General features: G+C 41.8%; 2 protein-coding genes, 1 long non-coding RNA gene and 1 pseudogene across 6 annotated transcripts in view; 1 reads left to right on the forward strand and 3 right to left on the reverse strand.

Annotated features, from left to right (window-relative positions):
* Positions 1-8,484: 8,484 nt before the first annotated feature.
* Positions 8,485-13,078, reverse strand: LOC310675021 (mitochondrial-processing peptidase subunit alpha-like; annotated as a pseudogene). The gene has a single exon. The product of its transcript is annotated as a mitochondrial-processing peptidase subunit alpha-like (transcript).
* A 9,942-nt stretch (positions 13,079-23,020) lies between these two features.
* On the reverse strand, positions 23,021-102,440 carry AIG1 (androgen induced 1). Its single transcript, XM_083435113.1, has 6 exons — positions 101,990-102,440; positions 84,409-84,564; positions 78,109-78,210; positions 33,582-33,697; positions 29,420-29,583; positions 23,021-25,393 (listed from the first exon to the last, which is right to left on the reverse strand). Exons 1-6 carry the CDS (start codon positions 102,377-102,379, stop codon positions 25,356-25,358), a joined length of 966 nt encoding a protein of 321 aa, XP_083291239.1. The 5' UTR covers positions 102,380-102,440; the 3' UTR covers positions 23,021-25,355.
* A 7,440-nt stretch (positions 102,441-109,880) lies between these two features.
* Positions 109,881-119,461, reverse strand: LOC310675052. The gene is made up of 3 exons (XR_014509897.1): positions 119,188-119,461; positions 112,266-112,396; positions 109,881-112,006 (listed from the first exon to the last, which is right to left on the reverse strand). It is a non-coding gene; the product is annotated as an uncharacterized lncRNA (long non-coding RNA).
* Positions 118,442-144,179, forward strand: part of HIVEP2 (HIVEP zinc finger 2) — a 137,457-nt gene continuing 111,719 nt past the window's right edge. The window contains exon 1 of one of the 3 annotated variants that reach the window (XM_083434723.1): positions 118,442-119,162. The gene's annotated coding sequence lies outside the window, so the exon portion shown is untranslated. Of the gene's footprint in view, positions 119,163-119,803; positions 120,135-144,179 lie in introns of those variants that run through there. The other 2 variants (XM_083434722.1, XM_083434724.1) reach the window with 2 other exon arrangements.

Below are 144,179 nucleotides of genomic sequence, written 5' to 3' on the forward strand. Positions count from 1 at the left end.
TGCAGCAGCAGGGTGACATCTAATGATGTCTGAGTGAGTGTCCCCTTCTTCATCTCCTGTGGCCTCACCAATCCTGTCCCAGAGGGTCCCCCACCCTCCACAGCAGACTTTGGGGGTACGTGGTTGGCTATAGAAGGAAGAAATAAAAGTGAAGGCCTGTTGCAGCAGCTGAAATACATTCCATTCAAAGATGGCCATCACTGGACATCCCTCATTCCTATTGACTGCAGTATGTCTACTCTGAATAGGAGTAGAAGCCCTTCACACTGTCAGGCAGACAAAAGGCATTTCTTCCATAAAAAGAGCTGCGAAAACACAGGTGAGCAGGGGCAAGACAAAGACTCAATACTATATGAAATTCAGTCAGTCTCGTTATTAAGATACCACTGTCAGTTTCTGCTGCTTTATAATTGTTATCATATTTATCATGGATGTCTAGAAGCTGATGGTTTGCCTGGGTTGAAACAAGTGCCCTTACCCTTTCACATGTCCAAAACTTTCCATTTGGGGGGGGGAGTGAGGAGGAACTGCTTTGTGAAAATAGGGTGAAACCTGTCCCCCCTCCCCCTCCACATTTTTATGAGCTTTCATATCTCTATGCAGGCACAACAAGAAGCATAAATATGAACAACAACTTAAACAAATGAAAGGCTTATTGAACCAATATTGAAAGCTTGTATTGTAGCCTCATCAGTTCTCCCCCCCCCTTTTTTAAAATGATGTTTATTGGTTTTACACATTTTACAAATTTCACAATTTTTTACAAATAAAGACACTCGCGGGACTGAAATAGACCTCATAATGTTTATTAAAAATCATTCGTTTTGGATTTAAGAACATTGAACAAATATATTACAACAATATATTTGTTGAAGGATGTATATTTAATGAAATTTTGAATAGTATTATTCCATAGTAGTAAGGACACATAAAATGTAAAGATGACAAATGCATAAATATAAAGAAAATATAGAGAAACCAGACGGAGGGAGGGAAGTACAAACTTGTTTAGAGTTAAAGTATTAAGATTAAAAGGAATAAGGTATGTATTATGTATTGTGATGGTGAAATTTGTAAAATTAGTTCTTCCCTTTGCATACAATAAAGTGACACTCTTACAAGGCAGCTGTTTAAAAAAGCAAGTTGCTCCTTACAATTTAAACATTTGAAAGTCTGCAGGGCTCTCCATTCATATCCTGTATATGCAACGTGGCCTTTAATTACCTTGGCAGGTTTTGAGCACTGATAAAAGATTGTATTTTTAAAAAACCTCCCCCCAAAATGTCCAATGGTTGGCAGGCAATCCATTCCAGGGTTGTATTTGGAGCAAGACTAGCAGGAGAGCTTTCAGCTAAGGGCTCAGTTTAAACAGCAACTGTTAGGTTTTTAAAGAAAATGGCTTTGACACAAACGGGGAAAGAGCTCCGAGGACAATTAGAGTCCCAGAAGCAGCTGTTTTATTAATTTGCTTTGCCTTGTGTGTAGCCTTGGCTGCTGATTCTATCTACTTTTATCAATAAAGTACATCTAGAAATAGGACACTTCCCACTGAAATATATTCACTAACATGACTTTTGTTTTTAGGCTGATTTCAGAAGGATACACACACACACATTTTTGTAGTGTGTGTAAAAAAGAGAGAAATGCCAAGAAATTTCAGCTAAGATCCAAAGAACCACAGAAATGTAAGAAATCAAGCAACAGATCTCTATCCCGTAGGCCAAACTGCTTTGGAAACTGACGTAAGCTGCGGAAGCGGTTTTTGACAAGGCAGGCACCTTGGGTTTCCTGCACAAAGGAGAAGTCAATTAATCCATCTTGGTTTTTGCAAATAAAAGGATTGATTGACTTCTCCTTTGTGAAGAAGAGCAATCATCACCAAAAAAGGCATTGTACAAATTATAGACTTTAAATCAAAACCCTTTACATCCTTCTCAGCAGGATAGCTCTATACCAGATGTTCACCTTGACAAGACATAGCACTAGGCGTAACATGCTTGTTTCTAGTTTTCTCAAGTGCCACCTTATATGGAGCTGTTTTATCGGTTACATACTGACCAACACCAGTCAAAAAACTAATAATCCTGTTGAGATCTGTCCTCCCAGAATAATACCTAAGCACTCTGTATATGCAAAGTCTCAGATAGTGAACTATGGTTCCATGTGCTTATCACAGGTTGCTGTCACTATGTACACACAGCTCTGTTGGAAAAACAGCCAATCTGCCAGTTTTACTGGAAGGAGAGCAAGGGAAACCAAATCCAGCCCCATTTTCTCCTCCCAGACAGCTGACATGTAGTGTCACTGATTTTCTAACTAAGTTTTCAGTTCGTAGTCTTTGACAGCTGAATTGTGCACTGCCCAGCACTCATTGGCTCATAAAGTTCCTTGCTAGAGAGATTCAAGTAGAAATCTTCTTTTGCATACATATGAACTCTAGCTGGATTGGAGCAAGTATTTAGCCTCAAACCAAGGCTTTTCTTATCAAGGTTTCTTTGGCAGCAAACCTTGTCAAATGTGGACATATTTGAATGCTGCATTTGATAACGGTAGCCACAGGTGTAGCAGCTGGAGTAGGAAAGAGCTGGGTTCAAAATCTAAGCCAAAGTTGGTTAATATGCGAGAAGAAGGGAGGCAAAAGGATTGTAAGGTGCTTTGTACTGATGTAGTAGAAATTGCCCTTAAGGATCCGAGAGCCTCTTAAAAAAAATCAAGATGTAAAATTCCCATTTGAGAGAAAATATGTATCCTGTGTTTCCATAGAGATTTGGGATGTTTTTCTGCACTGTGCTACTCTTCCCATCCCCAACACACACACACACACACACACACACACACCACTCTTCAGAATGTGTGATTAAAAATATATGTGAGCAAATACTGGTTTGTATCTCTGCAAACCTGACTGCTTGAAGTCTTAAGATTTAACCTTCCCTTCTCACACCAAGGAGACACCATGTGTTTAGTTTGGGAGAACAAAGTTCCTCCACTGCCTTCTGGCATAACAGCAGCTTGGTGAAGGAAGCCAAGAGACATCAGATCAACTCTTTTCTTTTAGATCTCTTTCCCAGAAAAATAGCTACTCCACTTTTACCCTGGCATACACCAGGCATGGCTGTTAAACCCAGATGCATAAGGGGAAAATGGCAAATTAACTTTACTGCCAGCTCCAAATCCCCAATTGACATAGCATTCACCACCTTCCCATACACACTGCAATTTTCATCACTGGTGATACCTAGGAAAAACCGAAACTAGGAGCATTTTAACCTCTGGTCATGAAATTGTGTCTTTGTTAATTGACGCCCATATATTTCCATCTTACTCTTCTTAAACACAAGCTTAGATAAACATAGCAGGGCTTTTTGATTAGGAGAGGGTATTCCATAATAGTCCAGGACAGAAGAAAATAGTTAAACTTACCAATGGCACATTTATATAAGAGGACTCTGAATGCAGTTTACTAATAATGCATTTAACAAGACTTTAAACAAAGTTCCACAGCTGATGTTTGGAGTAAAAGGATAGTGTAATTGTTACCATAGAATAGCTTGCTGTTTCATGGTCAGCATAGGAATTTCTTAGTCCAAATTCAGCAGAGAAAGGTAAACTGGCACATCTGTCCTATGGGAAAGGCATAGTTCCTGTTCAGAGTGCAGATGCCTTTCAGAGGAAAATCTAGCTGCCATGTCAGATAATCAACCCACCTTTTATGTAAATATATCTAGAGCCCTTCACTTGCAGCCATTTAGCAAGGATAAATACCATAATTTTAAAGGTTGGGAAGAAGTTGGCCCATTCCAGATAAGGAACTTTTAACTGGGTGTAAGACCCACATAAGGAGACCTATCTGAAGAACAATTAGCTGAATGAAGTTACACTTGCTTTCAAATCCATCAAGGTAGACAATTTACAACCATCCTGGAAATTGCTCCTCAAGTGACCAGATCTCTCACGCTAATGGAAAGTTTAATTGCTCAAGCCACAAACCTTAGGAAAGTCTTGTTATTGGATAGACATGAAATATTGGAGGTGGAAATGCTAGGGTCATATGAGAGTCTGCAGAAAACATGGGAACAAGACCTATGAAGAAATGTTGAGAGCAATTGAAAAAGTCTCTGGAGAAAACTACCTTTTAAATCAGTATCAGCAAGGATTACAGAAAAATCTGTTAAAGTGGTATTCAAATGATACCTCATTCTACATACACTTAATAACAGAATCCTCTTCCCCAGAGGGTCGAAGAGGTGTAGAGAATGAAGAACAATGTTCCATATGTGGTGGCCATGTGAAAAGGTCACACTTTGGGGGAGATAAAATAACAAACCAGACAAGTACACCAGATTCAAAGCTAGTTTTAATGATGGTTTTTGATGATAACTTGAAGACTGTAAGGCATGAAGAGTTTATTGACTGCTGCCAGATTGGTAATAGTGAGATATTGGAAAGAATCATGTCCTAGTATGTTGGAGACATGGTATCAGGAATTGTGGAAGATTCAAAAGTTAACACAAAAGTTTAGAGCCATGCATAAGGGGGAAACTACAGATGATCCCCATACTATTTGGAGTAGCTGTGCAGCAAAGACTGAACACAACTGCAATCCACCCATCATGCATAGGAATCTATGGAAACTCACATCTGCAAGTATTGAATGCTAATTCAAATATGTACCAATGAGTGACTAAAAAAAAATAACGCAATTATATAATTAACTGGATGAAATAATGCTAAGTTCGTGGCCTACAACATTGGTTTCCAGCTAAATTTTGTTTGAGACCATTGCTGAAGTTTTTAATGTAAAGTTGCTGCCAAGCTGCAGGTTGCCACATCTTCTGTTGCACTTAGCATTTTAACTGTTCTTACTGAAGCAAACCTAGACCAATGTTACTTTTAGAGTCCTGAATGGTTGCTATATAATCATACATGAGGGAGATATTGCCAATTTTCTGAATAGGGTTGCAATCCCAACTGCAACATTCGTGGGTATGGCAACATGGATTCTGAGCCATTGTATGTGTGGGGAGAACATCTTCAAGAAAAATTGTGCCCCAATATTGTATCAGAAATCTCCCATGGAAAACTTGGTTCCTCCCCTACTAACAAACTGTTTGAACTAAACTCCATCTACGAGCTTTTGCAGCATACAGGAGCTCCAAAAGGTGCAAAAAGCACTAATACTGAGCCACAGTGAACTCTGCCATGCATAACAGGATTGCCACCTAGTGGACTGCTGCTGTGACAAGGAATCTCAAGATCTCAGCAATTCTGAACCATATAAGCTGTTTTTAGGCAAACTGATGTCTCACGTGTCTATTTTCTCTGACTGCTTGTAGCTAAACAACAGTAATCAGTGCAGGTCTAAAATAAAGAAAAAGGTTGCTGACATTTCCACTTGTAAAAAATGACTGCAGTGTTTTCAAGTTGTAAGAAATATATATCTTCCACACTTTAATTCCACACGGGTTTTAATATTTAACATATGCATAATGGAACTTGCCAACTGACCAGATAAGTACAGTATTAGCTTGGCCTGGCCATCTGCTTTACCAGTAGTCTTTAGTGTTAACTTTTGGTTATTTTTAATCCTGAAGCTGTACGTATTTATGCTGCTGGTAGTGGTAAATATTTATAATGAGGGTTTTTTAAATAACTATTTTAAAAATGTGAGTTGTTCTGATAGCATGGAGTTCAACTATTTGTAATTTATAATATTCACGGCATTAGCCTTATTATGGAGACCAACCAGTAAGTGACTCCCACAATACATATACCCCACTGTATGGAAAACATAATAGTCCCTAATATATATAAGTTGTTCATCACTGGTTTAGATTATATGTCCAATCATATGTAGATATTGCATTGATTTGAATGTGCCTAGTTTTTTCAAAAGGGTTAATCTTTGGATTGTAGAGGTTCTGCTTCTAAAACGCCCTGAGCACTTTTGCCAATCTGTTGAGAATATACAGATGAATATATAAGCCTGCCTATCCTCCCGTCCAGACTCATGCACCCAGCTGCAGTAAAGAGATAACAGTTCTTCCATGAAATCACAACATTGCTATTATTAAGTTTTGATCCCCGCCTATGCCAGAGAAGGAATAAGGCCTCAGTCCTATGCCCATATACTTGGAAGAAAATCCTGTTGAATTCAGTAGAGCTCTCTTCAAGCACAACAAAAGAGTCACATGGCAAGTTAAAGATGAACACATTTATTACAGCATAAGCATTTATGGCTTAAGAGTCCTGATGTGTTATCTATCCTGAGCTGGCCCCAAAATTATATACAATGGACATATGGGTGTAATGAAGAAAAATGTAAACTGAAAAGCCAAATGGCAATGAAATGCAAAAAGTACGGGCTGTTATCACGACTTACTGCTGTTGGAAACGACCACTGTACTCATTCTGAATACATTTCAGTTTTTCACAGTCTGTATTTTTAAATTTTCCATTCCCATCTTTTTCTCTCTCTACACTTATGTTTATTCCTGCCAACTGAGGCTAACACTTCAGGCAGCTGAAGTGGTCTCTACTCCACAAAAGCTTATGCTAGAATAAATCTGTTATTATTTAAGGTGCTTCAAGATTCTTCAGTGTTTTTGCTGCAACGCACTGTCTGGAACAACGATAGGAAACCTGTGACACTCTGGATGTTGTTGAACTACAACCCCCATAATTCTTGACTCTTGGCCATGCTGGCCAGGGTTGATGGGAGTTGAAGTCCAACAACATCCGGAGGGCTACAGATTCCCCTTCTCCCCTTTGGACATTTCTCAAAGTAAACATGGTAGAGCTGGTCTGTAGGCAGAGCAGGCTAAACATTAAGAACCAGCTTTTGATGGAGAGGGAAAGCACCAGATAAAAGTCTAGAAAGAACCAGTATGTCAATCAGGCCTGTTGAGAGGAATTAAAGGAGTGTAGTGGGACTTACTTCCATGTAAGCAGATATAGCAGGGGTGGGGAACCCTGATCTAGCTAGTGAGCTGGTGGGTGGTTACTTCAAGCCTGCTTTCTTCAGGGATTAGTTGCAGGATCAAGTTCCCCATGGGGAACTTGGTCATGCAGCTGATCTTGCTGCATCTCTAACTTGGTTTTTGGACTACAACTCCCATCATCCCTAGCTAGCAGGACCAGTGGTCAGGGATGATGGGAACTGTAGTCCAAAAACAACTGGAGACCCAAGTTTGGAAAGTCCTTCTCTAGCTGCTCCACACCTAATGACACCTGACACCAGGCATGGAACAAGTGGGCATGGCTTGGGGTAAGTGGCCATTTGGCCTTCTCCAAATTGGGAACTGTGGCAGGCCAAATTTGGTCAGTGAACTGGAGGTTCCCCCCCCCCCGGTATATAGGATTACAGCCAAAGTGTCTTGTCCTACTTCGTCAACCACTTCTCTGAAGCAGCACAGACCTATATTTTCCACATTTCTGTCTTCAGCCGTGACAGAAGCCTCTTTTGCCATTGAGTAGTATGTAAACAAATAAATCTTTATTATGGGTATTGGAGCAACCCTCTTTTTTCTTTACAAGCAGTTCTGCTTTCTGTGCTGGAGCTTCTAGTAGAATTCTGGTGACCAGCACTCTCATCGTCCACAAAGCACTACTCCTGGAGGCAATGAAGTAGATGAGCACAGAAAGGTTTATTTCAAAACAATCCACTTTTGAGTTTAGTGAGTGAGTGAGTGAAGGAAGGGAAGGACCTTGCCTGTAATGGAACAACCCGCCCACCCTTTTCTCCTTTCTTAAAAGTGTCTTAGCAGATGGGCGGCAGTGGTGGTGGTGGGGGGGGCTGGCTAAAGAGTTCATAAAATCCTATCAGAAAGTCATCTTCACCTAGAACTCAGAAATTTTATAGCTTCTTTTTATGTCTTCCTCCGCTATGGGAACTAATTTCCTGAGGAATTGCAGGCATTTCCAATTTGTTTGAAAGATCTAGAATCTGTGTGTACATGTCTGAATCAAGAGAGACAACACAGATGACTGAAGTTAACTCATGCAACAGGTGACCTGTGGGAAGGATGAAATTATATTATGGGTTTTGCTGTTGTTCATCTTAAACCGGGGTGTCAAAACAGAGCCGTTTCTTTGCTATAACAAGTGAATAATGCTTTCTTTTGTAGGCACAAGTCTCACCATATTGCTTATATGTAGAGAAAAGCAACAAAAATAAAAGATCATGTGCATAACTGCTTTCTCTGTGGAAACTTTAATATTTTGAATGACCCACAGTAAAGAAGCACATCCAGCAGTGCAGTCTGATCTGCTAAATCTCATTATCAGCTGGTTGCACAATACCCCTCTTTGATGAAGATTGTTATACCTTCTCTGTTGGAAAAACTTGTTTTTCTGGTCTCTCTTCCTTCTGAACTAGCTGTTGTCTGTGTTTACTTGATCCTGCCCCATCTTCAAAAAAAGAAGTTGTCTAATTTTGATATTTGTGGTTGACAAGCCATACCTTGTGGCATTAAAAGACAGACCTCTTGTGGGCATCTGGTTGTCTACTGTGAGAACACATTACTAGATGGACAGATGCAGCAAGGTTCTTCTCGTGTTATATATTTGCATGACCTTAACCTTTAGGCCAAACACACAAGAGCTACTTTGGTTGCAAAACCACAAATCTCAACACGTGGATCTGAGAGAGCTTGTTAATGGAAGCTAATACATCTTTGGGAGCCGCCCATCCTTCCTAGAAAAGGCTCCTTGGATGTGTTTGTAAGTGGGCAGCTTCGCCAGGTCCCTCAGGGAGGCTACAGCGGCTTGTTCCTCATTATTTTCATCACCACTCTCTTGATGTTACTGGTATTCACTTGGCCAATCGAGACGCAGAGCTCAGGGGTAGCTTCCTCATGCCAGTTGCCAACACCTGCTTTCTGACATCCTCAAAAATAACTGGCTGAGACTCCAGGTTCGTCATCAGCATGGACTGCAACTCACTCAAGTTCATGGAACTTTTCTCACTCAAGTTCAACCTCTCCAATGGCTCCTGCCATTAAAATGAATTCCCAGGTGATTATTTCCACAGTTCTCAAACCTGCCTGGGGTCTGTGCTGGCATGGATGCATGGGAGGCCTGCATCTTCATAGCTGTGATGGTTTAAAAAAAAGGTAAAGGACCCCTGACAGTTAACTCAGGGGTTGCGGAGCTCATCTTGCTTTACAAGCCAAGGGAGCCGGCGTTTGTCCGCAGTTTTTCCAGGTCATGACTAAGCTGCTTCTGGCACAACAGAACACCGAAACCAGAGCAGCGCATGGAAATGCCATCTACCTTCCCGCCGGAGCGGTGCCTATTTCTCTACTTGCATTTTTTGGCATGCTTTTGAACTGCTAGATTGGCAGAAGCTGGGACTGAGCAACGGGAGCTCACCCCGTCGGGTCAATCGGCAGGCCCAAGTGTCTCAGTGGTTTAGACCACAGCGCCACCCGCGTCCTGCTAGTTGTGGTGGGTGGTGGCAGTGTACAGCCAGTGATGCTGGTTGAGCACATTGAGATACAACTGGGTAAACATGCCTTTGCCTGGCCCCCCAACGGAAAAGGACCCGCCTCCTCCCAGCAACATGTTGAGGATGGCAAAGGGGATAAAGTCTTCCTCCAGCCCAAGTTTCCAGCCCAATCATGATGTGGGTCAACTCTAAGATGGGGGTGGGCCCCAAACTCACACCTCCAGCTCAAAGCGGACTGCCATGTGCACCATCTCAATCTCCTCATCCGATAATCTGGGCTGTAGCCCAGACGGACAACAGTGTCCAGGCCTCTGGCATCGGCTGAAATGGCATACATGGTGGTGTCCCTTGACACCTGACAATCATAGATGTCACCATGCTGCTCCAAAGTGAGGAGGATCATGTCCTTACTGCCAAACTGAGCTGTAGAAGAAAAGGCAAGCTTTTCGAGAAAGCGTGAAATGTCACTGGTATGTTTTGCTTCATATCTTGAGCCTTAATTTATAAGAATCCCAACTGTGCAGAACTGTCCAAATATGTTCTGAGAAGCCACCTGCATCCTGTTCACCAGGGTGATCACTTTGGTTTCAAAGTTCTCTTGGCCATCAATGGTGGCAAAGACTGGCTTTGGCACTCCAGGGAGAGGAGCTGCCAGGGGAATGCTGGGATAGCTTCCACCACTGTGTATTTCCTGTATGCAACTATTCCAAACCTCCGTGCAGAGCTCCAGATGCCCTGACCAACCACCTTGGCCGCCATATTGGCTTCTCCTCCCGGCAAGGGTGGAGAGGTGTGAGTCACGCAAGGCAAATGTGGATTGGCCAGTTGAGGACAACAGTGTGGATTGGCCAGTGGCTGGCTTAAGGGGCAGAGCTGAAGTCAGCTGATTCAAGAGAGGAGGGAGGAGGTGAGAGTAAAAAGGAAGGGAGAATAAAGTCCCCACTTGACACTTCCCGATCTCTTTCTACAACTTTTCTAATTTCCAGTAGCAGATCTTTCCCAAATCACATGCAAGTTAATGGGATGCTAAAAGGACTAGATTGGCTGCCAAGAAATCCCTTCTAGAATACTTCACTCCTAAGGGAAGCATACTTTGAGCCTTCTTTAAAGCTCCATCAGTGTGGAATAGCTGTAGTTAGAAAAATTGAATAGATTCTTCTCCCTCTCACTGGAAGCAAGGCTCCATTCCATTCTCTATTACATTTGTACAATTACCATACGACTGTTGTTGGTTCAGGGTTAGCAGCATGGTACAGGAAGGTGTGGGGAGTTGCTCTCATTGCATCAGAGTTATAATAGTGCACTTGCACCCCAGCATAATTTCTGCTGGGAAGGTCTGGTGGCACAATTTTACTCATGCTCAAGTTCAGATGAACTAACAGCCTTGGGGTCAGAAAGCAATTTTCTCCAGGTCACACTGGGTGGCGGAGGGATGGCTCCTTCTGTAGCCTTTGGCTTGATTAATTGGGGGTTATCTGCACTCTGGAGGAAGCTTGCTTTGCAAAAGCTGGCAGTGAAAAGAAGCAGAACCAAATATTTTTTAGTCAAAGCCTTGTTGTCGGCAGGGGTGGGTGGGATCTCTAGGTTTTCTTTTTCAGCACATGTGCTAAAAATGTGTTTTAGGAGATGAGACTGACATGCAGAGAGCCCATGAAAATTCAAGCCCGAGACCAATCCCCTTTCTCAAAGCAGTCATCCTCCAGTGCAGCTAGGAGAAAGAGGGAGAGAAGTTGGCTGGCTTTTAAAAATAACTTGCTTTCAATGGGGAATTTCTAGAATACAACAGTTGGAAAGGAGGACCTGCCTCATTCTCCATAAGCGCCAAATTTGGCTAGCATCTGTGTCAAACAGCAGAAAGAACATGCTGTATTGGAGGAGAATAAACAGTGTTTATGCTAATTTCCTATCCGAATTGTTTTGTATCTGACAGAACCCATTAGTCTGAAGAATGAGATAAAGACAGATAATAACAAACTGAGCCAATCACTAGTTGCCTAATCCAATAAAAGTCACCTCCGTCTCCCTTTCAGAATTTTCACTACCAAGCAAAACAAATGCAGTCACTGCACTCTCCGGCAGACTGCACAGATTAATGCCCTGTACTGGGAGTGATGGAGAAGTGATTCCTTCATTGGCCATAAGAATGGACCATAAGCAATAAACATATTATAAAAACTGGACCCACCCAGCACGAAGAACAGCCTGCTTCATTTCCTCCAAACCAATAAATTTCCAATAAACTTACATTTTCCCCTGCGTGAAATGGAAGAGCCACAGGACTGAGTTTTAGTGGATCTAACCATGTTGCATCCTGTTTGTCTTTTCTGGCATTTTCCCTCCTTAGCTACACCTCTTGCTAAGCACATCTGCAATCTGTGGTCCTATTCATGTGACATAGTCATCACTTCATGACTGGAATGACTTGCATTTGTGAAAGAGCCATCACAAATTAACCAACACTGATTGAGGTTTCATATCACAGCAGAAAAATAGTATTTCCTACACTGAGATAGTTCACATGTTGAGATACAAATTGAGTGTTGAGTAATTAGTTGGTGTGCATGATGTGTGAACTGATAAACCAGTGGCTTCTATTTGAAGAGCATACTGAACTGTTTTCAGTCTCATTTTTCAGGACAGAACAAACCAGACAACATATTCTCTCACACAGGGAGAGTACCTGCATAGGGCTAGTACCTGTGTTGTAGTATTTATGTGTACATCATATTTTAATTTCTGTTTTATCTTATTAATTCTGATCCTATGGCATGTAGCTTGGTTCTCTTGTTTGAGTCAGAGATATCTGCTTAGCAGGAAACATTCTGGGTTATGTTTACTTTCTGCTTGTGTGGTATACCATGGTCTGGATAGTGTTGGGCATTAGTGGTTTTCTCTTAAGTTGGCACTTGGACTTGTGAACTCCATTTCAAATGGACGGACAGAACTTGCTTCAAAATGGTCTCATGTCCTCCAGAGATATTCACATCCCCCAAAAGTGTGTTTATATGATGGAGTCAACTTGGCTTAACAGTAAATCTTCTATGTCAGGGAACCCTAGTTTTGAGAGGAGGGTTAGGAAAGAATTTTCATGGTCCTCATCAAGCATTCCCCGGAATTATTTTTATAGAATGCAATGCTATTAAGCCAGTACAAAACCAATAAATGTCTGTAGGGCAGACTGGTATGCAGGCTTGGAGTGTGGGGGTGGGGTGGGGTATTTTAGATTAGCCACAATCAATAGAGCAGACATGGTTCTGATATCCAAGGTTGTTCAATAACGATCATAAGCAAAATCCCTACACCATTCTAACTTCTGGGGGTGAGATGGGGAGAGAATATCAGTTACAGAAATGTGCATGTGTGAAATTGAGGAAATCAGATGAAATTGTAGAAGGCAGAACAAGGTAGGTGTGCCAACGCTAATGTTTTATGGAAAGAGACAGCAAGTCTTTAAGAGCTATAGGTTCCTCGAAGATCTTTCCATCCTGACAATGCAACCATGGGAAAAGACACATCCTCTTTCCAGAACAATTGTAGCAGTGCTGGCTGGGCATCAAGGATTTCCAAGTGCTCACAGAAAACTCCTAGGCAAGTAAGCGTCATTCCACTAAATGCTGAACTTCCTTTCAATTTTAGGTATTAGAATAGACTACTTTGCTTGATTGAGAAGTTATAGAATCCGGTTTGGTTCCAGTTATGAAGGCAAGTGAAAATAATAAAATAAAATAAAATTTAAATTTCAAATACTTGTTTCCCAAAGATGGTCCAGAAAGACAGCTTTCCCTTTTCAAGGCAAAACAGGTCCAATATTGCAGTATAATTCATTCCTCTTGTATGTAATAATGACAGAGGAACATACAAGGCATTCCCGGGCCTCTAGATAACACAAAATAGGGACAACTATTTTTCAAGCGCAGGTACCAGAGAATAGGGACTGTCCCGATATATTTATATCCGTGTCCTCATTTGCCCCTGTCCAAATATGGAGCACAGGGAGCCCATCTGGAGCTGGTTTGAGATCTCCCTGTGCTGGTTCTGCCTTTGGTTGTGTCTTAGACAGCTTGTGTTCAAGAGTAAGTCATAAACACCATCTTCTAATGGTCCCGTGGGCAGTGTTTTGACAAACATCTCCCTCCTACTCAGGGACAACACAGCTCATGCAGCTGCTCCTCTTGCCTCTGGTCTTCTGCTTTTGTCTTTGCCTTTTAATAAAATACTTATTTGGATTGTTCCCCTTTGCATTTCCCTTGCTATTTGTATAATGAGGGCAGACACTCGGGAAATATCTCCTTGCCTAAGGAGAGCTCTGTATTCCCCAGAAAATGAGACAGTCTATTGAGGCTTAATGTCCCAGGAGGCATATTCTTTTTGTAAATGCCTTCAACAGTCGCCATCAACATTGCTCTGCCATGCGGTTCTCCACTTTATTTAATATGCAGAGCTTACCACAGCTGGTTGTGTGCTTTAATTAACACCAGCTGATTTTGATCCTAATATACTAATGAAACAATGCCTTTAAAAAAAAAACGTTTTTGAAGTTCGCATTTTACCATATCCATCTAAGTTTGGAACCAGCTATTGTAGTTCCGTTTAGCAAAGTACACTGAGTTAGTTCAAAAATCTCTGAACTACACCTGAAAGTAGTTTCCATAATTTCCAGGTGAACTATATATGAATTAAGTTCATTCTGGGGTAGAACGTTGATTGATTTTTAGTTCATCTTCAAATTCATTCACTTACTGTACATGTGTTGTTTACTCTTTAGACTCTTTTGGCCTTTAAAAATTATAATTGTTGGGGGAACTTAAGTAAACAGTTCACATTCCACTGTGTGTATGTTTTGATGTTTCCTCGGGCTTTTAAAGAATATTTTAAACTTCAATACAGCAGCTTGTAACATTCTGAATGCTGGGGGGGGGGGGGGGAATGCAAATGATTTTTTTGATGAACTGTGAACCAAACATGTTAATTTTGTAAAGGGGTGAATATGAACTAGAATTAGTTCCTTCTTTGATACCTTGAACTAGAATTATGTAGTTATTTTAAAAAATGAACTTTCCAGTCTCTGGGCATAACTGACTGAACTGTTCAGAAAGGTAAAAAAGTTAATGTACTTTCCATGAGCTTAAAACTGGAAATTTAGTATCTACATAGGCCCATTACTAGAAAATTTTGAAAAGGTAACATTCATACAAATAAATGGAAGAAAGAATGCCCTCAAATGGTTTTGATATTTTCGCATTACCTAGACAGCTAAAGCTTTGTACACATTTACCTCATAATAGTTGATGTGTTTGTTCTTCAGTGAGATCAGCAAAGGTATTTTCATATTAGCTCGACAGCTGAAAACACTTAATGGTTTATCTCATGGGCTTACCTCATAATAAAAGTCAACACTCTAGTATAAAGCCATCCAAGTTGACTTCAGATAACAGCCAGAAATGAGTATCCATAGTTAGAATTACACAGAAACGTGGCTTCAAGCCAGATATGCGCACACACACACACAGTGATAGGCTCTGCACAGTGTCCATGGTTGAACACTGCGAGGCAAAGTAGGTCCATGGCTCACAGGTTAAGAACACCTGCTCTAAGGCAAGCACAGGGTACAACTTCCAGCATTCATGCTAGCCAGGGCCACCCCCCACCCCCCACAGGAGGCTTATTTTGATCAAAATCGAGTACACACTTCTGGTAAATGAGCCACCATACAAGCAAAAGGGCTGTGAAAATTTGGGTCCAGGGCCTTTCAGATTCATCTACCCATGCACTATCTGAAATGGGGTGCATTCATTGCCATATGTGTCCCCCCCCCCAGCTCTCCTACCTCACTGTTCATTCTCCTTGCTGTTCCCAGAGTGAATGAAATCATTTTGCAGTCAACTGTATGCCTATGCAGAGGTGGCTGCAGCTGATGGTTCTCTGATCTTGCAATATTTTGTAATCTTTCTAGAAGGCTCCCTCCCCCATTCCAGTCCTTTAAGGGTTTTTTCTTTCTTTTTCTATTTAGTTTTAGGTCCTGTGATTTAAAGCAGCCTTCTCAAGGGTTGGGCCAATATGTAGTAACCATGGAAATCTAGACAATATGAAAGTGGCAAAGAGCCACCGTCTCTTTATCCTCCCTATAAGTCCTGTGTCAAATGGAACTCAGCCAGCCCAGAGCTAATCAAGGAGTCAGAGAGTTTCCCAAAACCAAAGAGTTTCAATAGTGAGGTATGCAGAGGGTGAACTGAGGACACATTTTGCAGCTGAACTTCTGAGTTTCGTAGGTTTCTTTCGTTTATTTAATTTTTGGGTCAGTTTAAGCCAGATTCTGGATGTTAATGTCGTTGTTTTGTGTGTGAAGTATGTGCTCTGTGTGCCAGACCACATGCCCTGGAACCAGTAACTCATAAAAATGTCTTCCATTTTAAAGGTAATGGCAGTTATTCTGTAGATGGGGCGATGCTTAAAAGAGCTTCAGGCTGCTGCTATTACCTCAGAGAAGGTAAAGATGATGAGGACTGATCCTGGATAACCACATATCATAGGGTGAAACAACTTGTCAGACAGTTTCTCAGTTATTTCTCTGGCCACCTGCAATCCTTTCACCACTGCTCCTTGAAATCCACATCCCCAAGGCTTAGGAATTTCTTTTCCTAATTCAGAAGCTGAACAGACCTTGCCTTAACTTCCTTCACAATGTAGGGCTCCCCCCCCCCCCCTTTGCAGTTCAACTGTTAGCTTTAACTACCCTCAAGTTCTTCCCTTAAAACAATTTCTCCCTGGTTTCCACGACAACTGCTCAGGCTTTTTGGTTATTCATATTATTCTGTCAGGCTAGCATTTGAATATTTTAAGCTATCAGTCAGAAGCATCGTGGGAAATGAAACATTTAAACCTTTATATCCCTATTAAGAGCTTCCCAGATGATAATGCTTCCCCATTCCTGTAGCACAAAATATCTATTAGCCCATGTCCAGCACCAGGGGGGTGACAACTCCTGTGGGGTGGGGATTCCTAAGTCTTGCTGAAGGCGGAGAGCTGCTCTTATGTCAACCATCTTTGGGGAGGGAGGGATGAGAAACACCCCAAAACATTCAAAGGTTTGTGCTCCAGCACTAGAGAGAGTGTCAGAACAAAAATGAAAGATTTAGGAAATGGAGGGGCATTGTTGTAAAGAGAGATGGAAGCCTTCCTTGTGTTCAGCACTTTCTGATTTTTAAAAGGCAACATGAACACTGCTAATGCTGGATGATAAAAGATCCCCCCCCCCCACAGCGTAATAAACCCACAGTACTGTTTGGTGACTTTTAGGAGGGGCTGGGAGGCGAGGTCCAAGCTTCCATCCAAATGGCCCGCCACTTCTCTTTTTATTTGTTTTATTTGCTTTTCGCCCAAATTTCTATAGTGGTTTAAAACATTTAAGGCAACAACAAAAAGCTCTAAAAATGATAGCATAAACCAAAAACAACAGTGCAGCAATCTAATAAAAACAGGGTCAGCACAACGGTTCATTCCCCAAAGGCTGACTGAAGCAAGTTTCTACTTGTCTGTAAAAATTGGGTACACAAATACATAGATTGAGACAAATGGACACAAAATGCATATTAATTTCCATGCATACAGGGTTGTTGGTTGTTGTTTAAAAAAACAACCACCCCACAATGTATGTGGAAATGGGGAGAACCCAACTTAAGACTGAATAAATGAGAAACTGATAGAAACCAAAAGCAACAGATTCACCTCCCCCTCCCCAGGGGGCTATCTGGAATGCAGAAACTGAGGGTGGGGGTTAAGCATCTATTTTTGTGCCACTTCTCTGCTTTAAATTCCCCTCTTGCAAAGCTGTTTTTCTTCTTAAGACTGGCCTAGGGCCCAAGTTCCATGGGGCTTATTCCCAGGTGTTTGCGGAAAGGACGCCAGCTGTAGCCATGACCAAATTTAGTTAGATTATATCATGTATATATTTTACAGAGCATGTCCTGCTTTTTCATTTAATTAAATATTCAGCAAAAAGGAGCAATTACCATAGCAACATTTTCCTTCCAAAACCCATAATGGGAGACCATGCAGCTGAAAATGCATACCACACACTTAAAACTTGCAGATTTGCACACTGCAAACATCAGAATTTCCACATGCAAGAGGAAGTCATTTAAGCAATTTGCACATTCTCATACTTTTGTAATACTCTATTATCTCATAAATAAAGAGACCTTCCTTTGTTCAGCTGGGTTCATCTCCATCCCACTGAAGTGTTGGCAGTGGTTCATGCCACCTCCAGATCTCTAGCTATAAATTCCTGACAGTAATCCCACGCTATGCAAATGTATAAACTGAAAATCCACTTTATATTATTTTTAAGCACAGTCCTTGGAACGGAACAGTACAAGTAAAATTGCTAAAGGGGGAGACACACATTCTCCACTGCTTGAATAGCAATCATTCAGTTTCATGAAGTTTCGTGTATGTTAACATTCAAGCTAAGGTTAAATATGCGTACATTTTGGAAAGCTGGCAGGTTTCTAAGGACTGAAAACGAAACAGAATGACAGTAGTACTTTGAGGACATCACAGTTGCAAATGGATTGGTTGATTTAGTGCCCACACAGTGTCTCTGTCACTAGATGAATCCCTGTATGAATGACACTTGAAGGACACCACCTTTCCCCATCTAAGTGGAGCAGCTAGGTATGGGCCAATGTTATTTGAAAGTCCTGGAGGCAGGTAGACCTTTGAGTGGCAAGAAGCAGGTAGGGGATGTGAAAGAAATTGGATTTATGTGTAGTGATGGGGCATTTGGGCAGGCAAAATGAGGGAACTGTGTAGGATGCAGATTTTGGAATTTCTCAAGATGTCTGATAATCATTAGCTAGTGCACTGCATTGTGTGACATGGATAAATTTATCAAAATAACAAAAAGCACATTAAATCTCATCTCCCAAATCTTTAGTTTTGCTGTCCTTTTCTAAGCCTTTTCTAGCTCCGCGATATTCTTTTCTCTTTATTTTAAGTGAGACAACCAGGACTGTGCAATGGATTCCAAATGCAACTGCACCATAGATTGGTATGGTAGCATTATGATCTTGGTAGTTTTATTTTCAATTCTGTCCCTAATGTGGAATTTGGTGTGGGGCGACATCCACAACAACATGAAGAACTGGAGAAAATTGCCTCCCCTTCTTTCATGTTAGAGAACACCTCTGCTGTATTAAAAGCTATTCAGCGAGCAGAATGGCAGCAATGCATGCCACTCATGGGCAGTTAAGCTTTTTCTGATAGATGTGAATAGAACCAATATATATGAAGGAGGGTATGTCAGGGTTTTCGTTCTTAAAAGATGTGCAGCCGGGGGGCGGATACAGTCTGTGGATCATGGATAATTCAACATTGCCCTAAAAGATCTGATATGGGCAGTGCTATTTTTCTAGAAAAAGAGGTGCCGGAACTCACTATGAACACCTCCCTTGATCTCTTATAATGGCAATGGTGACCACCTGAGAGGCACCAGAACTTTTTTTCCCCAGCTGAAAAAAAGCCCTGGATATGGCAGCAGTGAACTTAAGTGTGGGGTCTAATGCAGTGTCTCATGCTGTACCTCCACCTGTGTTCAACCTGTGTATTTATAAAGATAAACACTCGGATTGTGAAATGCCAGTGAGCCTCAGCGATCTGGCTCCAATGGAAACCGTTTCCCAAACAATCCTAATGAAAGGAAGAGACTAAGAAGGGCTCTGTGTGACTGGCCAAAGTGAAGGTGGGTGATGTTGACCAGAGACATAGAAGCTTTGGGTTATACTGCTAAAAATGTCTCAGGACTGCTGAAACAGCATGCATTTGAGCCAGACGTGGCCAGCCAATTCAGCTGCAACGGCCTCCCCACTAAATATGAACAAGGCCTTTTCATTCTTTCCCTAACATGTGAATCAATAACAAGCAATGGCAGGGGACCAATATTCACAGAAAAGTTACAGGTGAATTAAAAACCGTGTAGGATGCAAAAAAGAAATACTTTATCCAGCCCTGTGAAGGCACTCAAGTTGCACATTCAGGACTTTAACCTAGCATGCTTTGACTATCAAAGCTGTTGTTCACACCGTCAGATCAATATTGTGCAGGAATGATTGAATGAATTCTAAGTGTGATTAAAGTCCCCTCCTTCTTCTGCAGGGACCGGCTGCAGACTGACATTCAAATCAACTTGGCACAGCAAGTCTGCAGGGATACGTTTGTGTGGTGTTAAATTGGCCTTTGGTGTTGTGCACTTTCTGCTGTTCCAGACCCTTCCGACTGGTGTAATAGCTCTGTGGAATAAATACAGTCCTCATGAAAGAGGGAGACAAAGATTGCAATATTAAAAAGAGAGCTTGCAGCCTGTTCCTTAGCCGCAGCTGAAATGGGAGATGTACAAACCAACTAATCAAACACTGGCATAGCTGTCGGCTTCTCTGCCCCACCCCCACCCCCACCGCCCTGCAATGCACCAGGCAAACCACCTGCCTTTTAAAATAGTTTACAAGCACAACGCGAACCTTCAAGTGTTCATCTGTTCATTCACCACCTTTAATCTTGCCGATTGCCGATGTTGTTTTTACTTGCTTTAGCGGTGAGCTTTTTATAATGAACGGCAGGTTATGAATGCTTAACTAAGCAATTCAAAGTGTGGGTGGGGGAACTGTATTTTCCTATGTCCTGCTGGATTTGTAGTCCTACAGCAAAAAAAGCTGGCAGGAGGCCTGGGGAGTTCACTCTGTTCTCAGAGATTTTTTAAAGTTTTGTTCCCATTGGATCTGTCCCCCATCACCCTCCAGAAAGCCTCCTTTTCGACCTGACACTGGAACTTCCCCTTCAGAGGATCACTGGTTGAAGATCCTTCCAGACCCTCATGATGAGGGTTTGTAAGGCTGGATCACTCCCTCTGCAGGCAAAGCTTTCTCTACTGCCTTTCAGGGAATTTAGGATTGCAACTTTAAATAAATAACTATTCATGCAGGGGGCAACATGTACTTTTTTTTTTTTAATCAGTTCTACCTCCTCCAACCCACTTTGGATTGCTCTGTTAAACATTTATACCCTACCTTTTCCTCACAACTAGATACCAGCTTACTTGAAGGATTGCCTCGTTCCCTCTGTGCTTGACAGCTTCTTTCTGTGGAACTTGTATTTCTATAGGTGTCATATAGTGTTTGTTCCACATCTGTGAGGAGTTGATTTGTTAGTGTGGCAGCATTTACGCTTTGCGACTCCCTGTTGGAAGTGCAACAGTCCATGTGGAACTTAAGTGTTAACTGTTAAAATCAGCTAGCCAAGAGGGGAGCAGATGTAGGTGCTGCTAGCAACCAGGGTGTGTGTGCCCTGATTGGCTGTGTAGCGCTGAGAGGTTTTTCCCTCTGTACATTTGGCTGAATGTCTCCCTGCTAGGGAGGGCATTCCCTGAAAGAGGACAAGACCTCTCCTTTTCTTTCTCCTCAAATTGTACATGTTTTTGTTCAGTTTCCTCAGTAAAGTGTTATCAGGACCCTTTTCCTCTCTGTGTTATTTAAGAGAGTTTGCTAACATATTCTATCCACTCTGTCACTTCTCATTTCAAGGAAGGAAAATGAACCTCAAAACCATATTTCTCCAATGGAAACAAGCTGTTTCAACTGAAGATGTCAGTGAATTCAACTGAAAACAGAAGCAGGGATGGAAATTGCTGATGTTCGCTTATTTGTCCCATGTCCAGAACAGATATCAACCCAGCAAATACTATTGGTGTTTTTTGTTGCTGTAGCTTTCAGTCCACAAATGATATGTAACTGATTGCTTTTCTCCCCATCCTCTATTTGCATTGCATTTCCTTTGCAATGAAATGAATGGGGCAGAATAATGTAATGACAACATAACTTACACAATTTATGTAATCAATTACATAAATTATGGAAGTTATATAATTTTGCCACAGAGGACAGAGACACAAAAAGCAGTTTTGGGCAGAATATGTAGTGGAACAGAAACAGGGCTGCATGAGATGAATACAGAACAAAACGTGATGTCTTCTTACACCTCTAGTTTTAACTTTGTGCCACAGTCAAGACACCCTTGAAATGTTAAGCTAGTTTTGAAGGAGGTGCTTTCCCATGGGTTCCTCTGATGCCTCTAGTTCAAAGACCCACAAACACATGGGAAGGGTACTGCATGTGTGGCAGCAAGATCTTTAAGTCATTAAAGGACGGTTGTGGGAAGCACAGACAGAAAGCACCCCTCAGGGCACGACTGTCATATTTAAAACACACCACAACTGAGAAGGTTTCCAATCTTCCTGCCATCTCAGATGCTCTGAACTGAAGACAAATGCTTGCTTTAAGAACAGTTTAGCGACAGTTAAACACTAAATAAATTTGAGTGGAAACTCACCAAGGCGACTGCATTGCTGATCTTCAGCAGTCATGATCTCTGCTGCTAAGAGTATTCCACAAAGCTCTGGCATCTGCTTGAAACAATGTCATCACTGCAACTCTTATCTAGGATGGTGGTTTCTCACTAGGATGACACATCAACATGACACAGCCCAAGAAATCAGTGTTGCACTAAGAAAGATGAGCAATGAATTATTGTGAAGGGAAGATAAATGGGCAGCATGTTACTGAAGAACCACTTGACAACAAGGTAGCTGATGATATTGAGATATATAGTGCAAAAGGCTTTCTGGGTAGCCATAAATTGATAAAACTGGAATTACAGGAGAAATTGACACTTGCAAAGCACATTTAGGGCTAGCTGATTCACTTCTCTTATGTGGATTTTAAGACGTTATGCATGCGGTGAATATGTTTTCTTCTACCAAGCCTTAGAGATGCTTGTCTGCATATGCTTTCTGCCTGTAACAAGATTTATATATAACCTGGAGGATGCTGTGAGCTGATCTAGATTTAGATGCAAATCTTTAGATATATCAGCTTTGATTTCGGTGCTGGGAGTTTGTGTAGGTGGCCTTAAAGGAACTTCCAGCTCTGTGGTTTCATTCTACCAATAGGAAAATGCATACTATTCATCCTACATATTAGCATAGCATATTACAGAGAGGTGCCTTAACCATAAATATTTCTCACTAGCTTTTGGAAAAAGGTAAATTTATTATGTTGGGTGTTGTGTTGGTACGAGGTTGAGACTTTACTGTGTGGGTTTTACCAGCCGATTGCCATTGTAAACACACTGCAAGTTTGGAACACATCATCACTATGATGTCAGTCTGGTGCTTTGAGTTCAGGTTCAGCATGTGACCATCTAACAAGTTTTCATATTACAAAGGTAGCATCAAAAACCCCAGAAGACAAGGGAGAAATTCATGTGGTTTGACCCATGTCAGCATCACCCTCTTGAAAACTGGGGTGACACTGGTGTAGGAAACAGCTGCAACTGGGACCACCTCCCATATGGCCTCTGGCCTCTGACATTAACTTTGTGGCAGAGGAAGGAGCCACACTGCAGCAACTCCCTGGCCACAAAAGGTAACCGGCGAATGAGACTCAAGGAAGCATGCCTAATGTGAAAAGTAGAAGACTACGCTAGCCACCGCAGGCAGAAAGAATGTAAACTGCTCTGCAATGCTTCAGTATTATAAGTTCTTTTATTATTATTTGCCATTTGTGCAGCGAGTAAAGTACAAAGGCCAGCATCCAGTGTTTAACGAATAAAAGGTCAATGAGAAACACAGACTTAGACTGCAGACATGCAAGTCCCAACAGCAAAGAATGAGTTATGCGAGCCTTGCCACGCGAAAGCACTCAAATACTATTAACAAAACGGCACAGACCTTTCTTTTTTTTACCAACCCGAACTTCACATTGTTGACAATGAAGCCTCAATTTACATTGCACCACTCGTGTTGAAAAATCTTGTACTAAACTTTCAAGCATTGTCTATAAATATTTCCTCAAAGAGATATGTGGCCAAAGTGAGGCCTTTCAGCCTTTTGGGTGCATTTGCTTCTGGCAACTACATTTTAAAAAAGCTTTCCAGAGGTAGAGAGGATCTTTATTTAATTCTGCTCAGGAGAGCCTCTCTTACCAACTACATTTGAAGCTGCAATTCTATACCCATTTACCCGAGAGGAAACACTGTCTGAACTCCCAAAGTGTTGACTTCTGTCTGCACATGTATAGGAGTATGCTCTAAATTCCTCTTCTGTCGGGAGACGGATATAGAATCATAGAATTGTAGAGCTGGAAGGGGAACCCCAAGTCCAATCGCCTGCAATGAAGGAATCTTAACTAAAGCACATATGAGATGGCCACCCAACCTCTGTATAAAAACCTCCAAGGAAGGAGAGTCCACCACCTCCTGAGGGAGTTCATTCCACTGCCAAACACCTCTTACTGTCAGAAAACTCTGCCTGATGTTTAGCTGGAGTCTTTCTTCCTAGTATGTTCTGTGAAAAGCGTTGACCAGTGGAAGGTTTTAGGGGCAGATGCAGCTCATGGAACAGTTTTGATAGTGAGCTCTCGCTGCACCTGAAGGCTCTGCCAAGCTGTAATGAAAGCGTGGTAAAGATTTTCCATACAGTTGTAAGGAAAATAAATTTGTTTTCAAAAATGATGTGAGATATGCACTTCACACTGTTCCTCTCCAGGGTTTGCATGAATGCCCTGTGTCCACGACCCAGAGTTGTAAAAAGTCCTTACTGTTACTTTAGAATAACTTTATTGCAGAACCTGACCACTTGAGGAATCCACTTCTGCCCCCCAGACCCCTATTTAGAACAGAGGTGGCCAGTTTGGTGGTTTGCAAAGTGCAGGAGGCCAGATTAGCAATTTTCTGCTCCCCAATGGTGTTACTAAAAATGGATATTCCACAATTTATTGTGACACCTACTATTTGGCTATATGAAAAACTAAGCCCGACAACATTCTCTCCAAGCTGTGAAGCCTTTCCTGCTCAATAGATGTAGACCACTCCCAGACCCTAGACCACTGACTAGAGGCTGGTGATCCCTGAGACTATGGTGGTTGGACATCCTACCTCTGTGATGCAAGGGGCCTTGGGCATGCTTCGCAGATTGCATGCTACTTCACTGGCTCCGGTTTGCTCCCCCACGTGATCCTGAGATGTTTGTGCAGTTGGACTGGCTCTGACTCAGCCACTCCTCTTACCTGATGCTCTCCTATTCCAATCCTACCATTCACCAATCCCGGTCTTCCTCATTTACTGTAAAATTTAAGTCCAGTGCCAAATAAATATTAAATAAAAGGAGTCCATTGTGTCATTGCTCCTGGAAGGAGTATGATGAAGTTCTGCCATTTCCTCTTGATGTGAAGAAAACCAGGTGGTGCTATTAAGATGTACCTGCAAACACCTGAGCAGCAAGAACTTTTTTGAACGGAGGGAGACTATTTTTGTTTTTTATTGATGTGGTTTTGTACTTTAGCAGCACTGAGTTAAATCAGTTTGTTTTAACAATTTTATAGCCCTAGTTGAAACCCATTGTCCAAAACACTTCTTGTCCGTAATGTGATGATTAAAATTCCACAGAACTCTCTGATTCAAAATATTTGTGTATGTGTGTTAAGTTTTCCACTCTTTTGAAGACGTGGCTTTATGATACAGCTAGATATGCAAACAATTTCCCCACTGATTTACTTTTGGCCTGCCTAATCTGATTTCCAAATCAGAGACAGAGCAGACTTCAATAATGCTGCCACAGGAAAGACACTTAACATAGTAACATACATAATTACGTGTGTAGAAGAGTCGTGGAGAAATGTATCATATATAGCGTTATGGGCAGAGGCAGGTATCAAGAAGGAGTGGGACAATAAATCAACATCCCTTTTCTTTTTAAAGAGAAAATAAAAGTATCCTGGATGCACTGTTCATGTAAATGGCCAATCTCTTGACACTGAGATGTCTTCCGTGTAGTAGCAAATCTTGTTTTCCTCCTTCATGTTCAGTCCAATTTAGGCTTTTCTTTTCCTTCTTCCATACCTGAGCACAAACAGAAAACAATTTTTGAAACGCCTGAGGAAATCGGAAAGCACTGCATCCTTATGCATCTTCTGCAGAAATTTTGGGAGGAATTTAACATTGTACATCCTAAGGTGATCATTCTGTCAGGGTATAAGCATTTGGGTTTGCCAAGCAGAATGATTCCCCCTCCTTCCATGCCCTGTTCCAAGGCTTCTCCTCACGCGCTCCCAGGCCAATTTTGGACTGTGTGCGAGGGAGTGGGGAGGGAAAGAGCCCCATTGTGCAGATCTGCTGCTGCTGAGACTCATCTGCCAAACCCTGCCCTTTGTTTCTCCTTTGGTGCCTTCCCAATGCATGATAATAGGCACCAGGAGGCTGACAAAATGGGACCAGACTAACCAAATAATCTGCAACCATACTGGCTTTTTGCTGTTAAATAATAGCTTGTCTGATATATTTCTTCCACATTTGAAGCTCCTCCGCCTTGTTCCTTGTTGAATAATGGTGAAGTTCATTCTTCATGATGTCTATTTACTTATGAGCATGTACTGTATTCATGGTTACAAAACAATGTCTATGCTGGGATAAGCAACAAAATATTTGAGGTTCTCCAAGTCATATTATTAACTGCTGATGGGTAGGTTTGGGGTCATCCTTTTAAAGCCATTAAGTGGAATATGCATTTATGCCCACACAAAAATGTCCAGATTCTTATACCAGCTGCCTGTGACACCAGTCCACAGTCATCCTTGATTTCAAAGACCTCAAACACACCAATAACTTGGATCTGTAATTGTAACAATATATCTGTATTAGCTCATTATAATGAGACCCATGAATTAAAATGCTGCAAGCAGCTTGGAAGGTTCAGCTGTTGCCTGAGTAGTATTCCATTGGTCGATTTCTTGCAGTTAATCCTAGCAATGGTTACTCAGAAGTAAATCCCAACGATTTCAAGGGGCTTATTCCCAGTAAGGCCCCATCCCGCTATGCGGCCATAGTATAGAGACTTAACTCCACTAAGACTTCCATCCTTTAGATTCAATGGGACTTATTTCAGAGCAGACCTGCAGTTGGTATGTACTAACTTGACTGTGGCGGTCTTAGCTTTTAGATTGCCAACATTTTGCAAGGTTTATTGATTTCAATAAAACATCCCAAAGTGATAAAGGATCATTGTCCCAGTCTCTCCTTCCTTACCAAAATTATACAAATAATTTTGCTTCTAGAGGTGCAGTTCTGAGGTGCCCATCTCCTGCCCATTCTCTACTACTAGAGACACAGCCCTCCTTCCCCTTTCAAATCTGATGGCACAATCTTCTCTAAGTTCAGCAATACCCACGCAAATCCCTCGACTCTGTGAGGGGGAAGGGGTGCTTCTGATCTTGCTCCACTTCTGCCCAATCTCAGAGACATCAGAAGTTAACTTTCCTACACAACAATTTTTTAAATGACCTCCCCCCCAAATGTTATTAGTATGGTAAGTGCACAGGTGTCTCTGGGTGCATTTGGCCTTTAATATTAATTTTATTTTAAAGTAATGTGGCCAAAGAAAACCCACAATCCATAGAGGAACATTGAAGCACAGCAAGGACAAAACATAGCCTGGAAATAGTCACCAGGTTGTTGTTTTTTCAGAGAGCTGAAGACACTTTGAAAGAAGGATCACTGCTTCTGGAGTGTACTACTCATTTTTGCTGGAGATAAAAACAACAGTTCTTACTGTTCCAAAACCTGCAAAACCTATTTAACCGTCAGGCAAAATAAAGAGTGTGAAAATCATGGGAAGCAAAACCTCACTCAAAACCACTTTCTTTAAAATGGTTCTTTAAAAAGGATTCTTTATAACTATTGCCTGGTTCCAGCCTTCAAAAACCAAAATCAATTCCCAGAAACAACCAGAACAGAACAAAACCCCACCACAGATTCAACATATTGTAAACTGTAGGTGCGATAGAGGGAAATGTGGCAAGCAGTAAACATGTCGCTAGCTGCTCAAATGCTGAAGTCACCACAGGAACCAGAGACAGCAGATGATAACGGGTTAAAAAAAATTGCAAAATTTCCCCGTCTTATTTTCCTTAAGCAAAATCTACAGGCAGCAACACTTACCTCATCTATGAAAAAGATCCAGGTATTGTCAACAGCATCCTTTACTGTGTTTCTCGTTCTTTTTGAGCAATCCAGGCAGTGAAAGCCCAGCATAAGTAACTTGCAAGGCACAGAGAAGGGGGCTTGGATGGGGCTGTGAGAGGTGCTGCCTGCTTGTGTGTCCATGCGCTTGTTCAGGTGTGTGTGTGGGGGGGTGCAGGTTCTGTTGAACCCCCTTGGGATTTGCCATGTGCAGGAATTGAACTCACAGTGTAACTCATTCATGGCCATTGATTGTGTTTTTCTGGCAATGGAAACATTCATCTCTTTCAAATGCTTGTTCCTGGGCAAAGTTCTATTCTTAGCTTCTGGCAAAAGTTTTGTTCTTTTGTCTGTTTAGCTAATTTGGACCAAACCACCCTGCCAAACACCTCCGATCTATTCTGAAAGTGTTTCTTTTGGAAGTTTCCAGTGCTGCTGCATATCCCAAAACAGAAATTTCTTATCTTTCTTTTCAATAGGACAGGGGTCTAAAGGGTGGGCAGAGATGAGAAGGAACCTCTCAAAAGGAAACCTGACCATAAATCACAGTACTTTTCAAATGGAAAATCTGCTTGGCTCAGATTTCTTACCATGGGCTTCTTTGAAAAACACACCCATATCTGTCCAAATTACAGCAGAGGGGCAAAAGCGTCTGGTAGTGGCGATTTTGTTGAAAGACAGAATAATGAAACAATTTGGTTTGGACATCGCCAATAGTCTACATACAATGGGCTGGGTGTTGCTGACAAACCAAAAATAATTGGATAGTCAGTCAAAGGTTTAAGAAAACAAAACAATGGCTCAGCTCCAGAAACGCATATTGGCTTTGGATCCTGTGCTGATGCCAATTCTGGTCTCCTGTGTCCTCTCTGCTGCTGGAGGAAACTTTTCCAGTGGTTTCAAGCTGTAGTGTTTCATTTTTCTTCATAAAAGAGCCTCTATCCTTTCTTGAGAAGCATTTTACTGCTGATGGATCAAATACCCTGGCAGAAATTATGTTATCTTCAGACCTGTGGGCTGACTCTGGCCCATAGAATGGGAAGATTTTTCTTTGCCTACCATGTTTGTGGTTTAGTTTGGAAAAAGTAACTGCAAATTATTTTGTCAGTAGTCGTGTGTGTGGTTTTTTAAAAAAATGTAACTCTTAAAGGAAGAGAGGGGGAAACCTTTCAGACTTGTAAATGCCTTTTTCTTTCCACCCCAACCTTTATTATAGGATGGCATAAGCTCATTGTATAATTTTGTGATATTTGGTGTACTTGTCAAACCTTTTTAAGAACATCCAATTTAGATATTATCTGGATCACAACCGGCACATCCTTAATCACCTTTGCAGAACTTATTGAGACTAGGAGTACCACCCAATGGTGTTGTTTCATTCATGGAATGATCTTTGATCCAGCAGAGACTTCCATGAATAGAAGTGGTTGCGGAAGGTGATTTTTGCTAATTCCCCCTTTAACTCACTAGTAATTTCTGGATTTATGTACTTATTTGTTGTCATTTGATGCTCTCAGCTAAATGTCCAAAACCAGGCAATGATAATCACACCCACACCCACCCACACCCAGCCTCAAATTAAGCCCAAATGTACATCAATGCATGAGTGTGCAAGCAACTTCATGTACTGATTTCAATGCAATCAGTTTGCGTGGAAAGGTGTTTGCATGAAACTGCAGCAATGGGAAATAACTGAATGCTACCAGATTAGATTGAAATGGTAGAAAATTTATGGGGGGTTTTTTTTTCTGACCAAGTAACATTGTATGGAATAACCGCCAAGTGACAGAATTTAAACACATGAAAAAGACATGGTGGAGTAACCCTCAGAGAACTTTACAATGTCCATGGCAATATGTGAATCAGCCCTTGTTTCATAGTTACATCAGTGCTTCTCAAAATAATACTCACATTTTTGTGTATCCCAGATGCAGTTGTTTAGGATCTCACCCAGCAAGTAGAGGATGTTAATTATTGCAGTTACAGTAGCAAAGAAGATAATTTTAGCACCTGAGCCAAGGTACTCCAAGAGAGGGTACACCCAAACACCTGTTACATGATAAATCCAACAGACCCTAATATAAATACAGAGAGAAATCAGAAGTTTTCTTTAAATAAATAAAATTATACAATAACAAGAACTTTTTTTCTATGAGCAAAATCCTATGTCTATTCAGAAGTAAACTCTATTGATTATGTTTAGGTGTCTCGTGAGATTTTGGTATACATCTACGAAACACCCAACCACCATTTTTGAATGGTTTTGAAGAAAAGATATAAATGTGGCTTACCATTATGCAAATGGCAACTGGGCTGTAGTGTTAATAACACTAAAAATGGGTTGGAGCCAAAGGCTCCTTTCTTCTGACCAATGGATTCTTGCTGCAATGGATGGATTCCCCTCGCCCCCCCCCCCCCAAAAAAGAAGAAGGAAACCTTTGGCCTCAACCCAGCATTTGCAACTATTGTAACACTTTTTGATTCCTAATTGTTATTTATGATTAATCGTTAGATACAGATAGCCATAAGCCTAGGTGTATTCAGCGTTGCAACGTATCTTTCTATTTATAAGCTGTGCTTGTCTTCTGTGGATTTGCTGTTGGTCATACAGGCAAGTTTTCCACAATGCTCAAATCACAATTCTCTCTCACTTTTTAGTCAGGATTTTCCCATTCTGCAGATAAGAATGACATCGGCATTCCCTGCCAGTGTGGAAGCTCCTTGGTGCATTTGTCTGATGTTCCGATGGGCTGCTCTGTTGTCACAACCCCTAATTCTGTTTGCTGCTTACCTGGACATAATCTAGTCGTTTTGTTTCCAGCAGCCCAAATGATGTAAATGTGCCTATTTCTGCTGACTGCTATATGCTTAGGACATGCCCCAAAGATATCTGAAGACTGCAATTGCAGCACATATGTCAAGGAAGTCTTGCACAAAACCTTTATATGGTTTTTCTTAAAGATATACTGCAAGCCCCTGAAAAAACCAAATCTAAGCTGGAGGCCTCTGTTCATGCCTTGGAGTAAAAATAAAAACATGGCACCATCAGATCATCTCTCCCATATCGCATGCAGGTCTATCCTAATTATAATAAAAGCCAATATTAAAAAGTAGGGGAAAAAGAGTACTGCTCTCTGATTTGAGGGCATAGTGTGAGAAATTGTAGTGGACTAATAAATTCCCCTAGTCATTTCAGTCCTGAAAGGCTTATAAAGTGGGGGGGGGGGGAGTTTATGACAGTAAACCAGGTAAGGTTCCTTGGGAAGAGGATGCAATGAAGGTGCCACTACAGAGAAAGCTCTGTCCTTGTAGCAACAAGCTTAACTTAAGGAGGCAGAGGCATGGGAAGCAGGATCTCACCTGATTACATGAACAGATGAGGAAACTTATGGGGAAGAAGTTACTCCCTAAAATGTACGGTAACTATCTATTATGGGTGCATATCCTAGAAACCTTTATAGAAGCAAGCTGGAACCAGACAAAACATGCACATATGTAGATTCTTTTCAATCTCTCTTTCAGTTTATTGATGATTAGTAGGAGATTCCATTGCCAGTTTATTGATGATTAGTAGGAGATTCCATTGCCAGTGTGGGAAAGTAAAAAAGAAGAAGGAATAAACAAGCTTGGGAAACCATGACACTTTGGGGGCGGAAAGAGAGGAGGGAGCAGGAAGCATGAATCAGGATTTGATTCACAGGCTTTACATGTATCAGTACAGGAGCAAAGACAGGGGCTGGATCTACACTCACCTTTTAAATGTTATTAGAACAATATTTAAAAATACCATCAAGGCTGAAAGTCCCATGCCACAAGGTCTACCTGTATTTGGAAGGGGGTTGCTCTGCAGCGCCCTCTGGTGTCACACTTTAATAACGCATTATTAATGTTAAAAAAGAACGCCATGTGGCTATATGGTTATCAGAACCACTCCATAACACTTTTTTATCATTAAAAACCATGAGTGTAGATACACCCAGGATTAAGAACAAGAGCTTGTCCCACAAGACCATGACTAGCCCAAGGACCTTAAGTGACTAATCCCTACACTACACCACTGGGATTCCCGCAGCATGGTAATTGCAAAGCAAGTTTTCCATTTAGGTTTTGCATGCTTGACCCCAGAGCGACTGAACAAGCAAATGGAAAGTAATTATTACCAAAGTTAAATAGGAAAGAGCAAGTCAATTTATGTGCCACTTCAAGAACAGGCTTCAGAACCACCTATGACTACCCAGGCTGACATCATTTAAACAAAGAACCCGCCCCTGCATATTACACTAGAATCCTTCCATCCTGCCCTTCTCTGGACTGGCAGCATTATGAGTAGTCCTGCATTGTCTATACTACAAATGTGAGAAGGAAAAGTAGCAGTGCAACCATGGAAACATTACCCAATGGCCTTTGTTAAGGAGTTCATTGTCCTTGAAAACATGCTAACTCAATACTGCACAATAATGGGCTGATCAACCTTAGGCATAAAGCTTCTGCACAAGATTAGTTGTTATTAATTCTAATGAATGTCTTTAACATTGCAATTCCTGTCCAATCTCATTATTAGATAAGCACAAGGGAACATGCATTAAGGCACACTTTAGAGTGCAAGGCCAGAGCCATTTTGTTGAATCTCTACCATTTGCAAGGTTTAGAAAAAAGCAGACCATTTAGTGCTAAGTATTCCTTACGAGGAAAGAAGAACAAAAACTGGAACTTCAGGGAAAGTATACTAAACGTAAATCTCATCAAATGAGTTGAAAGGATATTTCAATTTAAATACACATGGCTGTAATATTTCACATTATCATAAGGATATGTAGAAAACGTAAATGGTTTTTTGTTTTGCGGATTATGCTCATGTTTCTACCTTTACAGGCAAAGGCCAAGTGCACATAGCTGTCCTTAAGCATTCAATAAATCTAACTCCTCAGTAGACTGTGGCCCCCAGTAGATTGTAGTCAGGAGAGTGCTTTTGGTCAATCTTCAAAACTACAGTAGGATATAAGGGAAAGGAAATCCTTTAGGTCAATGGTTCCCAATTAGCTAAGTACTCTAGAATCCCTGTTTTTCAAAAGCCAAGCCATGGACCCCCTACTTTTGAAAGGTTGATATCCGCAGACCACCAATTGGGAACAACTGCTTTAGGTAACTAGAGCTTTACTTCAGGCATCTTGAATTATTATGGCAAGTTTCAAATTCTGGAAATACAGACTTTAATCATGAAACATCTTACTGCATGATCGATGAGTAAGCATTGGTAGAAGGAACAGAATACATAAATAAATTTCTCCAGATCTATCAACAGCTTTTCCTATCATGCTTACTTACAGATTAAGGGTACTTCTAAATATACATGCTTCAAACTCATGTGATGGTTTTACATTTCCAATCTGAGATATGGCCTAGCTGATCTGAAAGCCAGGAAGAAGTTAAGATAAATGAATGGATACATTAAAAGTGCAAGGGGAAAAGCTCACGCTTGGTGGAAACAGATGCTTGACTAAGGGTATGTGTATGAAAGATCTATATAGTATCAGAAAGCCCTCAGCATAGACACAAGACAAAGCAAGCAGTACACGCAGGTCCCATTATCCACCCACTTGTTATGTGAAAATTCACTTATCCAAACACAAAAATTTTGCCAAGCTTTGCTATATACTCCATGAGTTCAGATATCCGAACAGTCAAAGTTTGCCCGCTTCTTTACTTGTTTGTGCTTGGCAGGTAGGCAGCAGCCATTTTCAGGCAGATACTATGGGGGCGGGTAATGTAGGGGAGATCGGACCAATCAGAGAGCAGGATAGAGTGGACAAAACAGTTTTTCCTTTGTTTCTTTTGATGGTTGGCTGTAGCCATTTTAAGAAGAAACCATAATGGGAAGGGAGAGAGAGATCATGGCTTAGAAATGGCCTCATAGGGAAGAATGGAAATCATCAGCTTGTTATGTGAACACTCACCTAACAAACAATTTCCTGGGAATACTGTGTTTGGAAAGTGGGACCTGCGTGTATATCTGTGGTCATGTCCGCAATGAAATAGATAATCAGATTTCACAACGTGAAAAGGTATCTCTTACCACAATATGTAGCCAACCGAAAAGGTGCACACAGCAACCAAGCCACAGGTCCTGCTGGGATATTCATGATGTGTTGTTCTCATCTCAATTAATATAAAAGGCAAAACGGTTGTATGCTAGGATGAAAACAAAATGGTAGAAAACAGTTCATGCATGAACTTTCCAAATGTCCATAATAAAAATATTATCGAATATTTCTAGGATAATCTATAATGAGTAATGAGCACTTTACAACTAAACTTAACTATTTCCATTCTTTAATTCCAGCTGAACAGTAAGGGTTAACTCTTCCACTGAAATTAATGGGATACAGCACAATTCTGTTGCATTTCATCCGAAGTAAGTTTCACTGTGGTCAATAGGGTTTACTCCTTAGCATTTAGGATTCCAGCCCTAGAAGTGCTTAACTTTAACTGGATAATGTCCAACATATTTTTAGGATATGGCAGAAGATTTTCAAAGACATCTTTCTTTTTTAAGCTTACCTAGAAAAAGGCTGCTTCGATCAACATTTTCAATAAAACAGGAACAGTCAGTCTGTCCTCTGGCAGAGGAGAAACTTGATTCCTGCTGAGCTGTATTTTGTGGTTTCAGGTTCACAGCTAATAGGGCAGAATCAGCATAAATCTAAGCATTTAGATGCTGCAAGCTGTGATCAGGAGGTTAACTGAATAGTAAACCAATAATAGTGGACATTGGGAAAAGAGCATTATATGCAAAGGGTGGAGCTAGCTATTAGAAGAAACGTGGAACTGCTTAGCAGTTACTGCTACCAATCAATTCTTTCTTCTTCCCACCAATGGCCCCGTTTGCACATAACTCTAAACCATAAAACTATGGTTTAATAAGCTACAGTGTTCACGAACTGCATGCTAGTGCAAGCAGACTGAATGGTCCTACTTTGCTCCTCCCTTCGTGTGAGTAGATAAACAAACCATGAAGTGGACAGCTTAGCACAACAGCCTAAACTGGGATTGTGATTTGTTTTATCCCAGCACATCCACAATCCCTAACCACCTTAAATCATGATTGTTCTTGATTTAACAACAATGTGCTTATTAGGGTGAAACGAAGCGTGATCCTACGACCAGACACCATGCCAAGCTCTCCACCTAGTAGTTTGCTGACATGATCATGAAAATGGAAGAGCAAGGCAGGAGTTACCAGGCTACATGCACCAGCACAGAACCCCTATTCATATGGGTTATCAAGGCCAAAGTTATGTGTGAACATAGCCATTTGCAAAGGACAACCCCTGATAGTATGCCATTAGACTGTGCATTTCTCTGCTCTCATCTCTCATGCCGCGGGGAAGGCAAAATGCAGAGCACGTGGGCATCACGTCACATGCTGTCTTATACCTTATGCTGATGATTTTTCAACAGAAGAGCTTTAAAAGACACACGAAACACCTATGCTATTATAACACACTTGGCTGGGAAGAAGACAAAAAGAAACATGGCATAGCAATAGTGAAGGTTTTCTTGCAACAGTCTGTTCCACCCAAAATATAATATTTTTTGCAAGTTTTAGGAAACAGGTGCAGTGAGAATCAGCAATATGTTACACATAACAGTGTCAATCAAGCCATCTCTGGGTTTTTAAAAAAGTGATACTACTGCAGAGGTACCGTTGGTAAAACTTTCACCATATGAAACTGCTATTGAGAAGAACGTGTTTCATGAGACGGATGATACCTTATTATATCTATAATGGAAAAGCAGGATATTCAAAGTGGGTGTCTAGTTAATGGGAATCTATGAGTAAGTCTGAACCCCGCTGAGGATAAGAGTCCTGGTAGTAGCACTCATCTTTTTATGGAGGATTATTACCGTTAACTGAGACACAGGATGCACTCTCTGCAGTAGCCGCAAGCACTTCATTAATTATTATTGCATAGTTCATGGGTGTTAGCAGTATATTATCTAAGTAAAGGCCAGTGTTGTGACGATGACTTCGAAAACACAGGAATCAGAGATAACAAATTAAATCGATGTAGGAGGTTAATGCTTTGTGGGTATTTAGCAACACTTCCTTTTTTAATGCAACCTCCTCTCTTCCGCAGCGTTATAGCTATGGAGGATACACTAAATCTGAAATAAACAGAGTGGCATAGTAGATCACTCTTTGCTCTTCACTGTTGCTTTGGCAAAACAATATATGAAGTGCAACCGCATACAGTGCAACTGCAGCTGTGGCAATGGGCACAAGTCAGCACTGCACTGCAACTGCTGGCAATTTCAAAGGGACTTGCACAAATCTCACTGAAACGGGAGGGGGTTGCCCAAAAGCAATGTATGCTAGAATACATCTACTATCTTTGCTAAGGGGCCAAAACTGAAATCTGAAAATAAGAGATTGAGTTGGTGGTGGGGAAACCTTTCCTAAATACTGTCGCTACAGTTTCTGTATAGAATAGAATAACTGATATAGAATAGGTAATTTTTTCTTATTTCTTGTAGTAAAGACAACCCAGATAATTAGATCACAAACCTACTTAATCCAGAGACTCTTGACTTGCGGCTGAATGTGTAAAGTGTCTCCACTGAAAAAGACATTAAGCATGAGGTGACGAGGCAATACGAAAAGTTCAAATTGCAACCATCAAATGTTGATGGTATACATAAGTGAACCTTAGCCCCAGTTCATGCATGACATCAATGGGTGTCGCTTCTCCAAATATCTACAATGTACGCTGTTCCACTAATGAATGAAACCATGTAGGATGGTTGGCTCATACAGAAGATCCCACATCAGTGCTGTACTCCACTAACATATTAATCAGGCCATGCACTTTACTGGCACCCATGCGCTTCTTCCCTACAGGCTGCACACCAGGCAGTAGGCCATGGAGCACATATGATAAGTGCTTATCTTCAAGCCAGAGAATGGCCCTTTAAGAGGCCCTTTAGTTACACAAAATAAGGTGAAGTTAGGAGAGGTGGGCAGCTCTAAAGGTCTCAGTACACTTCTAACCTTTGTCAGAGCAAGTTGCTCACTAGGAGCTATCCTTGGTGCTGCTGTAACTCACCTGCATTGCCCTGTGAGCACCACTGCGATACAGGAACAAGACAAGGTCTGTCCTGGTTGTAGTGGTTAGGTTGTCAGGCTAGGATAGGAGAGGCCCAGGTTCAAATCCCCACTCAGCCATAAAGTTCACCGTTGACATTGAGAATGTCACTATGGGCTCCCTCAATTTCCATCAGCATGCAGGGAGGGGAGGTTTTGCAGTGTCTGTGGCAAAATCACCCTCATGCCGCAGTAAACAATAAAAATGATGAAATCCTTCTGCACCCAGGATTAGAGGCACTATATATATATGTATCCACTGGCATCCCTGCAAGCGATACATTTAACATAACATTTAGTTAGGCCCCAGGAGAGGCCATCCATCAGAAACAGCAAGCTGAGCACTATGCTTATATTTAAATGTTTAAGGTCCCTATTGAGTACTGACTCTGTTCATTGGGGATATAAAGACTGTACTAATGCTTAGTGCAACCACAATAACCACTTTCCCGTTGGGTCAATCAATTTAAGAATGAATATTTTGACTATGTTAATCTACACCAGGGCAGGGGACCCTTTTCCAGGAGCCACGTGCTACTGGCTGGTGGTGCCAGAGGCAAAAGCTGGCAAAGCAGTCAATGTAAATTGCTAGTTTCTACACACACTCACACACCCCTCTCTATCCTGCATGCAGGCAAGTAAGAGAGATAAAGGAGGCATTCCAGATATAAGGCAGAGGTAGGGATATGCATCTGGCTGGTCAGCCAAATCTTTATCTCCACACCCCCTGGGTGGCCAAGTTTGGCAGGCGGGCAGGGGCTCCTACATGTCAATTACTTGATATCACAGTTACGCCATGTGACTCATTTTTACCCATGAGGTTTGAAATCAAAACAAAAAAGGGTGTGAATGCTTCTCAAGTATTTCCCAACAGCTGATTGACAGTGCCTACAAAGCCCCTTTTGCCCAAGCCCCAATATGACATTCTATGACATCAGGTGTTAGGACAGTGGGTGTGGCTTGGCCAAAATGGTGGGCAGCCCAAATCAGTATGTCTGGTAGGGCTAATTACAGCTGTAGGCCAGAAGTTTTGCAGCTCTGGGGTGTGGGCAAGGAAAAAAATGAGAGGCTGGCGGGCTGTATTTGGGTTCTGGGCCTGAGATTCTCCACTCCTGAACTACAACTTCAATTGCTCACAAGTGTAGACCACTACACCATGAGATGTTAAATGTGTGTCTCCATCGCTTGTGAAAAACACTTTATGCACACTAGGAGACATACAGAAGAAAAATTGTTTCAACACAGTTAAATCTGTGTCCAATTTTTATGGATTTGTGCTTTTGACTTACATTATATATCCAAACAAAATGCCAGTGGAATGAGATCAAAAATATTGTTAAGTGTAGTGGACAGAGCGGAATTTTAGCAACTGAAGTTTTAAAAGAAAAACTTGACCTTATTTTGCTATTTCGAGAGCCTTTCATATATCAGAATTAATTTATATAACCAAGTTGCTGACACAAATCAGATTGCTTCTGTCAAGATGGAAATAGCTCTTCATGACCTATGAAAATATTATTTGTTTTATTTATTTATTTATTTCATGAAATGTATATGCTGCTTGATTGTAAAAAAATCGCAAAGCGGTTTACAAAAATATAAAACAATAAAATCAATAAAAATTCACAGCCATACTTTAAAAAATACAAAGGTTAAAATACTAAAACAGATTGAAATTACTCCAACTTTCTGAGCATCTGGATTGGCTTGTCTAAATAAAAATGGCATCCTAGGAACAGCTGTCAATTGCAGTAGATGTGCTGAGAGATAAGTTATGCTTAAGGTTATGAAAGGGTGCCAGTTTGTGGTTCCAGCTTCTCCTAATTAGTTCTTCAGTTATGGCAGCTTCCTAATGTCTCAGGAGATGGTAGTTGCGAAGGCAAGGACTAAAGACCACTGTTTCAGAGATAATGCTACCTCTTCTGGCAAGATGGAGAAGAGAAAAAGCTGTTGCTGCATTTCACGTACTACTTTGTGTTTTGCTCCAGTTTAATCATTGGCACTTTCCCAATGCAGTTGCTATGGGTAGTGCTTATTAGAAGGAAGAAAACTGGTGTCACTGAGTGCTGTTGCTAGGGAAGCCATGGCAGGGAGGTATCTTTATCTTGAATTTTAGAAACTTCACCTTTTCTGCAAGGAGACGAGACATCTGTGTGCCACAGCATGTACATAGTCTGGTGCTGCACACAAAGCTTTCTGGATCAGAGCCATGGTATATGATACTATATATGTATGTCTACATATATATATATGTATTTTTCAGCAGCAGTTTTTTGAAATTGCTATATAGCTCCGAGATTTTGTTTCTTAAATCACAAGAAACCCTCACAAATAGGTGAATGTCACACATTATCAGTAAAATCAGCAATCCTGATTCTAAATTTATTTTGAATGATGTCTAAAATGTTGTTTAAATAGCATCCCTTCTATTTAAAAGGATAATTATGTAAAGTCTTATGAATTAACATATTGTTAATCCTGCCTGATCTATTACAGATCCTGCATGATACATTACAAAATCTTCACTCCAGATAGAAACAAACTTGTTCTAATTTTATTTTGCTCTTGTTTCTGCTAAAATGAATGTTGTTTCGATTGATCAGTGAAAATCTACAACCACCAATATATGCAATTAAGCCTGCTGTAGGGACATTTTAAAATCTATGCCATGAAACTTTAAAGGTTGACTTAAACCATCTTGTTTGACTTACAAGAGCGGTTACAACACTGCTTCATGTAAAAAGCATTAAGCTAATGCTGGATCAAGCTACATTGCCAAACATGCTTCAGCATAATTAATCAAAAATATTTCATAAACCAATTGCCTCCAAGAGGTTATCGATTTCTTGTCACGACACATTTTCCTTATGAGGTGCTGCAATGCTTGTGTCTCAGATGTGCTGGCATGTATTTTTTTTACTGACTAAGCCTTAATCCATCTTCTTGGCCTCCTGCCACTGGTGCACTGACATCTGCAACTACTCATGTCTGACAGCCTCATGCATGAGCTATGTGGCTTCAAAGTTGGACAAGATTAGTACAGGAGACTTTCTGTATACTTTGAACATAAATTGAAAGCAGATATGTACAAGCGCAGGTTTTGAGAGGGTGACATTACAAATGGCATCAAGTAAAATTATACATCTTTATCTATGTATATATATCCACACACACACACACACACACACGACGAAGATTTTAGCCTTTAGTAATACGTTAGATGAAGGAATTAAATGCCTAGAATTAACAATACACTTGAGACATTATGTAATTTGTTGTGTGTCAAGCAGAACATGATAAACACATTTTCTGGGCACATATTTCCCCTCTACGTCATTCATCTGTGCTTCCATATTGTCAGGCTGTTTTATGAATACTTTTGCACCTATTGCACAGTGACAGCTGAACACACACTGAAAATACAAGCACCTAGTATTTCTGTGAAGCTGATATCTTTGCACAACATGCACAAATATCTTCGACCTGCTGTCTGGTGCTTGTTGCTCCATTCCCCCCCCCCCCTCGCCCCTCTATGAAGTAAGGAAACAAAACTATCCCTTCATTTGTCAGATGAAGATTCCAGACAACAACAGATGGACAGCCAGCACCATCTTGCAAGGCCACAGCTGGCATGACAACCATTCACTTCAATGGAATGCTTTCTACACTTTGCTTCAGAAACATGCTTTGACAATATGACAGCCCAGCCACAATCCCACAGTTATTTATAAATACCTTCGACTTATTCAAGATCATTGCAACACTGGATATCTACAGTAAATCAAGAATGGAATCCAACCCTCAACACTTCTAGTCTGCAACCTCTGGGCTGTTTATTGCAGCCAACGGCAACACAGCTATGCAGATCATTGGCAGCGTCAGCAATTCCTTTTTCTACATTCTCTTTTTTCCTGGGTAGTACAAAACACTGTACAGATTTGTAAGCATGTTTTGTAATGTATGATGTATGTCACACACACACACACACACACACACACGTTTTAATTAACCCTGGGTGTGGAACTGGCAGCTTACAATTAGTATTTCCTAAATATATTCCCTAACACTTCCCTAATTTAGAATCAGACCAGGTATGCTGCATCACCTCAATGTCTGTGAATGTTGCATGTCTTTGAAGGAAAAACAAAAGGTTGTTGCTCATTTCTATTCATTCTTATACTTACAAATTAATGTTCAGAATAAACTACACTTACAACACAGTCCTATACATGTCTACTCAAAGCATAAGTCCTATTGAGTTGTTTGGAGCTTACTCTTAGGTAACTGGGTACAAGACTGCAGCCTCAATTGGACTTACTTTTCTGTAGACATGCATACACTTGCACTCTCAGGCTGCCATTGTATGCACATTCATCCCATTTCATTCAGTAGGGCCTATTTCTGGCCACGCATAGGCCGACTCACCTCCTAACAATGTGGTAGATCCCACCCACCCACATTCCACACACTAAAAAGTGAACAGGAACATTTGGTTTTAAAGTAACCAACTCTGTAATCCTTGGATAATAAGTTAGACAGGGTTTGCTTTTAAATGCAGCTAACCTTTGAATGCTGACAAAAGTTTATTATTGTCTTATTTTAGCTGGTTTTACTGTTGTTGCTTTTAAAAGCCTTAATTCTATATAGAAGGCTGCACAGGGCTTTTAAAAGCAACAACACAAACCACCCACCAACTGGGGCCCTAAAACAAAATACTTCAATGTGGAGTGCTTCTCTTCAGGAATCTTTTCCCGGCATTCCAGCCACCTTCTCCTCCTCTCACAATCTGTCAGAACTCCCTGCCCTTTGACCCGTGCTCAGCCCTCGCTGGGCTGTTTTGGAGGGTCTCCCCCTCTGAGTTTTTGGGCAAGGGGAAAGATATCAACTTGTGCCCAATCTCAATTGCATTGATTTGTTTAATTTCTCCACTGACATCTATGGGCAGCTCTCTCTCTCTCCCATCCTTGGGGACAATTAGAAATAGTGTCGTGTTGTAAAACAGGAAATGACCTCTTCAGAAAATGAGATAGTGCTTACTATTTATTATAGTTATTAGAGAGAAAAAAGATCTGTGATAGGAGAAAAAATGCCACTTCTGGTTTTGACTTTATAGGTCTTTCGGGTCTTTTTGATAGGTAAAGTTGCACTACATGAGTCTGCTTTCAGAGTTTTTTTTAAAAGGCCAAGTATGGATGAGAATCGTGGTAATAATCCATTCTCTTTACACAATCTGCAATAATCTGCCCTTTTTTCTTTCTAAGTAGCGGTGGTGGGTGATGTCACATAGGGAGTTTGCGAATTGAAACAACCTCTGGTAGATGCAAAAGCTCAGTTGGCAGGAAAGAAGCAACCGTCTCTCTCCCCCAGCCCCACATTACATTCTCCATAGAATGAATGGAGGGACAATCATTCTCTTTCTTCACATTGCTACTTCTGCCAGAGCCCAACTTAAGGGTAAAAACACCCCCACCCCCCACTTCCTGAGTTTTGTGCATATAACACAAGGCTCAGAGAAGGGAGCTTACTCAGCTAAGTAAGCTACACTAAAATATATGGACTCCTGCCCCAGGTGACCCTGCATAGGGTTAGAGTCCTACTATGAGTTCCATTTCTCAGTGACTCCTGAGTGCAGCAGTCCCAGGGCATGGACTGAAGCCATATTGCTGAACCTAAACTGGCCTGTGTTAGGTCTGGCAAACCACCTTAAAACTTATATATGATTACCAGATGGTGGTTTATCCCATTACTTCTCAGCCCAGACCCCTTTAGATTCAGCAGCCGAACCACATCGTGGGATTTCGTTCCCTGAGCCATCTGATCTAATCTCCTCCACGGGTTGGCCCTGCTCACTGGTGTTCTTGGTATACATTAATCTGTGCTTTGCTGGGTTTCCACTAGCTTTAAGGCCCGCTGAGAATGATTTTGTTCGTTTCTGTCTTTCAGACCCTTCAGAATTTAGAAAGCTGAGGACTTTGCCAAAGGTTTAACATTCCTCATAATATGAGACGCTTGGGAGACATTTGCAAAGGCTTAAGTCAAATGCCTTCCTAAGACACCATCAACAATGACGATCACCTTGGCACAGTCCATTTAAGGGAAGAATGTAGTCCAAAGATGGCTCAAATTCCTAACTACCACAGTGTGTTAGAATAGCCCTTGGATTTGTGAGTAGATCCAAATATTCAATCCCCAAATCTCCAGAAGTATTACTATTATAATTTTTAGGAGGTTTTTATGTGTGGGGTTCAGATTCTGGGGCTATTGTACAAAGAGGTGAAAATCTGCATGTATCATTGATAGAGGCAACATGCCTCTAGTAACATTAATAAAATCCAGCTGTTTTATTATATTTTGTATTAATTAGAGGTTTGTTACGTGGACATGTGCCTCTCTGTGTGGAAGGTTTCTAAGTCAACCTTGCATATAGGGCAGCTCTGGTAAGTCATTGCTGACTTCTCAATGTCTAATTAATTTTTGTCCATTACATGTTTTTTTTTTTTTTTGGCAGGTTTCAGCTATGTTCTGAGTCTCTGATTTAAGTTTTAATTTCACTGTGGATTTATTGCTAACATTGATTTTTGGTTTTAGAACCCTTTCCAGTAGTATTTTAATTATTATTTATTACGTGAACTGCCTGGTGGTCAAAGGTGGGACAGAAATGTTTTTTTTGTTTTTAAAAAGAGCAAGTGAGCATGAGATGCAGCCCTCATTCTGGACTGGTTAGTAAAAGTGAGTTACTATGTCACTTTTTCAGACTACTAACAAAGAAACTTATCTGTTACTCCTAAAGAGATTCAGTAGCTTTGCCTATATTCCCATAACAGACACCTGTTTTCCATTTTTAAAAAATGATATGACTGAGGCCACAACCTTTTAGTTCCATCCAGGGAACAAAGACAGCGTCACAGGGCAGCAATCGATTAAAAAACAAACTCAAAAGGTTTCCATCTGACTATTGGATTCTGAACCTTTGATGGAGCTTGTGCATTTTCATTGGTGACTCCCCTCATCTTCAGTGCTGAATAAGGACAGTGCAGCAATGCAGCAACTATTTCAAAGGGTTTTGATCATCATATATAACTAAGCAGCAGTAGCTCTTTTAAGAGGTAGGTGGCACCCAACAGGGCAGGAAGGCAACCTGAGAATGAGCTCAAAGAGCCACAGAAGACCTTGGGAACACAAAAGAGGAAAACTCCAGGCATATCACCACCTCTGGAATTAGCTATTCTCTCCAGTCCCCAAGGTGTTTGCCTAAGGACAGCAGGAGTCACCAAGCAGAGGAAATGTTTTAGGATTAGAAGACATTATTACTGAATTTGATCAAGCAGAACACAGTACAAAGCAGAGCTCTTGGCTGAGGTGGTACACAAGCTCCATTTCCTCCCTTATCACTTAATAGGGCTTGAGAGCGAAATGGTATTGCAGCAACCACACACCTGAGTCTCAAAATTGTCTTTTGACCAACACTTCCCATACGTTTCTACCTTATTTACATTGCTCTAACATGATAACATTGCTCTACATTCATTATAAGAATTGACATCTGGTGTACACTACTCTGTAATAGCAATACTATCCAGTTGTCTCCATTCGCATGGTATTTAATCTGGTCTCAAACACAGTTCAAACTGCTGCAAGGCTCACAAAACCAAGAGAATGGATGCCCTTCTTTCTCTTGAAAGTATGTCACTCTTTATTACTAATATGGATGCCACTTCTGCACAGGAAGAAAATGTGGTGACACTATAAATCCTGCAATTGGCTTTGTTTTGTAGGATTGTATAAACACACCTCATCCATACTAAACTCCTGTATCTTTTCTTCTAATTAGAATTCTTCCTCATGTGTGGTGACATATACACAGTCTCCCCTACATATACAGAACATTTCACACATACACAGGCATATCATTCTATAAAAGTTGGTTTTAAAGGCAACTAAAACATTTATTCTTACCATTTGTTACCTCACCACTCAAACAAGTTCCCAAGTTGCCAGAATGCAAAAGGATAGTAGCAGATAATCCAGCCAAATTTGTAAATTGTCATTCAGAAAGTTATTAAATACTTCAATTGTGATTTCATGAACATGGTGCTAACAGTGTGTCTGTAAGTGACTGTGAAGACCAATTCTGGATCCACACGTCCTTCCACAGTGGGGACATAGGCTAGGAGTTGATCACAATGAGTACTTGCCAAACGTGCCTTCCTCGCTTCTTCCTTTTGTCCTGAGTTCGCGTGTCTTCAAAATCCATGAAACCTTTGGTAAAGGCTGTTCTCCAATTGGAGCACTCCCCTCCTCACCTACAACTTTACCAGGCCTTTGCTTCTGCCTTGTTGACCTTTCCTGCTGACATATTCCCCCTCTTCGATAAATTCAGAATACTGCTACTAAAATAATTTTATTGCCTGACTATATTAACCTTGTCACAAGCCCCTGCACTTGCTCCCTGTCACTTAGGAAGCCCTAGTTCTACATTTAAGCTCTCCTAATCATGTCTCATTTTCTAGAAAACTAAAAAAGAAAAGAAGAAGGAAAAAAAGATATACACAGTTCATTGGGGCTCATTACAAGAGAATGACTTGTCCAAGGCCACCTAATGAACACTACAGTCAAGGCTAGGTTTCCCAGACCTAAACCTGACTTTCTGTCCCCTAGATTATATTAGTCTATAATGGTTCTCTATGATATAGAGTCTATATTATTTGAACAGGGGTGGTGAACTATTTCCTGTAACGGCTACATTTCTTGGGGAGTAATCTGTGTGTACTACATGCCAGCACTGGATGGCGCTGGAACCAGCAGTGGGCAGGACCAGAGCCCAAAGATGGGATACTTTGGTTCTCTCTTGCTTTCTGTCCCCATCTTTTTGTCTTCTCAGCCCCCAGATAAAATTAGACTGACGCCCACTGACAGCCCATTCCCTATTATTTTATTGTTAGTGCTTTAAGTTCACTATCAGAGGAAGGAGAGGGGAAATCTTGACTTACAGACTCAGCAAATCCACTTCTCAGCACCCAGCTGCAGCATATTGCTGCACCTATTTCCAGGAAGTACTTACAGGAGGAACTTCAGGGCAGGGATCCAAATGTGGCCCTCCATGAATATCTATTTGTCCCCAGGCTGCCTCCCTCATCAGCTCTACTCCACATCTTCCTTGCAAAAGGACTTGAGGCAAAGTCTAAGCAATTTAATGCTGCTTGCTTCTGTAGTGTGGTGTCTGAGTGTGGAAATCTCTGACTTTTGCATGGCTGGACTGCAGTCCATGTAGTCCTCAGCATTAAAAAAATCTCTCTCCTCCCCCTCTCCCACTGGGGCCTGGAGGTTTCTTCTCTGAACCACAGAGCATACAAAATAAGGAGCTGGTGCCTCTGGTTTATGATTTGAGACAGTGCCTGGGCCTTCCAACACTATTAACATAATGATTAGATTGACAATTTAGAACCATAAACATTGGGTTTCCTCTTCCTAGAACTTCCTAGAGCTCAGGCCAGAAACAGCTACTTGAAGTTGATTTTATGGTAATGTGGTCACACCGCATAAAGCAGAGCAACCAAAAATCACCGTGAGGTGGAGTGAGGACAGCACATTTGTGTTCATGCATGTGGCGGGCCATGGCTTTCATTCAATGGAACAGAATGTGACAAAAGGACTGCAGCTCGGTGGCAGAGCATCTGCAGAAGGTCCCATGGTCTTGCTAGGAATATCCTCTGTCTGAAGCCCTGGAGAGTGGCTGCCAATCAGTGCAGACCAGGTACGGCCATCATGGTGCTTTGTTTTGGATTTCAACGTTCATCAGCCCCAGACAGGTTTCAGGGATGGTAGGAGTTGTAGTCCAAAATATTTGGAGGGCACCACTCTGGCTGCACTGAGCAGATGTACAGATGGTCCCTCTCAGTATAAGGCACCTCCTATGTTCCTGGAGAACATACAGGAAAGGAATTAACAGCCTGTGGAATTCAGCAATAGGAGAAAGAAAACTTCTGTTTTCCTCCCCACCCCCTTGGAACCTGTATTTATCAGCAGTTGGTCATCCACAGCAAACCGCAAATTACTTCCTGGTACAAGACGTTTTTCAGGTTTCTCAAAGATTAACTACACACGGGCTAGGATGACTGGCTGCTGGTAGAGATGGGGAAGAAGGGAAATAAAGCAAAAGAGGATTCCTGTAATCTTTTGTGTTTGAACTGCCGAGTCTGTTCAGCAGCGTCACAACCCCCCATCTCCACAGTCACAGGTGCAGATGACTGTACACAGCAATAATCTTGGCTTGGCTTCTTCTTGATTGTACATTCCTTTCAGCTCAGCTACACCACTTTCCCACATGACCTCATCTTTTATGCCCTTACGATGATCAGTCTGTTGGGCCAAGCAGTTGCTCCTCTTAAATGCCCGGGAATGGCTCCCTGCCACTAGGGCTGCGACGCCCTCACATGCTTTCCCGGACGAGATCCCCAAATAGGCTCCTGGGACTAGAGAAACATTTTGGCAAGACAGCCCCTACTTGCCCATGATCTTTTGAAGGACCGAAAATAGGAAATATGGCAAAGGACCTCTTCAGAGGCACAAGCAAATCAAGGTAGAAAAGAATGTGACAATGATTCATAGGGGTTTTCATGGGCGAATGCCCAAGTAAAGTGGTAGCAAAACAGTGGTATGTTGAACAAATCTTGGCTACAACCCAGCAGAGCTTCCCCATGACCAACTATGGGGGGAAAGAATGCCCTATGCTGTCAGAGCTTCATCTGCCATCACTGGCGGAGGGAATCCAGGGGTGGAGGGAAGTTCTTCACCACAGTCATTATTCTAATAGCGGGTACTGACATCGTAAAACAAACAAGAGAGCACTCTAATCGGTGAACAAATGAGATGCCATGCAATAGTAGAACTGTAGAAACCTACTAACTGCATAGCCTTTCTTATTCCAGACACGGCTTCAATTCACTGTTGATGCTTTATTGTGTTCTCCTTGGATTCTAGACATGTCAACGTGTTCTATTAAGCTAGGTATTATTGCCTTACTCATAGGCATAGACTGCTAGATGGTTTAGTACATCTTTTCAGATTGTAAGTCGGACTCTAAAAACAGGGTTGAAGAGCTTCCTTGAAGTTATGTATCACTCTTACTAGGAGCTCCTGAATGGAACCAACCCCAGTTGGCCTTGTGTTTGGTGCCAAATTTAAAAGGTAATGGCTACGAGCTCAGCTTGCCAAACATCACTGGAAGTACTTCTGAAGGCTCCTGATTTTACTTTTACAGTTGGAGCTTTAACTGCCCCACAAGTGACAGCATACGATGCCAAGCATAGAAGGGCATGACTGCAGGGAATGCCTTTGTGGGGCCTCACTGAGCCCATGGGCTGGAGGTTCCCATCCTGCTCTAACTACTACACCACACTGACCTTTCAGATTTGCAAAAGCCCTTGCTCTGAGCCTGGCTCAGTTCAGCTTCCTATCTGCAAATAGGGCCTTCTAGGTAGTGGCACCCTCTCTGCGGAACGCCTTCCCTTCAGATGTCAAGGAGACAAAGAATTATACAACTTTTAGAAGACATCTGAAGGCAGCCCTGTACAGTGGTACCCCGCAAGACGAATGCCTCGCAAGACGGAAAACCCGCTAGACGAAAGGGTTTTCCATTTTTCAATGCGCTTCGCAGGACGAATTTCCCTATGGGCTTGCTTTGCAAGACGAAAATGTCTGGCGAGTTTTGAGATTTTTTTTTCGCTCCCCACCCCCTTTTTCTAAGCCGCTAAACCGCTAATAGCCTTTTAGCAGCTAATCCGCTAATCCCTTAAACCTTTAATAGCCGCTAAACCGCTAATAGCGCTAATCGGGTTGCTTCGCAAGACGAAAAAACCGCTAGACGAAGAGGCTCGCGGAACGAATTAATTTCGTCTTGCGAGGCACCACTGTATTGGGAGGTTTTTAACGCTTGATGTTTTATGTTTTTAGATATGCTGTAAGCTGCCCAGAGTGGCTGGGAAAACCCAGCCAGATGGGTGGGGTATAAATAAAACAACAACAACAACAACAACAATCTCCACAAAAGCTTGACAATTGCACAGAGAAATAAAATAAAAGCAGTATTTCTCTTTCACTCTTCCATTCCAGTTCCAAATTAAGAGAACTGTTTTGACAAAGCATCAGCTGCCACAACAAACTCCATTTTGAGAACTGTTTCTGACCCTTGAGATAATCAACAGCTTATACATATGAACTGGACACTTTCTCCTTCCTTAGCCAATAATAGATCAGTGAAGTAATGTCTTTTTATGTCTATTAACCCGACACTTGTAATCAGATAAACGTTGAGCAATAGTAGAATGTAAAATAATTATAATAGAAAGCATTATATAACCTTTTCTGATTTGTTACCAAAAATGTCATGCCAAAAGTTGAGCTGCTTATGCAAAATGAATTGCATTATTTGGCACTAATCAATCTCATCTATTTTCCCCACCCTCTGCATCCATAGTGCCTTAAAAAGCGGTATGTGGAAGGGATACAACCTGGAGCAGATGGCCCAAGGATGCCACAGCGAACGGATGCCTACTGCTGCTGGGCACAGCAGAGATGGAAATTTATGGCTGCCAATTTGGCTTGGCTTGAGATATGTCCTACAGACCGTGCAGCAGACTCAGGAAGGGCACGATGGTAGAGAAGTGCATAAATCACTGGCAAGTTAGTAACACAACACAGTGACAGCCTTTTATGCTGGCCTCTCTCATATATGCGCATAACAAGGACAAGAACGATGGAAGCCCTCAGCAGAAAACAGACATCTTTATGGAGGCAAAAGTCAAGAACTGGCATTTAAGAGCAAGACTGAGAAAAAGTAGCATATTAAAATACAGAAAGTAGAGCGTACTTCAGGGGTGGTATTTCTCATTCGCAAGAGGGAGAAGCAGCAGCCAATCCTGATTTTCTAACTAGTATAATCTGCTTGCTGTCTGAAGGGCTTGTTTAAGTACAAAACCCTGAATGCTTTGGCTTTCAAGAAAAGAATGGCCAAATAGGGCAAATCTGGGATAGACCTACCAGAGGAGGCTTCTGCTTGGGGTGCCACACAATTGGGAAATTCTAGTCAATTGCATTATTCATATTCACCTTGCAGATCAATTTAAGTCACTTGTGTGCATGGACCATTACAGCTGGTTTCCAATCATTGCTCCATCCCAGTCAAACTCTTTGTGGAAAGCCTTAACCACTTAACAATGAGCTAAGTACAGTGGTACCTCAGTTTAAGTACTTAATTCGTTCCAGAGGTCCGTTCTTAATCTGAAACTGTTCTTAACCTGAAGCACCACTTTGGCTAATGGGGCCTCCTGCTGCTGCTGTGCCGCCGGAGCATGATTTCTGTTCTCATCCTGAAGCAAAGTTCTTAATCCGAGGTACTATTTCTGGGTTAGCGGAGTCTGTAACCTGAAGCGTATGTAACCTGAAGCGCATGTAACCCGAGGTACCACCGTATTATAAAATAGTATAATTGAAAGAGAGTAGAACACTGGCATTTGGAGATACAGACAAATCTACACACATATGCATACACACATTATTTAGATATGGTTGTATTTTCATGAACTGTTCTTGTGAAAATGTCCCTAAGTCAGACACAAAGCAATTCATGTATGTAAAATGCAGTTTCTTAAACTTACATTCTTTTTGTCTGCTTAGGTCTTGCTACCAGACCACTGTTTTTCACAGAAGCTTAACTGCTGATAACTGTACCACTGGTGGGACAATCTGTGAAGTGGTTTTTCATGTTCAATGGGCATATTGGCTAAAAAGGTGAACCGTGATGCCCAATAAAAATATGACTTCAGTCAAAAATACATCAGGTGGACTTAGGCAAGCTACTATTGCCTTAGGCCCTCATCTGCACTATGGGAATAATGGTGTTGGTCTGTATTACAGGCCTGCCTTAAGTGCACCAGATGATATAAAATGTACTATAATTAATACACAATCAACTGTCCCCACATTAACTGAACAATCTCTGCCTTCTCCCACGATGGCTGCTTTCCGGAGAGGGTCCTCTAGAAGAGAGGAAGATAGTAATGAGAACGTCCAGTGATCCTTGGAGCAACTTTCCTTGAAAACAAAACACAATAACTAGTCACACAGGTTATACTGTTGACGACAGCAGGAAAGGTGGAAATGATTTGATTTTAATTTGGGTCTATATTTATAAATATCCAAATATAGAACTGCTTTGCTCTGCTTGTACAGTAAGTGGAACATTTGGCAGCCCTGTGGTCTTCTCGGTGGGATTAAGCTGAAGATTCACAATTCATTATTTATAACAGCACTCACGCTGCAAGGCACCAGAACAGAGCCACCGCAAAAAGTTTCAAGTTGTTCCAAAACCTGTATTCCACTCTTCTTTTCTGAGTGGGTGACAGAAGGATGAAGGTGAATTAGTGTCAGGAGACTAGGACTTCTGGAACCAGTCTAGAACAAGCTTTTATGCTGACAGTGGACCTTGCTATACGAGGCATAGGTAAGGCAGTATACAAGGGGGAAATTTGATTCCAATTAGCACAGTGGAATGACTACGTTTCCTTTAATGAAGAATATTTTTATGAAGGTTAGAAAAAAAGATGCTAGTAATAAATGCTATGGGGGGGGGAATAGGACCACTCCCTTTTAAAATTACTATTCATTGATATTTATGCTGGAAAACATAAGCAAAAAGATACCCTCATACCCTCCAACATTTCACAGAAAGCAAAAAATGACGCATCTTCATAAAAGTACTGTACCTAGGAGTTATCAGGGGACATGTACAGAGATTGCACATGGCAGGAAAAAATTGCTCATTGGTTACTTTATCTGATAAGTTAAATTGAAAATTGCTGTATTATTGTAATTCTTTATTAAGTGATCTTGAATAAACAGAGCATGTGGAACAATGTCCCACATTACAGATATCCTCATATTCCTATTCATCACGAATCTTAGTTTTCCGTGAACACTGATAGCACTAATGTAAAGGTTGCAAAACCTATCAGCATGTGCGTGATACAACCCAAACTGGCTGGTGGCCATACTAGAAAAATTGTCAAGGATACGCAACTTGGCAGCTCACCACATGACAATAGACGTTTTGAAACCACAGTTTGGTTCATACAAATCAGCAACAAGTTGCCAGAGCCTCACCACCAGCATTTGTTCAGTCATGGCTGGCATAGATAGATAACATATGGTCCAAGAGTAGAGATTCCAGGAAGGTTCTCAGCAAGCGGAAAGAACCCGGGATAGGTTAAATAACAAATTAGGCAAAGATATCTAAAAAAGCAGGGTGGTGGTGCAAACTGCACTATACATGGGATTAAAAGCAAATAATTTTATCAGTTTTCAAAGCTAATAAACTTCAGACTAATTGCTTAGTTCTTTAACAAGTAGCCCACCTTAATGAACACAAATACAAGCATTTATTATTACCAAACTATATGGCCTTTATGTCCTATTATTTTTTATAAAATACCATGAGCAATATGGGAAAATGGTGCAGACAGACATTTATGTTATGATGATTTGAAATTTGAACTTCAACCAACTTAGTATGTTAGTACTCTTACTCATTTGTTCCCATTTTCTTTTAATCTCATCATTTTATTTTTATTTGGGGCTCCCCCCCCCCTTACCTTCTTATCTCTCAAAGGCAAGCTGTTGAGTTAGGTTGAATTTATTGATGCCATCATGCTGTTCTGGAGTATTTTGTATATACTATTACTATTAGCAAAAAATAATTTACTTAAAAATAAAAAATGCAAGAGCAGGAGCATGCATCCTTTTGAGCTACTCAGAATGCTTCGTGACGTTAGAACTATCCAGCAGATTCTGCCTAAGTAACTGAAGACTGTATTCCACAAGAAATGAAATAATGTTTATGCTATGGGAGAAAACATCTCATTTTATTCAAAAATAAATAAAACAAATATACTCAGTGAGGAAAATATTCCTCAGTTGTTAAATCCCACAAATACAAACATTCTGCTTTACTGAATATTAAAACATCAGTGGTTTACAATATACAAGGCTTGTTGCAGAATTCAGCAGACAGATTACTGACTAGGGCAAGATGGCCCAAATATATAAAATAAATTCTGTCATGACTGCAGTGGCTACCAATTAGTTTCTGGGCTCAATTCAATGCTGCTTCTGACATATAAAGCTTTATGTGGCTCAGAACCCCAATACCTCAAGGACCACCTCTCCGCACATGAACCAATCCTGTGGTTAGCATCTAAGGCTTCTCTCCATGTGCTCCATCCAGGAGAGGAAGAGGGTTGTGACTCAAGAAGAGGCTTTTCAGAATTGGCTTGCTGCTTATGAATGCTCTCCCTAGGGATGTATGCCTGGCACAATTACTAGCCATCTTTAGGCAGCATGCAAAAACCTTTCTTTTTAGCCAGGTTTTCGGCCCTTAATTTGGAGTGTTTTAGGTATATCTGGCCTTTTCAGTGGGTTAGATATGTTAGACCTGCCTTTAAGGTTTGTATTCCATTTTAGCTTTATGCTGCTTTTAGTTTCTGTACTATTTTGTAAGTCACTTTGAGTTACTTTTTGTAAAAACAACAACAACTGGTAAGTTCAGTAAAAAAGTAAAAATAATAATAACCTGAGCTGTGTTGGTGAAGAATCCACTTGCTCATATTCCCTTTCTGTCACTTCAAAATGGGAGGAAGAGGCAGGCGTTGTTGCGAGAAATATGGCAGAAATTTATCTGCTTTTCATCTCTCTTAATCTTTTGGTTTCAGCCACTGCCTGCATCATCCATACAGTGGTACCTCGGGTTACAGGTGCTTCATGTTACAAATGCTTCAGGTTACAGACTCCGCTAACCCAGAAATAGTACCTCAGGTTAAGAACTTTGCTTCAGGATGAGAACAGAAATCGTGCGGCGGCAGCAGGAGGCCCCATTAGCTAAAGTGGTACCTCAGGTTAAGAACAGTTTCAGGTTAAGAACAGACCTCCAGAATGAATTAAGTTCTTAACCCGAGGTACCACTGTATAAACACTGTTTTATTGTTTAGGCTTGCCATTATCAGTAGCTTCGATCTGGATCCTTAGCAAGCGGCTTTTTCCTTTTTTTATCGGCTGAGGCAAGATGCTGAAGGCATGCTGCACTGCTTTGCAGACAGTGTGCAGTCATTCAAAGCCACAAATTACATCACTCACATTAGCATTTTATTTTTAAGAAGCATCCTCAATCTCTACACAAACCTCACCAGACATTTATTTAGTCTCTTAGCACAACAAGGAAGATGTTTATTTTTTAATGAATCAAGGAGAAAGACAGTATTACATGACATCAATGCATAGAAATGCAATGATAACTATGAGTACCTTTTGCCAAAAAATCATTAACTAAAAAACAAACAAACCGCACTCCGCACACAACAACCAAAATCTAACAACATTTGGCTGTGATTCATATGACTTGAATAACTGCTTGTTATTTCAGAACTTTTATGGGGCTGTTTTTTTTGGGGGGGGGTACTTCTATGAAAACTATATATAGCTAACAAATAGTGAATAATTTTGAATAATATAATGAAATATAGTCTTATTATTTCTATAGAGATTCTCCTTTGCTCCCCCCCCCCCCACTAGAACAACAAAAGACAAGGAAGCTATGTTTAAATGCACATGAGTTTGAAGAAGAACTTGTTAAGGGTATTTTTTGCTTTTACCTAAAACAGTGCTTGGCATTTGAAGTGTGTGCCCAGGTGTTCAACTACTGCATAATGATTTAGTAAAAGAAGTTTGTACAGCTGACTTCCAGAAATCATTTGGAGAAATGTTTCATCAGAGGATGCATTCTCTTATGGGTTTAGTACAACAATCAGAAGGAGAGTCTAGGAGGAAATGGATAGTCTGTGCAATGGAGAGAAGTAAGAAGAGGGAGCCCCTAAAATACAGTGGTGCCCCGCAAGACGAATGCCTCGCAAGACGGAAAACCCGCTAGACGAAAGGGTTTTCCGTTTTTCAATGCGCTTCGCAGGACGAATTTCCCTCTGGGCTTGCTTCGCAAGATGAAAATGTCTTGCAAGTCTTGAGATTTTTTTTCGCTCCCCATCCCCTTTTTCTAAGCCGCTAAACCACTAATAGCCTTTTAGCAGCTAATCCGCTAATCCCTTAAACCTTTAATAGCCGCTAATCCGCTAATAGGGACGCTAATAGGGACGCGGGTGGCGCTGTGGGTAAAAGCCTCAGCGCCTAGGGCTTGCCGATCGTAAGGTCGGCGGTTCGAATTCCCGTGGCGGGGTGCGCTCCCGCTGTTCGGTCCCAGCGCCTGCCAACCTAGCAGTTCGAAAGCACTCTCGGGTGCAAGTAGATAAATAGGGACCGCTTACTAGCGGGAAGGTAAACGGTGTTTCCGTGTGCGGCTCTGGCTCGCCAGAGCAGCGATGTCACGCTGGCCATGTGACCCGGAAGTGTGTTCGGACAGCGCTGGCCCCCGGCCTCTTTGAGTGAGATGGGCGCACAACCCTAGAGTCTGTCAAGACTGGCCCGTATGGGCAGGGGTACCTTTACCTTTTACCTTAATCCGCTAATAGCGCTAATACGCTAATAGGGTTGCTTCGCAAGATGAAAAAACCGCTAGACGAAGAGACTCGCGGAACGAATTAATTTCGTCTTGCAAGGCACCACTGTACTGTATTGGGACCAGCGACATTTAACTTCTTCATAAATAATCTGGAGTTAGAGGTCACAAGTGAAGTAACCAAGGTTGCAGATGATATCAGATTTTGCATTGTGGTGAAGAATCCCAAAAAGATTCTCAAGACTGGGTGACTGGATATCAGAATAGTAAATGAGGTTCAATGTAAGTATGTATCAAAGTAATGCACACACTGACCATAAATAAATAAATTATAACTACATGCAGACCTTTATGTGATTTGAAGTAGAAGTGGCTAACCAGGGGTCTGATCTGGCGTTCATGGTGACTAGCTCAATGACAACTTCAACTCAATGAGCAGCACTGTAAAAGGGCAGATTAAACTCTAGGGAAAAGGGACTGAAAATAAAAACTGCCAGGTTGGCAATACCCTTAAACTAATCTATGATACAGCCACATTTGAAATGCCATGTACAGTCCTGGAAGCCCCCACCCCAAACAGGATATTGTCGATTTGTAGAAGGTGCAGAAACCAAAATCGTTGGGGAGTTGGAACACCTTCGCGCTAATAAAAAACTTACATGCGTGTGGAGCTTTTAAATTAAGAAACAAACCACAATTACTAAGGCTAAAATGACAGGACATAAAATCATACATGGTTTACGTTGGTAGAGAGAAGCTTCTCAATTGCTTATGTAATATCAGAGTCCAGAGTCTGGTCGTAATTTTAGGACAGACAAAAGAAAGCACTGGTTCACCCTGAACACAATTAATTTATGGGCTTCACTGCCACAAGATGCAGGTAATGGCCACTAGCTTAGATTACATTTAAGAAGAGTTAGAAAAAATCATGGAGCACAGATCTACCAGAGGCCATTTGTCATACTGGCTCTATGGACACCCACTGCATATCAGCAGCTGAGGAGCAACAGCGGGAAAAGGCTATTACCTTTATGACCTGCTTGTGGGCTTCCTGAAGGCATCTGGTTGGCCACTGTGGGAAGCAAGAAACTGGACTTTGGCCAGATCCAGCAGGGCTCTTCTTGCGTCCCTCACATTCATAATCTTGTTGTAATCCTTACACCAACCCTGCAAGGTAGGTCAGTATTATTATCCCCATACTGCTGAAGCTGGGCTGAGGACAAGAGAGAGGGGCTTGCCTACAGTAATTTAGTCAGCTAAGTGAAGTGAGATTCAATGAGCTGGGAATTCCTGACTGCTAGTTCCACCAGACTGTACCAGTTGCAATAAGCTAAATGACATAATTCAATTTGATCTTTTTCAGTACAAGTGTGAAGCTGGACTACTAGCTATTTGCGTAGTTAGAATAGAACCTCTTTTCTTGTGCTCATACCCCCAAAGTTAGTTCGTGCAAAGTATTTGTTAAGATTTTAAAAGCATAGTATTTGTTAAGATTTTAAAAGCAGAGTAATGAGTCAACCACCGCTCTTGTTTGAGTTGCATTGTGTAGCTATGCATTCATAGAACACGCATATAGAGTATCAAAACTCAGCTGCTTATATCAAATAGTATCTGGCATATATCACTATGGTATTCTTTCTCCCTCTCCCTGTAATATTGTAGGGAATTGTTAATACAGGGAAAAAATTATTTGCCGATTCCCTGGTCTTACTGCTCTCTGGAAAACCATTCAACAAAACTGCTTGGTGCATAAATCCAAACTCTCTCTCTCTCTTTTTAAACTTCATTGTCTGTTTTCTGACTCCAACCTTGTATAATATTTTGGAAAAAGTTACCCTTTTCTGTACTGAGCAGAGTAAATATTTTGTCAGTTGTTAAGGATGAGCTACAGAGCAAGGCCCAGCAATGTATCCAAATTCAGCAGGGAGACTTGGAAACTGCTTTAGAACTTTGTTCCAGATTCTGATTGGTAAAATACTTCAGAGGCCAGCAGAAATACCAGCCACTCAACCAGTTCAGGAAAAGATGAGTGAATCTTTTCATATCAGTCCACCCTTCCCCCTTGCAACACAGGTTTTAAAATCAAAGTAAATTTCTGTAACAGGAAAAATAAGTTCCTCCAATAATTGTTTAGCCAATTGGTGGTGGTTTATTAATGGGAAGTATGCATATTGCTACTGATGAGCAGAACTATGCTATGAATGGAGGAAAACAGAAAACATTCCGACTCAATAAGGAACTATGGCTGTTTGGCACTGTAAAATTGTGGCTGCATCAAATCAACAAATACATTGAAACAGAAACCCACATGTTGCAAAAATTGGTAGCAAAATTAGGTAGCTGTTTCAAAAGGTGTGGCCATTTGGCCATAGACAAGCGGATGTCCTAAATGAATAAGCTGTAATTTTTGTCATGTTAATGACCCACCATGTTGGCTAACCTGAAATTCAAGTAAATTGGAGAACTGTTTAGAATGTTATCCTGACAATGAACACACACATATATATACCCATTATTCTATTTGGTACTCTCAAATCAAGATCAACCACTCAAGTCCCATTACCCTGAGACACTGACTTTCCCGCAGCTGCGTAGGGCATTTGTTGAACTGAGATTCCAACAAATGCTCTCAGCATATTTAAAGGGGAGATACCTGGGAATTCCCCATATGTATATAAAAAAGGTGCTGCTGTGGGAAGAACTCTCCCTCTAAACAATAATAATAAAAAGATCAATCACTATCAAGACTACAAAGCAGCATACAACTTCTTAAAGCTTTTTATCATCTTCTCCATAATTACATCAAAACAAAATTGTTTTCACTTGCCATCTAAAATAAAAGTGGGGGTAGCTGACTTCTCTGGGAAGGATATTCCAATGGCTGGGAGCCATTACAGAAAAGTCCCTGTCCTTGACTGCAACTGGCTTTATTTCTGATAGCAGGAGCATAACCTTCAAGAGTGATTTCAGCACATAAGGAGGACCATATGAGTGGAGCCGAACCTTTACTTATCCTGGTGTCAGGGATACTTAGAGCTTTGAAGTCAACACCAGAACTGGTGCTTAAAAACCAGCTGGAAGCCAGTAAAATTCTTTAAGCACAGGTTTAATGCACTCAGTATGGAAATTCCCATGGAAATTCAGATTGAAAAACCTGGTCGCCATGTCCTGGATCATTTGTACTTTCCAAATACTTATTAAAGGCAGCCTCATGGAAAGCTCATTGCCAAGACATGATTAACTGTGGCCAGATTCTCTTTCCTCAGAAGAGGGTGCAGCTGGCACAATAGCTGAAATATCAAATTTTTAAAATGTACAAAGCAAAAAATAAATAAATATTTTACATGAAAGCTTAATGTCAAACAAGGACAGACGGAAAAACCCAAGCACTTTGCCCATACCCATTGGTGGCAAAATAAGGAATGAATTGCACCTTAAGCAGAATCAAAGCTGGAGTGGATTTTAGTCATTTCATCATTGAAGTGCTTCACAGAACATATTATTGTGGGTAACAACACAGTGTAATAAGCGCCCCACCACACACAAAATCTCCATTTGCAAGCACAATGGTGGCAGAAGATTAGCCCATGGAGTAGGCTTTAAAACCAGGAGGCTACCATCATCAGTGATATCGAAAGCCACAGAGAGATCAAGAAGCAGGAACAAGGTTGCATTTCCCTCATCCCACTCTCTGAAAAGGAAAATCAAACTCTTACAAGCTACAGCCACACCACTGCCTGAACCACTGAACCACGCTGCTTCGGTTGTGCAAAGAATCTAAGACAGAACTGTCTAATGCCAGCTGTCTCAGGCAACAAAGTTTAATAACACAGACTATTAGCAGTGTGATTCAGGAGGGAGTTCTGCAGATGTCTTCCCATTCAGCAACTTGGCATTTAGCATCAGCTTGGTGGTCCATTGACATGGCAACTGAATACTCTTGGCTAAGAGGACGATAGCAAGTAAAGCTGGGAGGCCTTGGGTAAACCGATATGCCACACAAACTCGTTGTGAGGTAAAAACATTGTTCTGAGCTCCATCAAAGAAGGGAAAGATGGAAAAAATTAAAACAACTCCTCAGCTCTGAAACCCTCCTTGGAACAGCCTGGGAACAAAACAAAACAAAACCCTGATCGGTGGAGGCCTTGGAACAATTCCAGCTCCTGCTTCCTGACATTACATTCAATCATTTCTGTTATCCAATGCCTTCTCTTTGATTCAGATCTAAGACTAGATAATACTGAATCTTCATGTCAAGGCCACAGCTGCTCTCTTGCCTCTGATCCTCCTGCTGTCTCAGTCATTCCATCAATGTTCGCATCCAGCTTCTGACAAAAATTCGTATCCTTTGAAACAAAGTTTATTAGACAAATTACACATTTTTTCAGAGCAGTTGGGGGGGGGGAGCTTGCTTTGGTTATGCTCGATACACCTCTGCAATATGAGTTTGATGACAGTGTGGTTTGACTGGACCTTAATGATCCAGTACATGAAAAGATACAAGTTGGGCCTTACTCTAGTTTCAGCCAAAGAAAGAGGTTCCTGTAGTACATTTAGGAAACTTATATACTGCTTTTCACTTCCATAAAGAACTATCAATGTATTGTTGCATGTCACCCCAATCTCTAAGTGGCATGAGATTCCAGGGGGTCCAGGTGCTGACCCAGGGTTCATGTTTCCTTCTGGAATGACACACAGTGGAGACTGTGGTGTCTTTATGATATATGGTTTATTTACACACTTATACAATCTGAGCCTGCGAGAGAGGGGCTTACAGCATCAACACCCAAAAAGGGTATTGCTTCTCCCATAACTGCAACCTTCAATTCAAACAGAAATCAAACAATGTGCGCTCTCTCTCCCCCTCCCCCAGTTTGCTGCATTTCCTCTAGCTCACATTAAATTTTAACTCTCAACTCTGGCTTTCTAACTACCAGTGTACTGAGCACCCATCTGCTGTTTCACACAAAACCCTTTGCTTTGTTCTCCTTGATGGCCCATGACCCGGGCGATCACTTCATCAGGAGGCTAGCCTGGCTTATATTTTAACACTTGCTGGAGCCAGGGTTTTAGAAGAGTCTGGCATACAGCCTACCCTCACCCCCAAACTCATAACAGTTGTGTTAGAGGTGGGTGCTATAAAGGTGGGGCATGCAAACTGGCAAATCAAAGCAATTAATGCATTTACATTGACAACAAAATTTAAGTACAGTAAATGATTTTAAGGAAAAAAAGGTAAAAACATAAATGATCACTTTTTAAAAAAACAAACAAACATAAAAGCTTTCTGGGAAAAGTTAGTGTCAGTACAATCGATGAGACAAGCAGTGTGTTATTGGAACTTTGGAAAGAGTAGCAAAAGGGAGTCTGAAAGCATGAAAACCACCCACCCACTCTCAGCAGCAACTATCTCAGAGGAAATTCTCTTCCTCCCCCTGCTCTTCCGACTACCAGCAGCTGCAAAAGATGTCTGGGAAGTATGGACAGGTGGTCACATATTTCATATTACATTGCAAAGGTCTAATTTTGAAGTGTGAAAGCAGACACTGATAACACCGCTTTCTCTGACTGGAGGGTGAATAACTCCTTTGCACATTACATCACATCATAGGTTTTGACAGTCTTTCACTATTAAAAGCAAACAATTGCCACAATCACTGGCAGGCAAGTGACTTTTGGGGTTGTATGTAAAAGCAAACAGATCGGTCTTGCTGCAAGGCTTTGGAACAGAAGCTTCATAATCAAATTGTCATTGAAGCCGTCTTAAAAAGACAACAGCAGCAAACATACACAAAATGTCTGATAGAATAGTCAAACGCAGCAACATTCCTCTTTCCCCACCAATAGTCAAACTTATTTGGTTTGTTCACACATTTGATATTAGGATTTTTTTTAAAAAAAGAACACACAATTTCCTGTTTGAGCAAGCTTCAAACCCCCTCACTACTATCCTGTGATAGTATAGGCACGAAACCTTTTTAGTGTCATAGAAAAGTTCAAAAACTGGGAATCCTATTATTAAGTGGCATGCTTAATTATTGGTCACTAGTCTTATTTTCAAGATGACAAGCTGGAGGAGATGGAGGGGAGACTTAAGACACTCTCATCTGGTTAAGTGGTTGGTTAAGCTGGTAAGAGATTTCCTTCATAAATCTTAATAAACTTTTTATTTTAGCATACTGCATCTTCTTCTAACTACAGTGGTACCTCGGGTTACATGTGCTTCAGGTTACAGACTCTGCTAACCCAGAAATATTACCTCAGGTTAAGAACTTTGCTTCAGGATGAGAACAGAAATCGTGCTCCGGTGGCGCAGCGGCAGCGGGAGGCCCCATTAGCTAAAGTGGTGCTTCAGGTTAAGAACAGTTTCAGGTTAAGAACGGACCTCCAGAACGAATTAAGTACTTAACCCGAGGTACCACTGTACAGCAATTCACATTTGTTTGTGATTATTCACAGTGAGTTCAAAAGCATCAACTCAGGATATATAATTGCAAAAGAATGTAAGTTATTCCAACACTACGGAGTAATAAAACTTTAGTTAAAACATTTTAATCATTGACTATTAACTACATGAATAACAATCTGAGGTGAACATAAAAGGCTGGATCCAGGATTGTTGAGACCAGAACATCACTAACTGGATGCTTCTGCAGGTGGATGGGATGGAGAAGGCATTAGGCATGAAGACATTAGGCATGAAAAGGCAGAAAATTTTGGGAATTTCAGGTACCAAAAGAATATGGTTGGCTTCAGGTTAGGATTGGTGAACCTGTCTCTCTCCAGAAACCATTGGACTCCAACTCCCATCAGCCCCAGCCAACACTCTGCCAAAACCAAGAAACACGGAACAACAGGAGTTCATTCAGACCAACCCCAATCCCAGAACAATATCACTGTCCACATTCAGACCGTATATGAAAAATCAACACAGCAGTAAGATAAACATTAATCATGGGATAATAAAGAAAAATTACAGGGTGGGATCCGATGTAGTGACAATAGCCTTCTAGTTGTGCAACAGGGCTTTTCCTTTATCTCCTCCCCTCTGCAGCCCCTTGTGCACCCTTAAAATTTGCAATGGAGGGTTCAGGGACCCTTTGTAACAGATCTGAGGGGCACATCAAGAGCCAGAACGGGGAGAAAAGGGGCTGGACATCCGGTTGCACAAGCAAATTTCTTTAGGCAAGTGGGTGGACATCACTGGATGTCACCCATATTGTATTAGAGTGGGTCACTGACAGTACAATTTAATGCATGCTTACTCAAAAGGAAATCCCTGGTGTTCAAAAAGGCTTACTCATAAGTAAGCGTGTACCAAATTGCATCCTGAGATATCTGAGGGCTTGTGAATTACGTGATATTTTGTATGCAATTGTGATATATAGATAATATATGGTTTAAAATGAGGCAACTATTGAAAATAAGGGCCAGATTCAACTAATCCAGTGCCCTAGCAGTGCAAGGACTCCTGACAGTGTAATGGTGCTTGTCCTTTTTTCCTGCTCCCCTGCCCCCTTACGCTTCCCCCATATCCACTTTGGAGGGTCAGGAGAACCCCCACAACAGCGCAAGTTTATTCCGTTTGGCAAGTGCAACACTGAGTTCCCACTTATTATTTTATGTGTGCTTTTCTGAAAGAATCTAACCCTTAAGGTGTGGGATAATTTATGTGGGAAGATTTATGAGGAAATATTCAGTTATTACTTTTCATCACCTTGATGGTTCATCTTTCAGGACAAGTTACAATATTCCTACATGACAATATTCCTACATGCTGTTGTGGGGAGGAAGCAGCAATGCTGCCGTGTCTGTGTAAGTCTTTGCAGAAGGACAGAGCAATAAATCAGGTCAGGCTGGAGGTCACTCTCCTCTCAGCATGCAGAGATAAAGCAGAAGTGCTGTGTGGAAGGCGTGGGCTTCATGAAGAACTCGACAGAGGAAAGATGAGAGAAGCAGGAGACTGGAGAGGAGGAGGAGAATTGTCAGGATGCAGTCCACTCCACTTGTGGGGTGGGCAGCTTGGGGGAATGGAGATAAGAGGATAGAGCCCTATAAAGCAGCATCCAATGAAAGGTGAGAAGAGAAATGGATTTTGGAAGGGGGGCTCATATTTTGAGCAAATAAGAAAGGAACAAGAAAAGGTTATTGGAGTCAAGATCCGGTATAACAAGTTCAAGTGGTGACCCTATAGCAGGATATTTGAGGAAACAGCGGAGGAGGCCAGTGACAAAAATGGAGTCTGGGTTCTTACAGCAATGGCCCCACTTGGTATACCTGAAGTAACAGTACTTTAGTGCTCTGAGGATCCTCTGGGGATGGATGAATATAACAAGTATGGTTACAGTTATTATTTGCCTCATGGCCACCTCTCTATCCAGAAATATGAACTAGGCATATCCAACAAAACCACAATATTTCTCTCTCTCTCCTGGGATTGACTAGATCATGCTTGTCTTCTATTATGGGAAATCTTGGCTACTTTTCCTTCCGTTTTCTGCAAGAACCAGATACTGCATACCTAGATTTTACACACACACACACACACACGTGTGTGTTATTTTTTTAAATTGCCAGAATACTCTTTCAAAGCAGCACCTGAAAGCGAAGGAGAAAACCAGAAGGGAGCATGCTAAGGAAACATAGGGAAATGGCAATCTAGCAAAAAAAAATAAAAAAAAAATAAGGGCATTCAAGGACAAAGGGAGCCAAACATGTCAATCATAGGTTGCTTTGGTGCCAAAAAAATTAAAATAGCCTTTTCTGTATTAGGAACAGTTATCAAATCAAACAGTCTGAAATGTTCAAGGTTCCCCTTTGCCCCCATTTTACTGGGCACAGTGCTGTTCTTGCCTACAGGTGAAAACTCACAAATTGCATAAAATACAGTTCCATATGAACAACTCTCACACTCACAATGCCTTCTATTGGAGCGTCATTGTATTTTCTTATACAGTAATGTTATTTCCGGGGGGGGGGGGGGAGAATTGCCCATTAATATAGAAATGAAAATACGCAAGTATCCATGGCTACTGTTGTGATCCCAGCAACATCATTTGTACAGCTGTGAATATTTGTTATATTGCCAATTACGGCACAGCCACAGCACTAGGGAAATGACTAGCAAACACTGGTGCCTTATTTGGAAGGGGGTATTTTCCAAAGTAAAAGCAAACTTTTATTTCTGACTTTGCGACCTTTGCAATTTCACTTATTTTTTTTCCTCCCAGCAGATGACCACCGAGAAGCATTTGCAGTTTTTTCTTTCAGGGCAATCAGATACAAATGACTGACAGAGATGTGTCCAGTAATGACAGATTGTATAGATCAGGCATCCACAAACTCGGCCCTCCAGATGTTTTTGGACTACAATTCCCAACATCCCTGATCGCTGTTCCTGTTAGCTAGGGATGATGGGAGTTGTCAGGGAACTGCCATCGGCAGGACAGGAGGTGCAAAGGCTCTCTGAGGTAGAGAGAGACGTAACACCTGAAGAGGGAACCAGTAGGGGGCGAACAGGAACGTCAAGGGAAGGAGAGTCGGAGGAATGGCTCAGAGACGCTTCCAGCGAAAACAGTGGGGAGGTCTCAGGACCTCCTATAGGGACACCCGTTCCTCGCCGGAAACTGTCACGCAGAGAGTCCAGAAGACGTGTTTCCGTTAAGGAGCTTTTATGTTGGAAACGTTTCCGAAAGCAACCACTTTCGGATTCTGCTAGCGATTGACGCAGCCATGCTGGAGGGGCTCCGTCACAGGCAGAGGTTTGAGAACCTGTTCAAACTCTGAGGGACTTGCAGTTTACGCACAAGCAGCTCTTCATCCCATCACAGCAATCCGAAAGTCACCGAAAGCTAGCTTGTGCCAGGGAGAGGCATCATGAGCGAACCAGCCGGAACCGGAGGAGCAGGAGCAGCTGGAGGAGGTCCAAGCCTGGAGGAAAGGTACAGGACGTTGGAAATCCAGCTTGCCTTGCAGACGGCGAGGCTGGAGGAGAGGAGGGCTCAGGATGCAGAAAGGGGGAAGGAGAAAGCCACCCCGCTCACCAGAAAGATGCCAGGATTGGTGCAGAAATTTGGGGGGGACCCCAGAAACTATCATGCCTTTAGGACAGAGATGCAATACGCTCTCAATCTGCAATTTGATGACTTCCCTGATGAGGAATCGCGAGTGGCTTTTGTAATTAGCCATCTCGAATCAGGGGCGAAGGACTGGGTTAGACCCTTGATGGCAGCAAATAATGAGATCCTAAAGGACACAAGGAAGTCTTTTCGTGCCATGGACCTGATGTTTTCCAGCGACATTGAGCAGGGAGGGGTGCGAAGGCAGTTAATGGCTTGCAAACAGGGGAACCGGACTGTCCGTGAGTACTGGACTGAGTTCACTATGTTGATTCATAGATTGGGGTGGGACCTGTCTGCGGAGCCCATTCAGATGCTTTTCGAAGAAGGGCTCTCTTCGTCCTTAAAAGATGAACTTTCCCAGACCCCCAGAGCGGAGTCTATGGACCAGCTGACTAAATCCGCGCTGGCCATAGGAGCGCGCCAGGAAGCGAGGGCTTTGGAGAAGCGGGAGGGGAAAGGAGAACGTTGGAGGGAGCTCCGCATTCCAGACATTCCAGAGCAGCCTTTCCCGCCGGCAGAGCCGATGGAAGTGGGAACAGCGCGGGCGCGCGCAGTTTCAAACCTCGGTGAAGGGCGGAAGAAGGAGGGAAAGAGCGCCAAGAAATGTTATCTCTGCCAACAGCCAGGACACTTTGCCAGAGTCTGTCCACGGAGAAAGGAATGGCAAGGCATGGCAGGAGCTGTTGGGGGAGAGGAGGAGGAAAGCAAGGAGCAAGTAAAAGCCAACGCCTGGCTGCCGTCGGGGCACAGCAGCCAGGCCCAAAAGCAGTGAAAGTGCCCTCACCAGAACCTCCCAGACCTGCTCTAGTGATAGAGGTGTTGCTAGAGCTGCCAAACGGACACCCCCTACAGATCAAGGCCCTTCTGGATTCAGGCAGCTCCTGTAATTTCATGAGTAAGGAGTTCGCAGCTGAGCACCAGATACAAACCCTCCCCTTAAGTAAACCCCTGCAGGTAACCACGATTGACGGCAGAGAGCTGTTGGGAGGAGAAGTGAACCAACAGACAGTCCCCATGATAATGAGGGTGGCAAGGCACACCGAGAGGATAGCGTTTAATGTGGCCACCTTGGGAGGAGCTCCCATCATTTTGGGGATGAGCTGGCTGGCACTACACGATCCTCTAGTGGGCTGGCATCAGAGGGTGGTCTCCTTTGGGTCAGCGCATTGCCTAGAACACTGCAAGCAGGGGAAGGATCCAGGGGAAGCCAGGCTCACCCTAGCTGGGATGGAGGTAATGAATAAAGGGGAGGTGCCTCCGCAATATGCAGATCTGAGCAACGTATTTAGCGAAAGGGAAGCGGACAAACTGCCGCCGCATAGACCCTTTGACTGTCAAATCAACCTACTCCCTGGGGCTCAACTCCCAGTGGGCAAGCTGTACGCCATGTCAGACAGGGAGATGCAGGAGCTGAGGGAGTTCATTGACAAAAACCTGAAGCGAGGTTTCATCAGAGAGTCCCGAGCGGTGGGGGGCAGCCCAGTGTTTTTTGTGGACAAAAAAAACACAGATAAGCCGAGGCTTGTAGTGGACTTCAGGGCGCTAAATGCCGTGTCGGAACCCCTGGCGTTTCCTATGCCCCGAATTGATGACATTCTGACCAGGGTGAGGAAGGGGAAGATTTTTACAAAACTGGACCTGCGGGGGGCGTACAATCTGATACGCATAAGGAAGGGGGATGAATGGAAGACCACCATGTTCACCCCTTTGGGAGCATTTGAATACCTCGTAATGCCCTTCGGTCTCCAAGCCGGCTCCGCATGTTTTCAAAGTTTTATCAACCACGTCTTGGGACCTTTGCTCTACAAGAATTGTGTGGCCTTTTTGGATGACGTGTTGGTGTATTCGGAAGATGAAGAGCAGCATGTGAGGGACGTGAGAGAAGTGTTGGGCCGGCTGCAAGCCAATCAGCTGTGGGTGAAACTGGAGAAGTGCCAGTTTCATGCCAAGGAGGTGGAATTCCTGGGGTACCGCTTGTCAGACAAAGGATTGGCCATGGATCCAGGCAAGGTCCAGGCGGTGCTGGAATGGAAGACACCGAAGACCAAGAAGGATGTGCAAAGATTCCTGGGGTTTGGGAACTTTTATCGGAAGTTCAAGAACTTTGCACACTTGACGGCGCCCATCACCGACTGCCTCAGTAGCAAGAAGAAATTTGTTTGGACGGCGGAGGCGGAGCGAGCTTTTGAAGAACTGAAAAGGGCTTTCGCCTCGGAAGAACAACTTCTGCATGTGGACCTACAGAAGCCCATGAGAGTGGAAACAGACGCGTCAGACCGAGCGGTAGGGGCGGTACTTCTTCAGCCGGGAAGAAATACGTCGGAGTGGAGACCGTGTGCCTTCTTCTCGAGGAAGCTGAATAAGTCCGAGCGGAACTACACGGTGTATGACAGGGAACTACTCGCCATTCACGAAGCGTTCCGGAGGTGGAGACATTTATTGATTGGGGCACAACACAAGGTGCAAGTGTGCACCGACCACAAGAATTTGGAGTATTGGAGAACAGCTCGAGTACTCAACCAACGACAAGTGAGATGGGCACAGGAATTTTCCAAATTCCACTTCGAGATTTGTTATGTACCAGGCCCAGAGAACGTCAGGGCGGATGCTCTCTCACGCAAACCAGAGTATTTGGAGGGGGAGGGGGCAATCGAAGAAAGACATGTCATTCCTGAGGACCGCTGGGTGTGTGGGGCGGCGCTGGTGGGGAGACGAGAACTGGTAGAGGAAACGGAAAATGACGAATATGCCCAAAATAAGCTCAGAGGTCTCAGGGGAGAGGGTGAGAGCCCGGAGGGTTTTGAGGAAAGAAACGGGGCATTGTATTACAAAGGGGCACTGTATATACCAGAAGGTGAATTGAGAGGGAGGGTACTCAAGCAGTTGCATGATAGTCCCACGGCGGGACATTTTGGACAACACAAGACCATGTGGATGGTCACCAGGGAATTTTGGTGGCCCAAGGTGAGGGAAGATGTAAAGGAGTATGTAAGAGGGTGTGACCAATGCCAGAGGGCCAAGGGGGAAAGAAGGGCGCCGGCAGGGTTATTAGAACCATTACCCACGCCAGAACGGCCTTGGGAGGCGGTATCAATAGATTTTATGACGGATCTGCCCAAATCCAAGGGGAAAACGGCCATTATGGTAGTAGTGGACCTGTTAACTAAGATGTGCCACTTTGTAGCATGTTCACATGCAGTCACAGCGGAAGAAACAGCGAAGTTGTTTGTAGAACACATCTTCCGGCTGCACGGCGCCCCCTTGAGGGTGATCTCAGACCGAGGCAAACAATTTACTTCCAGGTTCTGGAGGAAGCTCATGAGCTTGCTGCACGTGGAAGTCAATTTTTCGACTGCCCGGCACCCTGAAACCAACGGGCAGGCGGAAAGAGCAAATGGCATCCTCCAACAATATCTGAGGTGTTATGTCAATGACAGAGAGAATGATTGGGTCGAAAAGCTGGCGCTGGCAGAATTTACCTACAACAATGCGGAGCATGTGTCCACAGGGATGAGCCCCTTTTTGGCCAATTACGGGTGTCACCCCAGGGCATTCCCAGGGGAGGGAGGCGAGAGATGGAGCGTCCCAGCGGCCGAACATTTTGTAGAAGAGATGGAAGCGATCCATCGTCAGCTTCAGCTCAACTTAGAAAGGGCCAAGGCACAATATAAGAAGCAGGCAGACAAGAACAGAAGGGAAGGTGAAACAATAAGGGTGGGGGATCAGGTGTGGCTGTCCACCCAAGGGTTGCCGTTCAAAGGGGGTTGTAAAAAATTAAGACCCAAGAGATTGGGACCCTTTGAGGTCATTCAGCAGGTCAACCCAGTGGCTTTCAAACTCCGGTTACCCAGCCACATGAAATTGCACCCAGTGTTCCACAGGTCGTTACTGTCACCGTACAAGGGGGGAGGTGAAGGGGAGTACACCAGGGGACCAGTCTTGGAAGAGAGGGAAAGCAGTAACCATGTAGCGGAAATCCTCGATTCCAGGTGGAAGGGCAATCAGGTGGAGTATTTAGTGGCGTGGGAAGGGGAACCGGAGTCAGAAAACACCTGGGTGACTGCAGAGGAGGTCAATGACGAGGTTTTAACAGAAACGTTCCACCAAAGATTCCCGAGGAAACCACAGCCGGTAGCAAGGTTTAGGAGGGAGTATTTCGGCACCACAGACGAGGAAGAGGAACTGGAAGGATTCGCGGAGTCGGAGTTGGAAGAAGGAACGGACTCAGATGACGAGGAGTACCGAGAGACTAGGAATCACAACAAGTGGAGAAAGGTGTTCGAAACTTCAGACGATGAGGAAGGTTCTTTCCGGGGTTTTACCTCCTCCCAACCAATAGGGGAGGAGACGGGAGGGGGTGAAGGGGGCCCTGGAGGGGAGGTGGATGTCAGGGAACTGCCATCGGCAGGACAGGAGGTGCAAAGGCTCTCTGAGGTAGAGAGAGACGTAACACCTGAAGAGGGAACCAGTAGGGGGCGAACAGGAACGTCAAGGGAAGGAGAGTCGGAGGAATGGCTCAGAGACGCTTCCAGCGGAAACAGTGGGGAGGTCTCAGGACCTCCTATAGGGACACCCGTTCCTCGCCGGAAACTGTCACGCAGAGAGTCCAGAAGACGTGTTTCCGTTAAGGAGCTTTTATGTTGGAAACGTTTCCGAAAGCAACCACTTTCGGATTCTGCTAGCGATTGACGCAGCCATGCTGGAGGGGCTCCGTCACAGGCAGAGGTTTGAGAACCTGTTCAAACTCTGAGGGACTTGCAGTTTACGCACAAGCAGCTCTTCATCCCATCACAGGAGTTATAGTCCCAAAACATCTGGAGGGCTGAGTTTGGGGGTGCCTGGTATAGATCAAAAGAACAGTCTAATATGTGTGATTTCTTCAAGATTTATGTTATTTATATCAACATTTCTAATTTCTTGCTCAGTAATTCTGAAATCCAAGTGAAGTGGCTTAACCACAACAGAGCATTTGCAAGAAGATGATGAAACTACACTGGGAAACCAGAAGACAGAGCATGTCTTCCTGAGGCTCATTCCCAATTTGCAAACCATGGTTTAGAGGAGGCAGCTAATGCAATGCCTGTGCTGTATCACAATGGGATGCAGTCCTCATTTCTTTACAACAAAGGAAGAGGGTTATTTTGAGGCAGAAGGCTGGAGACTATAGATCTATACTGGGATTAATGCATATCTTCTCCCATGTTAATCTGCCGTTGTTTACCAAGTCTTGGTCTCATATGCTATGTACTTAGGACGTAGCCACATGGAGTATATCATCATCATGCTATCAATAAATAATACTGATTACTGCTTCTAGGCAGTTGGGATCCAAATAATTACTTTAGGTGTGCTTAAGGACTTGGGCATATGGACTGTGGTTTCTGACTTGTTTTCTTTTAACAGCAAATGCTCATATGCCATATTAAGAATACATTTTGGAAATCTGCCCATTTTCAAAAGTGTGTTGCCATGTGGTACTGGGGTGAGAGGACAGTTGCTGTTCAAGAAATGGAATTAGTTGTGAGTTGTTCGGATCCTTGCCATTTAAAACTTAAGCCATTGCATTTCTTTCTGATAGCATGAATGCATAGTATTTCAGGCATATACTAATGCAACTATCTAGCAATCAGATAACCGAGAACAAATTAGATTCAGTCAAAGCCTCAGATATAATATGTACTAAACATATTATCATAATAGTTTTGTTTTTTAATGGCTTTATAGTTCGGATGGTGGAACACTCATACTCCCTTTAAGTTCAGAATATGCAGGAAAATGAGAGAAATTTCTTTGAAAAATCAGTTACTCTTTGTGACAATTTTAATAGGAAACTTAATGAAACTGCAAGAATGTATGCCTAGTTGGGCTAAGTGAAATGTCAGACCTTCATTATATAATCTGAAATATTTCTCTGTTCCTTTGTAAGCTTTCTACCCAGTAACGTAAAGCACATATACTTGCCAACCTGGGCTCCTTTGTGATGAAGGGCAGGATACAAATTTAATAAATAAAATTAAAGCTTGCCAGTCTACTGCTATTGTCACCTCTTCCTTTCAGTATGTTGTTTCCTCTTGTTTTATATTTTCCTGAAATTGACTAGATTTCATATATTACAAAAGACACTTAATGAAGTTAGCACAGTTGTTTGCTGCCTTGCTTCTGCTATACAAAGACACGTTTCTTAGTTTTAAATGCTTTTCCTTCTACCAAGATGCCATAACAGCCACATAGGTTGTAGATCTTTGGTGCCAGAACTTCCCCAGAACTCCAGTACTCTATAAAAACAAGTACCAAAGCAGCACAAGCTTGTGTCCAAGATGCCTGATAATTTTTACCATGTTGAGACACACTTTTGAATAGCTCAATTTACAATGAAGCCACTTATCCCACGTAGCTGAGGCTTTATCAGTCTGCTCTCCTGCCATGAGTACTTTCTTCCCTCCTCTAGTGAAAGTTATTGTCTAACCTGATTCGTATTTCTGAGTATCACCAAGAAAAAAGACCAACATTGTGATTGAGGAAGTCCAGTTTTCTTCCTGGCATAAATTTCAACAACGAATCCTACATTATGTACTTTTTCTCAAAAGTATTATAGCTATACATACTCATCTCTCTCATATAAATACCTCATAATAATTCAAAAGATACTACAAAAATGTGTTTGGATAAGATATAGTAGATCTGGACTCAAAGCAAATTTCAAGATAACTTCAAGAGAGCACAAACTTACAAACATTTCTGCAGGAAGTTCAGGTACCAATGCAATACATATCTTAGTCTACGCTACATAAGGGAGGGCTCATATTGCCACTATTTCCCTTTTTTACGTATTTGTTTCACAAGAAATATATGTTAAGAGTACAATGCAGTATCCCACATTTGTATTAAGATTTTAGCATTGGTATGCCATGAACCACCCAGTCAGTAGTTCCTCCGATCTTGTAGAGCAAGCAATCTTCTGAAGACTTGGTTTTCAACCAATTGTCATAGTGAACATCACAATTCATGAAAATAATTGCCCACGCCTACTCAACTGCAAAAGAAGCAAACATTAGCACCTGCACCATTCATTGTAGGCTACTTCATGGGAGAAAGCTGTTTCGAGAAAGAAGGAAAGACAAAGATCACACCAGGAGAACAGCATTATTTAATGTTTGAAGAAGTTGTGGAAGTAAGTCTTACAAAAAGTAGGTATCTGCAAGGTGCTGTGGCCACTTGCACTCTTTGCCTCCCAATTGAGGCATACAAGAGTTGAGTGAATATAGGCAACAATTTACCAAGTAATGACTTGCATGGATCTACTCAGTAAGCCAGGAGGTATAGAAGGTAAGAGAACATGTTCACAATTTCATTCTGCCTGACCTCTGAAGACAGCCCACTGTCACTTTCAAACATCTAGTATGAGCACATGGCAGGACAGAGTCTCAACAAAGATGTGCTCTCCCAAGCCCACATTTCCAGCATGTTCACATTCCTGTCTCAGTGAGATCTATGCTGGCTTGGTCATGTCCACAGAATGGAAGATGGCAGGATCCCCAAGGACATGCTCTACGGGGAGCTGGCATCATGCATCATGCCAGTTGGCAGGCAAACTCTGTGTTACAATGATGTCTGCAAACATGACATGAAGGCAGGCAACATTAAACTTGCCCTGTGGGAATCCCTTGCAGATGACCGCAACGCCTGGAGACAATCAGTCAGGTCATCTATCCACAGCAGTGACCAAAGGAGGAATGACTGCTGGGAGGAGCGCAGAAAGAAGAAACGCCATGGTGCACCTACACCAGCACAACCAGACACCTACATCTGCCCCAGTTGCAACAAAACATGTAGCTCCTATATCGGTCTCTACAGCCACAGCAGGCACTGCAACTCTCCAACAGTTTGAGTTCACCCTTGAAGGCACACTCTTCTATTGAGACAGATGGATGCCAACAACCACATCAGCACTATAGCAATACCTCAACAGTCTTTATTATTTGAATGCAATGCTTTTGGCAGAAATGATGCTCGTTTCCTTAAGTAGAAAGAAAGATTTGCTGCTAACCTACAAAAACGTAAGTTGATTTCATTATTACCCATACATGATTTTCTTTCTTTTTGTACTCTGTTACAGACAGAAGGCTTTTTTGCAGGGGGTGTGTATGTCACTGGACAGTAAGTCCACAAAGCTCTTGCATGTGTCTTCAATTGAAGGAAATGTTGCCTGCCAAACTTAAACCAAGTTGATCATAGGTTTGTTTGGTGTTTTTTAAAAAAACAACAACCAACCTTAACACTACCACCAAGAATATTCTAAAAGCAAGTGAAGGAATCCAGTTGCTATGGAAGCAAATTAAACAAATAAATGAGCTACCATGAAATGCTAATATATAAATACATATTGTGGTCTGCTTAAGTCATATTTACCACATTTCTTAATTGTAAATAGGCAGGTTTTAGCTTACTAAGCAGGATTCAAAAAGTGCAATGGAGAACATTACTTTTTTTAGTAAAAAAACATCTTTGTAAATTGATCTGAATGCTTACCAAGGAAGGAATCTGAAGGTAACACTATGCTATTTGCTACATGTGCAAAGGATAGTTGACAAGGAACTGGCGTGCTAAAGGAGGATAAGGAAACTGCATAGAAGCCTAATGATTTATTTGCATCTGTCTTCACAGTGGAGGATGTAGGGTACATCCCTGTGCCTTAACTATTTCAGGAAAGGAGTCTGAGGAACTAAGGAAAATGGTAGTAACAAGAGTCTAACTCTTTTGCCTTACTGACAAATGGGCAAACCACCAGGTTCAAATGGCATCCATCTAAGATTCATCAAAGAACTCAAATTTGAAATTGTTGACCTTCTACCCCAAATATGTAACTTGTCCCTAAGATCAGTAGCCATCAGAGGACTGGAAAGTGGCCAATGTAACACCAGTTTGTTTGTTTTTAAATAAAAGGGATCCAGGAAATTATAGGTAGGTTAGCTTAACATCTGTTCTGGGAAAACTGGTGGAAAGCATTAGTAAAGATAGAATTTAAAAGCATATAGAAAAACAAGTTTTGGTGAAGTAGAGGCAGCATGGGTTCTGCAGACGTACGTATGATCTATCTAACCTCTTAAGAGGTATCAACAGGTATCTATGCAACCTGGGTAAATGGGAAATACAACTCAATGTAAGTAAGTGTGAAGTGATACACACTCATCTCTTCTTGACCACTTCAATACGGACCAAGTGCACTGCTGTATATAAGCTATGAAAAACATATGTTTAAGGCTAGATGATCTTTGGAGTTCTGCAATTCTATGATTCTAAGAGATTGAGCATTCATTAGGAAATCAAGTTCAGAAGTTACCACCTGTAGCATTTCCCATTTCTTCCCTCCCCCTGCTGTTTTGTTATTCTTGCCTCCTTATTCCACTACAATATAGACCCATACAAATCTTATTCAACGTAGTTATCATCATCTCAGCAACGATTAAACTGTAAACTATTTTAGATCAGCCAGAATGTAAAGAGGTTAATTTAATCAGAAATGGCCTCATTGCTATTTTTTAAAATATATATTAAATTTGTATAATGTCCTTCATCTGTAGATCTCAGGCAGTTCACAGCATAAAAATACAAGTTAAAAGCACATTATCATTTAACCCCTATATACTGTGTGTCTTTATATATACGCATATCGATCTCTCTGTGCATACAGAGTATTATTTATCCACCTTTTCTATATCACTGTTACTATTTCCCCTTAATGTGCAGTATCAGAAAATTAAAGCAGAAATTTTAGTACAACTGTGGCAGATTCTTACTTAGCTCATGTCATTTAACAGTCAAAGTCCCAGATATAATATCCTGTGTTGGAAACTGCCCTGCGATTACCATGTTTGTTTGTTTTATTAACCTAATTTATAGCTCAAACAACATAGCAACATGCTGTGGTGGGTGGGGCTGGGGAATCTACAAAATGAATTCCATTAATTCTGATCACATGTTCTGAAGATAAAATTTATTTAAAATTAGTTGGTTTTTCAAACACAGGCACAAATATGACCAAGAACCTGATTCTGTGCTAGATACTTTGGAAGCTGGCCCAGTAGCCTACACCAGGGCAGCAATAGCAAGATGTACATATACTTTTAACTACGGGATTTTAGAAAAAACTTGTGGAACTGTAGGTGGGGATGGGGTTTGGTTGTAAGGTTACATCCTGAAAATGGGCTATGTTGAAATCGGCTGGATTTGTTTCTAAGTAAACCAGCACATAAGCTTGAAAGCTTCTTGGAGCTCAGCCAACACAGCACTCTAAACCTGCATTTGTTTTAAATTAACCAAGAAATTCACGTATTTTAAAAGGACAAATATTCAGAAAACCATTAAGGAAGCTCGGCCTGTTCCTCCCAGCCAATTTGTTCTTTAATACTATCACCCTCCTTAGCTCTTTCCTTGAAAACATTCCTCTGTTTTTGATCTGTAATTAAAGCAAGGATAACAAATAACTGATGAATTGCAAATAAGCATGAAGATGGCAGAATTATACAAACCAAGGACTTGAGTTTCAAGGTTAATGGATGGGTGGATGGTATGTCAACAGTTGAGCCACATGAACATAAACAGTAAAGATGACTGTTGGGTTCATGCCCCTGAGGCCAGAAAGTTGCATTGAAGGCAGAGAGAGGAAAATTTTCAGTGGCATCAATGGCATAAATCCTATTCAATGGGTAGAATTATTGTAACATAGTAGCCAAGGCACTCGGCTGCAAGTTAGGAAGCCCTCTATGCTAACCCTCTAGTTTCCCATGATAACTGCCAGTTACCAAGAGGAAGAGGGAGTTCAGTGTGGTGGGGATGCAGTGGCAGAGCCAATCTGCCAACCCCATGCCACCAACCGCTACTGCTAACTCCACTTACAGGCAGTAAGACCCATTGAATTTGACTGGACTTACTTCTGAAAAGACTTGGTTAGGGCTTGTACTATAAGTAGTCGTAGGGAAGATAATATCTCTTAGCTTTGGTTGCCTATCTGTAATGTAATTTATGCTGTTCTTCTTTACAGAGTTGTTGTAAGGTTAAAATAAATCTGTCACTAGTGATAGTAGAAATTAAATCCTCAAACTACCGTATTCATTTTTGAATGATTCCTAAAATGGTTTATTGTGAACTACCTGAACCTATTAAGGTCAGTCCCTTAGTGCTCAGAACAATCACCCTAGCTGTTATTGAACACAACAAGTCAGCTAACATTATTCCCTTACTTTTCACCTGTGTTTTTACCTCAAAAGCTGATGCCAAAATGATGGCTCTGTTCCTCTGTAAAGTGTTAATATGGCCCCATGCTAAAAACAAGAGATTTCTCTCTATTACAAAGAAAAGGAAAGGGGGGGGGGACTTCATAATATCATCCCAGATGTGATGCTATGATAGACAAAGCATCAGACTGAATTAGAATTATCAATGAAGATAATGAGATAGCTAACACATCAGAAGCCATTAGGCAGTGAAGTGGTGAAAACCCCCAACAGCCAAATGTTTCTATAGTCATAGGAACATTTGGATAAACAGAAACTGACAGGACTTAACCATTTGTTTTTTAAATGGCTTTTAATGAGGCCTGCTGCAATGTTAGAAGTTGGAAATAAAACAACATGCCAACCTACACTTCAAGAATTGTGTACGAACGATGTGATGTGACATCAAGTGTGCCAGGCACATTAGTGCCCCTCCCCAAGTCTTTTTTAATTGAGACAGTTTTTTCCTCCTTTCCCTTTGGCTGCTTTTTTGTGGAGGGTATACTGCTTTGTTTCCCTGTGTTTTATTTGGAGGGGGCGTGTAGATATGTTTTTCCAGTTTTGGGAGGTTGGGGTAGAGCTTATGAGCATCACCAGTTTTTCTTCAGTAAACTGGGTATTTTGCGGTGTCTGTGATTTCTAGTTGTGTTCCCAAGGTCCAAAGGGTTGAGGACCCCAATCTAGAGCATTTCTGGTGGGGGGGGGCATCAGTAGAAGGTGATTTCCCCATCCCCTTCTCCCACTGGCAGCCCCCAATCCCTCCAAAACACCTCTTCCATTGGGACATCTTCCTGCATGAGATGGGCTGTGGGGAAAGAGATAATCACTGAAAACTAGGAGCACTTTTTGGGTGACTCAGGGGGCCACCAGGGAGAGACTGTCAGGAGTGGGCACTTCTCTGTACAGAAGTATTTGTTTATATGAAAAGATAACACAGCAAAAGCTGTATTTTAAATTTTATCTACCATGTGTTCTAATATTCTTTGACTACAGACAACCAGAAGATAGCACCTGTTCCTCAGAATATAACGCAATAGTGTTGAAAAATACTCTGGGTCACACACTTAGCCCTGCACACAAAGTCACACTTCTCCTCCTGTCCCCACAATTGCAGTTATTAATTTCAGCAAAATGGGAGTCTTCTCCATGTGTGTAAGCTTCCTGTGCATTTTATAGAACTGATTGGTCAAGGGGCAGGGTAAACATGCAGCTCAGAGCCACCTCTCATCATACTTCTACATGAACACCGCTCAAATCTTTGGTAAAAAGATACCTTATTAATATTGTGTCATATACACAGCACAAGAACTAGTACAGTTAAGTTTAAATTAGATGAGGGTTGATCCTCCAGCTGTTACAGAAAACCTTTTCTTTCTTAAAAAATCCTCTCTGTAAACATCTTAGAATATTTTTCATCGTGCACATTTCAGCATATATGATCTCAACAATGAAATAAACCAATTAACAATGTTCTTTAAAAGCAAGGAAAGCATTCTGGTCATTCTACTCACCATTCCATGATTCAGCCAAGGTGGTATAAAATTATCAAGGAGCTTTGGGTAAACTAGTTCTCTGTCATAGATGTAGATGCTCCAAAACATTGTTACGACAAACTGGAACAAGGAGGGAAACAGAAAGAAAGAGAGAAAATGTTTGTTCTTTGTTAAAGAAAGGCTAAATACTGTATTAACATTTAACACTTCCTTTTAATGGTGTAAAAATAAATACACTGCTGTTGTTCTAAGAGAAATTTCCTTTTAATTGATTTAAATGCACAGTATATATCTGGCATAGCCCAATGCTGTGTCACTGGGGATAATCTCTCTGCCTATTCTCCAGATAGCGGTCTTGTGGTCAGAAGTGAATTTTGCCACATAAAGCAGTCTATCCACACATGCTATCCTGAGACATTACATAGAAAATCTGGAAATAGGCATAATATTAAAACATGGGAAATTGTTTTCTTCCCTTTCAAAATTTCCACATTTTTTAAATAAGTGAAACTTTAGGCAAGATTTCTTTTTTAACTACTCTTTAATTTAAAAAAGCATTAAGTTCTTGATTTGTCATCCAACAATTTGGTCATTTCATATTCCAAAAGCATGTACATCTTCTGTCCTACTTTTTATATTTAGGTTATAAAACACATATTCTGATATACAAGCCTCTGAGCTAGTAACAATCACACACAATTTTTGTGAAGTCAATAATGGTTTCGCATGCGAAGGAGTTCATTTCGAAGTAGAGGGAGCTAGTAAGTATTGTCCTGATTCAAAACAAGAACAACTCGAATACCCTGCCCATCATTTACGGACACAGCAAGAATTGTAATCAAGTCATGCCAATGGAAATATGTTCCGTTTTGCTAAAGTCAAATGCATGCCAGCTGGCTTTATTGAGCAAGAAACAATGAATTATTATTGTTTATTAAATTTGTATATTGCCCTTCATTCAAAGATCACAGGCCAGTTCACGAGAACAGGGATAATCTGAATGTACAAGAGAAATTATGTGGATTGCTGACAGGAGCTTCAGGTCGAGAACATGTGACACCGTTGTGAAAACATCTGCACTAGATGCCCCTCTACTCTGAGCCAAGGTTCAAGGTTCTTGTATTAATCTACAAAGCCCTGAACAACTTAGGTCCAGGGTACCTCAGGGATCGCCTGAACCCTTATATCCCAGCTTGATCACTGAGATCATCTGCAGCAGTGTCTCTGATCGTTTCCCCAAGTTGGTGAGGCTCATTTGACAACAATAAGAAACTGAGCCTTTAGTGTCATTGGCTCACTCCTGCAGAATACAACGCGGGTGCTGCTGCAGTCTAAACCACTGAGCCTCTTGGGCTTGCTGATCAGAAGGTTGGTGGTTCGAATCCCTGCAACGGGGTGAGCTTCCATTTCTCTGTCCCAGCTCCTGCCAACCTAGCAGTTCGATAGCATGGCAGTGCAAGTAAATAAATAGGTACCGCTCCGGCGGGAAGGTAAATGGCATTTCCATGCACTGCTCTGGTTCGCCAGAAGCAGCTTAGTCATGCTGACCACATGACTCAGAAAACTGTCTGTGAACAAACATTGGCTCCCTTGGCCTGAAAGTGAGATGAGCGCCGCAACCCCATAGTTGCCTTTGACTGGACTTAACCATCCAGGGGTCCTTTACCTTTACACATCTGATTACTGATCTTTGTTTTTAACTTTGTTGTTTTTAACTTGTTATGCTCGAGCTTTCCAAACTGTTTGTCACGACATGTTAGTGTGTTGGCTGCAGTGTATAGGTGTGTCGCGCAAATGCTCTCCACACTCTTCCTAAGGCTGGAAAGGGGCTAGTTTAACCTCCGGTTTGCTAGTAAAACTGAATTACTGTGTCATGAAATGATGCATGTCTAGAAAGGGAGTCACCAACATGAAAACTCTGTGTTATGCTTTTATTGTATGGCTTTATCTTATTTTTACTGTTGTAAACCGCTTTGATACATTTTCATGATAGAGCCATAAATAAATAAATAAATTAGTTTATTGTGCTCCCATATTTCAAATGCACAGAGGATTGCTGTCATAGTTTGGAAGGAATAAGTGTTGTAAGTGTTGTGAATATGAACTAAATAGCCTACAATGGAGGTTCATTTGCCTGAGTTTTTGACGGGAACATCTATTGTGACCTTTTCAATCACCCAAAAGCGGAACTTTTGCTTAGGAAAACAGATCTTCTCTTAGCCATACAAGAAGAATTTGGGAGCTGTTCTCTCAATGCTATACTAGAAAGCTTCTCTCTCAATGCATAGCGCCCTAGCTTCAAATATATTTGTCCATCTGTTAGGATGAGTACTGATGCCTGCTCAAGCTAACTTAAGATTTGTGCCTGGAAAAATAAGTTATGATGGACCACATGCAAGGCACTGCAAGTAAAAATGCTCTGCAAGAAGTAGCTCCCTTTCTTGTGCCAATACTGGGGTTGGCACACATCCCTCCCCCCCCCCCCTTTTGCTGCAGTTGACATGCAACTGACTGAAAGGCAGGACAACGGAGAAAATGATACAAATCCCCTGTTTTTCTAAGACGACATATTGTACTGCAAGGGGTTAGGGTGACCTTGTGAAACACAACTGGCATATGAAACATGCATCATGAAATGAACTTTTGGGGCTACATTAAAGAAACAAAAACAGGCTTGATATTAATGAATTAAAGTGAGTTGAGCTGAATCATAACGGAGTGAGTCCAACAGAGTTGGCGAGCACATGAAGTATCTTGTGAAGCAACAAAAACTTATACTTTGCCAGTGAGGTAAAAGTGAAAAAAGAGAGAGCAGAAGATAGGAAGTTCCATCTGTCTCCTAACCAAAGTCATCCTATGGATGGAAATGGTTCAGCAAAACTGGCTGCAACCATCTGGTGTTCCAGGTGGCCAGATTTGTTTAACGAAAGCCCAAAACACAGGTATGCCTGGGGTACGAAAAGGATGCATAAAAGAACAATTCTAATTTTAGTCAGTTTCCACTTCAGAAAATACAGGCATGTAGCTATCACACAAATCAATTTGATTTTCTTTACAAATGCACATACAACAATGGGTAGGTTTCTCTCCAACCAGGCCTTTGGCTAATTAACATTTTGTAGCCTTTTAAATGAGTTTTTGTTTTATTATGCATTTTGTGTTCTCATTTTGGATTTTTATGTTGTGAACCAGCCTCTGACCTTTGGATGAAGGGCATTTGTTTGTTTGTTTGTTTGTTTGAGCCTTTGGATCCTCTACTCCATATTTCGGAGAGATCCGATTGGATTTTACAATTCAAATCTCTAACAAAATTAGAACACCCCTACAAACCATCATGCTCCTCTAAAAATCCTGTGAAACCAGCCCAGAAAATAGCTGATAATGCTTTGAGAACTAATTAGTGCAGTAACTCTGAAGCTAATCAGAATCATAAAACAGTGCCTGACACATGTATCCAATCAACTGTTGAACACGGGGGGGGGGGGGGAGAGAAAACAGAGAATATGTGTTTCATGAGAACCCTGCTTGGCTCCCTGTTGTGCAGCCTTTAAGCAGTCCCGAAAACGTTTTTTCTTAATTCCACCAAGTTTTCTATTGATTTCAGTGCTGGCCCTCTATATATGATTTTATCTGGTGCTGCTTTTATTATATTTGTTCAGTTCTTTAGTTTAAACATTTATATTGTAAACTGCCTTGTAAGAACATGTCTTTATTAGAAATAAAATGAATGCAGAATACTGTTTTTCATCAGTGGCACCAATTAGATTCCATGGCTTTATTTGCAGGATGTAGCAAAGCTCTTCATTGTGAGACAAAGGCTTACATAATCATGCCCGATGCGTGGAAATGCTGCCTTGTGAACGTGCATAATGCATGAGGTTGTGACATTACTGTGAAGTCATGCAAAATTAAAATGTGATTTTCTACATCTCCTGTGAGTTTCTGCATCTCCTGCAAATACATCCAGCAATCAGGCAAAGTTGCAATAAAGATAAATAGTTCTACAACCAGGGCCTTCAGTTCCTTCAGCTTCTAAACAAAACTTGTGAATGATTTGTATAGCTAGAACCAGCTAGCTTGTAATATCCAGTCTCGCTTCCCAGCAGCATGGGCAACGTGATGAATAATACGAAGAAAACAATGTCCCTCTTCCATGGTGAAGAAATATTTCCATTTCCCTATTCTACTTTAAAAGCAACATGACAAGGTGTCATCTGACTAAGAATTTGAAATCAGGAAACAAACTAGTGATTCAAAAAGAGGGAAGGGTTCTTCTTAATAACAACAACACACATTAGTGCAAAGGTGGTTGAACAAGATGTAGCTGCAATTTGTCATTCTATAAATGTTGATCTTTTAAAAAGCTTAATTAGAAAGAACAGAATTCAGTGTTGTTTTTTTAAAGAACATAGTAACAGTCATGTGGAATGGCCCATCCGGCAACCTGGTCTCACAGTGGCTAACCAGATGCCTGCGAGAAACCTGCAAGCAAGGACCTAAGCACAAGAGCGCTCTGCCCTCCTGCAGTCTCCAGCCACTGGTATTCAGAAGCACTCCTGCCTCCATGGAGCCAGAGCATAGCCACACCACCATGACTCCACAAGTCTCTGTAATCCTCTTTGAAAGCCATCCAAGTTAGTGGCCATCATTGCCTCCTGTGGGAGTAAGAACCATACCCATGTGTTGCTCCAAGTACTTTCTTTTATCTGTCCTGAATATTTCAGCATTCAGCTTGAGTTCTAGTGTTAACGAGGGAGAAAAACTTTTCTCTATCCACTTTTCCCATGCCATGTATAATTTTACAAACTTCTATCGTATCACCTCTTACTCTAGCCTCAAATGCTGCGACCTTTCCTCATAGAGGAGTTGCTCCATTCCACTGATCATTTTAGTTGCAATTTTCTGGACCTTTTCCTACTCTTTTGGAGAGCCTCTCTCTTATTTAGACTGCTATAGTTTCAGTGATCATGTATAAGAGTGCAAGTTTGATTACCCAATGCATTGGGTTGTCTTCCCCCTTACATTTCTGTTTTATCTCATTTTTCACATCATCTGTTATGATGCTGTATTGCTATGAGTAAAAGAAAAACTAACTGAAATATAATAGTAGGAACTGAAAATAAGGTTAAAGGACAAAAAACGTATTAGACACAACTAAATGATGCTTTCTATTCTTTACTACACACTAGCACACTTAGGGCTTCTAAAAATAACAATAATACGGAAGCCACTATTGCACACAGTATTTGAATTTAATAAATTGTGGAATTTTCTGCTTTACACATTACTGCTGTATGAATTAAGAATAGAAATAACAGAGAAATGTATAGGTTCTGTCCTTGCTTAAGAAGATGAGGAATTGTTGGAATTGGGGCAGTCCTACAGAGTGCTCTAAGATTCTCTCTTCTCCATCCAGCGTCACTGTTTAACACCCTCATGGAACTGCTGGAAGAGGCTGTCCAAAGACTTAAGATTAATGCCATCAGTGTGCAAATACCTCTTGGCTCTATTTCTTCTTTTCACCACAGTGAGAAGTAGAGAAAACTCTGAATTAATGTCTAGCATCGGCGATGAACTAGATGAGAGTGAATGTACCAAAACTCAATCCAGACAGGACAGAGATATGGGTGGATTGAGGTTTGATTAATCTGGGAGTTTGGGGCTTTAAAAGCTCACCTTTTGAGGCAGGTTTTATAAACTCGTGAAGTTTTTCTCCAAAACTGGTTGGGGAGAACTCTGCCAACATCTCTATCTGTGCCTGCTCCTACTGACCTCTATGAGGTTACTGACCTCTATGAGGCATTTCTTGATAAATTTCTTGATCTAAAACATGACAAATGGCTTTATGTGTGGCTACCTTTGAAAACACTGTACTTTCTGTGATGCGCATGTGTTCAAACCTGTGGTTGATTTTATTGTTTTTAACTGTTGTTTTAAATACTGTGTTACGAGCTACACAAAGTGGTCCTTTGAGGCATGTTTAATAGGCTATAAAGAATAAACATCACACAGAGAAAGATGAAACTGTGTATAGTCAGAACAACTCAGGAATGCCCCCAGCAGCAGCACCCCTACCTTTCTGAAGCCAGTGCACCAAGTGGGCCTTGTCCCCCGTGCAAGGTGGAGCAACCTTTAAGCTCTCTGCGTTGTTTACTGGGCTCTGGGAGGCTCCCACAAGATCTCGCAGGAGCCTCCCAGAGTCCACGTGAGACTTTCTACAAGTTAAATGTGTGAAAGTTGCTAGTCGACTGTATACTATGAGCTATGTGGGGGCTACATGTCTCAAACTGGAAGTTAATTACTTTGCATGGTACTTACAACTCCAATAGGGAAAGCTAAGACAGCCATCATCCAATCACGGAGGGAAATGAGTTTTCTTAGTTGTCTTTCTTGTTCTTGGCTGTCATTTCCTTTAGTAAGGAGGCTGGAAAGGTCTGTCAATACGCAGATCCCGAAAAAGACCGCTTGAATAACCTGCATTAAAAAATTAAAGATATATATTCTGTATATCTTGAAGGCTGTACAGTTCCAATAGCTTCATTATGATGTTGCGGCAGCCAGGCCAGGACATCCAAAGTTTCCATTCTGGCTGTGGATTAAAATATTAGAGTGCCAATATACACCATCTCTGCTGTAAATAAGACCAATGCAGTTGTTTTTACAGTAGTGATTTTGTTAAGCCATTTTCTAAGATATACATCGAAAATACCAGAGGTTACCCTTGCGTGAGGAATCTTCTCACATAGGAAGCCAAGCAGAAAGAAAGCCACAAGGAAAGGGTGTGTGGCAGTAATCAGGCACATCAGAAAAACCACTAACATGGAAATGAGGAAACAGAAAAGAGGCCATCACAAAGGAATTTTAGAACGCGATGCAGACAGTTAAAAGGGGTGTGTGAGAGAGAATTCAAGACAGAATCAGGGCTGGTGGATGAACATGACTATCCTGTTTGCAAAAGGTCTCAAGGTTGTCAGGGCTTATGGTCTAGAGTGCCACCAGTGCTAAATTCTTCAGAATGAGCCAGAGTTAACAGCTTTATAAGACCTGGTAGGACTCTGTTGGTCTCATGTCACCAAACCTCTGCTGAATTGGGTCATCTGATCCCTGCAATGCCACCATCTGGCCATCTGCAGAGGTGGTGCTAAAGTACAGCAGTGGTAGTTTGTCCAAAAAGCTAACATAGTAAAAGTCCTGCTTTTCACTATAAAAGTACCTACTTCAAAGTCCCAAGTGTTTCCCAGCTCCTCAACTCTATTCATAGCAAGATGAAATTTGAATAAAATAGAATGGGTGGCAGTTATCTTCAACCTTCCCTGTCAACACCTGAAACACTTAAGAAATGGCACTGCTCAAGTGTGGCCCACATAATTTGTTACGATTAACACTTTACCCTAGATTATATTATGAAGCTGAGCCTTTGATAGCCTGATCAGAATTCAGCAAGAATTCAAAGAATCTGCTAACATGCTTAGGACATAAAAGTTTTTTGGCTGCTTTTCCCAAAATGTGTGGACTGAAGACAGGACAGTAATCTCATCCTGGTTAGGGTCTGGAATATTAGAGATTTACAGCCAACTGATAACTAGCCAACTGATGTGAGGTAATAATAATGCTAACAATTGTATTGCCAGCTTTTCTTGACTGGCTTTCCAATATAGGATGGACATGGATCCAGCTTCCAACAGGTTGCTCATTTTTATCTGCAGAAATGAAATCCTATGCTTCCTGTAATCTAACCCAGTAATTGAGCTAGCAGGTCCCCAATCATATAAACATGTGTTCTTGTCTAAAAATGGTTGAAAGCAGCCCTGTATCGGGATGTTTTAAATGTCTGACGTTTTACTATGTTTTTATAAATACTGTAAACTGCCTAGAGTGGCTGGGGAAACCCAGGCAGATGGATGGGGTATAAATAATAAAAATATTATCTGTGTATCTGAAGAAGTGTGCATGCACACGAAAGCTTATACCAAGAACAAACATAGTTGGTTTCTAAGGTGCTACTGGCCACTTTTTTATTTGTTATATATATTTCAAAAATATTACTGCTATTATTAAATGTATTACAGCAGCTGTAATACAGCATTTCTTCTGCATGCAAGCTGGCTTTCAAACTGATTCTTTCCAGTATTACCTGCTTAGAATTATATTCCTGTGCCTGACCAACTGGCCTTCAGAAGCAGAGCAATGTGAAGGACAGCAACACAATTTGCAGGAAGACCCTAAAATAAACAACACCTTGCTGCAATGATGATGAAGACCATCTCAAAGATGTGACCACGTTAAGAGACCAATACTTTTCTAGGAATAATCAAGGATAGCTTACATTACTAAAACCTATTAATTGATTAAGCCTCACACTAAATGGCTGCCTTCATTCTGTCCACCTGTGAATAGGAATCAAAGGCGCCAGTCCTAGGCCTCCTTACCTAGGAGTAGATTCCACTGAACTAAATAGGACTTATGGCACAATCCTATGTCTTCTCAGAAGCAAGTCTACTTAGATGTAAAATCTTGTGCACTTCCGAAAGCTAACAATCACTCTTCTGCATAGAACAGACCACAGAAACCCTCATGAATACGAATGGGTAAGATACTTTAGAACACAAATTTGTTTCTAATTTGAATTATTGCTAAACACAATCTCATGGATATGGGAATAAGAAAATGTAGGCATATCCCAAGGAAATACTTATTAGCTATGAAATCAATGACAACATAGAACCGTCTCCCGAAGGCAATGGTGGAAAGCATCTTGACATCCCTTTTAATGCTAAGTGAGACAAGGCATTCCATAATGTGTGTTGGGGGACAATACTGCATTGGCAACATTTTGAGATATGACCTAATGGGCTTTTTATTTTTGTAACTGAGATTTTTCTTCTTCAAGCTATAAGAAAAGAACTGTTTCAAATAGCAGCTTCAAAGAAAATCACACACCCATTCTCTAAGGGGATATAAGTTGTACATTTCCTAATCAATCATAAACTAAGCCTGTCTCCATCAGCAGTGGTGTTATAAGAAGGTCACTGAGGGGATCCAGCCACCCATGCCTCCATTCAGCTAAACTGAGTATGTTGGCCACTTCACTACTTATGTCCCCAAACGCATGCAGCAAAGTGGACAGGACATGGATGGAGATATGTATCCCTGTATCATTTCAATAATGAGACACAAGTGTAAGAGACACATCTGATGAGCCATTTGGGGGGAATCTTTGCCAAACATCACAGCGTCTCGTGATAAATGTGTCTTTACAATCACATGTCCTTAAGACTACGAATCACCAGCCATTTCCAAATCACTTCCTCACATGTGGGTTAAGAAAGCCATAAGAACAACATGGAATAGGCACAATTACAAATGTGAAGACTTCTGTCATTCTTGATCATTGTCCATTCTGGCTGGTACTGATGGGAGTCCAACTACTTCTGGAGGGTACCAGGTTAGGGCAAACTGACCCTTGGAACAATCAGATGTCTTCCTCTTAGGTTTGCAGAAATATGGCTCTGAGGTAGACAAGACAGGGAAATGTGCACAATTCCCTCTTCATAGAAGGATTATGTGCACATTCTCTACAAGGCCTGGTGAATGTGCACAATGGCTGGTGGTTACACACATTAACCGCACAAATTATATTCCTCGTAATATAATAATAAAATGGGTTTGAATATGTGTAAAACAAACAAAGATTCAGGTGAATTCCTCAACGTTATAGTCAGAGCAGACCCTTTTAATTAATATAGATGGATGACTATAATTAAACAACCATGATGGTACATAGCTACCTGATCCAGACCTTTAGGCATTCTGGAGATCATTAATACCCAGAAACATTTCTCCCAGAAGGATGATTTGAATGGAAGGATATACTATCAACTCAAAAAGGCAGCAGCTGGAAATGGTAGCAAAAGCATTTAGATCTTTCAGCATGCAAAACAAATTGCTTGAAAACCTGCCAGGTCACATAACCTTCACCTTACAAGTCTGCCAGATCCACAAGTGTGTTTTTCCTTTGAAGCAAGCAGAATATGATTTATTTCCCTAGATTATCTGTTATGACTTTTCCTGTCACCTCTGTGTACTTCTTGTAGTCATTTGTCAATCCTTTGGCATGGTGTAGTGAGGTGAACACACATTAAGCTTAAGCATAAAATGTGGTTGAAGATACTATCAAATAAGGAAACATTAAGTCAGACAACTTATCTCTTTTACTACTGGAAGTGTGATTGACTGGGCCACTGTCCTTGAGATCAAACCAGTTAGTTCCTCAGCAGGTTTATTTCCATCTCGCTTCTTATAAAGTTTAGACTGGAATTAAATGGACAACAGTCACCTAATCCTATAGAATCCAGTGTATTAAGTTCAGATAAATCACGAGGGACTACGATATGGTTCTGACACTAAGCTGTTCAATGTTTATATATCTATGCCAGGTGAAAACTTCTTTCCCTTCTCATTTGCTTCAGGTCACCAATGGGTTGTTCTAGTCCCCAGCAAGCAATGTTTCCCACCGTGCACATTAATCAGTGGGGTGGAGGTGCTCACCTGACCTCCAGCTGTCCACATCCCTGCTACATCCCAGGACAGAGAGGGTGAGGAGTGAACTGGTGTTGATGCTGGCAGAGCAGATGCACTAGACTGGCTCCGCCAATGTGTTTGCACTGTGCCAGCCTTGCTGTCCTCTTGCTTCTCCCCATCTCCATCTCAGTATACAGCAGCAAACATGGGTGACTGGAGGTTAGATGAGCACAGCTGTCCCACCCCATCATCTACCACTGACATTAACTATGAGCATAATTCAAGAAGCAGGGAGGAACCTACTAAACCAAAGTTAACATTTATTGAAATTTGGAACATGGGGGAAAGACTGTGTTGCTTTGCCAATCAGCAACTGAGGAAGACAGTCCTTCAATCTTGTTTCTAAATGTGTCTTTTTGGTAACTCTTTTTTTGTTTTGTTTCAAACCCAACATAGCCTTGAGTGTCTACGCCTAGCATTTCCAGTCAGGCTGCTGTTTTGTCACCACAGACAGTCAAAAACTTGAGAATGCGGTAAGAGGGAGTTGAGGGCCTTATCCACGAAGCTTTCAGTTGCCAGGCCCATGTATTGGCCTGGCTGGAAGAGAGACACTGCAACTGAACCCAGGGGGCACTGTGTGATGACAATCATCCCAGCAGCACTTCACATAACTTGGCCCATTACTTCTGGTCAGGCCAGTTGGGCACTGAAACTGGCGTCTTAGGGGAAGGCTATGGTGAATTCACATTGACATAAGTTTGTAGTCAACTAACTTTTACACAGAGTAGAGACACTGGAATTAATGGGCCTAAGTTAGTCATGGTCATAAATTTCAATGGGTCTATTCTGAATACAACACACAATACTTTACTTAATATTATGCTTCAGAAAGCACTTAGGGCTTTGGCATTATGGGAATGCCTCCACGACGCCAAAGCCTTTGCAAACAGAAGAACTCGGGCTGTCTCATCAGGTCATCACTCTGAAGAAAGATATCACTGGTGATTTATTCCACGAATTATTTAACTATTTACAATTGCCTTAAACTTGCTTGTAGCAGGAAGGATGCACCTATGGACTGCACTTCTGTTTGCACAAGGGAGGACCAGCAATTTCTCAGGTTTGGATATGACACAACCTGGTTTGTTTATCTGCTCATGTCAAGGAAGGAGTGAAATGGAAGTGATCGGACTATGTTAACTATAGTTTATTAAACCAACATTCTTGGCTTATTGTCACATGTGAACATGGCCATACCTTCTACACATCTAACTTCATAGGTACGTGTTTAAAGGAACAGCATTTTTAATATATATTTTTTTAAAACATAAAACCTCTAGCCAAAGTCATTTTCTAATAATTGCTATTCCCCTCCTTCCTCCCTCCAGTTTAGCTGTACATACAAAATCTGTCTTTATTGCTTTCCATATCCTGTTTACAAGGCAGGATAATTTCATTAAATCTATATCATCCATTCAGCAAATATGTTTATATGGAATACTTTTTTTTTAATTAGATTACATCTTTTACATTTTCTTTTCTAAAGCTCAGTTTTGTTTGGCTCCTAGTCAGCATCGCAGGCTACGCCATTATTTTTACTTAAATATTAATATTACACGCAATGCTACAAATGTGATCAGTGATATATCCTGGGAAGCATGCCAAGAATCAACAAACAGTGGGAAAGGCCATGTAACAGACTAGGTAACATTTGGGACTGCTAGTTAAATAGGGGGGAAGAGACATGCATTGCAGCTGTCTGTACTAAACTGGGCTTAAGGATAAGGTTTCCAGTGGGAGGAAAGCCCCTAACTTTTTATGAATAAATTGCTTGCTCTGTTGGAGGGAGGGGGTAAGCTTGATTTAAGATTAGCTTAGTGAAATGTTTCCCCTAATACATAGCAGAGAAATTGTATATGTGAACTTCCTCTAACATGCAGAGTAGATTGCCCACTTAATCCAAAACAAAATGGCTTCTTATAATACTTCTTTAAATAAGGTGAAATTAAAACATTTCCTGTTAGGACTGTTGCCCAGTACCAATATGTTGTACAGTGGTACCTCGGGTTACAGACACTTCAGGTTACAGACTCCGCTAAACTGGAAGTAGTACCTCGGGTTGAGAACTTTACCTCAGGATGAGAACAGAAATTGCGCAGCAGCCGCGCGGCGGCAGCAGGTGGCCCCATTAGCTAAAGTGGTACCTCAGGTTAATAACAGTTTCAGGTTAAGAACGGACCTCCAGAACGAATTAAGTTCTTAACCCAAGGTACCACTGTATTTCTAAGTGATTTTAAAATAAAGGCTATAAACTATTTCTGCTGACATTTTAGGAGTGCTTTAGAATGTCATGGATTAAGGCTAGTAAAGGTTCTCATGGGCGTGAGATAGCATAATGTGGCTGCACTTTATAGGTAGGAGTAGCAAACAAGGAGATATTGTCATTGCATTCCAAATGGCTTCTCCATGCTATGAAGACTTCTTGGGGTTTGAACACATGAATGCTGGTACAGAATTGGAAAGTAACAAAAGCAAACTAGTTCATCTCCCTGCTTTGAAGCACTACCAAAAGCCTATCCCCTGTCCTTAAGACCAACACACAGAACACAGAATACCAAGAGCAGAATGCAGATGTTCCCCACTCAGGTGCCTGCAAATAGTTTCAGATAACTAGGTGGAAGATACAAACACCATTACAGAAGGGGTACTGGCATGAGGTGGTTGGGCGGCAAAACACACTTTCCAGGATATCCTGGAAAGAAAAAGACAGGATAGATTGACAACTATCCATGGGTCATACTATGAGTTCAGATTTCCAGAGAATTAAACAATGGAACATCTAAGCCAGGCTTTTTAAAGAACAGGAAGAGAAAGTGAGTGAGAATGCACACACATAGCCTGCTTTCCTGCTAGAAGAAAAACTGAGGGCAACTGCATTATCACACTTATGACAAAATAAAAATGGGTTAAGTGCATCAAAGCACACTGAAACCAAAGGGCTTAGGTGTGCCTAACTCTGCACAGGATCAAGATGTAATTGTGCCCTTAAAAATGAAGGTGGCTTTCTAGAATTTCCCTCATTTTGATAATGAAACATAAAACTGTCAAGAGTTCAGTGACTGCAAAAGAGAACCTATCTGCATTCTAGTACACAAACTACGTTCAAACATATGGCTGGTATGGATCATGATACAGCTGCATTCTAGCAAAAGTTGGCCAGTAGGTGAAGGCATGGGATTCCCCTCCCTCTCAGTCACCATCAGTGCCAGCAACTGCTCCATGTTCTCTTCCTCACTTCATTGGCCTTTCTGGAATGCTTCCTTTAACAATCTCCCCCCCCCCCCCCAGGTATTCCATTTGTTCATGTCCCATCCCCTCACCCCAGCTTGCAGGCTCCATTTCTTTCTGTACTTCTCCCTCACTACGTGACCCAAACATTAGATCATCTGCTTCCAGCTCTAAATACACATATAAGATATTACTAAAACAATGCAGCCACGTTTGTACTACCCAAAGTAAATAAATAACATAACATAACTTAAGCAAACCCCAAGTGGAAAAACGAAGAAACCAACTAGCAACAGAGCTGGAGAGAGAGCACTTTGATGTCTGAGATAGGATCAAAGCAACTTCAGAAACCAAGAGGAAGCCAAATTTTCAAACTCTTATTATTCTGAAGAACTTGGAGAACAATAAATTATCTGAAAATCCTCAAAGTACTTTGGGCTATGATGAATAAACACTATTATACCTCTAAAAAGTATCGTTTTGCTCTGACTGTTTACCACTAATTAAGACAGTAATTTTTTCAAACACCATTTCCAGCAACATATTCTCTTTGAAGTGCTCTAGAGATGTTGTTCTTGCACAGCAAAGAAACAAACGCTTTTAAAAATTGCTCTTGATAGCTCACAGTCTTTGATCAATTCTTTACATGCCTCCGGGAAGTAAAACTTTGATATATTTATTTAATTAGGTAGAGTTCAAGAAATAGATGGCAACGAGTAGCTTGGGCCCTCTTGACATAGTGTCCTATGGAGAAGATGCTATAAAGACAATTTAAAACATTGGTTTTTACCAGAAGCAAGCTACCGTATTTTTCGCCCTATAGGACGCACTTTTTCCCCTCCAAAAATGAAGGGGAAATCTGGGTGCGTCCTATGGGGCGAATGCAGGCTTCGCGGACCTCTCCGCAAACAGCAGGAGCGCTCCCGCTGCTTGCGGAGAGGTGCCTGCATGCTGAAGCCTGCGGGCGCTGAGCTCAGCGCGTCCAGGCTTCGCGGACCTCTCCGCTAGCAGCGGGAGCGCTCCCGCTGCTGGCGGAGAGGTGCCTGCATGCTGAAGCCTGCGCGCGCTGAGCTCAGCGCGTCCAGGCTTCGCGGACCTCTCCGCTAGCAGCGGGAGCGTTCCCGCTGCTGGCGGAGAGGTGCCTGCATGCTGAAGCCTGCGCGCGCTGAGCTCAGCGCGTCCAGGCTTCGCGGACCTCTCCGCTAGCAGCGGGAGCGTTCCCGCTGCTGGCGGAGAGGTGCCTGCATGCTGAAGCCTGCGCGCGCTGAGCTCAGCGCGTCCAGGCTTCGCGGACCTCTCCGCTAGCAGCGGGAGCGCTCCCGCTGCTGGCGGAGAGGTGCCTGCATGCTGAAGCCTGCGCGCGCTGAGCTCAGCGCGTCCAGGCTTCGCGGACCTCTCCGCTAGCAGCGGGAGCCAGCACTGGGCTCCCACGGCTTGCAGAGAGCTGCCTGTTTGGGGGCTGGGGTCGGGGGAAGCTCGGGCTTCCCCAACCCTGCGCCTGGGGGGGAAATAATTTTTTTCCTTTATTTCCCCCCCAAAAAACTAGGTGCGCCGTATGGGACGGTGCGTCCTATAGGGCGGAAAATACGCTAACTACAAACATCACTATTGCTCTCCCTTGTGTTTGTTCCTAAAGAAAGAACGAAGCAGATGACTTCGAACAGCCTAGGAAAACAATGTTTACCATTAGGGTTATTGCTTGCATGTGGCTTTCTCTACATTTACAGCCCATCCTGCCACGTACAAACTGTTCTAAGGGCACTTGGGGACTCTGGAAAGAAAAGTCAACATTCCACACACCTGACTTTAGGATTGTCCCCAGGCCTGTGCACAGCCTCCCTTACTCCACTGACTATGGGGAGAAGTGAATTACAAAACAAGTAATGAAATGTATACAGGGTCTCTTATACTAAAGGCTAAGCCATCTAGACCCTCTGCTAGATTCTAAACCTTCAGACAACAGACACAGGCTCCTAGGCACCACAAAACTATGGGTGGTATTCTACTTACTCTGCCCTCTTCTTTCCAGGGCAACCATGCTTACCCACAGCAGAGATGAACTGGGCTTATCAGTCCAGTCTGGTTGAATGGGCCTGCCTCACTATTGCTGCTCTGGAATTGGGGTCTCTAGCCCTGGTCTAATCTGTAAGCGTCAGGGTGAGTGCAGGCCATAGGGGGAGTCAGTGGTGGGTTTTTTACTCCAAAAGCATTTGTGAGTATCCTCTCCACCTGCAGCTACTTCAGCAAGTCTCTGACTTGGTCACGAGGAATCACTCAAGAGGGCTAGGCTCAATGCCTCTGCGTTGGCAGGGAATACTGCAACCCCAATTTTAAACTATTTTTGGCCTTTCAAGCCCGCTTCCTCTCTCCTCACCTTCTGCTGCAACAGACAACCCAAAGAACAAGAAGGGAGGAAAGATGGAGAAATCAGGAAGAAGTGGGCTTGTCTGCTTCCAGTCCCAGATTTTGGCAGCACTCTTTTAAAGCCCTGTCTATCACAGCAAGGCAGAATGGAACTGAAAGTGGTTCTCTACCACACAATGAGGTCTCGTGACAAATTTGCATAGCACTGCCAAAAGAAGTGAGTAGGTGGGAGAGGCACCCATTCAAGGATCTTATCAAGTAAGTAAAGGATAGAAACTGAGTGCTCCCTAATTCTCTCTGTTCAGCTTTATAACTATGTAAAAAGACACTTACACAATAAATGACCCTCCTCTTCAGGACACTTCAAACCACCCTTCCCCCACACAGCTGCCACTATCATACATATTTCAAAGGTTCCATCTGGGTGCATCAACTACCTGACTCCTTTGCAGCCAACAGAAAGACACAGCCTACTCAAATATGCCTGGTCGTTGCTGCTTTAGGAAGCTGAAAAAAGAATTTCAATCTATTCTATGATCACAGCGGCGAGAGTTTTACATGCACAAAGGTTGTTTTTTTTGGGGGGGGGGTCATCATTACCTACCATGGAAGAATGGTTGCAAAAATTATTGGATTTAGCCAAGATAGCAGAGTTGACGTTGATATTTACTAAAGATTGGAAACCCCTTATGGACTTTTTGTGTGAAAAAGAAGATGAACTTATGATATCTGGGTTTGAGGATTGGAGAAAGTATTGGTTTATAGAAAGTGGAATAGTTGAGTATTACCTTGGAGTGAATGTTTTGAACAATTTATATATATTAGAAGAATTGGAAGTTCTTTTTTTCTTTTCCCTTCCTCCACCTTCCTCCCTCTCTTTTTCTTTTCCATTTTTGGTTTAGGTTTTTATTTAGATTAATCTTTTATCCTTGGAATTTTAAAAATATACTGGGTATTTGATATTTTGTATACCTTTTTTAAAGCTTTAATATAATCTGTTCGGGGGGGAAAAGAAGATGAAAAGAATGTACTATATTTAATATCCCACTATTCTATTTTCTGCAAGCCAGGATATGGTATCAACCAAGACTACAGCTACATTTTAAGCAATAAACAAACAGAATGTTTGTTATCTGCAACCCTAAGAGAAAAGTATTATTTTAATTAACAGCAAGAGCTTTCAGAAATTTCTTTCGTAAGATGAGGGGAGCACTTGTCTGAAGAAGGTCATGAATAGGATTGTCATGAAAATGGGTTAGCCTGCCAATACTGTAATCCATAGAGTGGTTATAATAGTAATGTTTGGTTGAATATTTGACCAAATGAACAACGTCACTAATATATTAGTGATAGAAAGTGTTCATTAACATGAAAATCATAATTAAATCCCATGTTCTTTAAGTCAGATAGGCTTTCTCTACCAAACAACAATTTGCCAATGAAGTTAGAAGTATTATTTCAAAGCTGAAATGCAGCAGACGTTAATGGTCAGTGTTGGGTAATCTGACACCTTTCATCTGAAAAAGAGCTATCCCATCCCTAAACACCATTTCTCCATAGGAAATGAAGCAGCACTGCTTCCCACAGCTGATGAGAGGCATTATGTTCTGGATGACATCACTCTCCAGTCTTATCTCAGATACATTTGCATGCCAAGCAACAAGACCATCTCACATACCACGGAAAGGGACAAAGACTGCTATGCTTAACAGGCCTGTAGACAACGGGACAGGAATAAATATAAGCATACAGAGGTGAGCTACCACTAGACAGATACTGTCTAGACAGTATATAGTGAGTAACAACGCAGGTCTCCGGGAAACCAAGATACAGCCTTCCATATTCTGAGCGAAAGTTATTCATTGTACAGGATTTTTAAATTTTACATTCTGCTGTTAACACCAGCATCCTACAGCACTTGGAATATTAAGACCCTCTGTGATAGCGCAGCAATACAGCCAATGATTTTGGGAGTTACCAAACTAGATATTCTGTGTCTTGCTTCAGTGCAAAGGTAAACGATCAATAAGTTATCTGGAAACAAAATTAATTCAAGTACTACATTATATTCACCCTGTAAACAATCCTTCAATCTAAAAGCATTCATTGAGAACTCTTGAACAAAATTCTGCATTCTGGTGATTTGTTTAAAACTAAGACTAGGAAAACTCAGAGAAAGCCAATTTCCAGACACTTCAACAGCAGCATATTTTCAAGCAGCATCTGGGCGGTCTAATTCATTTTAGGAAGCAGATACCACTTGCAATTTGATGGAAATAATGCTGAGGAACAAAGCGTTTCCAGGTTTGCTCAAGTCATGCAGACACACAGTATGCCCCTGCCACGCTGGACAAGGCAATTGGCCAAAACCAACCAACTCCTTTTCAAAGACAATTTCCAGAAGAGTTGTTAAAATTAGTAAATCCCTTTTGCAGATGAAATCAAAATACCATGGTCAAAAAAATTTAAACTGTGCTGCTGTGGATGGAAGTATGAAGCCAAATAATGTAGGACTGGTTTTTGATGAGCAATGCAAACCCGATGTGTGAGATGAGTTTAGAATCAAAATATGAATCATTCAGATCTACAGTTTTCTAAAACCAAGGGACCTGAACTGGATTCATGCTTCAAAAAAGCACAGGACTGGAGTCTCAGCAACCAGTCTTAGGCACAACTGATTTACTTGCACAGAAGCTTGTTTCCTCCCAATGTGTGGAAAGTGTCACAAGGCACTTTAGCAACCCTGGTAGTAGTTAGGAAGGAGGGTTTGTGAGTCCTTTTGCATTACATCCTGTGGGCCTCTGAGATCCGACAGAAACAACCCAAGCCTGCATTAGTCTAAATGTACAGCAGATTTGCCAGTTATAACAGCTTTACTCTTTAGGTTTCGTTGTTTTAGCCAATGACGTTTCATCAACTTTGCAACCTTCCGTGGATGCAGGATAGCTGGGAGAAAAGTTTAATAATTAAATGAGATAACGTAAGGATTAGTCTGCAATGAAAGGAGAAAGTGTGTGGCCAAATAGATAGGGCACAGTTCTAATCTGATTAGTTGTAGCACTATTGGTCATAGTTTGTGCCATTAATGCTAATTAATTGAACTTGCTGAGAATCTATTATTTTACCTTAGAGAAAAAATTAGTAGACATGCAACCATACAGAAAAAGTCATGGGCTTACACAAACAATTATAAACACCATGGGAGAAGTGTTCCCAGCTACACCACCCATTGCCCCTGGAAATCTTATAGGTAGCTGCTGCAAGAGAGGGACTTTGAGTGGCATCATAGGAGGGGTCTTTCTAAGACGAAGGTGAAGATCCCTTGTTATTTTTGCTATTGGATGCTGCATGTTGTCGAAGTGTAATCTTGCAATATTTATAGTATTGGAATGTGTTTTTAAATAAGTTATTGTATTTGCTATTGTTTTGCTATGTTATGCAATTGCTATTGTTATTATTTTGCTATGTTATGAAATTGTTGCTTTGTTATTGACTTTCTATGTTACTATGAATTTTTTTGTACTGTTGCATTCCTCTTTCTTTGTGGCTAGTCACTTTGAGCATGGTTCTTTTGTGGAAAAGAGGCATACAACTAACAGAATAAATGAATAACAGAAAAAGGTTGTCAATGCACTTCAGCAGTATCAGTCAAAGCACAGTAAAGACAAAGCAAGAAAGTATTTTTGACTAAATATAGTTATTTTTCACATTTCCCCCAAAACTCAGACACATTTTATCATGTGTTTTTCTCAATAGGAAACTAAGATACAAACAACTGACATGAAGGGTATATAACATTACCACAATTACAAGCAGTTTCTCAAAGTCTAATGCTGAGAGAGATTACTGCCCCATGACAGCCTGCAAGTCAGCCTTTATTTTAAATGACATGCTCCTCACAAATTGCCTGTAGCCTTCAAATGTATCAAGAACCTAAATTCTGTCTGTGTGGTGCCAAAGTTTGAGGTTGTGTACTGTGGTCCAAAGACCGAAGTTGTGTCCAAAATAAATAATAAATATTCTTCGTTTATCCAACATTATACTCTTGCGAAGTGGTACTAATAGGATGGAAAACATTTGTTTCTTAAATAGAATTGCCATCTGGCTATCACTAAGTACTGTTTAAAAAAACACCCAAACTGTTTTATGCCTAGTAGTCAGGAATTCAAAACACAGTCAAGCAAACTAGAATACTTTCCAAACTAGTTAGGTTCACTTTGGTTCCCAATTCTTTTTTTCTAATAAAGCTTCTATGACTTTAGAAGCTGCATGTCAAGCAAAAATTCAAAAATTTAAGTAGCAGTAAATAGGAATGGCTGGAAAGGCTTCATTTGCTCAATATCTGCGATCTTTATCACTCTTCTCTTTCAAATGGGGCCCATATACAATCAATATGCCTTGCTCCACCCATCGCAGGATTCAAATAATCTACTGCAGAGAAAATGAGTCCATAAAGATAGCTATTCCACACCCACACACCCACATACATCTGCTCCCAATGTGTAATAGCTTTGCATTACCAGTTTGCAGGATGCTATTAATGACCAAGTTACCCCCGGGTAAGAAAGCTCTCAGGATAGATTAATCATTAATATGAGTTCTATGATAACTTCCTTTCTAGAAAGCTAGTAGAGGAAACTCCAGCTATCTGCACCTTGCTTCAGTGCACGTAAGCCTACTTTTGAGTGGAATGTGAGCTGTGCATCACTGTACATAAAGCAAAAGTATACAGTTAGAAAAAAGTCATGCAATTCTGACAGACCTAACTACTCCCAATACTGTTGTTTTTGTTCATATGAATGCAGTCTAAGAAATAAAGCACTTTCTGTGATGCTATGAAGATAAATGGAATGTGACAAAGTGCAACAGTGCTAGCCTTGAAAACTGTGAAAAGTAATGCAGTTTCAATCAGTTAATTTGGCAACTTTTTACATATAATATGGTGGGAGAAACTAATTTAAATAAGGTATGTCCTTATTTTAAACAGCCCCATAAGTGTTGCAAAAATAACACTGCACAATTCAGTGAAAAAAGTGGCTCTCAACTGCAGTAATCCCCCCCCCCCAATCATGTAACTTGGCATACTTTAATACTTGGGAAAAAAGTAAAATAAACAAACTAAGAAAAGGTAGACAATCCATCAATAAGAAAACCAGTCCTATCTTAAGGTCTGATTAAATTCCTGCAAACAATGGAAATATGCCTTATAATAAAGAGGCCTTATAATTTCATTGTCAGTGAACAGAAGCTAACATAGGGAAATGGTTGCAATTAAACCAATCATGTCCAATAAAAAAGACAACAGGTTGGCTATATATAAAAGGAAAAACACAGTGCAAATATTCATCAGCAGCATCAACTCAAATCAATTCATGAAGAATTGACAGAATTGACAATTCAGTTTTAAAAAGATTAATTGTTCAATTGACATGATACAAAAGATTACAGCATTACTCAGTCATACCATAATCACTTTCTACCTTTAAAGCAATCAAAGTTATTAGTACTGTATCAGATTAACTTTGAAGTTGAGATGAATCTTTTAGAGAATGGAAAGACTGAAATATTTTGGTGGGCCATGGTGAAAAAAGATACAGAAAGCATGAAGGGAAAAATATATTTTTTTCAGATTTGTTCCTTCTAATTAAGTAGGCCTTAAAATAGGAGGTTGGTACCATCTTGAAGGATTGGACAAGCTACTTTTTTATAGCCTATGATTGTAGTAAAAATTATTGGTCATGATGGCTGTCAGTAATCAGTAGCTTTCACTGAAATAACATCTTGTCTAAAAAAAATTGTCAAAAGTATGTAATAATCAAATGGGAGTAAAGAATACCACAAATCTTTTCATTGAAAGCTACTCGTTACCATTCTGCACCTTTAAAGCAATTTCCCCCACTCTACACCAAATTTCAACACAGTATGGATCTTTGGGTAAAAGATGTGTAACCTATAGCCCCAAACTGGACAGTACATATTTTGGGCTTTTTAAAACCCTACAAAATTAGAGGTGGGATTTTGTTATGAAAGTTACTCATTACCAATGGCCAACATGGGTGATAATTTTACTAGGGCTATAGGATGATGATGATGACTAATATATCCACAGCCTGTTATCTGCATCCATTTCATATGATGTCAGAGATGCACATGTATTATAGTATGTTAGAGTGACAAATTGTACAAAACATGCTGAAGCCATCTCCTGAACTCCCTTTCTTCATATTTGATGTCACAGTACAAAATGGTAAAGGTCCCTCTTGATGCTACTGACTTTGCTGTCATGTCACAAGGTGGCTAGACAGCCTGCAACCAGGCACACTGTAGCATCACTGTGTGACCTAAGAATTTGAACTCTGTGGTCCATGAGTAACTTATAAACACCATTAAGCAATGTGTAGGCAAAACAGATTATCTGGGGAAAGGGCTGTACCCACCTAAGGTATGCAAAAGGTGCAAAGGTTCAATCCTGGGCCACTTTAGGTGGAGCTGGAAAGGGCTCCAGCCTGAAAACCTAGAACGCGATTGCCAGTGAGTATCAACAACAGAACTGAGATAGGTGGACCACTGCAACTTGCTATGTTCCTAAGACACCGCTTTCGCACAGAGTGTGGAATTTCTGGGCCTTTCACTAACAGCAGACAAAATGGCACTTGCTGCTACTGTATGTGATCGTGATGGCATATGTGGTAATATTGGGAAGAAGCAGTTACAACTGTGTATTTAGTGTAGGGGTGGTGAACAAATGTCTTGTTCTAGTGCATGGATGGGGGACTCTGGCCCTCCAGATGCTCTCTATGATCCAGCAACTCCCATCATCTCCAACTGCCAACCATGCTAGGCTGATGAGGGTTGTAGCCCAAGGACAAATGGAGATTAGAAGGTTCCCAAGCCTTCTCGTAGTGCATGATCTTCACCTTTTTCAGACCCAGGAACCACTGTTAACCCAAACACACATTTGGGGGCCCTTTTTTAAATCTTCTACCCTGCACCGTGGAAGTGCTCCTGCTGCAACCCACCTTGGATCAGACCCACCAGTTGAAGACCAGTGTCCTCGTTTCATACATGATGAGTGTGGCCATTTTGAAAGAAATATTGTGAGCTATTCCCTCCTGATTATTATTTTTTTCTGGGGGGGGGAGGGGAATAAATTCTGTAATGGGTAACATGCTGGTGCTTTATACCGTCATGACCTGCCACTATAACTACAACATCCTCCATTGATGCAATTGATCCTTTCTTCCTGAAGTGGGAGCTGTCTGGGGAAGCATGTCTTGGATCAATGTTGACATGCCCAGAAAACCAGACCCTGACATGAAGAAGAATCTCCCTCCTTTTTTGGCGATCTGTTCCGTTTGCGGGGATTAGTGAACTGACAACAGAAGACAAAAGATAAAAGAGAGGGGGGGGACATCTCTTCTTTCTCGCCGCTTGGATGAGTGCAGCTTCCCTCGCGGGCTCCTCCCCTTCCCCGGCTCCGTTAGGCAACCCCGGGAACCGAAGGGGCATTCGCCCCGCCCCAGTCAAGGTCTCCTCTCAGGGAGGAAGCCAAAGGGAGCGCGAGGCACTCGAGGAGCCCAGCGGGGCTTCTCCTCCCCGCGCGGGCCTCGCCCCCTTCGTCGCTCGGCAGCGGCGGAGGAGGAGGAGGAGGAGCGCGTCCGGCCGCCCTTCCCAGGTGCGCACGCCCGCGCAGGGGGGAGGCGGTGCGGGCGGGCGGCCGACTTACCAAATTAATGAACGTCAGGAATTTCCAGCTGCCTCCGTAGGTCTGGTGCGCGGGCATGTCGATGGCCTTGTAGTTGCACAGGATGGAGAAGTAGGAGAGGAGGATGGCGCCGCGCAGCACCTGGCACGGCACGAGCGCCATGTTGCCGCGGCCCCCCGCCCCTTTCTTGCACAAGCGAGGGCCGGAGCTCCCGAGTGAACCCGCCCGGCGGAGACAGAGAGCAAAGAGGCAAACGGAGACGCGCTCGGGGAGCAGGGAGCCTTCGGATGGGCGGCGCGCGCGCCAAAGCGGGAGGCAGAAGGAGCGCGCGCCGCCGGCCCAGCTGGCCACTTCCCATAGAAAGAAAGGGAGAACCTGAGAGGCTCTGAGGAGGCTGCTAAGGGCTGCCATCCCGCGCACAGGGCTCAGGTTCCGCGATGGGGCAACGTAGAAGCGAAATCCACAGGCCGCACGAATAGAACTATATGCATTTTGTTTGAAAAACCGTCTTCGCACAAGTGCATGAGGGTTTTTTTCTACCTGCTTTGTACTTGGGAGGGGGGCGGTTTGAGGGAGACATTGGCGCTTGTTCGACCTTTCCTGCAACCTGAAGGGGCTTCTCTGTTGAGGTTTTCGGTTCTGCCTCAGTCCCAAAGCCAGCTTTCAGATATGAGCGGTGGTCTGTATGGTCAGGCTAAGCTCCTGCCTACCTTGCAGTATATATCTCCCACACTTGCAAGGTCATGTGAAAATTAAACACAAACACACACGTTTTGCGCACGAAATAGTAAGTGCGTGTTAAAAAGTGTGAGCTCTTGTCTTTGCTTTTCCGTCTTGTGTTTTTCCGCTAAGATCCTACATTCCTCCATAGTGTTCCGATTGATAGCTTTCGCTTCCTCTCGTGAGAGGGGGGAAACAGCATCCAAATGAACCAGGAAGCTTCGTCTCCAGGCCGTTGGGTTGTCACTCTACATTTTTCCTTGTTCTGTAACCAAGAGAGCACTGTTCCATTGGTTTCCAACCAGGATTTCCGGGTTCTTTTTCAAGCCTGCAGTGCTTCTAGACGTGGGAGGCAATGTTAGATGTGCGGTGGTTTGACAACCTCGTGTCTCACCGACCCTCGCCCCAATCTAGATTTTCTTGTGGCAAATAAAATGCCAGTATTTTGAGGTTTTTAAAAAATTGCCCTGCAAATGCTTCCTGGGTAAGAAAAAAAACAATAAAATACATTCATTTTTAATTTTCCTTCCCGCAAATTAGCAATTTCAAGAGGGTTTGCTTGTTCTGGCCCTTTTGAAATCCAGTCATGAGTGGTGTTTGTGGTTTGAACATGAAATTTAACATATTATCTTGAATATGCACACAAAGTTTCATTTCCATCTCTCCAAAGAAGATATTGCATCATGTTGTGTTTAATAATATTTCCTGGCCTCATTGAAGATGAGGTTGATGCTGGGTAGATGCTTCAATAGAGAATGTCCATGTTTAAAGGGGGATATCATACTCTGCTGAATTTTGCATTTCCCCTTCCTTTGGAAAATGGATATTGAGCTGGTATATGAACTTGAAAGGTAGAGTTGTGTAACAAATCAGTGTTCACTAAAATTAATTATGTTATAAACCAACCAAATAGAAAGATATACTTGGTTGTACATCATTAAAGATAGGGAGCTACGTATGATCACTACATGCCTACATTTGGCAGAGGAAGCTAATTTCTCTACTGTACATTAAAAGAGCTAATGACATGGTAGCGAACAAGTCAAGTATGTATATAATACAAGCTCTCTAAAGTGTGGTAAAATGCCATTTTTAAGAATCTTTTAAGTATATCAAAATACAAAAATTCCTATTGAAAATGTTTAGTATCACAAATGAGCTTGCTTTAGAATACTCAGCTTCTCCTGACCTCAAAGGCTCTTGACCCTTAGAAGGAAATAGAGACCAGATTGAGGTTGAATCCTGACAAGACAGAAGTACTGTTTTGGGGGGACAGGAGGCGGGCAGGTGTGGAGGATTCCCTGGTCCTGAATGGGGTAACTGTGCCCCTGAAGGACCAGGTGCGCAGCCTGGGAGTCATTTTGGACTCACAGCTGTCCATGGAGGTACAGGTCAAATCTGTATCCAGGGCAGCTGTTTACCAGCTCCATCTGGTACGTAGGCTGAGACCCTATCTGCCTGCAGACTGTCGTGCCAGAGTGGTGCATGCTCTGGTTATCTCCCGCTTGGACTACTGCAATGCGCTCTATGTGGGGCTACCTTTGAAGGTGACCCGGAAACTACAACTAATCCAGAATGCGGCAGCTAGACTGGTGACTCGGAGCGGCAGCCGAGACCATATAACACCAGTCTTGAAAGACCTACATTGGCTCCCAGTACATTTCCGAGCACAATTCAAAGTGTTGGTGCTGACCTTTAAAGCCCTAAAGGTCCAGTATATCTGAAGGAGCGTCTCCTCCCCCATCGTTTTGCCCAGACACTGAGGTCCAGCTCCGAGGGCCTTCTGGCGGTTCCCTCATTGCGAAAAGCAAAGCTACAGGGAATCAGGCAGAGGGCCTTCTCGGTAGTGGCGCCCGCCCTGCGGAACGCCCTCCCATCAGATGTCAAAGAGATAAACAACTACCTGACATTCAGAAGGCATCTGAAGGCAGCCCTGTTCAGGGAAGTTTTTAATATGTGACATTTTAGTGTATTTTTCATCTTTGTTGGAAGCTGCCCAGAGTGGCTGGGGAAACCCAGCCAGATGGGCGGGGTACAAATAATAAATTGTTGTTGTTGTTGTTGTTGTTGTTGTTGTTGTTGTTATCCCGGTTCATGTTTGGATTAATTTCTTTTTCTTTTGAGCCATTCACTCAGTTGGCAAAGGGTCATATCTACACAGCAGTAGAGAATCATTAGGTTTTGGGGTTTTTTAAAGGTTAATTGAGGCTGTGGTGCTTGTTTTAATTTAATTTTAATCATGATATTTGGTGAACATAAATTCTTTCTTCAAACTAAACTAATGTTGAAAGCATTTTTTCTGTATATCAGCAATCCGCTGTTTAATTCCTTACACAATGCACTTCCTTTTGAAAATGAAAATATAGATTGCATTTGCTACAGTGTTTCTATGACCTCCAGTATATGTTTTCAGACAGCATTGCATCAATTCTGTGGAGTAATGTAGGACTTTTAAAAAATTGTTTTTAGATAGATCAGGTGACAATACTGCATCCAACTAAGTGTGGGATCAAATTACAAAAAGACAACATAGCCATATCCTGTTGGCTCATTTAAAACAGGTGCCTACAAATAGTCTGTGAGTCAGATGGTCTCTTGCTTAGTAAAAGCCTAGAGTCCAGGGGAAAGTGCAAGTAAATAGCTTTTACAAATCTGTAATCTAATTGTGCAGGATGCTAGTTCCATGGTCTGATAGGGCATTAACCATCTGCTAAAAATATAAACTTTCTATAAAAGGATTTATGAGTTCACTTCAATATTTTGAACCAAAATAGTGTTCCAGCTGTGCTGCAGTAAAGTGGTTTCAAAACTTGTAAAATATTGTATATTAAATGCATTATAATTATTTTCGCTTGGAATCCGCTTGAAAAGGAAGGAGGAACAGAGTAGGTGTCAAAAGGTCGAGGAGAACAGACAGTTGTGTTTAGAGGCATGAAAGCAGTCTGACAGACAAGGCATGGTTACTCTAGTGTAAACCCTCATTTATTTTGTTCTACTATGAACTCTGTTAAAGCAGGTCGTGCAGATTTTTAAAGCATGATGAAACACTGCAAAATCTGTTTATCAGAGATGTCTGCAACATGAATATATACACCATAAACTACAAAGCCTCTTGAATTACCTAGGCATGGATCTGCCAATTTGGGTTTCATTCAGGTTTTCATCTTTCCTGTCTCAAATTATTCAGGTCTTCACATTTCTTCAGCAGTTTACTTTTTTTATGTCCTAATTAAAGTTCACCAACATTTTCACATCACAAAATTTGGAGAATTGCAAATTTCAAAGGGTAGCTATGTTTTGATTTGATTGTTTTGGAAAGTGCATGTTGTGTAGGCTCACATTAGTATCTGAGCCAAATTTCTCCCCTATCCCTTCAGCTTTCTGGAATAATGATTATTTATTTCCAGATAGATAACGATAGATAGATAATAGGACTCCTTTTCTTGTGCTTGCTTGGCAAGCTACATTTTCTAAAATCCCCAAGTCTGCAATCCTATGCACACTTATCTGGGAGTGAATCCCATTTACGTCAGTGGGGGTAACTTTCATGTAAGCGCACACAGACTCGGACTACAAAATAAAATATGCTAGCAGGAAGTTTTACTGTGTTTTTATTAATGCATATTTATGATTGTTTTTAATGATAGTTTGTATTATGTTTATATAGAAAATCTCAATAAGTTAAGTAGCAGTGGGAGGTCTTCTATATAAGTCTTAAAGGCATTAGAATCCTGTTTCTTTAATGGTTGCCATAAAGTTGCGTGGCCCATATTTCAGCCTCACTCTTGACTCTTCACAGAATGTTGATGACAACCTATCATCTGTTCATAGGATGTGTGAACTGCCAAGCGTGAGAATTAATCTTTAGGGACTATATATTAAGTGCTGCTTTAGAAGAAAATCCTGACATTCTGAGTCATCTAAGACCTTTGGGCGAACTATTGTTTAAGCAAGACTCGGCCCTTTCTGTGTTAGGATGACTAATGTCTGGTGACGAGAAATGTGGGACTTGGAGGTAAAGTGTGGGAAGAGTGCTGGGAGGAAGCTAAATACAGAAGCCCTAACAAGTACTTAGAAAAAGGAAGAAGCTGTGAATAGTAATTAAGGAACATAATGAATTTCACAATGCAGTTACAGGCTGTTGATCACTGACCACTAGGGCTGCTTTGAGAACAATGAGATAATATGAAAGTATCAAGACCCTGTCAAGATTGTGGACAGCTGTACAAAAGTCTAGGCCTGAAGGGTGTGTAGAAACTGGTACCAAAAGGTTATGGAGGCCAGAGCTTGTGCTCCCAATTCCTTTAAGAAATACTTGTGCTACTTCCATAACCAGGCAGAGTGGGTTAGGGTCCTGATATTTTGACTAGAACCTTTATAGCTGCTGATGCCAGTAAACTGGGTTGAGGGGGAGGCTTGGTGGACTGAATGAGTTCCGTAGGCTGGCAGTTCCTTGATGCCAATTTATACCACCTATCACTCACAGGGTCCAGTGTTGTATATTCTTTCCGTACCTGAAGTTACATGTACCTATACATGAAATTAGAGGCAACTCACCAAGTGAGGTCCGAGCCTGTTTCTAGCCCTGGAGTCTCTGTCACAGAGCACCCAGAATTATGAAGCCAAACCATGGTATTTGATTACGATTAATGCATTTCCCAAAACTTGATATGTACAACTTATTCACTTTCATTAATCTCGTATCAGAAGACTTCCATGTCCACCCCTCCATGGTTCCGTTTGTTCGTTATTTTGCTACATATCCTAATACCACCCAAGTCCTTCTAGTTGTTTTTAACTGCTGCTCATATTTCTAACCCTACTTGGAAGTTTCTTTGACTATTTTATCTCTTTAAATGCTCCCCAAAATATTCCTACTCTTCCTGGGTCCCTTCTCTCATCTTGATTCCTTATCCTTGCTGTCATAGTAGGTAGTTGCAGAACGAGCCAAACCTAGGTATTTTAGAACCTGTTGCATTTTATTTGCTTTTCTGATCAGTATTGCCAATATTTTGAATACATACGGAGAAGAACTTCAAAAAGTTTAATTATCTGTGATACTGGAAAACGTCTAATTGCTCCACTAACTTGAATCCCCTTCCATTCAGTGCATTCACTGTTCAGATACATATACAAAAAACACATATGGATTCTCAGGCATTTCAGTGGAGCAATGCAATCTCTCACACATCTCCTCTCCATTTAAATTAATGCAGATCTTGCCAGCATCAGAGATGAGCTCCCATCCCCATGCCAAAGGAATCGCTGGATTCAGACAAGAGCTTGATCTAATAAGTAGATTTTCAATGTAGCATTTTCACTGTGTACACTGAAATAGGAAAAGGGGGGGGGGTTAATTGCAATGCTACAGAGATGTAATTCTGGAAACCATTCATACAATAATATATTGGGGTGGTTTCTGTTGTTCTCTTTATATTGCCCTGTATAAACTATGAATAACAACTGAGAGCTATTTATCAAATTCTATGAGTTGCCTCAGAGTGGAATATTGGTCACTTTATTTTTGATTAAAACTCCATAAATCTGTCACAAAACCTTCAGTCTCTTAAGAACTACTCAGGATGCAGCTCTTGCCAGATTTCCTGCAAGATGCTCATATAATAGATTATATTAGAATTAGTGAAACAATTGTCCTCTGCGTGCCATATTTTTCCATGTATAAGACAACCCCTGCCTAAGTCACAATATCTCCAGAGCAAAAATGTCTATACTTAGTCTGAGGAAAGTTGAACTCTGGAACTCCTTGCCACAATGAAAGCACCATGGCAAAGAATTTAGCCATTTCCAAAAATGGAATTAGCAGTAGAAAATTATTTTGATAATTACTCGCTGATTATGCAAAGCTGTCTCCATCTGCCAATGTTTTGTGATTGGTGGGCATTAATCATTTGTAGTTGCAAATGAGCCCTGGGAGTAGAAAGTTTGGGAACCTCTGGCTTAAGGCATTTGATGCAATCATAGGGCAGGATTCACCTAACAAACCACATCAATGGAAGGCCTATGCAATGACTTTCTTGCACAACAGGGCTTCCCACCCGCCCCGTCTGTGCTTCAGAAACCAGCTAGGGTGGGGCTCAGGGGAACCTCCATAAGAGCACATAGCGGCAGTGGGATCATTCCACCTGGCAAGCTGAATTGCTTTGCATTTTTTAATCCAAAACTTGAACTAGAGGTATTACTGCATTATGTCAGGAGCTCTGGAACCGTGATAGTTGTGGATAATGATTTAATTTTCGTGAGGAAGTATTTATTGAGATTTAAATTAGGGACCATGAGTGGAGTGTTGTTTTGAATTAATATGCCAGATTGAGTTAGCTACAACTCACTAATTTCAGTTAATTCATTAAGTTCATCTTTGCCTTTCCCCTACGAAAGCACCCCTGCAGTCTAGACGGGATGTACTTCTTTGGGTGATAAATAATGAATAAATCCAGAGAGTGCCATTAGCCATTAATGTAGCAGATTGATTCTCTGGAGCGTGCCGTCTCCATCCTGACTTTAGTGCTTATGCCACCTGCCTTTTGCACTTACATTGGGCTTTAGTGAGAGTGAATGAGATTCTCTTATCATTCTTTGTTTACTTCATTTTTACCAATGCACACCAGCCAAAATAGAGCCTTTCTGCCGCGACACAGAAGAAGATATAAATTGGAGGGAAAGTGCTCCATGTTAGCATACCTTTATTGCTCTGGCATAGTGATTTATGTGGCTTATTCATCATGGTTAGGGAGCAACTCAGAAGATGCTAGTTGTCTGTGTGTTTTATATCTATCTACTTAAAACACATTACCAGAGATTAAGGACTGTAAAGTTCTTATAATACAGGGATAGGAAACCTATGGCCCTCCAGCAGTTGTTGGGAAGTGCCTGCATTGGATACTGTTAGGAACCCCATATGTACTGTCTAAAGGAGAACAGGATATTTTTAAGATGCTGATGATGGTGAGTGGATGGTGCAGTTCTGCCAATTGAGGATGGGTTGATTATGAACATACCTCTGAGTATACTGAGCAAAAATCAAGAATGGTTTTTTTCATTCTTGGAGGAGGGGTTGCTATAGTTCATTGGTAGAGCACATGATTTGGATGTAGAAATTTCCAGGTTTAGTTTAAATGGATTTGGTGCTCTTGTGCAACAAACCTGATTCTTGATTCATAGCACAGTCTCTCCTCATGGTTGCATTATATTTTTAAACAACCAGGACAGACTGCAGAACAGACTCTACAACTGAACATTTTCACTGCAGCAGCAGAAAAGCAAGTCAATCAATAAAAGGGGGGAGAATATCCATATAGTGCAGCTCAGTTGCAATAATATGCAATTCTAACATGAGCATGACATCTTTATGTGTTGCTGTATTTATTCACTAGTAAGCTTTCAGACCTGGTGATGCCATGCATATAATTAGCTTAGCTGTCTTGAGCGACCTTCAGGTCCAATCGGGCTGAAGGGGAAGGAGGCAATCACCTCACCTGTCTGTCCCCATGGAGATGCCAGGGCTGGTGTGAACCGACTGTTCAGGCCCTACCTGCAAGGTGGAGTTCCCATTTGCCTGCAAGAACCGAGCCACATCCTGTTTGCCACTCTAAAGTCATGCCTGCCCACTCCTTTTATGATAGAAGCTGTGTGTGTCAGCTGTTGAATGAATGTCTTTTGTTTGCTTAGCCCTGCCGTACACTTGTTCCACCAGTGATCATTGGCTTGCCCATGTTCTATACTGATTTGAACATTAAAGTTTGTGGCAGAAAACAAAATTTGAGCCCAAGTACTTCATGCAGGACATCAGCCACAGGGCACCCACAGTGATCTGCCATGGTTGGCACCCACGTGGCAGGCAGTGGTCATGGGAGAATCAGTTTGCTGAAAGATTGGCAAAGCAGCACTGAATCTTTTCCCTAATATCCCTCCTTAAGAATCTTGGAAGGACCCTGCTGAATGAGATCAAGGGTGCATCTGGTCTAGCACCCTGCTTCCCATTCAGAATGCTCCAGGAGGACTGAAGGCAGCAGCCATCTCACACAGTTGCTCCCCAGCAATGGGTACTTTGAGGTACTCCCCTTCTGAACGCTGCCTCTGGAGGCTGCATGTATTCATCATGAAAAGGAGCCATTTCCACTACTGTGCTAATACATCTAATCACAAGTGGAGAACATCAGAAGTTGCCTTTTACCAAGTCAGAACATGGGTCCACCTAGCTCAGTATTGTCTATTTTGACTGGCAGTGGCTTTACAGGATTGCAGACAAAGGATGCTCCCAGCCTTATCTAGAGATGACAGGAATTGAACCTGGGCTGGGACCTTCCATGTGCAATATTGATGCTCCACCACTGAGCTACTGTCTTTCTCCATATTTCAAATAGGGAAATGTTAGTATGCCTCTTCAAAAAAGAAAAGAAAAGAAAAGAAAAGAAAAAGGTATGGTTAATAAGCAAAAACAATTTGATTTTTAAAAACAACAGGCAGAGTTTTCATTGCTGTCACCCCACCCCCCAAAGCAAATATACCCAGTAGAAATATTCAATTCTCCCTGTCCTATAATAGTACATTTTGAAGCAGGCAGCTGAGGAGGAATCAAGGACAGAACTGACACGCAGCAAGAGAACAAACTCAGCAGCTTTGTCAAATGCTTCTCAGTTTGTCTGTTGCATAACTGCAGTGCTAAATGCTACTCTGACTAATTTCTGCCACGTACAGAGCCAGATTTTCACATCAAGGAGCTGAGGCCAGATTGTCAAATGCTCAGCAGAGAAATGAGGGCCAGATTTTTCCAAAGTGATCAACACCCAGCATACATGCTAAAGCACTGAGGTCTTCTGGAAATTCTGGCACATGGCTTTGTTGCCACCTCTGCAGTACAGCTGAGGTCTTGGTTATAAACGCAGGGGAGAGCGTTCTGAACTGCCACTGACTTTGGGGGTGGATGAGGATAACGTCATCATGTCCCCTCCTTTGAATCTTCAATAGCCATCAAGGATGAACTGTGTGGCAGGAGCTGACCAGATCTTCTGGATGTTGTCACCAGTTCCGCTCCTGGATCTCATCAGAGGGAAGAGTGCTTCAGGGAAGGGACTGCTCTTTACCAAAACTGCAACTATAAGAACTTGTGCTTAAGCTTGCTTTCGCCTCCTCTTTCCCATTCTTTTTTCCTTGTGTGCCATATCTTCTTAGCTGGTAGGCTGTTGGGAAGGGACCATCTTTGAACTGAATTTTGTAAGCCGTTCTGAGAGCTTTTTTCTGGCTGATGGGCTGGATATAAATCCCGAAAAGCAGTTCCAACTGCAATTCTTTCTAAAATACCTGTAAAAATAAGAAAATCTTAACTTGAGCCCAACAAATTGTGAAGTCAGCACCAGACACACCTCCTTTGCGAGGACATTCTAAGGTTGGAGAGCCACCACAGAAAGGGCTGTCTCCTTTATGACTACACAATAGACCTTTGTTAAAGCAGTGTTTGGGGAAAGGCCTCTACAGAAGATCTTACTACACAAGCAGGCTAGTTTGAAGATAAGATATAAAGAATTAAAACAATATACAAAGTGTTCTAGTTGAACCTTACCGTAAACCAAATGTTCGCACTGGTATTCAAACTCCATTTGCATTGACAACTTTTGTCTGAAGCAGCCACAATATAAAGGTGTTAAGAGTGTCTGCTTCACACACTGTAATTGCTGTTAATTAATTTCATTCCTAGACAAAAAACAAAACAAAAAACAATGTCTAATAAAGCTACATTGCAGATCACCATAGTGCTGTAGTTGACTCAGCCCCTTTTCTGCTTTTGCAATTCTGAAAATCTTTAAGGAAAATTGTTGAGCTCTGCAGTACACCCAGATAGAAACTGGAACACAAAAAAGATGAGGGCAAAATAGAATAAATGTTTGAAAGCTTATAGTTTCTACTGATGCCCATCTGAATATTGGGAAACAAACACTGCATTCAAGGGAGTTGGCCACATTCTGTCTCGGTGAAGATTAAATGACAAAAATCAAGAGAGACAAAGAACAGGTGACATAATATCTTACATTAGATCAGCTACCTGCACTTGACAAACATTACACCTTTTGTAGCACATTAATATGAATGTTTTCTCGGAAGTAAGTTCCAATGTATTCAATGATGCTTACTTGTGAGAAAGTTTGCTTAGGGATGCAGCTTTAAATTAGGGGCACCATTTATACAAATACTTGGCCCAATAAGAAAAAGAATTTTATTTGTTCCTTTATTCTGTGAAACCTATAGAAGTGTAACAACTGAAGTAACATTGTCTACAACCCATTTTTCTGCTAATATTTCATAACTTGTCGCTTTGTTCTCATGTACATCTTATTTCTTGGAGACATCTTCTTGCATTTTTTATACCAGCACATTTGCAAATGGTCAAATAATACTTTTTCACTCATCAAATACTGTAAAAATAAAATGTAAAAATGAATATTCAAGACAAGCTGGGGGTGGCACTCAAGAGATTCATTTATCTTCAATTTGGAATGCTCCTAATGGTTTGGCAGATTTTTCAGGCAGCTCCCGTTCAACTTGCTACTTAGCTGAAAGGGGGATCTGACAAGTAAAAACTGCATTATTTAAATTCAACTTTTTCAGGGTCTGGGGAACTTAAAAATGATTCCCCCCATTAAGGGCTCAATATCCATAATTACAGTTGTCTAATAATCCTACCCGTTCTGTATTCTGTTAGATGTCATTATCATTTATGTCAAATAATAACACATATTAATGCACCATAGGTTAGTTCTGCTCATAACTTGTTTAATATGTAGGTATAGATTTTATGTATATATATTGCGATGAAACTTGCTTTTAGAATGCAACGCTCCAGAGCAGGGACACATGTTCCTCAGCTAAATGATTTGATCTGGCTATTGCTATGCAAACCCTGTAGCATATCCCTTCATCTTAATTCCCCTTTGCTAAGATCCTTCACCCTTCACCTTATTCGAGGAGATTCGAATAATGTAATATCATCATGGAATTAGAGAACTGGGAGGCTCCCAAAGGTCCTCAGAACTGATATTGCACAAGATATTCCACATACATTTCTCTTAAAATGCATTTGCCTATGTACTGAGCTATAGGTAAGATGTTGTTTTTGTTATTTAAATTTCTATACTTCTCTTCATCCGAGGATCACAGGGCAGTTTACAATATAAAAACACAGAAATGCATAGCGTAGTAGCAGGCAAAAACAATCCACCAGTTAAAAAGGCCATTAAATTGTTTAATTAGCCAAAGGCTTGGGAGAAATGTTTTTGCCTGGCACCTAAAGATATGTAACAAAGGTACCAGGCAAGTGTCCCTGTGAAGAGCATTCCATAAGTGGAGAGGCACCACAGAAAAGGCAGTAGTAGGGGCTATTTAATTGCCTTGTTACTGAGAACATATTAAGCTGCAATTTATTGAGTAAGACCATTGCTCCGTCTTGCTCAGAAGTGTCTACACTGGTTGGCAGTGACTTTCTGTGATTTCAGACTGGTCTCTCCCAGCCTTACCTAGAGATGCCAGAGATTGAACCTGAGACCTTCTGCATTCAAAGCACATGCCCTTCCACTGAGTTATGGCTTCCCTACTGCGTATATATGACAACGAATACGTTTTAAAATGGACACACACATCAAGCGAGTGTTCTTATACATGCTACAGACACCGCTGATGTGCATCAGAACAGCCAGGCAAGATGCAACAGAAGTGATGGGTAGAAGAAGAAGATGGGTAGGCAAACTAAGGCCCAGGGGCCGGATCCAGCCCAATTGCCTTTTAAATCCAGCCCGTGGACAGTCCGGGAATCAGCGTGTTTTTACATGAATGTGTGCTTTTATTTAAAATGCATTTCTGGGTTATTTGTGGGGCCTGCCTGGTGTTTTTACACAAGTAGAATGTGTGCTTTTATTTAAAATGCATCTCTGGGTTATTTGTGGGGCATAGAAATTCGTTCATCCCCCTCCCCCCAAAACATATAGTCCGAACCCCTACAAGATCTGAGAGACAGTGGACTGGCCCCCTGCTGAAAAAGTCTGCTGACCTCTGAAGAAGAGGAAGAGTTTGTATTTGATATCCCACATTTCACTCCCCTTAAGGAGTCTCAAAGTGGCTAACAATCTCTTTTCCCTTCCTCCCCCACAACAGAAACACTGTGAGGTGAGTGAGGCTGAGAGACTTCAAAGAAGTGTGACTAGCCCAAGGTCACCCAGCAGCTGCATGTAGAGGAGCGGGGAAGCGAACCTGGTTCACCAGATTACGAGTCCACCACTCTTAAACTCTACACCATGCTGGGTCTGGTAAAATGCTTGCCAGTATTGCACACATACTCTGTAAGTACTTACTATCCCACATTCAGAGCTGGCATTCCATTGGCCCAGCCAGGGGGGCTTCTGTGCTGACTCATGTTTAATGTGATTCTTAGGTTTAGTGATACACAAAATGGTTGAAACAACTGCATTTATACATAACAGAACATACATGGAACAACTACCCAAGCAGCCCTAAAAGGGTAAGATTCTACCTATGGTGCCATCAGCCTGAAAGTTGAATGACTTGGGCATGTACTTAATGGATGCACTAGTATTCCAGTGTACTCCAAGATTAAACAATTTCTAATATTCTAGATACCATGTGTGTGTTCTTATACCACACACACTATGCAGTTTTTAATAAGTCACTTATTGGAAGTGATTCACACACCTCCCCAAATTAATAAATATGTGCAAACAGCTTTGAATGAGTCAGAAATGAGTCTCTACGGTCTCTCCTTTACTTTGAATTCCTATGAACAATTCGCAACTTGTATATGTAGTGTTTCTTCTGGGTACACAGAACGCTTCAGGTATGTCAAAACTTGTATTCCCTCTCTCACCAAATGGAAAATTATAAGATACCTCTTAATTCTTCTGTTTCTTTTTGCTGACTGAAATTTGTCGTCCTTATCTTCTCCATTTGCAACTCTGTGTAAATAAATGCCCCGCCTCCCAATCTTTTCCAGTTTTTATCAGTGTTTCTTTTCAATAATGACCTGGCGGCTTTAACTAGACCATTTTGCTTTGTTTTTTAAAATTCCTCTTGAAACACTGTAATATTTGCTGCTGCAAACAGTATAAAATGATGCCACAGGGGATCCAAACATGGTACAAACTTTACTTAACACTGTGTGATTCTTAACAACTTGATCTCGGAACGATTACTGTCCTAGGTCACATTTCTCGGTTGGAGTTCCCTAGAGCTGCTTCTTTCCATGCCCCTATTCACATAACATTTTAATTCCTACTATTATTACAGACACTCAGGACCAATCCCAGAGGGTACTGCATCTCACATAGCCAGGAAAGGGCTTTTGGTATGAACAAACAGATTGCAGTTCTTCCGAACTACCAGTCCAAGGTTGTGGCAGTGTGGCTAAACTCTAATTTGAGGTGGTGGTTTTAAATTACGACTCTACGCTATAGAAGTAAATGCCAAACCTTGGCAGGATGTGTGAAAATCGAAAGTAGCTGCAAATTACCCAGAAATCAGAGAACTACAAGAGCTTCCATTTCAAATATAATAATGTGTGCTTCCTTTTAGTTTCTTACAGGAATTGTACACTATGTTGAAGAAGATGGATCAACAGCTCAAATCCATGCCCACAGACCACACTGTAAAAATAACCAATGCAATGTTTTGTAGTGCCACAGTGGCACAAAAACACAAACCGGAGGTGTAGCTTTTTGTATGGAGTCTCTCCAAATCCACCATCAAATCACAACTTTGTCTACAGACTGTGTCATGCTTCAGATTTTTGGTTTTGTGTGGGATATGCAACTTTAGTCATATTCAGAGAAGACACACAATGCCAGATACCACTTGGTAGAAAGGAACATGGGGAGATGTATTATACAATCAGACCACTGCCCATCTAGCTCAGTGGTTCCCAAACTACCCTCCCCTTGCAAAAAGAAAAGAAAAAAGACTATTTGAAAATTGCTGGTCTAGGCAGTCTATTTAATTATTTTTCTTCCTGTTGTAGCAATTGTAATGTGATGTGCTAGGGGCTGTACTTTTACTGCTGCTTTTATTTCTTATAAATTGTATTTTGTAGTATTACAATTGCAGTATTACATTTTGAATTCCATAGAAGTCAAATTCCAATACAGTGGTACCTTGGGTTAAGTACTTAATTCGTTCCAGAGGTCTGTTCTTAACCTGAAACTGTTCTTAACCTGAAGGACCACTTTAGCTAATGGGGCTTCCCGCTGCCGCTGCGCCGCCGGAGCATGATTTCTGTTCTCATCCTGAAGCAAAGTTCCTAACCTGAAGCACTATTTCTGGGTTAGCAGAGTCTGTAACCTGAAGCATATGTAACCTGAAGTGTATGTAACCCGAGGTACTACTGTACAAAAATAAAAGAAACAATAAAAGTACAAGTAAAAACAATACCAGTATTTAATGAGGTGGATGTGATGACTCCCATCTTCAGCCACAAATGCAGATGGACCGTGGACCATCTGAATAGCAACCCCTGATCCGAGTATTGCCTACACTGACTGGCAGCAGCTTTTCGGGATTTCAAGCAGGGGTCTCTCCCAGCCTACCTGGAAATGCTGAGATTGAACCTGGGACATTCTGCATGCAAAGCAGATGCTAGACCCCAAAGCTGTAAGTCCATGGTGATTATTATTAGGGTTTGTTTATTAAGTTAAGTCCATAGAAAAGGATGTGCCTTTGAAGACGGCTTGGGGGGTGGGCTCCATGTCAAAACCACAAGGATGTCACTTTGAGCCTGTATTTTTTTTTATACCGCTGCAGCAACATACAAGTTTTGGTTCCACAAGTTTTATGGCACCGTTTGCTGATGGTTCTGTGTGTTTTCATACTACTATTCAGACTGACAGTCCTTTGAAAAAAAGAGTTGCTGGAGTTCCCATAACATTCATGAAAGAACGTCATCTGATCTGGACAATTTCTATAAATCTGCAAATCAACCAAAAATATTTTTTATTACGACCCCCCGCCGCACCTCTTTAAAATGAATTTATTTATCTGCCACGGAGAGGAAAAAAGACCCCCACCACAACGCAAGTAAATATTGCGGCTAATCACCAAAGTCAAAGCAAGATCATTCCCTGAACTATTCGCTTCCCGCCTGGAAATCCACACCGGCTGCTGCTGATGCATCGCCGCTAAGTGAGACATTTTGTTTTCAAAAATCGCCTGCCGCCGAGGACAAGGCAGAAGCCGCGAGGCCGCAGGAGCAACAGCGAGGTCCCGCCAGAATCCGACGAACTTCCCCCGGGCGCATCGAGGGAAAAGGGCAGCGGGGCAGGCGATTCGCCGCGCAGCCGCCTGCGCCAGAAGGCCGGAAGAAGCCGCAAAAGGCGAACTTTAAAAAAGAAAGCAAGGAAGAAATGCCGCAGGAATGACCTTGGCCAGGCGAGGGAGGCGGAGACCGGGGACGGAAAGCAACCAAAAAGGGCGGAGGAGGAGGAGGAAGGGGAGCCTGGCCGCGGGAAAGAAGATCCCACCCACATCCTTAAAGGAAATTCTCAGGCGAGGAAGTCGCACAACTTTTTTTTTTTTTCTGCCCGGCAAGTTGAGACCGGCTCTCCTGGGAGTTCCCTCCGCGGGGGGAGGGAAGAGGAAGCGAGATCTCCCCTGACCGGCGAGGGAGGCGCGTAGCTCTCCTCTCTCAGGGAGGCCCCGCCCCCCTCTCTCCTCCTCTCTCTCCCTCCCTCTCTCTGTCTCTCCTACGCACTCCGCCTGTCAAAGGCGCGCAGCGGAGCCCGCGGCGGCTCTCTCGCGCTGCTGGCCTTCTGGTTCAGCCTCCTCGCCTGCCTGCCTGCCTCCCTCCCTCCCTCCCTCCCCGGGACGCGCTGGGGGATCCGATGACATCACTGGCTGAGCTCTCCCCTCGCTCGCTCGCTCTCCCCTTGTAACTTCTGTTCTGGGAAGTGGTGCCAGGAATAACCCAGTCTGTCTGCAGATCAGAGGCTCCTATCATCCAGAAGGGAGGAGAAAGGGGGGGGGGGGACGCACGCCACACCACACACACACTACAACTGCGGCTTCTCGGGCCTGCCCTTGATACGTGTGGATGTATGTGTGTGTATACACACACACACACACATATATATATGCGCGCGTGTATAGGTGTGTTTTTTGTAATAAAGTCGAGCTGACGCGGAGAGAGAAAGGGAAAAGAGGAGGCGGAAAAGAGCCAAGCAAGATGAATGATCGGTTTGAATAGAAACACACGAATCAGACGCCCTTTGGCTGTCGGAATATCTCTTTCTGCCTCTCTATATAAAGCAATGCAGCAAGGCATTTAAAGGCAGACCCAGGCTTAGCAAGAGAGCAACAAGAAATCACACACGGGCCGGTCGTCAACAACAACAACAACAACAACAACACCAGCAGCAGCAGCAAGAAGGGCGGCAGTTAGAGGGCTTTCCTCCTTCTCGGTGACTCCCAGGTGAGCTCCTGCTGCAAATACTCACCCCCTTCTTTTTCCTGTGGGGCTCGAAGCAACTGACAACCCTTTGAGGTGGTCTTGATCGCCACGGTCAGGGGTTTTACTGTCACTGTGGAGGGGGGAGAGAGGCAGTGTCATGTCGCTGGTTGTTTTTATCCACCCCCACCCGCTTTGGTAGTCGGAGAGCAAGTGTTTTTGCTGGCTTGCGTGCATGTACTGAAAGAAGACTTTGAAATAATATACATACACAGGGGGGAGAGCTCAAGGTTTTGCCAGCGGGTGAAAAGGGGGACTTAGTGTGTTCGGATGAGTAGCATCACTTATTCCCCCCCCCCCCGCATTTCCCTGAACTGTTCAGTTTCCTATGGGGAGATGGTGCTGAGGAAGGAGGGGCCGGGGGGGAGCTAGGAATATGTGCTGGTCTCCTTTCGCTGCTGCGCTGGGATGCTCAAGCATTTCCGATGCAGTCGATAGAGCGACTAATGGAAGCCTTGAGGGCAGAGGCAGCCCCAGGCTCTGTCACCACCACGTCCTCGGGAAAGGCTCGGGTCTATCCAGGGTGGCTTTTGCTTCGTGTTTATAAGAAGTTCATATCTGGCAACCTTCGCTAGGAACCGCCTCCCCTCCCTCCCCCCCCCTCCAGAAAACCCTCCTTTCTCTCCCTCACAAGTCGCCGTTGCTTCCCCCTTCTTTCTCTCTCTCTCTGTGCGCAAAGGGGAAGGTCTTCGCTAGTGGCCTTACTGCTAGGGAATGTGGGGAATACCCAGCATGTAAGTGTATGCAGATGAGGCGCAGGCTGCCTTGCGTAATCTCCTCCTGTGGGGAAGAAGTATGTGCATGGTTACTAATGAGCAGATGAGGAGGCGGAGGAAGAGCAGAGAGCGAGCAAGCGAGAGAGCGAGAGAGCCCCAGAGGAGGCGACGCGACACGGCTGCCGCTGCTGGGCTGAGGCACCGCTCTGCCCATGTCAAGGTAGCTGGCGGCGAGGTGAAGGGGAGGGCAAGCCCCCCTCCGCGTGCGCGCGCGCTTGTTTCGCTGAGGGGGCCGAGGGGGCCTTGAAGGGCGGCGCGCGGTGTCCGTGTGGGGGGGACGGTTGCTGTCGGAAGGAATTTCAGTCACCGCCTCCAAGGGCTCAGGGTGACTTGGCAGTAGCCGCCGCCACCGCCTGAATTGCCTTCGGTTCGACGTCGTCTTCGCCTTGCTGCCGTGGGGCGGAGGTGGCATGTGGGAGCCCCTGGAGGGGGGCCGAGGAGGAGGAAGCAGCAGCAGCAGCAGCTCGTGGCGGCGGCGGCAGCAGCTGTGCGCGCGGGGGAAGAGGAGGAGGAGGAGCGCGCGCGGAGCTGCTGCGCGCGCCGTGGGGGGGGGTTCGGTTTGCGACGAATGTGCGCAGGGCGGACAGGGGTAAAGGGAGAAGGCTATCTGGTGTGTTGCGCCTTTATGTCTGTTCCCTGAAGTGGGTGGAACGTTGGCCCGTTCCGGGAATGTTCCATGACGTGTAAAAGCCACAGGAAGGGGGTTAACAAGGGGCTCTGCCTGCTGCTGCTGCTGCTGCTGCTGCTGTTACGGCGAAAGCAGATGTGATCTCCCTCTCTCTCCCCTCTTCTGCACATGGGCTCCCCTGAGGGGTATGGAACGAAGGCGCTTTCGCCCCCCACCACCTCCGTCCTCCTTCCCTTCCACCTTCTCCTATTTGATTGCAGAGAAATGCATTTCTTATATAATGCGTGTGCATATGGATGTTTGGGTATGATTATGTAACGCGCACATCCATGCTTGTGCTGATTCCCCCCCCCCCCCTTTAAGCATCTACTTGCCTGAGAGCGTCCTTTGGGGGAACTGAAGGAGGCAGGCAGGGAGGGATAGAGCCGGTTTCCCTGGCAGTTTCCCTTTAGAATTTATTACCCCTGTAATGATGGGAAGCTGGCATTTCAAGGGGAAATCCCTGGTTTAGTCTAGACGACAATTCTCCACGTTTATTTTTCAGAGAAACACGTATGTCATTTTCAGGCTTCGAAAGGGGGCCCTAGACATCATTCTCAACCTGCAATGTCCCTGAGGTACAATAAATATTATTATACCCCATGCAGTGATGCACTATACAGAGCGCTGTGAAAAAGGATGGCAGCTCCCCTCCACCCATGTTTATTGTAGCTCTTAAGAAAAATACGCAAAAATGTTTCCCACCTATCCAGTAACAGAGGCCTAATGTAAGAATCTGTTTATTTGTTATGAATTAGTAAGGCCCTGGTCTCCCCCTCCACACTTGTTTGTATGCCACAATAATTTTGTTGCTTTTGCTTTTAGATTGTGTATGTTGTACTTATTAAAAACATGAAGCACTTACGTCATTGTGTGTGTGTGTGTATATGTGTACGCACACACTTCTACTTTGTTGGGATGCAATTACTGACTCATATTTTTTTCTCCTGAACTCATTATTAGGCCTTCATTATCAGACATATGAATTAAATTGAAATATTGCTATTGGAGTTTGAGTCGGCACATGTGCGAATATATATTATATTGACAGAAAGTGATCAGTTGGTGTGGTTTTTTTCTTTACAGAATTAATAGACGTGTTTTAGAGAATATTAGCTATTGTGTGCTATACAAATGTTAATAATGAATGTTAATAATGAATGATGTGGTCTTACTATATGACAGTGGTTTCAGTGGAATTGCAAGTAAATGAGTTTAGGAGCTTTAGCATAGTAGAGCTTTATTTTAGTATAGTATATTCTGTAGCTTGCTAAGAGGAAACATGATTTATAGCCATACTTTCAAGATAAATAAATTAATGTCTATGCATAAGTTTGCAGGATGTGGTACAGTGTTACCTTTATTGTGCTATCTAAATAAAGTTATTGGTCCAAAGAATATCTGTGAGCAAAAGATCCATGGGAATCTTGGCACTGTCATTGGTAAAACACTGATCATAGTTGGCATTTGATACCAGTTCATAAAATCAAATTTTTTTAGTTCAGTTTTTTTCTCATGTAAACGTTCTGAAATTTTGCTTGGGCTCCTGTATTTTGTCAGTTTTTCATTAATAAAAATGTATTATTGGAAACGTTTATATGTTCGTTGTAAAAGTTATATTTGTTTAGTACTTAAGGTTATTTAATATTTCCATTTCTTAATCTCTGACTCTAGCATTACCTCCAATATGGTTTTTGAGCTGTGTTATTCTTAATTTTAGATGTGCTTTTATTAGAGATGATAGGAATTTGTGCATGAAAGTTAAGAAACAGGAAGTTGTATAGGTGTAGGGTTTCAGTGACAATATTGTGGTTGAGGTCTGAAAGATGGCAGGAATATTTACAGAGCAAACCTGTGCAGGTCTACTCAGAAGTAATTCCTGCTAAATAGGTATAAGATTCCATCCTTAATGTTCAAAAATTTAATGTAGTTAGAGATAATGTTTTAATTCCATAAAGCATGAGTTGATTTGGTTTTTCCTTACTGATACAATGTTCATAAGACAAAAAACAAGATCACAAATTGATCTTTTTTTAAAAGGGTTTATTTATTTATTTTTATTATTTTATTCAAAGTTATAACAAAACATATTATCCAAAAGCATGTCCTTATTCCCCCCCATTTCCCCCCTCCCCCCCACAAAACCCATACGCCCACCCCACCCCCCGACTTCCCTCAGTTCCAGTCTTTGGTTTCTCCAGTAATGCTATTTTCTGCATGTTACAAAGTTGTATAGATCCTCAAACTGTTTAGCTAATTATTATCAGTAAAAAAAAAAATTGTGAATGTTTATTCAAAACCTGCCAAGGAGTCCAGTTTGCTTTGCTGCGTCTTCAGATACTTTGTGAAAGGTTCCCATTCATCCTTAAAGTCACAGTTATCCTTGTCCCGTAGCTTGTATGTCAATTTTGCCAGTTCTGCATAGTCCATCAATTTTTCTTGCCATGATTCTTTAGTTGGGGTTTCTTCAGTCTAAGATCACAAATTGATCTTGACAAATCGGATGAAACAAAAATGTTTTGGCATGGAAATAAGGGATTACATGCATCACACAACAGAATGTTTTTGCTAGGATAGAGGTTTTAAATTTTGTCTTACTTGGCGTTCCTACGCAGTTTGTGTACATACGCATGTGCATACATGTGCACACACGACTGAGAACCAAATTCTAGTAAAAATACTTCAAACCTTCTCAGGATCCCACAGTCTATGCCTGTGTAGGCTGTTCTGCAAGCCATTCCTTGGATTGACATATTTTAATACTGGCATGAGAGGACAAATTATCCCATGCTGCATGAACCTGACCATTGTACTAGCACAGCTGCTGCCTCCTGTCCTACCATTGTAGAAGTCTAAAAGGTTCTGCCATAAGTTTTGTAAGGCCAGCCTTGTGAGTGGTATCTTTACAAGTATCCAAATATATGAGACACAGGAGTTAATGCGGCATATGCAAATATGACTCTGCATATTATTGTTGCATTTGAGCTTCATAGTAGCCCTGTAAAATAGCTTAAGCTGAAATACAGTGGCCTGCATAAGGGTGCCCTGTCAACTTTGGTGCTAAATGGGGATTCAAATCTGGGTTTCCCACATCCAAGCTGCACACTCAAGCCACATCACACTGGCTCCGTCTGTGTGTTTAATATATGTATTTTTGCACACTCTTTGCTTCCATTGGGCAGGAAAGGTTTTTGGTAGACTGTTGATAAAACAGTGTGGCTACGTTGAAGAAGCAAACCACCGGTTAATTTAAGGTAGACCTTGTGAGGCCTAGGGCCAGGTGGGGCTGAATATGCTGTTGACAGTCTATAACAAGTGAAGCATGGATGTGGGGGAAGCAAGTAGGCTGAGAGTTGTGAAGTAGGAACAGAGCTGGGCAGTGTGAAAGTTGGGGAAGTATATCTTCTGTAAACCTTAAGAGACTCAGGATATATTTGTTGGGGGGGGGGGCATTAAGGGGCCATAGATTAAGTTGAAGGGGCAGGGTGGCCAAGTATGGGATAAGGTGAATACTGATTGGATGTTAGCAGCTAAATCACTGGCCGGAAATCTCACTTATGAAAGACTGTGACACAAAACGTTCCAATTTCCTCAGTTGGCGTAAATGACCAAATGTAACTTGGCCAAAGAAAGCAAATTTGGAATATATGCTTCCCTAATATTCATATAATTAATCCGAACGCTGTGCCACCAATGTAGAAATGGCCCAAAAGGATTTTGATTACTGTATATTTTCTCATGTGTGAGATCTGTTTATAGTCCTTGTTACCATGAGGACAAAACACAGAAACATATGCATGCATGTTGGCTTTGCTGAGTAATTGTGCGTCTGTCTGTCTTAATATCTTATACTGGATCATTACTTATATTATCTACTGGTAGACTAATGTGGCCTTCCATCAAGAAAAACACACACACCACAATATTATGAGTTGCATTTTAATAGTTTTCAATCAGTTCAGGGGACGTGGGGACGGACTAGTAATCAAAATAAACTTTGGCCTTAAAACCTTGGAGATATCCTCTGATATAAGGAAAAAAGCTATCACTACACTATGCACTTGACCAGATGTATATATTTTATTTATATTGAGAATTAATGAAAAATGTAATTTATGCAACCATAAAAGAGGCAAGTACCATTTTGCTTCAGTTTCCCCATTAGTGGGGAAAATGTCAAGTTAATGTTTTTTAAAATAAAATATGCAGCTTTTATTCAAAATTTTGTATTATTTGGATTTTATTATTTAAAAGCCAGTTATATAATATGTCCTTTAAAAATAACTTGATTCAAAATCATATCTGGATATAGTGCAAATGCATTAAAATCTATATTAATGATATCTTAAAACTGAATTCATGGCTGTCAAAAACATTGTGTTAAAGGCTTTCTGTGTAAAAGAAGAGGTCAGGGATGAAATATTTGACTTGAGAGGTCAAGGAATGTAAATATGACATAAATGCTACATATGGATGGTACGATGAAGTTTAAGATCAACCATGGTTTACTGTGACAGTAATGTGCAGCAGCAGTCAGTCCCTAAGGCTTGTGCAATCTTCTCTTATGGTGAGACCACAAGGAGTTCAGAAGCCTTCACTTGTGGTTTTGATCAGCTGCAGCTTGTAACACAGTAAGTTGTGGCTGATCACAATGTTTCCAACAAGGAAACTCCCAAGCCATGGGATATGAAGTTGAACTGTTTCAATAAACCATAGCTAAGATTAACCACCATGGGATTTGGATGTAACACTAAACTATATTTAATCATAAAGGAAGCAAAAGCTTCTGATCCCCTCCTTGTGGTTGTACTGAAGGAGGAAGCTTGAGGATTCTGCTGCTCATTCCCATCACAATGAATCATGGTTTAGCATGTATGCCCAATCAAAATAATACATAATTGTGAATAGCATGAACATTTAACTTCCATGTTATGGAGTAACACAGTTCTGCTCAATAATTTACTATCCCTTCTCTTCTAAAATTCTGTACACTTATAATGTATGTCTGTTTAAAAGTAAGTACCATTGAGTTCAGTGGAACTTGCTTGAGAGTAAGTGTGTTTAGGATTACAGTCTAAGTCTTATAGTAAGTAATCTTGGTTTGTGGCTTTGCATATGTATAGAGAAAACCAAACACAATTCTTGATTAATCTTCCTCTAACCAATGTGATACCTTCGGATGTTCAATCAATTAATCAGTCTCCTTTATTGGCATAGAAAAACTGCATCATATACACAGATCTCAGAACCCAACACAGTTAACAAAACATAGCAGGAGATACTTTAGGATAGAACTGTCCAGACATCGTGAGTTACGATAATGGCTCCTAGGACCTATGGTGACATAATTTCATGGCGTCACTCAAAAATCTTGCCACATTCTCCACAATGTTGTTACTACAGTGGTACCTCGGGTTACACATGCTTCAGGTTACATGCGCTTCAGGTTGCAGACTTCGCTAACCCAGAAATAGTACCTCAGGTTAAGAACTTTGCTTCAGGATGAGAACAGAAATCTTCCTCTGGTGGTGCGGCAGCAGCGGGAGGCCCCATTAGCTAAAGTGGTGCTTCAGGTTAAGAACAGTTTCAGGTTAAGAATGGACCTCTGGAACCAATTAAGTACTTAACCCAAGGTATCACTGTACAATTGTTCAGCAGATAAAACACTCTGGAAGAGTCAGTGTGATAAACTCCCTCCTTCATTAAGGGGGCCAAATGCTTAACTTTTGGATGTTATTGTGTGCAACTCCCATCATCCCTGACCGCTGGCCATGCTACTGGGGTTGTTGGGAATTGTAGCCCAAAAACATGTTGGCTATTCCTGCTCTAAATATATATAAATAGTAGTGCAAAAGACGTGCTTCTTGAGTAGTATAAAGGCTCTATTCTGTTGTGAACAGATATGGTTTATTTATTATAGCAACATATTAGTGTGCATATTTCTTAAGGAAGTTATTAATAAGAAAGTTGGAAAATTTATTTAATTTTGCCATTTTTTATTGGTGATTTAAATCAACCCGCTCACTGTAGGAGGTTTGTCAATAAGATCAGTTACATGGCAAGGAAGATGAATGTAAATATGAGAAAAGTTTTAAAGTTTTTAAAAACAAGAGTTGTATTCTTTGTAGGTGTTGAAATGTATTGGGATTCCATATATTGCTGCTGGCTGCCAATCACTTTTGGGAACCGGAATTAGATGCTTGATTTTTATTTAGTATTGAATAATACAAATGCTTATTCAGAGTAAAAATATTGAATACTAATGGTTTTCTTCTGATTTCTGTCCTGACTTAAATAATTTAGTAAACATTCATTCAAGGATCTCCATACAGGTTTGGGGCTTATCTACATAATATGGAAGTCTTTTCATATTGCTCCACATGGTGTCTGTTACACAGTGAGCCATTTGCAAGCAGTGATTTATAGGGTTCTGTTTTTCACATCACTACAAACTTGCTAAACCATTTGTTGTGATGTGGGGGGAAATGAGTTGCTGCAGATGAACAACTCATCACAAGATAATGGCAGCTACTTAGAGCAATGTAAAACTGCCAAAATAGGGTTGCAAACTTCTGTTTGGGGGGCAGCTTATTGGGGCAGCTTATAGTATATTGCGCTTCATTGGCAGTGAACCCTCTCTGACAGTGATTGTGATGGCACCAAATATTCAGTTGCACACGGAACTAAACAGTGCAGTCCAGCTTCAGTAAGGGAAGGAAATTTGCTAGTTTGGCTGGGGCTAAAACAGCACAGAAGGGCAGAATGAAGACCGAGAAGAGTCTCTGGATGTAGTGAAACTAAAAGACAGGGTAAAGCTTATGCTGAAGTAAGGGTGTAGAGCAGAGGATGGAAACCGCATCTGAAGGAAGTTTAGGTGGTGAATGAGTTAAAAGGGCAGTGGAGATGGGAAACTGAGGCAAGAAGTAGTTGACTGAGGTGTAGTGTCTGAAGAAGCTTCATAGTGCTTACGGAGAGGAGAGGCTGTACAGTGTGGGAGGAAAGAGAAAAGTGCTAAAAGAGCTTGTTCAAAAGACATGTTGTTAAAGGATGTGGGGCATGGTGGAAATGTGGAGTTGGTGGAAATGTGGAGTTGAAAAAATGACGAGCCAGTGGGAAAGTAGCTACACAGAGGGGCATAGAGACAGGAAGTTTTAACTATTGTTTGGAAAGAAGCTGGAAACAGGGGACCAAGGAGTTTAGGGCCATAGGGTTCCCTGATCTCAACGTGATGCCAGGTGTTGCTGGACTGCAACTCCCATCAGCCTCAGCCGGCATGGCCAGTGATCAGAGATGATGGGAGTTGTCTGAGAACTATCTTTCCCTGTACTTTCTACTCTCTTATAATAACCACACTGCAAGGGAGCTGATAATGGCAGGAAGAGTTAAGAAGGAACATCAGCATCCAGGACTACAAGTTGTTTGCACTAATATGCTATAGCCTTTTCAGCTTAGTCCACATAACTGACTAGTTGGTTATGCATGAATTAATACAGGCACTATACATTCAGTATCTGACTGAGTTGGGGGGGGGGGAGTTGGGGGGGAAGGGATTGTGACAGTTTCCTCCTTGGCCAAACATCTATTGATCTACTGTAGTACCTCGGGTTAAGTACTTAATTTGTTCTGGAGGTCTGTTCTTAACCTGAAGCACCACTTTAGCTAATGGGGCCTCCTGCTGCTGCCATGCTGCCGGAGCACAATTTCTGAAGCAAAGTTCTTAACCCGAGGTACTGTTTCTGGGTTAGCAGAGTCTGTAACCGGAAGCGTATGTAACTCAAGGTACCACTGTATACCTTGTTTGAGACCTGGACTCTCCTGCCACTGACCCTTGACAGGCATTTAGTCTAGTTGACTGGAGCAAACAAAAACCATTTGTATCCTTCCTTTGTTCCTGGTCTCCTGAAGTCTGAGCAATGGGTGCTCTCTTGTTACCCTTTGCATCCATTTCCTGTGGTGGGCATCTTTGCTTTAGAACCGTTTCCCAGCCCAGTGCAGAACTAAGGTTGTGCTCTTGCAGATGCATCACGGTGTTTATTCTCTTCTCCCCTCCTAGAGTACATTCCTCCTCTAGTCACTGCTGTGGGTACATGACGAAATTGCTTGCAAAGTCGTGATGAGTCCTTCATTTTTCTTTGCTATTTCCCAGTAAAATTGGAAAGTCTCCCAACTGATGTGTTCTGGCCCATTAATCTTGTAGGGTGGGTGCTGTTTTTTAAAATAGAAAACCCATTCTAGCATTCATATCCAAGGACGTAATTGTTCCAGACAAGTGTAACAGCTCCTGTCTGCCCTCCCCGGTAAGTAATGGCCAAGTCATCCCCAAATATCTGGCAACTTTGAACTTACCAGGCAAACAGAGGAAAAGTTGAATCAGATGGAAGTAACAAATGCAACGGGAAATGAAGACCTTTGCAGGGTTGAGGGTATGTAGGCATCAATCTCCTGGTAGAAAACAACCAAGACCTTGGACTGAAGCAGGGCTGAGCAGATATGCTTGGGTTTCTCTCTCACTCTCTTGTCTTGTATAGCTCTGCTATGAATTTAAGAAAGTGGATGTTGCCTGAATGTCTATATGAACCAGAGACCACAAAGATATGGGGCTGTGCTTAGGATATGGCTGCCACATGGGATCTCCTAGGAGTGCTGCTGTGTGGCAGTGGCTCCACATGGCAGTAATGATGTATGAGATTGGCTCACCACATTAATTCCCTGTTCATGTTGTCTAGACAGCCTGCATGCTAGCCTTAGCTGAGACTACTATTGTGCGCCGTTGATGTGTGGAGACATGCTACTTGCTGCAATTATATGGAGACTTGCAGCTGTAGCAGTAGCTCTTGCATGTTGTGGGTACAGTGTGGAGTTGCCTCCATAACAGTTTTGTGGCAGTTTCTGCACGGTGGCCACAAAACAGGAATTGCATGGAGTCTGGCAGACTGGCCTTGACCATTATGAACACATGGTGATTGTAACTGGCCCAGATACCAGGCCTCTTTTCCCACCCCCAGGGCAGGGGCGAAACTAGGCTTTATTTCACCTGGGTCAAAGACCCAGTTTGGCACACCTATCCATGTGCATTTGTGTACACACACACACACACACACACACACACACACACACATGCTGAGAGACTCAGTGGTGCCTGTGTGGCTTTACTTTGGGCAAAAAAAATGGCTAACCTCACCATAGCTACGGCTCTGCCCCAGGGACTAGGAGTAAGCCATTTGCTGTTGACCCTGTTCTGAAATTGGTACTCAAATTGGGATCCTACATACATGGCAAAGTGCCAATGTTTCCAACTACTTATTTCTAGATTGAATGTGGAGACAAGTTCTTTTCCCTGCAAAAAGACTTCTTTGCAACAAGTCCATCCCAGCTTTGTTTTTAGTAGAATGTGAAGATTCATAATCTTATATGGCTTGCATTTTTTGCTGTGGTTGATGTTTATTCAGTGGCTCTTTTTAGAGTTTGCCTTTGTTCTTGTTTTTATTATGTATTTTGTGCTTTTTTATCTTGAATTTCTATGTTGTGAACCTCCCTGAGATCTATGGATGGAAGGCAGTATACAAATTATTACTATTATGATTATGTTTTACATTTCTTCTGTATTGACACTTCGTGTTTCGTACTATATAGAAACTAGTTCAGTTTTGCTGAGGAATGTTAAGCCAGGCCTCTGTGCCTCATGAAGTGTGTTTAAAGCCTATTCCTGTTTACATTTACTTCAGCGCAGTTTTGCTTTAATATATCTGCAGCGTGTCACTTGATCCTGGTCAATAGTTCAAGTCCACAAGACAGGCTATAATAGTGGAGGACAATTTGGATCACATGACACTTTGTCAACCAAGTGGATTGTGGTTGGCAATCCAAAGGAAGGAATAAATAGACACTGTGATTATTTATGGCCTGTGTGTGCTGGAGCACAGAAGGTCCCCATATGTTTCAGGTTGATGATATGGAAAAGCCATTTAGTGTCATGGTCTGGGAGGAAGGATTGCAAATAGTTGTTTTTTTATTCCTTTTGAATGTGTGTTTACAGGTTTAAATAGTGTCTTCTCCTAAAACTGCTATATTGGAAATTATATGTAGTGAAACCCCTTTCATCTGGACCTCTGTAATCTGGTCTTCGTTTCTATACAGCTTGCTGTTCACTTGACAAAACATTGTGTTTCTTTCCACTCCAGACCTGTATCCCTTGCAAACACCAGGCTCCTGGACATGAGTGATGAGTGTATGGCAGTGGGGGTAGGAGTTGTTTCCCATACATGCAGGGTCGGATCTAGGGAAGTGGAAGCAGAAATCTGCTAATTCACTGGGGCTTTCTTTGTGCTGCTTTCCTTCCACAGCCTCCTGTGTCAAGGAACCCCCTGAAATGGGGTACAGCGGGGTGCAAGTAGCAAAATTTGGGGGACCACCTTGGGTGAGTGCAAGTGCTTTTGTGCTTAGGCAACACATCTTTGGATCTCTCCAGCTCACAGCATTTTTTAAAAAATAAAGTCCTCTCCACTTCAAGACTGCATATTCTACTTTATTTACCATTACAACATTCATGTAAAGCAAGGGAGTATTATTTTTCCATTGCTGCAGATGAATGACTAGAGTTAAGATAAGATAGCTCTCTGAAGCCTACATGATTGCACAACACCTAACTTTTCTTATTAGCAGCCTTCGGTTTGTGTTTGGTCAGGGTCTGTGCTGGGATGAAGTCCCATACGAATTTACTTGGAAATGAATGGGATATATTTTTGAATATGCATAAATAGATTGGGCTGTTAGTCAAATTGCTGAGCATATCTGGAACAACCAGCCAATAATTATTGGGAATGTAAGTGTAAGCAAAATTAGGATCATAGGCTGCAAGAGATTGTCTGCCTGATCAGGGCCACTTTAGATGACGGTGCAGACAGAAAGATTTACTTACACAGATGCAGATAGGTTTGGGATTGCATAAGACTTGGGAAATCAACCTCTGGTAACTGGTGTTTTTTGGAAACCAAATTGATAATGCATACTTAGCTAAGTGTCTTTCCCAAAACTATATTTAGTAAGACTTGGCTTGCTGTTGTACTTCAAAAATGTTTCTTTAGAGCAATTTGTAATTTACAAGAAAGGCAGGTCTGAAATAGAAATAACCATAGCATCTTGTGATGTGATAAAAAGGAAATGTCTCTGGGAGTCAATACAGATGTTTATTCCATATTTTCACAGAGTATAGGCTGTCCTCTGTATCTTCATGAGGTCGTTGGTGTGTGTGTGTTGTAGATGCTGATGTTTGCACCTTGGTGATATGGTGATAATTTTAATTGCAGTTCTGCTACCTAGGCAGAAACAGCCCAACAGACTTTAAAAGGTGTTAAGCTGTTTCTATTTGGATGACAAGGAAGAAATCTGGCCCAGCTCCTCACTGGAAAAAGACAACTTTTGTCTCTTTAGATAGTATAGTAGGAATCAATATTTTTGCAGTGAATTTTTGTAAAAAAAAAATTTTCAACATTCGAGAAGGCCAGATGTTAGCAGCTGCAATGCATTAATGTAGAGCAAACACTTAATTAGCACCTTCCTTTCAGTAGTGCTTTTCTCTGGCATGGAGTGGCATCTATGCTTTATTTCTGTATACTGTCAATAAATGAAGTGTATAATAATAATAGATGTGCCAGCTATTTGTAAATGTAGTCCTTTGGGTACCATTGAGAGAGCTTTTGAGAGAGCTTTTCTGTGTTAAGTGGTACAGGATGAATGAGATCTACATAAAAGCAGGCTGTGCTGTCCAGTGTGAGTATGAAATAGTGATTGCAGCAGAACACCCATGATAATCAGTGGTTTTTCCAAAGACTGGCAATTCTTTTTATACATGGGAGCTGTTGCCTATGCTTCGTAGCAGCCCCCAGCACTATTCCAGATTATTTGAGATCTATGTTAGAATTTGTTAGAAAAGTTCCGAAAGAAAAGTTCTGAAAGCTAGATTTATGGGCTTATAGCATCATCCTAACCATGTTTTTCTCAGAAGTAAGTCCTATTGAATTCAGTAGGCCTTATGTCCAGGTAAGTGGGTTTAGGACTGCAGTCTTAATGTTTTGTTTGCATGAACTGGGAAATCCTCCATTCAAATCTTACATGGACAATACTAGGGAAGTGGCTTAAGTCAATGTGTTATTTTCTGAAATCTTCCCCTGCCCCCCAATATGGGTGTGATCATGATATTGGGCTCTTTTACAAGGATTTGCAATGATTTCTGAGATAACGTATACAAAACATAAAACAGTCATTATTATTATTAAATGTTTCTTGAGTTAAAACAAAGAGAGCTGAAATACCTTCATTAACATTACCTTCATATCCATAGCTCTAAATAATAATAATAGTAGTAATAATAGTAATAATTTTATTTATATCCCATCCATCTGGCTGGGTTTCCCCAGCCACACTGGGCGGCTCCCAACCAAATATTAAAAACACAATCCACCATATATGGTGGAAGGATAAAGACATTTTAAAGAGTAGCTGGGAAAGTTGAAATTGACTAAAGAATGTGAACAGACCTGCATCTCTTAACCCACTTTCCTTAATTTTGTTCCCACATTGTTATACTTTGTAGAAGTACAGCAATTTGAAGTCTGCAATGGTTGAGTGATTTATTGACAAAGCAATGCTGTATTGTTATTAACAGGCAAGAGTTAAAAGTAATGACTGCTGCAGAAACTCAGGTTGTGACAGAATATTGCAAAGTGTTGCACCCTATCATAGAATTGTAGAGTTGAAAGGGTAATCTAGTCCAACCCTGACCAATTAAGCATAATAAGAAGTAATTTGAAACAGAGAAAATGCCCACAACAATTGGGCATTGTTGAATATCCACGTGTGCTTTCCCATTTTTAACTGTATGCCTTGGATAATGTGGGAGGCTTGGTTGAACGAAAGAAAGGGCAATAATTCAGTTGTAACCAAATAACACTGGGGAAAAATATGCTGGAATGCACGAAAATATAACCTTGGGCAAAAGAGGTCAGTTAATAAGCATATTACTGAGTAACCAGATAATCTGATAAACTAAAGATCTGAACCTGTAGAACTAGTTACTCAGAGTTGGAAGCACTCTGTTTTGACTGCTTTCCTTATTGCACACCCGGAGGTATGTCAGTAGAATTGCAATAATTGCGCACTCTAGAGTTTACTAGCTTGCTAGTAAAGACTTGCATGTTATATAATAGTTATACAATTATGATATTTCCACTTAGTTCAGGAATGGCCTATATATTAGGAAAACAATTTCAGAAACTTATATAATGTTGTGTGATATATCTGTACATCAGTAACTATCTATATAAAACAACATACTGTGTAGGATATATATATATATATATATATATATATATATATATATACACATATACACGCGCACACACACACACACACAGTATAAAAGAGAAATCGTTTATTTGGAGCAGGTTTTTTTTAAAGAAAAAAAATTATATCCTCCTCCAGCCACCACAAGCTTCCAACCAAATTTATAAGTCAAGGTTATATGAAATTCTAGAAGTAATGTGTAGCTTGATACAGAAAAGTCATCATAAGTTATTGAAACTGTACTGTGGCATTTATCCTGGTAGTACCATATTAACCTTTAACAAATTGGTTTCAAGAATGTGTATACAATGAAGTGGCAGTATCTGTTTCATTTCTGTGTGCTGAGAAAGCTGTGGATTCTTACTAGAGCTTTATGTTGATTCTGGCCACATTCTATAATTGCAGGTATATAATTGTGCTAGCTTCCAGGGCTGTACTGTACCCAATTTTGGCTCTTTTGTAGTGACGTTTCATAGCTGTATCCTCTGTGGTTTCTCTAATGGTGTTATTACATGGAGCAGATGGCATATTATGTTGAAAGATCTCAATTTAATATAGATATTCCGGTATATATATATTAAATCCTTTTGATTTTCAATTAAGAATGCCGTGATAATCTACAAGTTTTGATTTCCATATACATATTGTTTATTTGGGTACAATTATCTCAGGCCATCCTTATGCCTGATTCCATCTAATTTACTTTTTTTGGCAGCGGGGTGGGGGTGGGGAGATGTACAACTGACTGTGTAAGGTGTAGCTGGCATTTCCCAGGATTTCCCATGTTTATGCACTTGCTGATCCACTTTTGGGTTCTCTCTGCACCTTTCTTTTTCATACTGAGCATCAAAGGCTTGGATGCCTCTGTTTTTCTCTCCCAATTAATGGAAAGGAGATGTAAATTCTTCTGAGGCCTATAAAACAATGCAAAACAATATTTCTATCTTTGTATACAGAAGAAGTTCAGAAAACTATTGCAGGCCAGAATATGCATTAACTGGATTTGGTTCTGTCAGTGGCGTAGCGTGGGGGGTGCAGGTGGGGCCAGCCGCACCGGGCGCAACATCTGGGGGTTAGGGTTAGGGGGCGCAAATCCACGGGTTAGGGGGTGCAAATTACTTGCCCCGGGTGCTGACAACCCACGCTACGCCACTGGGTTCTGTTTTCTTCAGTTCTCTGAAAATCGGTCTGAATTCTTGTAAGCACAAATCCATCAGACTCTAGGGCCGTGGTTCCCAATGTGGGGAACATGCCCCAGAGGGGGGGCAATTGGAGAATGAGTTATTAACAGTTAATTTCCTTTTAGGCTTCCTCCACGTGAATAGTAGTTCACTTTTTGAATAATAAGAATTATATGTCACAGGCTGGGGAGGCACCATGCCCAGGTGGGGCATGGCCAAAAAAGGTTGGGAACTACTGCTCTAGGGTCTGTTATCTCATTAGGTTTTGTGGACAAACTCTTAATCTGGTGTAGGTCTTGGTATGTGTGCCTTCCTTCCCCTGCCTCCTCCTTGTGGAAAGAAGTAGCACATAAACTATGTTGCTTAGGCAACCAATCCTGAACTAAAGATCGGGAGACCAAGGAGATCATTAATTAAACCAAATATGGGTTGCAGCATGGGAACTGGATATCTTAAGAACTCTCCCACCCCTTATGTTCCTCCTCACGTGTTTCAGTAATCATTTGGGGCCCTACTCCAAATTCCTTGACCCCAGGAGCCAAGGCTGGTGTCAACTAGGAGTGGGTCTTTTCGGTTGTGGCACCTCTTCTGTAGAGCAATATGCTGACTGAAATCCTTCAGGCTTCATCACTATCCTTCTTCAGTCTTAACCCCCCCCCCCCAACAATTGGTTATGTTATTTTTGCTGGCTTAGTTCTGTGTTATTTTTGTGCTGCTGGAATTTGTTTAACGCATTAGATATTGTTCGTTCGATCTTTTGAGTATATATTGTGTCTTTAACTGATCATGTTTGTTCTGTTGTTATTACTGTTTTTTAGCTGTCCTCTGTCTATTTAGAAAAATGGTTAGGACAGAAATTATAAAAATTAATAAATAGTGAGAGAGACTCAAAATGTTTCTTTATGGGCAATAATCAAGTGGAAAGAAATCAACCCAAACATACTCAGTAGCTTGGCCTGCTGTAACCATTCTATTACTTTTAATTGATATCATCTGGTCATTTTCAGTGAAACTGCTTGCTCCCTTGTGAAATATATTTTATTGTAAATATTATTGTTGCCTAGGTTATAGTTGAATTTATGAGACAGCAGCTATGAAGTTGACTCTCCCCCTCCCCCTTATTTTTTTTCCTGCAGAGTTTTTCTCATTGTTTCCATGAATGAAATGTTCAGGAAATATTGTAAGCTCGAAAGTCTGTGGTTGCTGGGTGTTTTTTGGTGTGTTTTTTTGAGCCCACAGTTCTTGATTTTGTTTTGAAATCTGCTCTGCTATAGTTGGAGATTTAATTCTAAAACTTTCACTGGGAGTGTTCATAGCTCTTCTGAAGTACGTTCTACCCCGCTTTTCTCTTACATCAGAATATAGGCTTATGTAAGGCTTGTGCGTGTACATTGTTAATCTGTTTCCATGTGTGAGAGTAAAATACATGCCATTGCAACAGTGAAGGATATGAGGTCCTCCCTCCCCTCATTCAGTTGAACCATCTCTGTACAATTGCTGCAGTCCTCACTGCTCATGCGAAGGTAAACACTTGCATGAGCTTGTATTTGAGAAGAGGCAGAGTAAAGGAAGGCGAATAACAATGCCACCACAGCCTTCTTGCTGGCTCAAGGCACCCTTGCTCAGGGTGACTGGGTGTGGTGAGGAAAGAAACTTCTGTGGTGAGCCACATTCTGCTGGTTCCTTAGAGCTCTATCTCAACCCTGTTGAAGTTTACAGAAGGACTTGTTTTGACTTCTGTAAGAGTTTGAGCAGAGATCTTTCAAAAGCAGCTGCCTGTGCCCTCTTCACTCAAAACCCATTTGCAATGTATGCCCGTGAGAAACTAGAGTTTCAACCCCCAAAACAAGTGGACCACATCTCCTTGGTGCTCAGGGCAGAGATTAAGAGGCCTGAAGAGATCTGCTTTGAAGACCAGTGTTTCGCTTCCTGCTACTGATGTGGTAGATTGAACAAGTAGGTTGTGTGTAATTGTGATAACAATTATGTTGCCTCCTGGGTTCAGGCTTCATTGCAGTCTCGCATGCGCTTTAAACTTCCTCTCCACACTCACTCCAAGCATCGTCTCTTGGAATTCATTCCATAGCCGCCTATTTATATTCCACTTAATTATCACAGAGGAGAGTTAAGCTTGTGGGATATGTGAAACAAGCCATTTGTTGTATATGCAGCAGGTATACTCATCTTGTCCTAGGGCCAAACTTTATGTGATGGGTCAGCTATATCTGCTTTATCCAGTGCCTGTCATTTCCACATATGAAGGGAAGGGGCTGAGGACCCAGGGTGGGGCAGGGGGTCAACATAGAAATAAGTATGTGAAGCAAAGCCTGCCCCATCCCTTCCTTTCTGCAGGGTGTTTTTCTCCAATCCCAAGCTCACTTTTAGGCAGGCATGGACGTCTGCCCATTATAGATGTAATCATTTCCCTATAAGTGGGTGCACTTAGCCTGCAGGCAGAAAAAAACAGTGAAGAAAATAGTTTAAAATGGATGTCAGAACAGATGGTTTAATCCTATCCATGAAGAACTGAGGCATAACTAATTAGCTAGCATAGATTATAAATATTAGGAATGTGTTCCTAACTGCAGGATCAGTTCCACAGTGGAAAACAGTGTCCTGCAGAGGTTATGGAATCATCTTCCACTACACTGAGAAGAACTGATACAAACTTTATTGATTGATTGATTGATTGATTGGATTTATATACTTGCCCTTCAGTAGGTGTCCCCAGGGTGGGGTACATATAGCATTGAAATAGAATAAAATATCAACAGAAAGACATCAACAACATAAACACTCAGCATTACAAATAGTCATCAGCAAAACCCCATAACAAGATAGTTAAAAGCAGGCAATGAAAAGTAACTCTAACTGGCTGGCATATTATTATCACCCCCCAAAGGCCTGGGCACCAAGGCACATCTTTAGCCACCAATGAAAAGTCAACATTCTCTGTGCCAGATGCACCTTGGAAGAAAAGGGGCCAACACCAACAATGTCCTAACATTCCCTTGTGGTAGAATCACGAGAAGAGCCTTCCCTGCTGATTGTAACGTACAGGCAGGTTGATATGGGAGGAAGCATTCCTTCAGTTATTTAGGTGTCAAGTCGCTTAGGGCTTCATATATCAACTTCATTAGGCTCAGAAACGTATCATCAACCAGTGTGGTTCCTTCAGGATGGGTGTTATGTGTTTCTGGCTAGCTCTACCAGTTAAAATCCCATCTTCAAGAGCAGCTTTATGTAGAACACATTGCAGCAATCCATTGTGGAGGCTGCTATGGCTGGGCTGGAGCAGCCATGGCTGTTGCTTGAAATAGGTGTTCTTTGCCACTTGACATCTGGGTTTTACATGACAAGGCAAGACTGAGCTGTACTACCAGGTTACATACCTGTTTCTTCAAGAGGCATGCAGTTCTAGAGCATGCATCTAGAGCAGGCTTTCTCTCCAGTTCCTGGACCTGAGAGCTTCTCTCTATATTTTCAGTTTGTTGGCCTACATAACTGCTTTCAGGCAGTGGTACGGACCCTGTTCTCCCTCACCTGTTTCATGGGATACAGAGAAATAGAGCTGAGTGTATTTTTGTATTTGTGACACCTAGTTCCAAATCCCCAGGGATCTCTCCCAGTGGAGAGATCTTCGTATAGATGTTGAAAACCACGGGCAACCAGGTTGAACCCTGCAGGACCCCACAGGATAATTTGCACAGGGTTGAGCAGTCTTTTATTACTACTGAAAGTGCTGGAGCAGATTCACTGTGCCTGATGCTCCCAGCCCACAGAGTTGCTTTAGGTGCATGCCGTGGTCAACAGTATCAAAAGTTACTGAGAGGTCAAAGAGAAGCAACAGGGTCATTCTTTCAGGGGGGTTTTCCCAACAAAGATGCTCCATCAGGTCTCAAATCAGTGCTGAGTCTGGGCTTGATGCCAGATTGAAATGTGTAAAGAAAATCTCTTTTGTCCCAACATCCTTGAACTGCTAAATAAGGGGATATTAGTGACTGAGTGCTAGATGTCATACTCTTCTGGATCCAGGCAGGGCATATTCATTTAAAAGCACTTCTCCCCTCTGCAAAGAGTCAATTACTGCTCTTTGTACCTATCTTTAGATAGAGTCTTCTGCTTCAGGTAAGTGGGTTGGGTTAGATTAGATGAGTCCCCTTCCAACCCCAAAGTTCAAATATAACACTGGATAAGCCAAGGTAATTAATTTGTTCACTCTGGATTGTATGAACTGTGGTTTCAGTGGGTCATAAACCACCATGATATTAGTATTGGTTGTTTGAATACTATTTTATAAGGTTCAAGATTTGTATTTTACTGTGACAAGCAGATGGTGTTTTCCTACACCAGATCTTTGCCAGGGATGGTTTAATACAGTTCTCCCAGTGACATAGATCAACATGAGATAATTAACCAAAAGATTAACTTTCAGCACGTGGATACTTATACTACAGCTTCTTATTACGTTTTCTGTTAACACGTGTAGCATTTCAGCAATGGGTTTTAACATGCCCACCGCTAGTGCTTCCATTGCTGTGTTTGCTGTTGACCTTAAAACAGCAAAGACATAATATTCTTTCCTGCTTTTCTTCCTTCCTTACCGTTGCATGATTTTTTCTCTTTGCTCTGTGAGATTACTTGTATTTCAGCTGTCCTGGTTTAAGATATATCTGCCATTGGGTCTGTGAAGGACACCCTTTATGTTGACCTGAATCCATCAGTGTCCTTAAATGAACTTTTTCACTTTCTGTCATGTGTGTGAATGGCTCCCATGATTTTTTTTCTTAATTGCTGTGCTGGGAATTTCATTTTACTTTCAGCTTTATAGTAAATTCCCTTATCAAATTTTGGAAACCTAAGCTACTAGTTGTTTCCATGCTGAGTATGGAGAAAGCAAGCAAACATTTCAGGTTCAAAATACATGAGGAAGGACCATAGCTCAGTTTCAGAGTACATGTTTTGCACCCGAAATTTATTTAGTATGTTATTTCTTAGATTTGTATACATTCGTACCTCAGAAGTCAAACGGAATCCTTTCCGGAAGTCTGTTTGACTTCCAAAGCATTCAGAAACCAAGGTGTGGCTTCCGATTGGCTGAGGGAAACTCCTGCAGCCAATTGGAAGCCGCAGAAGCCACATTGGATGTTTGGGTTCCAAAGAACGTTTGCAAACCGAAACACTCCCTTCCAGGTTTGTGGCGTTCAGGAACAAAAACATTCGACTTGCACGGCATTTGGGATCCGAGGTACAACTGTACTGCCCTTCACCCAAAGATCACAGGGCAGTTCACAACATAAAAATACAAACTAATAACACAAAATACACAATAAAACAAAAGCAAACCAATAACTCTCTTTCAAGCTTCACTCTCTGGCATTTCCAGGTACGACTGGGACAGTCCCATAGCTGAAGCTCTGGAGAACTGATGCCCATCAGTGTTGACAATGAACGAGAACCCAACCTTCCTCAACTTGGTCTAGATTCTAAAGCTTCTGTTATCCTTGATTGTCGAACTATTGGCCATGTTGATTGGATGGGAGTTGTAGTTAAAATCATGTGCAGGGCACCGTGTTAAAATGGGCTGGACTAGATGAGCCAGTTGTCTCATATAGCTGGCTAGAGTGTGATGCTGATAATGCTAAGGTTGCAGGCTCAATGCCCGTAAGGGACAATTGCGTATTCCTGCATTGCAGAGGTTGGGCTAGATGATCCTCAGGGTCCCTTCCACCTCTATGATTCTATGACTCAATTTGAGGCGTTTAATAAGGTTAGAATTTGTTAGTACTCAGAATTGTCTCTATTTTTGCCTCTTGCCTCTTGCCATCTTCCAAATGTTCATGTGTACAACAGAAGGTAGTGCTATATACAAAGGCAGGAGAGTATTTTTTGGCTCCTACTCGCAGCAGTTGGCAGTGATTGTCTGAATGCTTGTGAGGAGGTCTCTCTACATCAGAAAACACAGAAATGTGTTCCTCCATTTCCTGCCTCATACCTCAAAAACACAGGAGATGATATTAAAAATTGGCATCACTTTTGATCATAACATTGCCTCATAATGTCTCTTTTTCTCCCTTCCTTTCCCCTTTAAATGTGTAGATAAGACTTACATGGGCATGGAACTTGGATTGCGCCGAGCATCCAAAAATAGGATTTTCTGCTCTTCAGCACAGGTACAGCAAGCTGCAACTTGGCTTTGGGTTTCTCTGGAAGTCATGAACGCGCCACACAAAAGCCCTGCTCTGTTCTGAGCAAAAATAGTTTCTATCAAGAGAGACAGGGTTTTGCCATTGAGCCTGGCAAAATGCATCTTCTTTGTTTGGCATGCGAGCGCAGAAAGTCTCTCTGTCTCTTTTGGCAGATGCTTCTATATAACAAAGACATGAGAGAACACCCTCTCCTTTCCCAATACATTGGAAATGGTTGAACTTTGGCCCTTAATTTGCTGACACCCTAAGGGAGTGTAAAGGCAATGACGTCTTTACTTGTTTCATCTGCACAACAGGAAACGCTAGTGGCCTCCCCTTCTTCCTGCTATGAGAAAGTAGTGTGTGTCCCCCTCCCTTGCCTTAGAGCTGGCTGAGACCTAGTTTCAGGTCTGCACTCTGCATTGAGCTAGTCCTAGCACACTGCTGTGATTGATGTCTTCATCCAGCACAACAAACCAATCAGCTTGCAGCTACTGTGCTTTAGTGAGGGTCAGAAATAAGATAACCCCCCAGCCCTACCCCATTTCTTTGGGAAAGTGTCAGGGAGCTACTGTTTTCTTTGATGGGATTCCCCATGAAATCTTTAATAAAATACTGTAAAAGAAATCCAGCAACTGGAAATCTCCCGATTAGTCCTTTGCTGGTGATGCAAGAAACAGCACTTAAAAATAAAAGGATAATAGGTACATTTTAAGCTAATGGTTGAAAGAGAATCCTGTTTTAACATGTTCTCTAAAAGTATTAAAGCTGAGCAGAGTTTTTGTATGTGAGAACCAGTTTAACCTTCCTCCCTGTTCCCTTTAAAGACTACAGCTGTAATGGATTTTTCTGTTGTGATGTGATCACTATTTGTTACATTAATTAACTCCCAAGTTTGAATGTCTTAATTTAACTAAGTTTGACTGTCAACACTTGGTGCCAATGAGTGTATTCAGCATTTCCTCTAGAAAAATGACTGATATTAATAGTGACCATTGGGGATCTGTGAAGTTCTGCAAAATGGTTTCTAGGCAGGACATAATGCAAACAATAGCATTGTGCACACTGTACTTTTGATGAGCTTGTGTGGCTTCTTTTCAAGTAGATCTGGTTTGGGGGAATAGGTCTGGAAGCTGAGCTGAGCTGAGTGTGGTGAGTTGCTGTAGAATGCCCGTTGACCCTTGTCTTCCTTACTTTAGTCTAGCAAAATTGGTTAATCATGCTTCTGAATAGCAGTTGCTGGAAACCACAAGTGCAGAGAGTGTTGTTGTGGTCAAATCCTGCTTGTGGTCTTTCTTTAGACATCTGGTTACCCACTGTGCGAAGAGGATGCTGGACTAGGTGGGCCACTGGCCTGATCCAGCAGGTCCTACTTGTGTTCCTAGAGAATGCATTGGGTCAGCAGTGGTGAAAATACATTTCAGCCAGTTCGAAAAATGAATTTTAGTGATATATAGTGCTCTTCATAAGTTCTTATGCAGAAGATATGCCGGATTGTTGATAGCCTTGTCAACTTGTCCAGTGGCTGTGAAGAGACAAATGATCATTTCCCAGTCTTCTTTAGGGATTGCCAATGTTTATATAACAAAACAAAAAAAAAAAATGCCCAACATATCTGATAGGAGTTTATAACTGCTCGTACGATCTGGTTCTTGTATCTAAAATTCCTTTATTTTAGGACGTGTTCAGTATATATGGATAATGCCAGCCCTAACTGCTTGATGATAGCAGGTGTAATTAGTTAAAGGAATGCTATGTTAGCTCTTAACTTAATGAAAGCAAAATTAAGGATGTATGACTATAATTGCCTTTATCTCTGCTCCTATTGTTATTAACATTCTTGCACTTTTCATTGGCAGACAATTTGGTTTGAATAGCTGTATGTTTGCATAAATATTGGTTAGATGGTAGAGTTACTACGATTGCATGGGGTTAATTACTTTCTGCCTCGATTGTATTTTCTGGATACTACGTTCAACATACACGTTGTTGAATAAAAAGAAGAAGCTGCATTTGATACCAGTCTGTGAAGACATCAGAATTATGAGGTGTGCTCTTTGCCCACAAACCTTCCACGTTGTGAAGTTTACAGGAAACCTTGAGTTGCTGGCCTTGAAGTTCTGCTAAACCCTTATTTGCTTGTTCATTTCGTTCTGGCATGTTGGATAATGGTAGGTGGATAGCTGTGATTTGTGGATGAGAGCCACAGGTTCCCCACCACTGGCCTAGAGTTACATATTCACATTCTTCTATAGCAAGGTGGTAGTGGGCAGAAGTGTAGTATGGCAGGAACGGTTCTCTGGTGCTTCTCTTGGGAAGTTCCATGGGAGTTTTGTGCCATCCCTAAAGTAGGAGGATGTACAACTGGAGCTCTTACACTTCAGAATTTTGTACTAGTTTCACTGGCTATGTATGAGCAGAGCGAAAAGGAAAGGGTACAGCTGTTCTTTCACAGAACTATATCATTGGGTTTTACGGCTGAATATTATAACTACTTTTGAGATTGGAAGCAGGAATGATTTGAATGGATGAACATTTGATTGCTTATGTTGAGATTCAAGAGACAAATGGGGTTTTTTTTTGGGGGGGGGGGGCGCTGTTTTTATTTCCAGACAAAAAAACCCACCGTAGGATAATGTGTCTAAAGTCTCTTTAGTTATGGCTAAAGAGAAGAAATAAAGTCATTTGTTGCTCTTAACACTTGCTCTATAATTTTTAAAACAGAACTCCCCGTAGGGTCATTAGACATGAACGTATTACGACAAACATACCCCTTGGGAGAGTTTATAGCTGGTTTATGTAAGAGGGAAAGGGAGGGTTATGTGAGT

This window comes from Podarcis tiliguerta, assembly GCF_965153285.1.
Source record: "Podarcis tiliguerta genome assembly, chromosome: 3".
Taxonomy (NCBI): domain Eukaryota; kingdom Metazoa; phylum Chordata; class Lepidosauria; order Squamata; family Lacertidae; genus Podarcis; species Podarcis tiliguerta.

What these genes read in the sequence shown, in the direction of transcription:
- AIG1 (XM_083435113.1), bottom strand. Translation starts at nt 102,379, where the DNA reads ATGGCAGCCCTTAGCAGCCTCCTCAGAGCCTCTCAGGTTCTCCCTTTC. An exon ending in CTTGGCTGAATCATGGAATG is followed by an intron (nt 33,698 to 78,108) that starts GTGAGTAGAATG and finishes TTTTCATCCTAG; the next exon opens with CATACAACCGTTTTGCCTTT. An exon ending in CATCTGGGATACACAAAAAT is followed by an intron (nt 25,394 to 29,419) that starts GTGAGTATTATT and finishes GTTTGTGCTCAG; the next exon opens with GTATGGAAGAAGGAAAAGAA.